The 144,179-nt window shown below is 33.3% G+C and overlaps 11 protein-coding genes and 3 long non-coding RNA genes across 14 annotated transcripts; 6 read left to right on the forward strand and 8 right to left on the reverse strand.

Moving 5' to 3' along the window:
* Nucleotides 1–488: 488 nt before the first annotated feature.
* Nucleotides 489–3,355, reverse strand: LOC105767207 (receptor-like protein EIX1). The gene is made up of 3 exons (XM_052630496.1): nt 2,025–3,355; nt 641–1,851; nt 489–526 (listed from the first exon to the last, which is right to left on the reverse strand). Exons 1-3 carry the CDS (start codon nt 3,353–3,355, stop codon nt 489–491), a joined length of 2,580 nt encoding a protein of 859 aa, XP_052486456.1.
* Nucleotides 3,356–18,272: 14,917 nt separating this feature from the next.
* On the reverse strand, nt 18,273–19,007 carry LOC128041144 (receptor-like protein EIX2). Its single transcript, XM_052630497.1, has one exon. The coding sequence runs from the start codon at nt 19,005–19,007 to the stop codon at nt 18,273–18,275; it is 735 nt and encodes a 244-aa protein (XP_052486457.1).
* Nucleotides 19,008–19,101: 94 nt separating this feature from the next.
* Nucleotides 19,102–20,015, reverse strand: LOC128041145 (receptor-like protein EIX1). The gene is made up of 2 exons (XM_052630498.1): nt 19,697–20,015; nt 19,102–19,601 (listed from the first exon to the last, which is right to left on the reverse strand). The coding sequence occupies exons 1-2, from the start codon at nt 20,013–20,015 to the stop codon at nt 19,102–19,104; spliced, it is 819 nt and encodes a 272-aa protein (XP_052486458.1).
* A 2,833-nt stretch (nt 20,016–22,848) lies between these two features.
* LOC105766730 (receptor-like protein EIX1) lies at nt 22,849–25,937 on the reverse strand. The gene is made up of 3 exons (XM_052630282.1): nt 25,615–25,937; nt 23,132–23,627; nt 22,849–23,034 (listed from the first exon to the last, which is right to left on the reverse strand). Exons 1-3 carry the CDS (start codon nt 25,913–25,915, stop codon nt 23,025–23,027), a joined length of 807 nt encoding a protein of 268 aa, XP_052486242.1. The 5' UTR covers nt 25,916–25,937; the 3' UTR covers nt 22,849–23,024.
* Nucleotides 25,938–27,486: 1,549 nt separating this feature from the next.
* Nucleotides 27,487–30,447, forward strand: LOC105766544 (protein DETOXIFICATION 14). The gene is made up of 7 exons (XM_012586034.2): nt 27,487–27,720; nt 27,800–28,344; nt 28,787–28,873; nt 29,341–29,397; nt 29,477–29,715; nt 29,826–30,031; nt 30,159–30,447. The coding sequence occupies exons 1-7, from the start codon at nt 27,487–27,489 to the stop codon at nt 30,195–30,197; spliced, it is 1,407 nt and encodes a 468-aa protein (XP_012441488.2). The 3' UTR covers nt 30,198–30,447.
* Nucleotides 30,448–33,486: 3,039 nt separating this feature from the next.
* Nucleotides 33,487–35,999, forward strand: LOC105766546 (uncharacterized). Its single transcript, XM_012586039.2, has 2 exons — nt 33,487–33,817; nt 35,488–35,999. The coding sequence occupies exons 1-2, from the start codon at nt 33,589–33,591 to the stop codon at nt 35,799–35,801; spliced, it is 543 nt and encodes a 180-aa protein (XP_012441493.1). The 5' UTR covers nt 33,487–33,588; the 3' UTR covers nt 35,802–35,999.
* A 2,930-nt stretch (nt 36,000–38,929) lies between these two features.
* On the reverse strand, nt 38,930–42,349 carry LOC105766547 (uncharacterized). Its single transcript, XR_001125287.2, has 3 exons — nt 41,951–42,349; nt 39,958–40,056; nt 38,930–39,473 (listed from the first exon to the last, which is right to left on the reverse strand). It is a non-coding gene; the product is annotated as an uncharacterized LOC105766547 (long non-coding RNA).
* A 4,683-nt stretch (nt 42,350–47,032) lies between these two features.
* On the forward strand, nt 47,033–48,961 carry LOC105766548 (E3 ubiquitin-protein ligase RMA3). Its single transcript, XM_012586042.2, has 2 exons — nt 47,033–47,201; nt 48,064–48,961. Exon 2 carries the CDS (start codon nt 48,065–48,067, stop codon nt 48,818–48,820), a length of 756 nt encoding a protein of 251 aa, XP_012441496.1. The 5' UTR covers nt 47,033–47,201; nt 48,064; the 3' UTR covers nt 48,821–48,961.
* A 3,360-nt stretch (nt 48,962–52,321) lies between these two features.
* LOC105766549 (vicilin-like seed storage protein At2g18540) lies at nt 52,322–55,950 on the forward strand. Its single transcript, XM_012586043.2, has 8 exons — nt 52,322–52,993; nt 53,627–53,672; nt 53,837–53,886; nt 54,013–54,054; nt 54,560–54,673; nt 55,299–55,377; nt 55,482–55,553; nt 55,648–55,950. The coding sequence occupies exons 1-8, from the start codon at nt 52,467–52,469 to the stop codon at nt 55,693–55,695; spliced, it is 978 nt and encodes a 325-aa protein (XP_012441497.1). The 5' UTR covers nt 52,322–52,466; the 3' UTR covers nt 55,696–55,950.
* Nucleotides 55,951–60,500: 4,550 nt separating this feature from the next.
* LOC128041012 (uncharacterized) lies at nt 60,501–61,121 on the forward strand. The gene is made up of 2 exons (XR_008195788.1): nt 60,501–60,837; nt 60,913–61,121. It is a non-coding gene; the product is annotated as an uncharacterized LOC128041012 (long non-coding RNA).
* A 3,408-nt stretch (nt 61,122–64,529) lies between these two features.
* Nucleotides 64,530–65,238, forward strand: LOC128041013 (uncharacterized). The gene is made up of 2 exons (XR_008195789.1): nt 64,530–64,778; nt 64,868–65,238. It is a non-coding gene; the product is annotated as an uncharacterized LOC128041013 (long non-coding RNA).
* A 57-nt stretch (nt 65,239–65,295) lies between these two features.
* On the reverse strand, nt 65,296–67,550 carry LOC128041146 (protein MAIN-LIKE 2-like). The gene is made up of 2 exons (XM_052630499.1): nt 67,428–67,550; nt 65,296–65,823 (listed from the first exon to the last, which is right to left on the reverse strand). The coding sequence occupies exons 1-2, from the start codon at nt 67,548–67,550 to the stop codon at nt 65,296–65,298; spliced, it is 651 nt and encodes a 216-aa protein (XP_052486459.1).
* Nucleotides 67,551–104,319: 36,769 nt separating this feature from the next.
* LOC105766550 (terpene synthase 10) lies at nt 104,320–114,287 on the reverse strand. The gene is made up of 10 exons (XM_012586045.2): nt 114,134–114,287; nt 111,194–111,282; nt 110,795–111,062; nt 110,491–110,708; nt 107,611–107,613; nt 105,562–105,719; nt 105,257–105,475; nt 105,036–105,174; nt 104,716–104,964; nt 104,320–104,619 (listed from the first exon to the last, which is right to left on the reverse strand). The coding sequence occupies exons 1-10, from the start codon at nt 114,285–114,287 to the stop codon at nt 104,320–104,322; spliced, it is 1,797 nt and encodes a 598-aa protein (XP_012441499.1).
* A 17,092-nt stretch (nt 114,288–131,379) lies between these two features.
* LOC105766551 (terpene synthase 10) lies at nt 131,380–133,877 on the reverse strand. The gene is made up of 7 exons (XM_012586046.2): nt 133,605–133,877; nt 133,207–133,474; nt 132,757–133,135; nt 132,437–132,655; nt 132,216–132,354; nt 131,896–132,144; nt 131,380–131,803 (listed from the first exon to the last, which is right to left on the reverse strand). The coding sequence occupies exons 1-7, from the start codon at nt 133,845–133,847 to the stop codon at nt 131,504–131,506; spliced, it is 1,797 nt and encodes a 598-aa protein (XP_012441500.1). The 5' UTR covers nt 133,848–133,877; the 3' UTR covers nt 131,380–131,503.
* Between the last annotated feature and the right edge of the window lie 10,302 nt (nt 133,878–144,179).

Raw genomic sequence — 144,179 nt, forward strand, 5'->3', positions numbered from 1 at the left:
GTATCCATTTTGTTTTCCCTTTTGGTATTTACACGAAATTTTATACTTCATTACCAAAGGAAAAGCTTTGCCTTAAAAGCTTCTATCATTTTTCTTTTTTCAACTTTCAAATATACTTCCACTATATATAACTACGATAATAAAAAAAACAAACAAATAAATAAAACCATGAACAATTTCTAGAAGAATGTTTTGTGCTTCATTCTTGTTCAAGCAATAGCCATAACCTCATTAATAACTTTATCAAGTTCAGAACCTGATAATAGTCGTTGGATTCATCCGTGGTTCAAGACATGGCATATCTACTCCATTTCCAATCAATATTTTTTTTCCTTTTGATTAGCTAAGTAATCTCTTTTTGTTTTGATGAAATTACTTTTGACAAAAAAGAAATTTACAAACCAAATATAAGATAAAGATAAAGGTATTACAAGAAAGTGAAAGAAAGCCATCACAATTCTCTTCTTAATATATAGAAAGTGAAATCATCAGGAAATATCACCTTCAGTTGCAGTTCTAATCAGACCTGAAAAACAAGAATATGGAACTTTGTTATTTAGTTTAAGATATATTTCTCAATGTTGAAAGAACATTGTTAAGGAGAGAAGATCAAAGTAAATTTATTACCTTGTTGAAAAACCTTTGATTCTCCTCACTAACCTTGTTTTGAGCAAAACAAATGAAACATAAACCCAATCCTTTGCACTATCCAAGTAACGATAATATGAATGCCTCCATGAACGCTTGAAGAACACAACACCGCAAAACCCCCAGAAACCCACAACAAATCCAAGTCCCATGCCAATGTAAAACCATTTCATGAACTGATCATCAGAATCTTCTTCACCTCCTACTGCAGGTTTGCCAGGAGGTGGTTCCACCATTGAGCAATTCGGTGAAACAGGAGGACCACAAAGTCCGCTATTATGGGAAAATGATGAAGGATCAAAGCTCTGTAGTTGAGTGCTAGTTGGAATTTTTCCAGACAAGTCATTGTAAGACAAGTCCAAGATACTTAGAAATGTTAATTCAGACAAGCTCGTTGGGATGTTTCCTGAAAACTTGTTTCTTGACAGGTCAAGCACCTCTAGTTGTCTTAGATGCCCAATCTTTTGAAGAATTTTTCCTGTAAAAAAATTTCTTGACAGGTTCAATGCAACCAATTCTTGAAGACTAATTAATTCTTCAGGAATCTCTCCTCTTAATTTGTTACACGAGAGATCAATGGCTAGTAGCAGTCCAAGTTGTGGATAGTTTTGCTTTGTTCCCTTCCATGTAATCAATGCCTCATCAACATACCTAACATCAATCAACGATTCCACATACGGTTTATCTAACAGGTGAAGCTCAATCCTTCTATCTAAACTCACTTTTTTTGCCATGGAATTGAAATTTTTGAGGCACGGTGGTATGGAATCAGATATTTTATTTACAGAGAGGTCTAAGATTTGTAGATATTTCAATTCACAAAGTTGTTGAGGAATCCTTCCCCTGAACTGATTCCTTTGAAGGCTAAGAAAAACCAAAGATAAAATCTGCTGCCCGATCCACGGAGGTATTTCTCCTGATAATTCATTATCACTCAAGTCCAGGAATTTTAAGTCTGTACAATTCTGTAAATATAAAGGTAACTCTCCTGAGAATTTATTACCACGTAAACTTAGCATTTCAAGAGAAGTCAGAGATCCTAAGGAGCTTGGAAGTGAGCCTGAGAAACTATTATCACCCAAATTCAAAGCTTTTAAAGACCGGAAACTGTGAAAACAGTCAGGAACCACTCCAGAAAATTGATTATTTGAGAGATCAAGCAATGCCAAAGAGCTTTCATCAGTAATATTGCAAATTGAGAGACTGAACCATTAAACTTGTTTTTGGAAAGGTTAATGGTCCCGGTATCACTAAAGTCTAAAGAAAAATGTGGCAATGGTCCTGAGAAATTATTAGAGCTTAGATCTAGATGGCTTATGTGGATAGAGTTATTTGGAAAAGTACCACTGATCTGATTGAAAGACATGTTTAGGTACCTTAATCTCTGAAATGGGTCCCAAAACCAGTAGGGAAGAGAATCCGAAATTCCTGAAGCAGAAATATCTAGGTATTCCAAAACCTCTAGGAAGTCCATTTGAGTCCGAAGCCAATCTGGGAAACGAGGCCCTAACTTGCAAGAGCGAAGCATTATTTGACTCAGATGAAAAGGAGGAATCCATCCGGTGTTGAATTTCAAAGTCAAAGAAGTGAACGATAAATCCAACACCTGTAAATAGGTGAAATTTGAGAGATGAGCTTCAGAAATCACATTACCATCAAAAGAATTCCCTGCAAGCCGCAAGACATGCAGGTTGGAAAGTTGTCCAATGCTTTTGCTTATGGATCCATTTAAAAGGTTGTACCCAAGATCTAGAACCCTCAAATCTGGTAGTTTTCCGATTTCATTCAACACGGAATCTCCCCTAACTTGATTCTCAGCTAATATCAAAAGATTATCACTCAAATAAAGTTCTTGAATAGCCATCATGTTCCCGAAAGCTTCTGGAATTGGACCTTTCAACTGGTTACTTGAGAGATTAAGGGAAACAAGGTTGCTGCTAACATTAAACAGCCATGGATATATGGCAGAAGAAGGGAGATTATTATCCGAGAGATCGAGATAGGTGAGCGATGTAGAAGAGTTGGCAAGAGAAAGTGATGAAGAAGATATGCTTGGAAGATCACAATGTCTTAGACTTAGTATTTGGAGCAAAGGAAGGTGGCTAATGACTTGAGACCAATCATTGGCATTGCTCAGGTTAGTGAAACTGAGATCAACCTCTTTCAAACTAGAAAGATGGGAAAGCCACTCAAGTTTTCCAACATTGAAAACCCTACCGTTGCCACCCAATCTAAGAGTCTCCAACATTGAAAGATTTCCAAGTAGAGAAGGAATTGGACCTCTAAAATTAGCATTAGAGAGATCCAGTAATTTCAATTTTTTCAAGGAACCAAAAAACTCTGGGATGAGACTTCCATTAAAATCAATACTGTTGAAATTTAAAGAAGTCAAATGATGTAGTTTAAGCAGTGAAGGGCTAATCGTACCTGCTACAACCCAATATTCCGAGCTAAAATCGAGCGTTTCGACGTATCCTGTAAGGCTGTTGCATTCGACGTCAAGCCAAGAACAGCAGTCCTCACTTTCCCAGAAGAAAAGGGCATCGTAGCCTGACGAATCCATGGCTTGAAGGCTGTGCTTAAATTCAAGTAGCGCTTTTTTCTCACTCTCTTTGCACAATACGCTTGCTTCAGTGCATTTCTCCTGAAGAAGAAGACAAGATATTGCAAAAAATAAAACAAGTTTATGAGAACTCTTACTTGACATCGTAATCATCAAATATGAAGCAAAAAGAAATGAAATAGTGTTTTGTTGTTTTATTTTTGAATGCTAATAGCTGAGGAAAGCCCTCTTTATAAAGACCCAGCTTGAATGGCATATGAGCATTCATACTGTATGGATGTTTTTAGCGGTGTTTTTAGTGGCATTTGGATAAAAAACGCCGCTAAAAAAAGAATTATCGACTCTTTTAAAAAAATGCCTCTAAAGATCGAGTATTAGTTGCGCTTTTTGGAAAGCGCCGCTAGAAATGAGCATTAGCAGCGTTTTTCAAAAAGCGCCGCAAAAAACCTAAGCCCAACGACATCTTTTTAGTTTTCGAGGCTTTAATGGCGTTTTTCAAAAAGCGTCACTAGTGCATGGGCTTTAGCAGCGTTTTTGGAAAAGCGCCGCTAACGCTCAGGGCTTTAGCAGCGTTTTTTTGAAAAGTGCCGCAAGAAATATTTTATCTTAGTTGGTTTATTTATATTAATTAAATAAAATTCAATTTCTAATTGAATATTTAAAATCTAAAAAATAATGACACGTAGAAATAATTTGAAATAAAACACTTGGAAAAATGAAAATACTATTGTTTAAAATATTTTTAGAGTTTTTGGGTACATACTTACTGATTGTGTTTTAATTTATATATTAAAAATTTCTTATATAATCGTAAAAGAGATAGTATTAATTTTAAAATATTAAATTAATTATCACTATAGTTTAGGTTTTTTGTTTAGGGTATATGATTAATTTAAGATTTAAGGCCGTTTAGGAGTTACTATTTTAAGGTTAATTTAGGGATTCAAGGGTCGGGTTAGGGTTTTGGGTTTAGATTAATTAGGTTTTTGAATTTATATATTAAATATGTTCTTATATAATTGTAAAAGAGATAATAATAATTTTGTCTAGGGTTTTTTGTTTAGGGTATATGATTAATTTAAGATTTAAGGTCGGTTTAGGAGTTACTATTTTAAGGTTTAGAGGAGTATGGATTTAGGAATTATGGATTAGGGATTATGGTTTAAGGGTTGGGATTTAAGGTTTAAGGGATTAGGGGTTTAGGGCTTAGACATTATAAGTTAAGAGTTAGGGATTTAGGGTTTAAGGATTCAAAGGTCGGGTTAGGGTTTTGGGTTTAGATTAATTTTTTTTAATTTATATTTTAAATATGTTCTTATATATTAATTAAAATACAATTTATTTTTAATTTAATATTTAAAATTAAAATACTATTATTTAAAATAATTTTAAAGTGTTTTGGGTATATGATTGATTAGGTTTTTAATTTATATATTAGATAATTTATTATATAATTGTAAAAGTGATAATATGAATTTTAATATATTAAAATTATCATTATAGTTTTTAAAGCTTTTTTTCATATTTTAAATTTTTTTGTTTTGTTTTTGTTTTCTTACATAAAAATTATATAAAAATTTTAAAATTTATTAATTCTTTTAAATATTACTTAAATTTTCAAAAAATATTTATTTAAAATTGATATGAATTATATAATAATTAAATATAAAATTGTAAAAAAAGTCCATCATTAGCAGCGTTTATTAGAAAAACGCCGCAAAAGGTAAACAAATAACGGCGTTTTGACCAAAAACACCGCAAATATATGTCAAAATTTTTCAAAACGGTACCGTTTTACTACATGAATTTAATTTTTTAGTGGCATTTATGCTAAAAACCCACAAAATCCATAATCAATTGTTTTGACATTATATAACCTCAGTGTGATATTTCAACAAAAATGAGGGGGGAAAGAAATCCCTAGAAGCCTAAAGAAAAGGGGGGAAAGATGAGGCCGATGCCGATGGAATTCGTGACGGACCCAGACGACCAAGGTTCAGCCATGGAAGTTGACAATGTCGACACACCAGAGATCTTCGACGAAGGCGTCGTCGCTTCCGACAACGAGGTCGCCGATGCCGATTTCTTCAACTAAAAAAACAAAGAAGAATCGTTTCAAGTACTCATCTATCTTTTTTTTTCCTTCTTACTTTCGCTTTTTAGGGTCTGAAAATTCTTAAAACTTTGTTCAATTTAGTGAAACTTCATTTTTCCTTTCAAATAAAGCTTCTATTTGATCTCTTTTAGTGAGACAAATGGCTGAAAATCTTATGCATGCTTTACAATTTTTCAATTTATTCAGTTTCATTCTTAATGAATGAAACTATCAATTAACTTGACAATTTAGTCATTTTTATCTCTAAACTTAATATCTATCAAATTCACATCTAAAACTTCAAGAATTCCATAACGATACTTCTCAAAGCTTTAATAATTTCACAAATTAGTACATGAGCTAGCAAATTAAGCTCTCATAACCTTAAACCATAAAAATTACAAGAAAATGACTAAATATGGCCGAATACTTTGAAGTTCTCCTTAGGTTTTCTTTGTTTAGCTGTGAGTAGAAGATGAAAAGAGATGATGAAAATGTTGTTTTCATCCCCTATCCCTATTTTTATGTTTATTATATTAAGTTAATTAACTTTAACTTATTAATTCAATTTTAATTTTAATTATTTATATACATACATAATCCTAACCGTCCACCATTATCAATTCCAACATGGTCTAACTGCAAATTTTAGACCTTTAGTTAATTGCAATTTAGATCCTCAACCCATTTTCTAATTAAAAATCTATAGCGATTAAAATTTACGATTTAGCTCCTAAACTTTAATTAATCACTAATTCGATAAAATTACCTATTCGAATTTCAATTCATTAATATAATAACTCCGAAAATATTTATTAAATATTTACGAGCTTGGTTCATAGAAAGGGAATTCCAAAATCGTATTTTTTGACACCACTGACTTTCGAGTCATTACAGTGATGGTTATAATAGCCACTAAAGGTGCTATTGTGATAAAGTAGAGAAAATAATAACACAAAGGATTGTTTATGCGGTTTAATTTTTGTACATTTTGGAATCTAACTATAATTATAATTTAAATACTATATTAATAATATTTTATTATATTTATTGAAAAAGTGAAGGTAGAAAAACTGTGTGGACAATTAAATTATAGGTGTTAAATTTTTTAATATCCATTATAATAAAAATATTAATAAATTGGAAAGCAAACGAAAAGTCGAAATGAATCTCTTAAGAAATTGAAATCAAACAAATGTGGAATGAAATAAGTTGACGACATTTTGTAGAGAAAACATTGAAATTGGATTTTATTTTTAAAATTTATCAAATTATATTTACTTTTATCTTTAATTTTTAATATATTTAATGATTTTATATACTTACATTTTAATACTTATTAACATAATAATAAAATATTTTAAGGATATATAAAATTTATATGATAAAAAATTAACTATAATTATGTCAATTCAAATATTATAATAAAAATTCAAATCATAATTGAAGTATTTTAATATATTCAATATGAAATATAATTTTATTTCATGTAATTAATAGAATTATTAAAATAATTAAAATATATAAGTTATTTTAATTATTCAAATATGTACTAATAAAAAATTCTAATCATTTTAAAGCATTTATAAAAACTATTAAAAATGATATATTGTAAATCAAGCTCTTCACAATTCAATTTTTAATTTGGGTAAACTACCTCACTAGTCACTCTAAATAGGGAAAGTCATTCCTATTTTGGTCATCCCAATCTTTTTTTTATAATTTCGACACCAAAAAATAATTGATTAAATTAGTTACTCCACCATTAAATTGTAACAGAATGTTTATTGCTAATTTCTTATTTTGAATCACTTTAAATAGTAATCATTCTTATTTTGGTCACTTTAAAATTATGGTAAACTACCTTGTTAGTCACTCTAAATAAGAGTTACTCCTATTTCGACACCTCAAAAAATACATGTAAATACACAGTTAGTCTTCTATTACCATTTTAATGGCGAGTGACAAATTTGATAGATTTCTCTTTTAGGTGATCAAATTAATGAAAGAAAATGATGACAAAAATAGGAATGATAAATTTAATAAATGTCTTTTAAATGAGAGTTATTATTTTTAAGTGTGACCAATTTTCTTGTAAAATTAAAACTCTGATTTATAAATGTGATGGGATTAATGTTATAAATACCTTGTTATAGTTAGCATCAATTCGCGATTATGGATGTTTATTCTTTCAATTTTCTTCTTTAGTTAATGACTTTACGATCCAATGTGAATAATTTCTCAATAACGTGTGATAGGGTGGAATTTGATACGCCTACTAAACCTGACTTAGACTTGCTTTTTGTTTCAATTAATTTAATTTACCCAGAATTTTCTTCTTCAGTTTCATGCGAAGCAAACGAACAATGGGTCTTGAATTCTTCAATAATATGAATCAGAAATTACCTTGCAATTGATGTGTCCAATTACATTTTGACAATAAGCACTAATTAAGGCCTGTTTTGCTTTTGTTCTAAATTCCACTTCAGCTTTACAATGTAATTTTTCAATTTTCCACACTAAACTTACTTTTTGTGTTAATTTTTTCAATGATAATGGTAAAATATTTATAGCTATTTAAGTGTTCTTTATTTCTTTAGAATGGAAAAGGTGTAGTGGACAACTAGAGTTGCCTTTTGTATTAGTTAATTTAATTTTCCATCTATTTTCTTCTTCAATCTCCTACTCACCACCAAAAACACATTGCAACTATTTTTTTCCTTTTTCTTTTTTCTTTTTTTGAGCTCAGCAAATAAAATTTTATTAATAAAGGGCAAAGCACCAAACGAATTCAATTGTTAAAATATTTTGTCTTGTGAATTAAAATAGAAAATTTTGTAATTATTTAATTGATTCTAAATGAATTCCACTTGTGTTGCTTGGTTAGAATTAGGTGATACTATCGGTAAGCTGAATCCTAGGCTACAACTTATAGGGTCATTTATTGATAAGGAAAATAATTTCAACGAATTTCCTCTTGATTATCGAGAAGGTAAGGAAAGATTGGTTGCTAGGCGTGATATTAGCGACTAAAATTAATTTATTAAAAAACACTAAAACTATCTTTGCATTGATGATCAAACTCATGAATCAAATGAAGACTCATGAATCAAATGAAGATTTTACCTTTTGTTAGATTTTCAACATATTGGTTTTTCTTATATTTCATTTTGTGATTTTTCTTACATAGTTTTAATTTTAATTTTACGACTATAGTTTTAATTTTAATTTTACGACTAGCTAATTTATGAACATATTATTAGAAGTGAATTATCGTAGCACAAACTAGAAACAACTATTCGTCAACGACTTTAACTTTCCCTTTATCATGAGATGGTCCTACGTCGTTGTTAGCTACGTAATTAAACCCGAATACAAAAACTCATTAATCACACAATTCAAATAGAAATCGACACAATATTAACATGAGTACATTCCATTCATTTTAGTCTGTATAAGCCCTAATATTCGAAATGCTCGTAACTTTCGGTTTGCTTTCATATTTCTCCACTAGAGACCTCGAACTTTCAGTTCATGACAAAATTTTCCTACAACTTTCAATTTATTTAATTCGGTCCCTAATATTCCACATTAATGTTTTTAAAGCCTTTAAGCTTAAATCTAGCTTATTCTTATAACTCCCATTACCTTACTAGCATTATAACATAATTTTCATCTAAAGTTCTTATCTTCAATCTCTCTCTAACTTAGTATTCAATATAATTTCTCAACTAAACATCATCAATTACTTAATCTAATAACTGAGCTATGCTTATCAACTATCAATGCCTAGAATTTCAACAAAAATTCAAACTAAACCTCACCTTCCTTGGGCAATCTAGTGGACGTAAAGGAAGAAAAGAACCATGAAATTTTTCTTTCTTTACCGTGAGGGAGATGAGGAAAATAAGCCTTATCTCTCTTTACTTCCACTATACTTAACTATTATTAATTATAATTAACTAGTTAAATTAATAAATAAAAGAAACTAATAGTCATAAAGTCACTATGCATAAGCTAATGGAACTTAATGACATATATCATGTTTGGCCACAAAGTTTATTTTAACCATGGAATATTTGCTTTTAAGGACATGATCATTTGCTAATCAATGACATGTACAAAGCTTCAATCAAATTTCTTCCTCCTACTCACCTTATAATTTAGTCATGGTACTAATTATTAAAAAAAAACTTAATTTATTTAATTACTGTTCGGTTTTATTATTAATCCCGCATACGACTTGTTAATTTTTCGATTTGAAATTTTGAACGGATCAATTTAAGGAATTCAACCTTAAACCAAATTTTCTGACATCGAAGAAAATTAAGTCGTTAGAGTAAAATTATTGAAAATTTGAAATTATGTCATTTTTAAATATCAGTCCAATAATTTTATATTTATTGATTTTATGAACAGAACTTTGTTTGGATAGGAATTTTAAAATTTTCAAGATTTTAGAATACAATCATTTTAACATGTTAGTATTTATAATTATTTTATTTAAATTTTTAATTTTAAAATAATTAAATGGTTGAAATATCATAAGTTTAAAAAATAAATATGAAAAACAGAATAATGATATTAAAATTAAATAATATAATGCAATATGAGTATTCTTAAATTTTAAAATATATATATTTTTAATACTATATTATATATTAGAAATAAGTGTTAACTCATAAATTAGCATTTAAACTATACTATATTACATATCAGTTAAAAAAATCAGCAAATAATAATTTGCCAATCATAAAAAGTTTAAAAAATATTTTTTAATTATTTTATTTTATAGTTTTCTTTTACATCATCTCTCTCTCGGTTGAGATGCTAACGATTTATTTCATCAATCAGAACTAGCGTTTTTACAACTAGATCGAGATAGGGGGTTAAACCAATTGACTTGCAAATCGATACGGATTGATTGAACCAAGCTAAAAAGATAATTGACCCCGTTATCTCTATTTTTAATTTTTTTAAAATTTTTAATAATATTTGATATAATTGGAAAAACTGATCAAACTGAGAATTAGTGACTTAGCTGGTTTGACCATCAATTTCATTCTAAAGAAAGAAAAAAATAATAAAAACTATATATATATATATATGAAAGAAAATAATGTTTTTGTCTATTTTGCTACATAAGGTTTCACTTGTAACAAAAAAAAATAGGTACCAAAATGGAAAAAAAATACTGTTGGAACTAAGAAAATGAAAAATGTAGGCAAGACAGTTTCTTGAGCATAAAGGCTCGATACTTGCTGAGCAAACAATATAGAATCAAACTTAAAAGACAAAAGAAAAGAAAGAAGAGAGAGTTTGATGATGAAACTTTGATGAATTCTTCATTCTTTTGTAAGATGGCATAATGCCAATACATATACCAGACATATGTTGGTCAAGAAAAACAAAATGGTTACCTAAACATTACCTACTACCACTAAGTACATTGAAACTTGTTGAAACAAAACTTGCACACTTGGTTAAGCTGATTTATCAGCTCAAACATCAACAAATTACATCAAGTACATCAACAACTTCGTTCTAATCTAACTAAGTTACAAAATATCATTTGAAAGTAGTAAAATGAATCAGCAGCATGAACTTTAGCTACAACTGTTTGGTTCGGGCAGCTTCTGTTGCTTCTTGTTAGCATGCAGGCCAACTTCAACACTCCTCCTTGGCTTGCATACTACTGCAAACTCCCAATTTGACTCTCAAATGCTCAAACCTTGACACACTAAAGGGCTTTGTCAGGATATCAGCAAGTTGATCATAAGAACTGTAATGAATCAGTTTCACCTCTTGAGCTTGTTCCATTTCCCTAACAAAATGAAACTTAATCTTGAAGTGTTTTGTTCTCCCACGGAACACTGGATTCTTTGCAATTGCAACAGCAGACTGGTTGTCACATTTGATCTCTGATGCTTCCTTTTGGTGTAGATTCAAGTCTGGCATGATTTTTCTTAACCAAATTGCTTGGTTAACAGCTCCTGTAGCTGCCACATACTCTACCTCAGCTGTTGATTGAGCAACTACTGTTTGCTTCTTTAAACTCTAATAAAAAATAGTTGAACCAAAGGTAAATAGATACTTTGAGGTGATTTTCATATCATCTATCAATCCAACCCAGTCACTATCAGCATAACCAAGTAGCTTCATGATATTAACTTTACTGAACATCATTCCAAAGCTCAGTGTACCTTTGATGTACCTAAAAACTCTTTTGGCAGCTTGAAAATGCTTCTCATTACAGTAATGCATGAATCTAGATAGAAGACATACTGCAAACATAATGTCTGGTCTAGTAGCTATCAAATAGAGCAAACATCCAACCAAACTTCTATAGGTTGTGTCATCTACTTTCTTGAAATCACCTAGGCTTGATAGCTTTTCTCCAACAGCAGCTGGAGTGCTTGTTGCTTTACAATTCAACATGGAGAACTTGTTCAGAATCTTCAAGGCAAATGCCTTCTGACTTAGAAAGATCCCTTGCTGAGTTTGACACACTTCCAGGCCAAGGAAGTAGGACATTTGTCCTAAATCAAACATCTCAAACTTTTTCTCCATTTTACCTTTGAAACCAGCCAGTAATTCATAACTTGCCTGGAAGGAAGTAGGACATTTGTCCTAAATCAGACATCTCAAACTTTTTCTCCATTTTGCCTTTGAAACCAACCAGCAATTCATAACTTTCTCCTGTCACCAACAAGTCATCAACATATAGGGACACTATGAGCTGTGTTTCATTGCCTTTCTTCTTCACATACAGGGTTGGTTCACTAATGCTTATCTTGAACCCCAAGCTAGCTAGGTAGCTATCGATTCTATCATACCAGGCTCTTGGTGCCTGTTTTAAGCCATACAAGGCCTTTTTTTAGCTTGTACACATTATCTTCCTTGCCTACAATTTTGAAACCTTCTGGTTGTTCAACATAGATCTCCTTATCAAGAAAACCATTGAGAAAAGTAGACTTTACATCAAGTTTATGAATTTTCCACTGCTTCTATGCAGCCAAAGCAACTAATAGCCTAATTGTGTCAAGTGTGGCTATTGGTGCAAATGTCTCGAAGTAGTCAATGCCAAAATTTTGATTGAATCCCTTCACAACTAGCCTTACCTTCAGCTTGTTCAGAGTTCCATCAGCATTGTGCTTGGCTCGAAACACTAATTTCACTCCTGTGACCTTCCTATTGGCTGGTCTTGTAATAGCTCCCAGGTTTGATTCTTGTGAATCATGCTCATTTCATCAACCATGGCCTATTTCCATCCTTGTTGAGCCTCAGCTTCTTCAAAACAGCTTGGTTCAACAACAGCCACTTCAACTCTCTCATATATCTCACTTAAAGGTTTGGTTCCCCTGACTGGCTCATGGTTAATGTCTAATTTAAGAGCATTTTGATCAGCTTTAGTCTGATCCATCATTAGATCTTCAGTAGCACAATCTGGTTTATTCTTATCCCAATTTCAGCCTGACTTCTCATCAAACACAACATCTCTGCTTACAAAGACTTTGTTGGTTAAGAATCCAAAATCTTTTAGCCTTTCTTCACATTGCTGTAGCCTACCAAGATACTAGGTTGCGCCTTATTGGCTAACTTGTCCCTCTTGATAACAGGAACATGTGTATAACAGATGCAACCAAAGACTTTCAAGTGAGCAAGTGATGGTTTGAACCCAAACCAAGCCTCAAATGGAGTTTTTTGAATCAATGCCTTGGTTGGTAGCCTGTTTTGAAGGTAAACTACAGTGTTGACTGCCTCAGCCCAAAGTGTCTTAGGCAAATCCCTTTCAAACATTAAGCACCTGGCCATATCCATCAGAGTCGATTCTTCCTCTCATTAACACCATTTTACTGAGGTGTATAAGTATTGGTGAGCTGGTGCTTAATGCCAGCTTCATTACAAAAGCCCTGAAACCTTGCTGAAGTGTATTCTGTGCCATTATCTGACCTCAATGTCTTTAGTTTGCAACCTATTTTTGTTTCTGCTACAGCTTTGAACTTTCAGAATACAGAGGCCACTTCTGATTTTTGCTTTAGGAAGTAAATCTAGCAATATCTCAAGCAGTCATCATGAAAAGGATAAAATACTTGCTACCATTCAAAGACTCTGTCTTTATAGGGCCACACACATCAATGTGGACTAGTTGCAATTTTTCTGAGGCTCTTTAGGCCTTGTTCAAAGGAAACGGTAATCTGACTGGCTTTCCTAGCTGACACACTTCATAAACATCTTCTTCCTCAACTGATTTGGAGAAGTCCAACCAAGTCTTCTTTGGTCAATTGAGCCAGTGACTTATAGTTAACATGGCCTAGCCTCTTGTGCTACAGCTTAGATTCATCTAACATTGTTGTGTAGGCACTGTTTGAGCTCTTGTTCCAGTCTACTACAAAGCTTCTATCGACCATGGTCACTGACAAAAGCATGGATCCACTTGGATCATTGATCAGGCATTTTTCGCCTTTGAATACTACTGAATAGCCCTTTTCTAGCAACTGAGCTATACTTAGTAGATTTCTTTCAATTTTAGGCACAAACAAGACATTTGAAACAAGTTTGATACCTGTGGGAGTGTCAATCAACACATCTCATTTGCCTTCTGCTTTGATGATGTGTCTATTGCCAACTTTCACCCTTGTTTTGAAGCTTCTATCAATGCCCTTGAAGATAGCAGCATTAAGAGTCATGTGGTTCATGCAACCACTGTTTATCATCCATCCTTTTGTGGCTTTTCCTTTGGCATCTAAGCAAGAGACTGCAAAGACTTACTCTTCCTGGTCATTGCCTTCTTCTACCACTTGAGCTTCAACTCTTGGCTGTTGAGGTTGGTTTAATCTCAGTTTACCTTTGTTTCTGCAGATTTTTTCAGTATGGCCCATCTTTTTGTAGACTTTGCACAGCACATCAGGCCTAAACTAACAATTTTCTCCTAGATGACTGAGCCTTTTCCAGTGTGGGCAATGTGGATATCTCCTTCTTGCTCCATCTCTTCTTGGCTTGTCAGACCAAGCCTTTCTCCCTTTGTAGCCGAGGAGCTCGAGGCAGGTCTGCTCTTAACTTGGAAGGCACCTTATTGATGCTCCTCCTGCCCGCTGGCCCTTCTTTACTCTTGAGCATAAAGAGCATTGGTCAACTCAGTCAAAGAGATGCTAGCCAGATCTCTCGAGTCTTTAAGGGAAGAGATATTGGCTTCATATCTCTCAGGCAAAGTTGAGATAACCTTCTCTACAATTATTGCTTCACTAAACTGGTCCCCAAGCAATCTAATGCTATTCATAATAGCCATGATTCTGTCTAAATATTGCTTTATTGTTTCTTTATCCTTCATCTTTAAATTTTCAAAGTCTCTTCTCAAATTTAAGAGTTGTTGTTGTCTTGTCCTTTCAGTCCCTCGAAACTCCTCCTTCAGCCTATCCCAGGCCTCCTTTAGTCCCTATACTCGTAACGATCAAATTATACTTTACAAATTAGTCCCTATTCATCTCTAAGCAGTTTGCCAGCGCGTAGATCTCGAAAAGTTATTCGAAATAAAAAAATCGTCTTAATCGGACAACCGAGCCAAAAGTTATGGCCTTTCAAAGTTTTCCAAGCTAAAAACACACTGTTCATGCCATGTCAGTAAATCGCGTCCTAGAGGGCGCGATTTCCTTCCACATCAGCAAATCGCGCTGACGTGGACACAATTTCCTGCGCATACCCTGACATCGCACTGACGTGGAAGCGATTTCGCGGAAAATGACCTATTCCGGTAAATAATCAAAAAGTCGGCCCATTTTGATAAATTTAAAAAAAAACTTTTATTGGTGAATTGCCCACAAAAATATTTAGGCATGACAAAATGGGCTGTAAATAATACACCTACTTGGATAGTGTTTTATCTTAATTGACACGTGTGTAATATTTAACCAATTTGTAAAAGCCATCGTGGCACTATCCCATCCTAGCATACCAATAATCGTCTCCCACGTATAATCCAAGAAATTTATTTCCGTTTTTAACTATAATCCAACAAATTTCCCCCCTCCAAACATACAAGACATCACTATTTCCAAATCCTTCACTCTCATCCAAATCTCCTCTTTTGTTTCCTGCAATTAATTTCCTCTCCCCCCATGGCTTCCATAACGGTTGCTTTCTCTCCGATTACCACCACCGCTTTCGCCTTCTTCTTCTTCGGTTTCGATCGAGAATATCCGTTAGATTACCGGATTTCGTGGTCTCAAGAGTAAATCGACGTCGGCGTCGGTGGTTCCGTTGTTCGATCGGTGATCCGGAGCCGCTTATACGCCATCGAGGTGGCCGTGTGGTATGTGAAGCCAGGAGACCGCTTTTGATGGTCAGTTCCTTTGTTTTACTTCACTTGGTTAGATTTACTTGTCTTCTTTGCTATAATTGTTTTTTAGTTGATGGTTGTTTGGAAAGTGAAGGAAAGTGGAAGAAATTAGAAAGGATTACTTGTTGAAAATGAAAAAAGAAATTAATTTGTGTTAAATAAAATCATTGGTTTATAGGGCTACAAACTAGCCGATTTTACATATTTAATCTGGGATGTTTACGAAATAAGATTTTAGTAGAATTAACGATTCTTTTGTTAAAGGTGGTAAATTTGTTTTGGGTTTTATGAAAAGGAAGTAATTGTTTTACATCTCAATGAATTCCTAATTCTTCTCTCCAAGATTTGAACTCGAAACTTATAGGTTGAAACTTGAAAGTAAACTTATTAGGACTTGTTGAGTGAAACTCTTTCGGTAGAAGCCTTCAAAGTTTCGTCTATCGAGCGACTAATTGGATCCAATATTCTTGATTGTCCCTTGTCATGTCGATTTTGTCTCTCGTCTCTGCGGAGAGCCAAAGTGCCGTTAGCGACTTGGTTCATAGAAGAGGAGTGTCTCGAGAAATCGAGTCAGTACATGGACGCACAATCACTCACCAAGGGGCGTGAGCATCTTGACCTTGGAGGGTTTGTGCCCTTGACCAGCAGCATATAGATCACCGCTTAGAGGCTCACGGCACATTGGCTCTTGGTGGAGGTGGGAGATAAAACCTCGACACGACCTGGGGCAATACCAATCATTGTTGGGATTAGTTTGTCTCTAGTAGACGACACTTCAAGACTTCTCTCGAAAGAGTTGGCCATTATTGACTATTGCAATTGATGGCTCATATTATTGTCAACACCGTCCATGGTTTATCTCTCAAAACAAAAATAAGGGATCTTGAAATTTGTTTTGTTTGCTTGTTCGAAATGAAAGAGGATAAAAGAACAATGGAGAGTTCATGCCATTATTACCGATTTACCTTGCCATTGTATTTAGAACTAATATCCGTGAAATATATATAGCTATATCGCTATTGATTGACTTGATGTCCTTAAGTTAATCTAGCATCAACTCGGTAGGGATATTACTAAAATATTCTTTAATATACAAAGTAACTAATATTTATAGATATAATAAGCTCCTAATTGAGATAGTATCACAAGTCAACCGAGTAGTAACTCAATTGTGATATTATTATTAAAATATCTTTTATATACAAAGTAACAAATATTAATATGAGGATGTTTTTGTCTTTTCATGCTTTTTTAATAAAATAGTACTTGGTGGGTTTGAACTTGAGGAGCATGCATATCAAAATTTAACTTTGTTATTTTATCTTGTTTTATCTGAGGATGTGTTTTATCTTGTTTTCCAAAATTGGACTTGACTGAGATTTTTCCCCGCAGTGCAACCGTAAACATTTTCAAAGTATAATTAATCAATAGTTTCTTCGAATCTGTTAATGAAGATATGTTTTTTAGTCAACTGGATTTTTACGTAACGACCATAACTTCTAGACTGGAATTGGGTGTTACAAAATTACTTTTGACAAAAAAAATAAATATACAAACCAAATATAACATAAACGTATTACAAAAAAATGAAAGAAATTAGAAATCATCAAAAAGACAAACATGTCTTAATTTATAAGTTTTTTATTAAGATTTTCTCACATGCAGGAAAAACCACCTTCAGTTGCAATTCTAATCAGACCTGAAAAATAATAATATAGAACTTTGTTATTTAGTTAAGGATATATTTCTCAACGTTGAAAGAACATTGTTAAGGAGTGAAGAAAGTCAATTTATTACCTTGTTGAAAGACCTTTGATTCTCCTCTCTAACCTTGTTTTGAGCAAAACAAATGAAACAAAAACCCAATCCTTTGCACTATCCAAGTAACGATAATATGAATGCCTCCATGAACGCTTGAAGAACACAACAATGCAAAACCCCCAGAAACCCACAAAAAATCCAAGTCCCATGCCGTTGTAAAACCATTTCATGAACTCATCACAATCTTCTTCACTTCCTCTCGCAGTTTGCCGGAGGTGGTTCCACCATTGAGCAATTTGGTGAAATAGGAGGACCACAAAGTCCTCTATTATGGGAAAATGACGAAGGATCAAAGCTCGTAGTTGAGTGTTGGTTGGAATTTTTCCGCACAAGTCATTATAAGACAAGTTCAAGTTGCTTAGAAATGTTAATTGAGACAAGCTTGTCGGGATGTTTCTGAAAACTTGTTTCTTGACAGTCAAGCACCTCTAGTTGTCTTATATGCCCAATCTTTTGAAGAATTTTTCCGTTAAAATGGTTTCTTGACAAGTTCAATACAACCAGTTCTTGAAGACTACTTAATTCTTGAGAATCTCTCCATTAATTTGTTACAAGAGAGATCAATGGCTAGTAGCAATCCAAGTTGTGGATAGCTTTGCTTTATTCCCTTCCATGTAAGCAATGCCTCATCAACATATCTAGCATGAATGAACCATAAAGCCACACCACTCACACCCTCACATCTAAGATGTGATGCTCAATCCTTCGATCTAAACTCACTTTTTTTGCCATAGAAGTGAAATTATTGAGGCATGGTGGTATGGTACCAGAGATTTTATTTACAGAGAGGTCCAAGATTTGTAGATATTTCAATCCACAAAGTTGATGGGGAATCCTTCCCTTGAACTGGTTCCCTTGAAGGCTAAGAAAACCAACGATGAAAGCTTCGACCGATCCACACGGTATTTCTCCGATAATTCATTATCACTCAAGTCGAGAAATTTTAACTTGGCACAATTCAGAAAGATGAAGGTAATACTCGAGAATTTATTACCACGTAAACTTAGCATTTCAAGAGAAATCAGAGATCCTAAGGAGCTTGGAAGTGAGCCTGAGAAACTATTATCACCCAAATTCAAAGCTGTTAAAGGCGTGAAACTTCCAAAACAGTCTGGAACCACTCCAGAAAATTGATTATTTGAGAGATCAAGCAATTCCAAAGAGCCTTCATCATTAACATTGCAAATTGGAGAGACTGAACCATTAAACTTGTTTTTGGACAGGTTAATGGTCCCGATAACACCAAATTCTAAAGAAAAAAGTGGTAATGGTCCTGAGAAATTATTAGAGCTTAGATCTAGTTGGATTATGTGGATAGAGTTATTTGGAAAAGTACCACTGATCTGATTGAAAGACATGTTTATGTACGGTAATCCACGAAATTTGTCCCAAAACCAAGAAGGAAGAGAATCAAAATTCTGAAGTGAAATATCAAGGTATTCCAAAACCAGAGGAAGTCCATTTGAGTCCGAGCCAACTGGGAAACCAGCCCTAACTTGCAAGAGCAAAGCTTTGTTTGACTTAATTGAAAAGGAGGAATCCATCCGGTGTTGAATTTTAAAGTTAAAGAAGTGTACGATAAATCCAAGACACAGAAATTGGTGAAATTTGAGAAATGAGCTTGAAATCACATCACCATCAAAAGAATTTCCGCAAGCCGCAAGACATGCAGTTGGAAAGTTGTCCAATGCTTTTGCTTATGGATCCATTTACAAGGTTGTACCCAAGATCTAGAACCCTCAAATCTGGTAGTTTTCCGATTTCATTCGACCCTGAATCGCCCCTAACTTGATTCTCAGCTAGTACCAAAAGATTATCACTTAGATAAAGTTCTTGAATAGCCTTCATGTTCCCGAAAGCTTCTGGAATTGGACCTTTCAACTGGTTACTTGAGAGGTCAAGTGAGACAAGGTTGCTGCTAACATTAAACAACCATGGATATATGGCAGAAGAAGGGAGATTATTATCAGAGAGATCGAGATAGGTGAGAGATGTAGAAGAGTTGGCAAGGGAAAGTGATGAAGAAGATATGCTTGGAAGATCACAATGTCTTAGACTTAGTATTTGGAGCAAAGGAAGGTGGCTAATGACTTGAGACCAATCATTGGCATTGCTCAGGTTAGTGAAACTGAGATAACCTCTTTCAAACGAGAAAGATGGGAAAGCCACTCAAGTTTTCCGACACTGAACATTTTTTTGAAATTATGGCGATACGTTACGTCTCCACCGTTACCACCCAATCTAAGAGTTTCCAACATTGAAAGGTTTCCAAGTAGAGAAGGAACTGGACCTCTAAAATTAGCATTGGAGAGATCCAGTAATTTCAATTTTTTCAAGGAACCAAAAAACTCTGGGATGAGACTTCCATTAAAATCATTACTGTTGAAATTTAAAGAAGTTAAATGATGTAGTTTAAGAAGTGAAGGGCTAATCATACCTGCTACAACCCAAGATTTCAAGCTAAAATCGAGAATTTCGACGTATCCCGTAAGGCTGTTGCATTTGACGCCATGCCAAAAACAGCACTCCTCAGTTTCCCATAAAAAGGGCATTGTCGCTTTGACGAATCCATGGCTTGAAGGTCGTGCTTAAATTCAAGTAGCGCTTTTTCTCACTCTCTTGCACAATACGCTTGCTTGATTGCATTTCTCCAAGAAGAAGACAAGATATAGCAAAAAATAAAACAAGTTTATGAGAACTCTTACTTGACATCGTAATCATCAAATATGAAGCAACAAGAAATGAAATAGTGTTTGAATGGCACATGAGCATTCATACTATATGGATGTATTAAACCTTTAATGGACGACTTCAACATTGATTTAGAGTTTTGTCGTTTTCCTTTTTCTTGAACGAGTAGTTGCTAATTACTAAGAAAAATATAGTGTTTGAATGGAAGTGATTGTAACACCTTAATCTGACCCGATCACTGGGTTCAATCTATAATGTGACGTATTCATTAATTAATTACCATTCAATCATTCATAGCAGTTTCAAATCACACACAGTTGCACTTAGTGACATATAATATATCAACAATTTGTTAGGCACGTATATGCATTGCATTCTCAAACACCTTCTCATACTTTAGAGCATTCAACTAGAGGAATCTAAGTTACATACCATATATATACACATAACAACATGTCAAAGTTAATTATATACCATCTTTAACATCAAATTCAACATGATCCACCCACCTAGATACATACATAATCCTTACCGTCCACCATTATGAATTCCAACATGGTCTAATTGCAAATTTTAGACCTTTAGTTAATTGCAATTTAGGTCCTCAACCCATTTTCTAATTTAAAATCTATAGCGATTAAACTTTACGATTGAGCCCCTAAACTTTAATTAATCACTAATTCGATAAAATTACCTATTGGAATTTCAATTCATTAATATAATAACTCCGAAAATATTTTATTAAATATTTACAAGCTTGGTTCACGGAAACGGAATCCCAAAATCGTATTTTTTGACACCACTGACTTTCTGGTCATTATAGTAATGGTTATAGTAGCCACTAAAGGTGATATTGTGATAAAATAGAAAATAATAACACAAAGGATTGTTTATGCAATTTAATTTTTCTACATTATTGAATCTAACTGTAATTATAATTTAAATATTATATTAATAATATTTTATTATAATCTAAATAAGAGTTACTCCTATTTTCGACACCCCAAAAAAATACATGTAAATGCATGGTTAGTCTTCTATTTCCATTTTAATGATAGGGTGACAAAGTTGGTAGATTTGGTTTTGGGTGATCAAATTAATAAAAATAGGAAAGATAAATTTAGAGTGACAAATTGAATAAATATCTTTAAAATGAGAGTTATTATTTATAAGTGTGATCAATTTTCTTGTAAAATTACAACTCTGATTTATAAATGTGATGGGATTAATGTTATAAATACCTTGTTATAGTTAGCACCAATTAGCGATTATGGATGTTTATGCTTTCAATTTTATTCTTTAGTTGATGACTTTATGATCCAATGTGAATAATGTCTCAATAACGTGTGATAGGGTGAAATTTGATAGGCCTACTAACCCTGACTTAGACTTGCTTTCTGTTTCAATTCAATTAATTTAATTTATGAATTCTTGAATAATATGAATCGGAAAAGACCTTGCAATTCTAATTGATGTGTCCAATTACTTTTTGACTATAAGCACTAATTAAGGCCTGTTTTGCTATTGTTTTAATTTTCATTTAATATTTTCATTCCACCCCGTACTTATTTGTAAAACACATTGTTATTGTTAGCACTTATGAGAGATTATGGATGTTTATGCTTTCAATTTTCTTCTTTAGTTGATGACTTTACGATCCAATGTGAATAATGTCTCAATAACGTGTAATAGGGTGAAATTTGATAGGACTACCTAAACCTGACTTAGACTTGCTTTTTGTTTTAATTAATTTAATTTACCCACAATTTTCTTCTTCAGTTTCATATGGTGGGTCTTGAATTCTTCAATCATTTGAATCAGAAAATACCTTGCAATTGCAATTGCAATTGATGTGTCCAAATTAAATAATATAATGCAATATGAGTATTGTTAAATTTGTAAATATTTTTAATACTATATTATATATTAGATATAAGAGTTCACTAATATTTTTTGAACTCTTTTATTTTATAGTTTTCTTTTACATCATCTCTTTCGGTTGAGATGCTAACGATTTATTTCATCAATCAGAACTAGCATTTTTACAACTAGATCGAGATAAGGGGTTAAACCAATTGACTTGCAAATCGATACGGATTGATTGAACCAAGCTAAAAAGACAATTGACCCTGTTATCTCTATTTTTATTTTTATTTTTATTTTTTGAATTTTTAATAATATTTGATAGAATTGGAAAAACTTTTCCAACTGAGAATTAATGACTTAACTGGTTGGACCATCAGTTTAGAATTCTAAAGAAAGAAAAATAAATAAAAACAATATATATATAAAAGAAAATAATGCTTTTTGTCTATTTTGCTACATAAGGTTTCACTTGTAACAAAATAATAATAATAATAATAATATAGGCACCAAATTGGAAAAAATACATAGATTAGGTAGCAGTTTATGGGTTAAGTTTTTTCTATAAATAAATTTGACGGTTTAACTAACGGAGATACCAACTTGAGAAAAATAAGTAGTTTAGGTACTTATGTAGCAAAAAAAAAAGTTTAGGTATCAAAATAAGAAAAGATATAGTTTAAATACCAATTTGTAAGTTAAGCATAGAAATAAAGAAGATTTCAACATTTTATGGAAACTATTGTTATAATTTTGATAAATTTTCTCCAATCAATATATGTTCCTTTTATTAGCAATTTGTTGATAAAATTACTTTGGATAGAAAAGAAATATACAAACCAAATATATATAAGATAAACATATTACAAAAAAGTCAAAGAAAGTCATCACAAATCTCTTCCTGGTACATAGAAATTAGAAATCATCAAAAGGACAAACATGTATTAATTTATAAGCTTTTTATTAAGATTTTCTCACATGCAGGAAAACCACCTTCAGTTGCAGTTCTAATCAGACCTGAAAAAATTAATATAGAACTTTGTTATTTAGTTAAGGATATATTTCTCAACATTGAAAGAACTTTGTTAAAGAGTGAAGAAAGTCAATTTATTACCTTGTTGAAAGACCTTTGATTCTCCTCACAAGCCTTGCTTTCAGCAAAACAAATGAAACATAAACCCAATCCTTTGCACTATCCAAGTAACGATAATATGAATGCCTCCACGAACGCTTGAAGAACACAACACTGCAAAACCCCCAGAACCCGACCGCAAATCCAAGTCCCATGCCAGCGTAAAACCATTTCATGAACTCATCAGAATCTTCTTCACCTCCTACTGCAGGTTTGCCGGGAGGTGGTTCCACCATTGAGCAATTCGGTGAAATCGGAGGACCACAAAGTCCTCTATTATGAGAAAATGATGAAGGATCAAAGCTCTGTAGTTGAGTGCTGGTTGGAATTTTTCCAGTCAAGTCATTGTAAGACAAGTCCAAGATACTTAGAAATGTTAATTCAGACAAGCTCGTTGGGATATTTCCTGAAAACTTGTTTCTTGACAGGTCAAGCACCTCTAGTTGTCTTAGATGCCCAATCTTTTGAAGAATTTTTCCTGTAAAAAAATTTCTTGACAGGTTCAATGCAACCAGTTCTTGAAGACTATTTAATTCTTCAGGAATCTCTCCTGTTAATTTGTTACACGAGAGATCAATGGCTAGTAGGAGTCCAAGTTGTGGATAGCTTTGCTTTGTTCCTTTCCATGTCAGCAATGCCTCATGAACATACCTAAGCTGAATGAACCATAGAGAAGACACTTCATCTAAGAGGTGAAGCTCAGTCCTTCGATCTAAACTCACTTTTTTTGCCATTGAAGTGAAATTATTGAGACATGGTGGTATGGTATCAGAGATTTTATTTACAGAGAGGTCCAAGATTTGTAGATATTTCAATCCACAAAGTTGATGGGGAATCATTCCCCTGAACTGATTCCTTTGAAGGCTAAGAAAAACCAACAATGAAAGCCTCTGGCCGATCCACATAGGTATTTCTCCTGATAATTCATTATCACTCAAGTCTAGAAATTTTAACTTGGTACAATTCTGTAAAGATGAAAGTAATTCTCCAGAGAATTTATTACCACGTAAACTTAGCATTTCAAGAGAAGTCAAAGATCCTAAGGAGCTTGGAAGTGAGCCTGAGAAACTATTATCACCCAAATTCAAAGCTGTTAAAGCCCGGAAACTTTCAAAACAGTCAGGTGCCACTCCAGAAAATAAATTATTTGAGAGATCAAGTAATGCCAAAACACCTTTATCGGTAATATTGCAAATTGCCAGTAAACTTGTTTTTGGAAAGGTTAATGGTCCCTATATCCCTAAAGTCTAAAGAAAAATGTGGCAATGGTCCCGAGAAATTATTAGAGCTTAGATCTAGATGGCTTATGTGGATAGAGTTATTTGGAAAAGTATCACTGATCTGATTGAAAGACATGTTTATGTACTTCAAACCATGAAATGAGCCCCAAAACCAGTAGGGAAGAGAATCTGAAATTCCTGAAGCAGAAATATCAAGGTATTCTACAGAAGAAATATCAAGGTCAGGGGTTAGAACGTCCATTTGTGTCCGAATCCAATCTGGGAAATGAGGCCCTAACTTGCAAGAGCAAAGCATTATTTGACTCAGTTGAAAAGGAGGAGTCCATCTGGAGTTGAGTTTCAAAGTCAAAGAAGTGTAGGATAAATCCAACTTCTGTAAGTAGGTGAAATTTGAGAAATGAGCTTCGGAAATCACATCACCATCAAAAGAATTCCCTGCAAGCCGCAAGACTTGCAAGTTGGAAAGTTGTCCAATGTTTTTGCTTATGGATCCATTTAAAAGGTTGTACCCAAGATCTAGAACCATAAAATCTGGTAGTTTTCTGATTTCATTCAACACGGAATCTCCCCTAACTTGATTCTCAGCTAATATCAAAAGATTATCACTCAAATAAAGTTCTTAAATAGCCATCATGTTCCCGAAAGCTTCTGGAATTGGACCTTTCAACTGGTTACTTGAGAGATTAAGGGAAACAAGGTTGCTGCTAACATTAAACAGCCATGGATATATGGCAGAAGAAGGGAGATTATTATCAGAGAGATCGAGATAGGTGAGAGATGTAGAAGAGTTGGCAAGGGAAAGTGATGAAGAAGATATGCTTGGAAGATCACAATGTCTTAGACTTAGTTTTTGGAGCAAAGGAAGGTGGCTAATGACTTGAGACCAATCATTGGCATAGCTCAGGTTAGTGAAACTGAGATCAACCTCTTTCAAACGAGAAAGATGGGAAAGCCACTCAAGTTTTCCAACACTGAACATTTTTTTGAAATTATGGCGATACGTCACGTCTCCACCGTTACCACCCAATCTAAGAGTTTCCAACATTGAAAGATTTCCAAGTTGAGAAGGAATTGGACCTCTAAAATTAGCATTAGAGAGATCCAGTAATTTCAATTTGTTCAAGGAACCAAAAAACTCTGGGATGAGACTTCCATTAAAATCATTACTGTTGAAATTTAAAGAAGTCAAATGATGTAGTTTAAGCAGTGAAGGGCTAATCGTACCTGCTACAACCCAAGATTGCAAGCTAAAATCGAGAATTTCGACGTATCCCGTAAGGCTGTTGCATTCGACGCCATGCCAAAAACAGCACTCCTCAGTTTCCCATAAAAAAAGGGCATCGTCGCCTGACGAATCCATGGCTTGAAGGCTGTGCTTAAATTCAAGTAGAGCTCTTCTTTCACTGTCTTTGCACAATAGTTTCACGCTAGCTTTGGTACATTTCTCCTGAAGAAGCAGACAATATATTGCAAAAACTAAAACAAGTTTATGAGAACTCTTACTTGACATTGTATTAATCATCATAAATGAAGCAAGAGGAAATGAAATTGTGTTTTGTTGTTGTAATTCTGAATGCTAATAGCTGGGGAAAGGCCTCCTTATAAAGACCCAACCTGACTGGAATATGAGCATTCATACTATATGGATGTATTGAATTTATGCCTCCATAAACCACTGAAAAATTAAATTTTAATCATTTTCCACACTATTAAACCTTTAATGGAGGACTTAAACTTGCTTTTAATGAATTTATTTTCAGCACAAGTTTCTTCTTTCATCATTAGTAAACCATTGGCTTTGAATGATTTAATATTATTATATAATTAATGTTATCAGAAAATACCTTGTAATTGTTGAGTTGAATTACTTTTTTGACTACTAGTGCCAATTAAAGATTAGGCATGTTTAAGGTTTAAAGTTTTAGAGTCAAGACATTTTAGTCACTATTTCAACATTGATTTAGAGTTTTGTAGTTTCCTTTTTGTTTGAGACAGCTAAGTTGCTTATTGTTAAGAAAAATATAATGGGTTGGAATCCATCCATATAAACAGCGAATAAGAATCAAAAAGAGAAAAAGAAAATTGGACACACAAAAGGTTTGCTATAATTTTTCCATAAAAGTTTATTATAACAAATTTTATTAGAAAAGCTTAGAAGTTAATTGTAGGTTAATCTACTATGTTTTAATTAAATTAATAGAAATTTTTATATAATTAGTTCGTTTAAATTTAAATAAATTTATAAAATTATATACTTAAATCATATTTAAATTTTTATTTATTTGGAGTAAATTAATATAATGTGAACTCTATTTTTAAATATTTATACCTATAATTTACATAATATAATAAAATTGAAATTAAATAGGATAACTTTGTTAAGTTAAAAAATTAAAGGGTATTTTTTCAATATTTTCACGTTTAAACTTAAATACGATATAATATTCTTAAAGATATAAAAGGGATAATTTTAAACTAAGCAAAATTTTGATTCAATGGTAATTTAATTCATAAACTTTGATTTGGTGCAAATGAAATGTTTATTGTGATTTAAATGCACACACAAAATAATAATTTTGATTCAGATTGCACATTTTTAAAGAAATAAACACATCAATTTATTTTTATATGCAATATGTAAACATAAACCGATACTATATCTATAATTGTACTAATAATTTCATATATAAAATTATAAAAATCAAAATTGATAGAGGTTAACCAAAATCAGATCTCTTGAAAATATTTTTGTCTAGTTATTATTATAACAATGACAGGAATACTACCTTAGAAGTATAGTATTATTAAATAAATTTCCTTAGAGAATACAATTTAGGGATCTTTTGTGCTTTGTGATTATAATATAATATTGGGAAAATAATAAATGCAATGACGGTAACATCATCCAGCTTTGATTTCAGCCCAGATATGGTCTCACTTTTTGGTCCCATTTTTATTTATTTTATCATTTGAGATTATGCCTTTATTTATTTGATTCTAGCTTGAAATCCAAATAAACACAGTTTATAAATTTATAAAGAGATGGGTTCATTTGCTTGGCTCCCCCAATATTTGATTCAAAACAACAAAAAAAGAATGGCGAAATTGGAGGAGAGAGAAGATGAGAAGAAATGGGCAACGAGTTGGGGTGGATATAGAGAAGAGCTGAAGAAGGGAAGCCGAATAGCAGCACCAATGGTGGCGGTGACGGTTCTACAATACCTTGTGCAAGTTGTATCAGTAATAATGGTAGGACATCTTGGTCAGCTTTCTCTCTCTAGCGTCGCCATTGCTACATCCCTCACCAATATCACTGGTTTTAGCCTTCTGGTAAGCTACTCTTTCTTCTGCTAAGCTACTCTATTGATGGAGCATCTTAAACTAATTGAATGTTTTTCATTCAAACTAGTCCGGAATGGCTGGTGGATTGGAAACTCTATGTGGGCAAGCTTATGGTTCACAACAATACAAAAAGCTGGGAATCTATACTTACAGTGCCATCATTTCGCTCATCTTAGTTTGCCCTCCCATTTGCATGCTATGGATATTCATGGACAAATTGTTACCTCTTGTTGGCCAAGATACACTTATCTCCTACAAAGCTCGCCAATATTCCCTATGGTTAATCCCGGGACTATTTGCAAGCACCATCCTTAAACCTTTGACTCGATTTCTACAAATGCAAAGTTTGATTCTACCAATGCTCTTAACTTCAATTTTTATACTGTGCTTCCATGTGCCTCTTTGTTGGATTCTTGTGTTTAAATTGGATTTAGGTGATCTTGGAGCTGCAATAGCTTTTAGTTTATCAACATGGTTGAATGTGATCTTACTTGGGATTTATGTAAGGTATTCATCTACATGTGAGAAAACTCGTTCACCATTGTCCAAGGATGCTTTTCTTGGTGTTCCTCAGTTCTTTCGCCTTGGTGTTCCCTCAGCTATAATGGTTTGGTACGTGTTTTCTTTCTCGTAAAATCAGTTTTGGGTGGTAAAAGTTCTATAAATTGCATTTTATCTCCTGTATTAACAAAAATAAGTAAATTAGTCATATATACTAATTAAAAAAGTCAATTAGTCTTTTCTGTTAAAAATTTCATCCATTGTTTAGAACCGGTATAGTTGACAAACTAACTGGACATTGATACATGGTGTGCCATATGTACATCATACTGGCATACATGTACCAATTTTTAATAATAGAATTAGTGGATTTAATTTTTAATAGAATGACCAATTTACTTTTTGATTCAATGTATTGGGATTAATTTACTATTTTTTAGTAAAAAAATAAAATACAATTTGACTTCTAATACAAAGACCTCCATGATACTTTTACCATTTTGGGTACTAATTGTTGTGTCTCACAAATGGTTTTCCATTCCTATCAATTAAGCTTGAAATGGTGGTCAATGGAGTTGCTAACTTTGCTATCCGGCCTTCTACCAAATCCAAAGCTAGAGACATCAGTACTATCTATATGGTAATCTTCCACTTTGGTACCTTTGAACTGATAAATTGGTTATTGTTTTTAGGATAAATTGCGCCTTTAATAACTAAACTATGGGTAAATTTTTGTTTGGATCACTAAATTATTCAAAAATTTTCATTTAAGTCTATGAGCTGTTAAAACTAATTTTATATAGCTTTCTCTGTTCGTATTGTCTATATCAATTGAAAGCTCTCTTTCCCTTTCTTTTTTACAGTTCAGTTCTTTTTCTTATAAAATAGTTTTGGATGTCACAAATATGCGAACTAAAATTCAAATAGCTTTTTTCTCCGATCTCTTACACTGACCGTTAAAAACTTAACGGCCCAGTGGCTTAAATGAAAATTTTTGAATAGTTTAGTGACTAGAACAAAAACTTAACCATAGTTTAATGACTAATGGTCTAGTTTACCCTTGTTTTTAATGCCAATGAATCTAATGCCTTGAATCTTTATAATCAGCCTAACAATTTCAACATTACACTTTACTGTCCCCTATGGTTTTGGAGCTGCAACAAGGTATTCTATAAATCTGGTTATTTCTAACAAATATTTAAAGAAAACCAGAGATTTTAAAGCTTTGAGTAATGATCCACAGCACCCGAGTTTCGAATGAACTTGGAGCCGGGAACCCCGAATCGGCTCGCGTGGCGGTCAAGGTAGGAATGTCTATGGCAATCACAGAGGCAGTCATGGTGAGTGGGGCTCTGTTTTTCAGTAGACATATAGTTGGATATGGTTACAGCAATGAGAAAGCAGTGGTGAACCATGTTGCTACAATGGCTCCTTTGCTTTGCATTTCACTTGTTACTGATAGCATTCAAATTGTTCTTTCTGGTTAGTAGTCTCTCATTACTCTTTCATTCTTAACCTTAAATCAAATGCTTGGTTTTAAATAAATAATAATTTGGATTTTGGAATGTTTTTTAATTAAAAATTTGAAACAGGAGTTGCAAAAGGATGTGGATGGCAATATATAGGAGCCTATGTAAATCTTGGAGCATTTTATCTCATTGGATTGCCAGTGGGAATAATACTAGGATTTGTTGGACACCTAAATGGAAGAGGCCTTTGGCTTGGAATAGTAGTTGGTTCAATTGTGCAAACAATCCTTCTTTCTCTCTTTGCAATCTTCACAAATTGGGAAAAACAGGTTGGTTAACCTTCCCCATGTCTAATTTAATGCACTAAATTTTAAAATTTTATGGTGATGTGTTCTTATCTGCATTATCATTGGTTAGACAAATTTTAAGTGATAAAATTTCTGAAAATTTTTATAGGTAGCCAAGGCCAAAGAGAGGATATCCATGGGAAATTAAGTCATCTATTGTTGGTTACCAAGTGGGAAATGGCAATTAAGCATAATTCTCAATCTCTCAAAAAGGGAGAAAATATGTAAATTTTCAATCTGTATTCCATTCTTAAATTAGGTAGCTGCTATAGTCTTTTAATATCAAAAAAAGAAGAAAATTGCATGTTGCAATTTACAAGTTACAATGGTTGTTGAAATTTGAGAAACGATGAAGACATTTTTGTTAAGTAAAATGCAATCTTTTATGTCTCGATACACTTTTATTAATAACTCAATATTGAGGAAGTCTAAAAGTATACATTGACAACAAGAAGCCCTTTCCTTCTTCCAAAAACTATACAGTCACAACACAAGGGATAGTGGTTCCTTTCCCCTATGTGGCAGATTCCCTATACTGGCTAATGATGATCATAACTTACTCGCAGCAGATGTTATGGAAGATGAGATCTGAAGAGCCCTTTTTGACATGGCTCCTCTGAAAGCTCCGAGTTGAGATGGACTCCATGTTATGTTTTTTTCAGAATTAATGGCACAACGTCGGACCATTGGTGTGTAATTGGTGAAGGGAGTCTTCATGCAGCAATTAATGGAGCCATCATTGAATAGAACAATTCTAGTCTAATTCCCAAAACCCATAGCCCGAAACACCTTTCGCAATTCAGGCTTATCAGTTTGTGTGCCGTGCTCTACAAACTCCGATTCAAGTTGGTATTTCTTAAATTAATCGTGCTAAATCAAGTGAGCTTTTTCGCCGTAAAAAATATTAATGACAATGTTGTCATAGCTCAACAAGTAATCCATTTTATGTGTATTGCTCATGGGAGGAAATGATGGATGGCAATTAAGGTGGATTTCGAAAAAAGTCTATCATCGAGTTAAATGGAATTTTATTAGGGAATCTTGGGATGATGCGGAAATCACAACATTTTTGACTCGATTAATCATGTCTTCTATTTCGTCTACCTTTATGCAGATTCTTTAGAAAGATCTTACAGGGGAGTTTAAACCAATGAAGGGAATCTGAAAGGGCTGTCCCTTATCACCCTACCGCTTTGTTTTATGTATGAAAAGATTTGGGCATAGCATTCAACAAGCTGTGAAATGTGGAATTTGGACTCCCACCTTTTCACATATGTTTTCCGCAGATGACCTAGTCCTTTTCTGTGCGGCATCTCTAGAACAAGCATAAATTGTGAAAGGAATTCTAGCTCAATTTAGTGCATATTCCAAACATCATGTTAACTCCAATAAGACAAAAAATTCCTTTTCAGCCAACACGAAAGCCTATGTGACCGAAGCTATTAGTATGCCATTGGGGTTCCAGAAAGTGGAGGACTTAGGTACATATCCCGGCATGCCGCTCTTCAATCATTGAATCACAACAAACACTTTCATCTTTATCTTGAAAAGGTTGGGAGAAGACTCAATAGTTGGGAACCTAAATAACTCTCTATAGCGGGGCGAGTCACTTTGGCAACATCAATTATCCTAGCTTTTCATTACTTCATGCAAACGATTATGGTTCCTACTAGAGTTCGAATTGAAATTGAGAAATTAGCACGAAATTTCATGTGAGGATCTTCAAAAAAATGAGTAAAAGCCTTACTCTAGTCAATTGTCACTTACTAATTCATCTATAGTAATTTTATCCTTACTCATAATAATTTTGATTGTACATATAACACTTTATAATTAGTTCGAAAATTTCTTTTTTCTATAATGTAATGAATATGCATAAATATGTGTTGAGAATTAATGAATTTTCTTTCTTTTAGTAAAAAAAAGATTCATTTCATTTTAGTTTCTCAATTACATGTTGTGTTGAGTTTTAATTTATTGCATCTAATTAGTAACTTTAAAAATGCATATTTGCATATGAATATATTTGTAGTATGCACTTGAGACATGTATATAACATATTTATTAAGAAATTAAAAATTAAATTATAAATGTCACAAGGTTGTGTTGTAAGATATAAATTGAAATTGTTCTCTTTTGGTAGTCACAATCCTTTCAAGGTTTTGCTACCCTTTCATGCACCTTTATAGATTTGAACCCAAATGTACTCTACAAAATGTCGTGTTGTAAGATACAAATTGAAATTGTTCACTTTTGGTAGACACAAGCCCTTAACAGTTCTGCTACCCTATGGTGCAACTTGAGTGATTCAAACACATATCTTCACACAGGAAGAAGTGTATTCTGTAAAATAGATATCAATAAATCCATTCTATGAATCGCATCATGAGATACAAACTAAAATTCTCTTTTTTATGTACCCAAAAATTCTTCAAGGTTTTATAAACTTCAAGTTCACTTAACAAATTCAAACTTACATCCCCAAACACAAAAAATTACACTCTATAGAATAGATCAATCACATGAAATTGACAAAATCTCTTAAACCTACTAGAAAGAACAATTTTATATTATATCTCACAACACGATCCATTGCCTTTTTTATATCATGACTTCACTCAATATGTTGAAGGTTATTATCATTGTCCTCAATAAATGCCCACAAATTTCCCAAAGTTTATCACCATCAATTTTATCTTTCTAGATTCCAACTAGAGTTGTCCATAGGTTTTGTCAAGTTCAGGCCCTAACAAAATTTAGGCCCGAGCCTGGTTCGACTCAAAAATTAAACTTAAATTTTTGTCTAAGACCAGCCCAAATTATATATGCTAAACCTGGGCCCAGCTTGACCCGACCCATATTAAAGCCTATAGTATTGATATAATAGGGAATGTATCAATACCTTGGGGAGGGTATCGATGCACAGGTAATTTTTCTTTAACTTTCAAAGCATCAAACCTTAAAATGATATCGATACCAGGCAATGTATCGATATTTTTGGGCCAGGTTGGGCTCGGGATGAAAAACTCATACTCGATACCCAACCCGTTTAGAAAACGGACTTCATTTTCTGTCCCAACCCATTTTTTATATTTATATTTTTACCTAAATCTTCTCACTTTTCAAGTGACCCGATCTATAGACAACTCTAATTCCAACTCCAAACATAATTAAAAAAATCGTTTAAAAATCATAAAAATCCAAAAATAAATACACAGAACACATTTACACTAGCACCAAAACAATAAAAATACAGCCACAAAAATATTTAGGCATGAAAAAATGGGCTGTAAATAATACACCTATTTAATTGACACGTGTGTAATATTTAATCCATTTGTAAAAGCGATGGTGGCATTATCCCATCCTAGCATACCAATAATCGTCTCCCACGTATAATCCAAGAAATTTATTTCCGTTTTTAACTATAATCCAACAAATTTTCCCCCTCCAGACATACAAGACATCACTATTTCCAAATCCTTCACTCTCATCCAAATCTCCTCTTTTGTTTCCTGCGATTAATTTCCTCTCCCCCCATGGCTTCCGTAACGGTTGCTTTCTCTCCGATTACCACCGCTGTTTCTGCCCCTTCTTCTTCGGTTTCCGATCGGAGAATATCCGTTAGATTACCGGGATTTCGTGGTCTCAAGAGTAAATCGACGTCGGCGTCGGTGGTTCCGTTGTTCCGATCGGTGATCCGGGAGCCGCTTATATGCGGTCGAGGTGGCCGTGTGGTATGTGAAGCCCAGGAGACCGCTGTTGATGGTCAGTTCCTTTGTTTTACTTCACTTGGTTAGATTTATTTGTCTTCTTTGCTATAATTGTTTTTTTAGTTGACTGGTTGTTTGGAAAGTGAAGGAAAGTGGAAGAAATTAGAAAGGATTACTTGTTGAAAATGAAAAAAAGAAATTAATTTGTGTTAAATAAAATCATTGGTTTGTAAGGCTACAAACTAGCTGATTTTACATGTTTAATCTGGGGATGTTTACGAAATAAGATTTTAGTAGAATTAACTGATTCTGTTTGTTAAAGGTGGTAAATTTGTTTTGGGTTTTATGAAAAAGGAAGTAATTATTTTACATCTCAATGAATTCCTAATTCTTCTCTCCAAGATTTGAACTCAGAAACTTAAAGGTTGAAACTTGAAAGTAAACTTATTAGGACTTGTTGAGTGAAACTCTTTCGGTAGAAGCCTTCGAAGTTTCGTCTATCGAGCAGCTAATTGGATCCAATAATCTTCGGTATTGTCACCGTGTCATGTCAGGATTTTGTCTCTCGTCTCTGCGGAGAGCCAAAGTGCCGTTAGCAGCTTGGTTCATAGAAGAGGAGTGTCTCGAGAAATCGAGCTGTACATGGACGCACAATCACTCACCAAGGGGACGTGAGCATCTTGACCTTGGAGGATTTGAGCCCTTGATCTGTAGAATATAGATCACTGCTTAGAGGCTCACGGCACATTGGCTCTTGGTGGAGGTGGGAGATAAAACCTCGACACAACCCAGGGGGCAATACCAATCATTGTTGGGATTAGTTTGTCTCTCTAATAGACGACATTTCAAAGACTTCTCTTGAAAGAGTTGGCCATTATTGACTATTGCAATTGACTGGCTCATATTATTGTCAACACCGTCCATGGTTTATCTCTCAAAACAAAAATAAGGGATCTTGAAATTTGTTTTGTTTGCTTGTTCAGAAATGAAAGAGGATAAAAGAACAGCGGAGAGTTCATGCCATTATTACCTGATTTACCTTGCCATTGTATTTAGAATTAATACCCGTGAAATATATATAGCTATACTGCTATTGATTGACTTGATGTCATAAGTTAATCTAGCATCAACTCGGTAGAGATATTACTAAAATATTCTTTAATATACAAAGTAACAAATATTGATAGATATAATAAGCTCCTAATTGAGATAGTATCACGAGTCAACCTAATTGTGATATTATTATTAAAATATCTTTTATATACAAAGTAACAAATATTAATATGAGGATGTTTTTGTCTTTTCATGCTTTTTAATAAGATAGTACTTGGTGGGTTTGAAATTGAGGAGCATGCATATCAAAATTTAACTTTGTTATTTCAACCAAAGAATTATTTGGTTTTGTATGAATTTTCTTTTTTCTTTTTGGGTATTATGACAAAATCTTAAACTTAGTATGTTTCTGTTTTATTTTATAGAAGTAAAGAATTATGACAAACTTAAACTTGGTATTCTCATTGATGGCCTGTTTATATAAGAGTAGTGGTAATACTTTACACAAGATTACTAGAATAAAGTAAAAGTAATAAAATCAAGCAAATAAATGATGCAGTTTTATTTGAAGATAAAGACACAATCAATTAGGAGGAAGGATGATGAAAAAGAGAGAATGAAGGAACGATTTAGTTTCCTTCAATAATTTGGTTTGTTCTTGGAAACTTGCAGTGTCAGCAGTGAAGGAAGATGCATGGCAATCGCTTGTTCTTGATTGTGAATTGCCTGTTCTGGTTGAGTTTTGGGCTCCATGGTGTGGACCTTGCCGTATGATACACCCCGTAGTTGACGAGCTGTCAAAGGATTACACTGGGAAGCTCAAATGTTACAAAGTTAACACCGATGAGTGCCCTAACATTGCAACTCAATACGGAATTCGAAGCATTCCGACTGTTATGATCTTTAAGAATGGGGAAAAGAAAGATGCAGTGATTGGTGCTGTTCCCAAATCCACCTTGATAACCTGCATTGAGAGATTCTTGTAGAAGTGGTAAGCAAATATCACTTCTCTTCTCTTCTGTAATTTAAGCTATTTCTAGTAATTTCTAGGTTTGTCAACTTCCAGTAGCACATAGTAAGTGTCACTGTACTAATTTCACATTTGGAGTCTACAATTTTAACTATATTTTATTTTAAAATTTTATATTGATCCTAATAAAATTTCGAAATATTGGTATTGTAAAGGAGAAGGATTCATCAGGGGTTGATGAAGGACTTTCCATTAAACATGCATTCTAAGGGTCTGTTTGTTTGCCAGTAAAATGTTTTTTGGAAAATGATTTCTGGAAAACAATTTACTTTTTTGAAAAATAATTTACTGAAAATATTTTCTGGTGTTTGGATGAATCTATGTAAAATATTTTTTGTTGTTTGGCAAATTTTTTGAAAATATTTTTCAGAAAAGTTGTTTTTACATATATTAATAAATTTATATACATATTAATAAATTTTTATATTTTAAATTGTTTTTACATATATTGCAATGATTTATTTATAAATAAATAAATCAAATTAAATATATAATAATACTCAATTATTAAGCTACTGTTGACACTATTTTTTTTGATAAAAACGAAGTGGACTTGGATTTTGAAAAACAAAAACGAACATGGGAGTCACCACTAATCTTTTTTGATGAGTTGTGATCGGGTCACCTCGAAAAACGGTTATTTTTAATAAACGGTTTAGATTTATTAAAACAACGTTTTTAGTCTGCGAAATTTAAAAAAAAATTAGGTTCGGGAATCGGTTACGCACGAGGAGGGATTAGTACCCTTGTAACGCCCAAAAATTGGTACCTAGTTTAATTAGTGTCTTAGTGTTGAAGATTGAGAACTTTGAAGAGTTTTAAAAAAAGTACGATCCTAAAAAAACTCGAATAACATGGATTGAAATTTAAGACTCTTGTTCCGAAGGGATATCACATCCAGCATTTTAGGACACGATACTTTAAACCATTGAAACCAAGATCACCTTATGGTTTCAAAAACTCATACTTTGAAGTTTTAAGAGGATATTTGACTATTTGGTCAAACGAAAAATCGAAACACAGCACGTTAGGAAACTCTTTCTCGAATTTTTCAAATGTAAAATATTGTCTTTATTTTAAAATTTTAAAAGGATACTCGGCTATTTGGTCAAACGAGAAGACAAAACCCAGCACGTTAGGGCACGTTTTCTCGAATTTCTAAATGCAAAATATTGCTTTTATTTTGAAATTTTTATTTCTTTGCGTGTTTGAGTAGAAATTAATGCAATGTTTTAAATGATGTGTGAAAAAAAAGGAGTTACGTTGATAGAGTAATAACAATATGAAAATACGGGTACACAATTCATAATTCGCATGATAGCGATCGCACAATGTACATTATTTTAAAACCCACTAATAGTCGAGCATATGAAATAAAATCACATAATAACAATATAAGATAAATAGTGAAGATTTGAAATGAATAATATGAGATACTCTACATTAACAATATACATTTAATATAAATAAAACTTAGGATAATTTGAAATAGACACTTTAAGCAATTCAAAACAAACACTACATAAAATAATTTTAAAGAAATGTTATGTAAATAATAAAAGATCTAAAATAAATAACATAAAAATAAAAAATATAGAAAAGATAATCAAACAATTTAATATAAGTCATAAAATTAAAATAAAGTGCAAGTTGTTAAATAGGTAAAAAAATAAATTGAAATAAAATAATAAATAAATAAGTTAAGAGATTAAAAAAATGAAACAGATTAAGGACCGTATTGGAATTGAAATAAAAACAGTGGGAGAAATTTAAAATAAAAAAAAGGAATTTGGGGTCGATTGAAACACAAGCAAAGGCGCGAGGGCCAAGTGGGGAATTAATCCCTGACCCTTAAGGCGTGTCGTTTTGCGCGGGACCTAATTGAAACGAGTTCAAAATTGCAGTGGTTAAAGTATAAAAAGGGTGAAGACCCAATTGCACTTTACCGCAGAAGCGGGGGGCTAAACATGTAATTAGCCCCTCCCCAACAAAAAACACGCGGATCCTCAACATCACTGGGTCGGGTCACGGGTCGAACGAAAAACGGCGTCGTTTTGGCCACTGATCTTAAGGCCCAAAACGACGCCGTTTTATACTCAATATAAATACTAAAAAAAACAGGAAAAATCAGTTTAAACCCACTTTTTTAAAAAAAAAATTCAGAGAGCTTTCAAACTCTCTCTCTAACAGCCTCAAATTCGGCCAATAGGGCCACTGTCTACGCCGCCGTGGCTCCACCGTAGGCGGTAGTCGGAGCGACGCGGAGATCGGATTTTCAGCCCGATTAAAAAAAATTTGAAGGCCTAGCCTTCTGAGCCTTAAGACCGAAAAAAGAAGAAGAATCCACGCCCTCTTCCGTCCCGATTTTGGCAGCCGAACAAGGCTCTGGCGATGGGCTTTGCGGGCGACCTCAGGTAAGTCTTTTTCTTTTTTATTTTCGTTTAAAAAAGGTAAAAAAAAACAATAATGAAAATAAAGAAAAAGGAAAGATTGAAATTTAAAAAAAAAAATCACATTAGTTTTTTTTTTTTTTTTTGCTTTTATTTCTATTGTTTGTAAGAAAAAACCAGAAAAAATTACAATGTTTTTGTTCGGCCTATATAGCCGATTTTTACAACCTTTAAACTTCTATCTTTTGTCGTTTTGTTGCTTGGCCTTTTCTGCTTTTGTGTGTGGCTCTTGATTTTGCAGGTACCTGAGGCATGGATGGCCGGTGATAGAAGAGTCTAGAGCGGTGGCGGCGTGCTTGAGGCTGGCGGCTAGTTGTCAGACCTAGGTGCGGCACACCTAAGGTTTCTGCCTCTCATTTTGCTGAAAATTTATTTTAGATTTTGGGCCATTTGGGCTTTGAGATTTTGCTTTATTTGGGTAATAATTGAGTTTGTAATTTGGGCTGATAATTTAGACTACTTATTTTTATTTTGGATTTTATTTATTGTTGTTGGGCCGGGCAAAATTTGAGTTTTACAATAATACTCAATTATTAAACTACAATATTAACCGTAATAAATTAAAAACAATTAAAGTCAAATAATAATTTGTAATCAAGGATTGAATAATTATAAATTAGCTTCCAAACCACAATTAATATTAGAAATTAATAATATTATCCAAATGCATAATTAGTAGTACACCACATAATAACAACATTGTTCAAGTGCATAACTAATATTACACCACATAAAAGTATCAATATCTTCAACCTTGAGAAAATTTTTGAAGCCAAATTTTTTTATGCTTCTTACTTTTAACTAAAAAAACTTTAGCCTCGGATTCATGACTCACTAGATAATCAAACACAGAACACAAGAAGTCATCACCAAATCCTTCTTCCTCCATCGACATCACTTGTTCGTAAAGCTGTGGTGTCTTATCCGCAGTAAATTGTTCCAAAGCATTAGCAATTTTGCCAAGTTGTTCACCCAAAAATTTAATTTGTTCATCAGCGACGCTTTCTTGAACATTTTTTCTTTTACGTTTGGATGTGCCAGATGAAGATACATTTGTTATTACCTCTTCAACCTCTTCATTGTCGCAGTCTACAAGCACTGAATCTTGATTACCATCATCCAAGTCTATGTTAGCAGATGTTTTGGCAAAACTCCCTGTTGCCATACTTCTTGTGTGCCTGTTGGATATTATACACAATTAGAATAACAAGTAAAAAAAATATATATTAACCATTTTACTTTTTCTATAATCATATTTAAAATCAAAAGTTGTTAAATTAAATTATTCAACCTAATTAATAATCTTAAAACTTATATTTATATGTATATAATTAAGATATATTTACACGTATGTAATATATAATTTAGTAAGAAACTAAAAAGTTAGACTATAATTATATATATGAAAAATATTATAATGTATTATAATATAAAAAGAAAGCCATAATCCATTTTCATACAGCTTAAACTATTTTAATTTTGTGAAAATAAACTATTTCTCAAACAGAAAAAATATGATTAGCTATACTTGCAGATGTCACTGAAACCATAGATAGAGCTATCCATGTGTCATGTGGATATGAAAATAAAATAAGAAAAATGTACGAACGCCATATTACCGACAGGAAAATTTCACTCAATAGAGCAAAAAACAAGCCATACCTCCAACTATAGTGTTCCTATTATCCAAAATACCAAAATGTTGAACAGTCCTACAATAAAGAGGCCAGGTGTGTAACCCAAGTACTGAACAGCAGCTCCCTGAAACAAACGAGACCAGACTGTCAGCATCATTCTAAAATTTCTCATTGTGCACTGATAAGATCGATGATATAAAGTAGAATAAAGTTGGAACGGGATAGCATAAATCCACCTAAGTCTTAGAAAAACCTAAACATTATATGTTTACCCGAACTTTTAAGCTACTCTAATTTCAACAAAAAAGTTCCAACATTCCATTCAAATTTCAACATAATAAAAATCTAATTTCTTCACCAGCTTTCAACCAAAATGAATATAACCAAGAACCCATTCTTCTTTTTAAACAAAAATAAATAAAGCTATAGACTTTACCAAAAACCCAATTCAATGTAATTATCAAATATAAAACCTAAACTTATATATATATCACTTACAAAAGCAAGCTTGCAAGATAAACAAAGTAATACAATTTCAATACCAGCCTTGAAATGACAGTTCTTTATACACTCAAAATTTTTTTTAACTCTCCTTATCAAACCAAATGGTTCAAAATCCACAATTCTAAACTGCTTAAAAGCTTAAAAAACCCAACAAAAACCCACTGGAAATCAAGTTTTTTGAGAATCAAAAAACTATACATAGAATTTTGATATATCTTACTTCAGGGTATGATTTCCAATCAACAAAACCATCAGATTATAGAAATGAAAAAATTCAAGCATCTTTGCTAAGAATCTAACCAAATAAACACATCAAATCAGCATCGAAAAATCAAGCTTAATTCTATGAACTTATCAAACAAATTTCAAAGATAGATCAAGGTTGACAAGCATAAAATCCAAATAAATCAATCATCTCAACTTCATTTTGAGTAAAATCAACAAGCAGCTATCCCAAAATAAAAGCAAAACACAAATTTTAAGGAAACAATACATTACCATGCTTAAAAGCACATAAAGCAAGCAGGGCATGGAAGTCAAGCTAAGGAAACAACTCCACATTATTACAAGCAAAGAAGCCGAACCCAATCTGCTACACGATTGAAACCCATTGTACTCTGGAAAAAATGGAACTAAATATAGATCCTTGGGGTATTTCTTCTTGTTCAACAATGGTAATTATAGACAATATATAAACCCTTTTTTCATCATTTAAGTTTTAGAGTTTCAGATTTAGTCAATTATCTGGTTTGTTCATATGTTGTATAGCTTTGTTCTACTCAATTCGGTATTGAATAATCGCGATTTTTAAACTTCCATTCCTTAATTTTTTTTTCTAGTGACCAGTATCCACATAAATAAGTATGTTTTAATTTATGTAAACTGACCATAACATCGTTCGACTAAATAATTAATATATGGAGCTAGCCTTATTGATACTAACCTCTTAGCAGTGAAGCAAAGCAACATCTTGAAACACGATTCAAGTAAGCAATAACAAATTGGGGTTTGAAGTAATCAAAAACAGCAGCAGCTTTAAATTAAAGACAACCACAATATGGAAAGCATCAATTTTTTTAAAGGAGATGGAAACAAAAATTGAAGGCGCCACAATGGCTTTCAATGAAAATGGCAGCGGCTTTGAGAACGACAAGTAGTGGAAGTTTGGATGGATTGGTACGATAAATATGGATAAAATTGCAGTAAAAAGGAGCAAATTCGAGGGATGATCGGCACTTAATAGCAGTGAATTGGAATGGAATTAGTGGCAATTTCATCGAGAAACTGTGGCCTCCTTTGTAAAAAAAAACTATGACTAGGGTTAACATTAGGGATTTTGGAACTGACAAGACATGAAGAAGTTGAAGTCATGGTGTTGGAATTGAAGTTGTCTCAACCAATTGCAAGCAGCTGTTTGTTGACATATATTGGAAGACAGAAGGGGATACCAGTAAGAACAATAAAAATTCCCAATTGCAAGCTACCAGAAGGGGAAGACAGAAGGGGATACTTACAATATCGACGATGGGCCAACTTTGGGACGTTTAGATCCTGCAAATTCGTGAGGGGAAGACAGATTGAAGAAGGAGAAGGACGGAAGGAGGGAGGGATTTTCCGAAAAATGTCTTACGGAAATGAAATTAGTAAGACATTTTCCCTAAACTGAGGCCATTTTACCCGTGTCTTGGAAAACATTTTACAAGTGTAAAATGTTTTCAGGCTTCCAAACACTGTAAAATTAGGAAAATATTTTCCGGAAAATGTTTTCCTGCAAACAAACGCACCAATTGCATTGAGTGATGCCTACTGGTACAAAGTTGAGTGTTTTACTTTACAAACTTTGAGTGCATGGATACTTCCACCAGTTGAGGATGCAACTGATTAAGATTAGAGGCAGAGGGGGTTATCGACCAAATAAACAAGGTTAAAATATGCCGTTAGTCCTTATACTTCGATAAAATTTGAGATTTAGTCTTAACAATTAGTATATTCGTCAAAATTTATTGATGTCTAATCATTATGCTTTCTTTCTTCTTCTTTTTTCTTTCTTGATAAAGATCCTTCTAAATATCTAGTTGAAATAAGTAAAAAGCAGGCATAAATTAGGAAAAAGTTCATTGGAAGAACTTCAACGTTATGGAATAAATATCAAATTTATATATTAATTTTGTTTTAATATACAATTTGATACATGAATTTTAATTGTGTGTAATTATACACATGAACTTAAATTGTGGGTCATATGTATATATGAAACTTTGATTTTGATTAAGTTATACGCATTTAAAGAAATGAACACATACATTTATTTTCGATCGGATTAATATTATAGTTTGTATATGCAATATATGAATGAAAAATTGTGTTAATTCACTAATGTTGCCGCAATTTATATAAATTTAATCAAATTAAGTTTTCATGTACAAAATAGTACAAAATTAAGGTTCATGTATAATTTTGATATTTATTCCTTTTATAATTAATATATATTCTATTATTTTTGAAAATCAATTATTTCTCACATGTTTAATGTTACATGCATTGCAAATAATTTTATGCGTTTAATTTTTAAATAACATATATGATAAAAAATTAAATCATAATTAAAATATTTTATCATACTCAATATACCATCTCATTTTACTAAAATTAATATAATTATATAAATCGCATTACAGATGAAATAAAGACTATTGTACTAGAATATAATTCATGTTAATCGATTTTGAAAATAAATGTGAAATTTGAATTGTAATTTATGTAATTTGTTTGAATTGGTTTGGACTAGATCGACCAATCGAATTGATTGGATCGAGAATTAATTCAAAAATTATATTAAATTATTTACTCAAAAATTAGTATAGACCGCTTGAACCTAATAAAAATAATAATTATATTAATTGTTTTTATAAATTTTAGTAATTTATTTAATCGAACTAATTAAACCGATGAATTAATGAGATGGATTCAACTATGAATTTGAAAATTCAATACCATCACTATATTGGCATAGTGACCTTTATAGCTTCAAAAAGGCTATATTCGCATGTCTGAGCCAACTTGCAAGTTAAAAAAGAATAAGATATTTAAGAAAACGATTCTCAAAATTGGACCATCTACTGATCTCAAATACAATAATCAATAATATTCGTATTTTTATTTGTTCGAAAAATGAGGTGTTGGGTTTTTAGAATCGAATCAGTGGTTAAATCGATTAGATAGTTAGTTCGTTGATTAGATTGATTCATATATTTTGATTAAATAAATTATTTTAAATTTTATAAAAATTAAAAAAATATTCAATTAATTTTTAATCCAATTTAATTAGTCTATACCAGTTTATAGATCAGTCGATCTGATATCTCTCTTTTATCCAACCAAATTAATCAACTAATATGATTGAGTCTGATTTAAACAACGTGGGACAAGAAATAATGAAAGCAATTAATCACTTGAAAAGAATATAAAAACCTTATCTAAGCAAACGGAGAAGTGGTCACCTTGGTAGACTTTCAGGCTTCCTTGGTTGGCAAGTTTTTGTCATAGACCACTCAATTTTCCCTTATTCCTTAGGTTAATAAATTTTTTAATTAAAATGATTTTCTCTCCTTTTAATTCTTAAATTTTTTATTTTTATTAAATTATTTAAAATTGAATGAAAATATTAATTTTGTTAATTTTGTTAACGTAAAATCTATATATATATATATATATATATATCAAGTCAACAATTAATTAAAATATAAAAGATTAAAAATTAAAAAAAATTAAAAAATCTGAAAATCTAAAAAATACCATAAAATAACAAAAAAATTGCTTGAGCCATTTAAGGAATTGCATCAGCTCTTTGTTTTCTTTCTTTAAGCTGCCGAAATGAGTAAAGAAGGAATATTCAAGAACTCTCTACTTGCCTCCAAATTTATCTAAGTAAAAAAAAAATTCCATAATTTTCTTTAAATTAAAAATTAGAGTCAGAACTATAGGAGTTAAGTAAAATAGCAAGGGTCTCTCTTATCTTAACCAGTGGTCAAGGTTTGATCTTCGCCTTGAGTATGGAGTAGTTTTAAAACTCGTAGTCAGCATCTACCCCTTTCATGAGCCTACAGAATGTGGATGATTAATTATTGAGCTCGCTCCAATAAATATCTTGAAAAATAAAAAATAGAGCTAGGAATAAATAATTTTAGAAATATTCATATTTAAGTTTTTTTTATTTTAACCTATTATCATGAATTTTGAAAAAAATGTATTACGTATTATATTTTTAAAGTTCGTAGCACAATGGACATATATTATGTTTTATATTTTATTAATACTTTTCTCGTGTCATAATATGAAAACTATTTATCGTTCGCTATCAATACTGTATCATCACATTCTAATATTATTATAAAAATATTAAAATATAATGAAATTAAATTTAGTTAAAATTATTTTAGGTATCAATTAAATAAAATTGTCAAGTTTTGCAAAGTATATATTAATGCTAAAAAATTTTACATAATTTTTCATATATTACAAGATTAGATTGGATTCGAGTGAATCAATTAAGTTCTTAGAATGTAGAGATATGATCGAGATAGTGTTGATGATTCTTGAGAGCATATATTCGAGTGATTTTATTTTGACTCTCATTGATGTAATAGTTATTTCCAAGGAGTTACTTTGTATTCGCTTGAATTCTATGTTAGCAAACCAAAATTAATATATGCATGATGCTTGTCTAAGTTATGTAATGAGAGTTTATTTTGTGCAGCCTAATTTGTTCATTGAGTGACTGTTTTTGTGAGAGAGTACAAATTGTTTATTGTAAACATTGTTTAAGTGTTTATTGTCCAAGTTCTCAGGGGGGATTTGGAAGTGATTGTTCTGGTATTTAGGTACAAATATGAAATCTCTATACTTGGAGAGTAATAAATTGTGAATCACTTGTTGTATTCGTGATTAAAGATAGTGAAAATACCCATTGAGCTAAGCTCTGCAAACATAGGAAACTGAACAGTGTAAACAAACTTTCGTGTTCTTTGAGTTTTTATTTGCACTGTTTTTGCAATGTCAAGTCATAGTAGCCACTGCAGTCTAACTCTTCCAATGCAATTTTCGTTTTAAACAAATAAACAATTTAAGGTAACAACATGAAGCAAAGAAGAGACCCCAAAACAAATGTCAACTCAAATGGCATTGACGTGGCATGCTCAATTATCAAGGTTGTGGACCATGATGCGGTGAGTCTTTGAGTAGGACCTTGCCTCTGGCAATGGATGTAACCTATAACTTGAAACAAAAATTATTTTTCCCCGATGATTTTTCCACATACTATTGAAAAAATTGACCATAATTCGACATTGAAACAATACCCAAAAAGAAAGAGGGGTTGATAGTCGACTTTTCAATAGCCAAAAAGAATCGACTACCATAATTAGGGGTGAGCGTTCGATTGAATCAAGTAAAAAAATTTTGAGTTGGTCGAGTTGATCGAGTTGACGAGTCCTATTTTATCATCCTAACTCGATTTGAAATTTTTTCGAATCGAGTCGAGTAGAATGAAATACAAGTCAATCGGATTGAGTGAAATTGTTTGAGCTAAATTAAAAATTAAACATGTCAAATTAAAATATTATTATAGTATAACTAATTCCATGTTAGAATATATAAATTTGAAACCATATATATTTGAAAATTTTTCAAAACAAAATTAAAAAGGAAGAAGAAGAAGATACTTTAGTATAATAAACTTGAATAATTAATTAACTTATTTAGTTCCCACAATTATTATTTTAGAAAAATTTTAAAATTTTAACTTCTTTATGTATACTTTAGAATCTTTTAAAATTATTATAAATTTTAAAAAATATATAAATTTAAGAATTTTATAAATAATTTGAATTCAAAAAATTATATTGAATTTTTTTGTAATTTTGTTGATATAGTGACCTACTTACTCAATTTCAAAATTGACAAGAATCGAAATGGTATTTACATCAATCTATTATTCAATTATTCGAGTTATTCAAATTGTAAAATTCAACTCAAAATTTGAATTACTTATTCAAGATTTTAAGTTGACTTAAATAACTCGATTCAATTAACTCGAAATTTAATTGTTTTTAATTTTTTCAAATCAAATTAAGTTTTGTCCACCCTTAATCATAATTAAAGATCCAAAATTAACCCAAATAATAGAAATATTATTTTATCAACCATCAATAATTTTAAAGTTAAGGTGAAAGATAAGTTCTTTAATTTATGGGCTGTCACATTATTCTAGATGTAGATTTCATAATTTCATCAAATATATAAACTTACTATATAAATATATATTTTATACAAGTATATATAATTAATTTTTAATGTATTCTAGAAATTTATTCCTTTATGAAGATGTACTAATATATTTAAAATAAAAATAATTATATACAAAAAATGTTATCCCATTATTTGAATCCAATCAGATCGATTAATTAGATTTGTTAAATTTTAAAAAAGTCAATACATTAAATGGCTAATTTCTTAATTAAAAAGTATTAAAATAAAATCTAACAAAAAGAAAAGAAAAGAAAAGAAAAAGCCTACTTAATAATCCAATAAAAATTAAAATGTAAATGACAGTGTGCCTAACTAATATCTTATTTACCTCCCCTAACCTGTGAATCTCCTTTTCCTTGCCAATTGAATTCACTCTAATTTCCAAAGCTCTTTGAAATCCAGGTTTTTGATTAAAACCCATTTTTCATTTTGGTCTGTTTCAGCTTCCTCTTTACTGCTGTAAGTTTTTCTTTTCACAATCTCCATCTCCATCTCTGTCTCAAGCTCTCTTGTTTTGTGTTTTCTTGGGGCTTTTTCGGTTCATTTTTGTGTAGGTTTTTGGGGGAAAACTCTTTTATCTTTGGCTTGATTTGTCTTCTGGTATATTAGATTGATGGATGTATATAATAATGATAAAGGAGGATTTTTATTTGTTTTGAATTTCATACTCGGATTCCAGATTCCTGAATTTATTGAAGAGGAAAGGAAAGATAATAATGAAGAATGTGATTTGGTTAAATATAGCTTGGGAATGTTGATATTTATTAAATTAGTTTCGTAATTAAGCTCGGTAAAATTGGCTTTTTGAAAACGAAAATATGTGAACTTTCTTCATGAGTTCCTTATTTTTAAAGGTTTTTCTTGATGGATTGTTATTTGATTTATGGTACTTCGATGATCATAGGCTAGAGCTTCTTTCTAAATCTTGTTCAGTCTTATATTATAATAAAACCAATTCTTTCCTTTTTGTTTTGGTTGCATGTAAACTGTTTCTATATATACAGAGATCTTCTGGAAATTAAAATGAAAGTATTCATGTATTGATTTGATTCTATAATAAAATCATGCATAGAATACTGCCAATCTTATAATAAAACCATGTTGTGTAGTTTGATGAATTGTTCTTCTAATTTGATGGCACTTAGCCTTTTCAATAGAGCCTTGAGTATGTTTGGTTTGGTTGAAAATCAAATAGTTTTTGTACAAATTTATCAACTTCATGCTAGTCTAGAAAGTTTTGTGCATTTAAGAGTTATCTTTTTCGTTTTTGTGACTGGTTTACCTGTGTATACTTTCATCTAAAACTGTTTCCATCTTACAGAATGGCTATGGAACCGAACTTCTTTGAGCAAGAAGGGCAATCTGAGCCTGGAAATATATCCCTCAAGCACAAATGGGATTCACTATCATCACCAACGAGAGACCAAAACAAGGATTCCAGCGGCTTTGATTGCAACATTTGCTTCGACTCTGCACAAGATCCAGTGGTCACCCTCTGTGGTCACTTATACTGCTGGCCTTGCATTTACAAGTGGCTTCATGTCCAAACTTCTTCCCTTGATGCAGATCAACGACAACGGAACTGCCCTGTGTGCAAAGCGAACATCTCTTCTAGTTCATTGGTTCCCCTCTATGGTCGTGGCACAGCTTCTGACTCTCAATCCAAGGATCCCCATTCAGATTTGGACATTCCCCAAAGGCCACCTTCTCTTGGATTGAACCCTATGACCACATCTTCACAGCCAAGTCAACAACTCCATGAAAATCTTTTTCATCACCAGCAATACTTCCCTCACCCTTATGGAGACTATGCGACCTTAGCATCATCTAGCCTCGGTGGTATAGCGATGACAAATTTCTTCAATCCTATGTTTGGGATGTTAGAGGAAATGGTGTATGCACGGATATCAGGGAGCTCAAACACAAGTATGTTTACTTATCCTTACCAATCTTCGAATCTGTTTTTTGGGAATAACAATCTCAGGATGAGAAGGCAAGAAATGCAGGTCGACAAATCTCTTAGTAGAGTATCCATCTTTCTATTTTGTTGCATCATTCTTTGTCTTCTCTTGTTTTGAAAGCATTATTGACTTTGAGCTTTGTATGGTTGTAAAAAGATACGTCAATGAACAAACTGAACACATATTAATTGTTGGAAAAATTGCGTGGAAACTCACTTTATATATTTATAAATATACTAGCAATATCATTTTCAAGAATTGGGATTGAGCTGGCTGTGAGCTTATCAGTTTACCATACTTCTTTTCTGTAAGCTTTATGTATATGGTACTTATGTTACCTGGATGGTATCAGATATGGCATCTGTTCGATCTGAGTATATTTATTTATTTTTTTTACATTTGAGGATCATATTTTTATATGTTTTGTATGGCAATATTCTTCCTTTGTAAGAGAATTATTTATATAGTTATAAATATATAACAAATCATAGAGATATTATCTTATTTTCTTTTCTTTTATGTAAAGTTATAACATGTATAAATATGTACCTTGGATAGAATGAAAAAATATATTTTTTGCTTAAAACTGTCCATTCTCTTTCGACATTCTATTCAATTTCGATGTCATGGTATCAAAGCTACTTGATTTGATTTTTTAAGTTTGAGTTTCACTAGAAATGTTCGAATATTTCCGTGGATCACTTCTATAGTGATTGGTAGTGTGCATCGCTGGCATAGGGAGGAGCACAGTAGTCCCCTTGGCTGATCTCGCGGATATATGAAGTATGTCGAGCCTTCTACCAACCGGTTAAGCAAGACATGTCATTCACAACCTACTCTATGGACTTCAAGAGGGTATATGAGGAGTTTAATGTTTTTCTACCTCTCAAATCAGATGTGGAAAGTTCAATAGGCTCAAAGGGAACAAATGGTAGTTATGAGCTTTCTTTTTAGCCTTCTTTCAGAATGTGAGGATGCTAAAGCTCATATCCTTTCTGGTTTTGAGATTTCATCTTTACAAGGTATCCTTATGAGAGTAGCTTCCATTCAGTTCTTTCGAGGGGGAACAAATTATCGTGACAAAAGAGGTGATGAGATGAGAGAAATTGTGTGCTATTATTATCATGAGCTAGGCCATACTAAATGTTTTTGTAGCTACAAAATAAGGTCCTCAGAGATCATAGGTAGAGGTGCTCATGGGCCGGGCGGCCCGGCCCGGCCCGGCCTGACGGCCCGCCCGAAATATGGGAGGGTTTGGGTAAAAATATAGTCCCGAAATATGGGCTTGGGCAAAAAATGAGGCCCGTTTAGAAAATGGGCCGGGCCTCGGGCACCACTTTTTCGGCCCGGCCCGATATAATAAATATATTTATTTTTTTAATTTTAAAATATTTTTTACATACTTTTTTAATTTTTTTAAATTTTAAAATATTTTTAAAATACTTTTTTTAATTTTTTTAATTTTAAAATATTTTTAAAATACTTTTTTTAATTTTTTTAATTTTAAAATATTTTTAAAATATTTTTAAAATATATTTTTTAATTTTTTAAAATTTTTAAAATAAAAATGGGCCGGGCCGGGTCGGGGCCTGGCTTATGTTTTTTCCCGGGCCTAAGACTTGGGCTGAAATTTTTTATGGACCTGGCCCGGCCCGGCCCATGAGCACCTCTAATCATAGGAAACAATTATTGCAATATCAAGTAACAAAAACCCACTTCTTCTATCATTGCTGTGTCAGGTAACTCCACTAAGTGTCTCAGTTCTTCATCTTCTAAACGGGCCATTGATTTTAATGTTAAAAATCACATGACAGATAATACAAATCTCATTTTTCACTATTTATTCTCCTACAAATATTTCTAAAGATGTTTTAGCTAATGGATTAACATCAACACCATCTATTTTCCTAAACTTGGTGTTGAACTTATTAGATTTTTATTCTAACCAATTATTTGTTAGTAACCTTACTTGTGCCCTAAATTATCGTGTCTCATTTTTTTCCCGATCATTGTATCTTTCAGGATCTTATAATGAAACATATTATTGGTAGAGGACATGAATTTAGAAATCTTTATGTTCTCGATACAAAGGGTGTCAAGATCAATTGTTTGTTCTAATGTGTTGTACCCTTTTAAGGTACATTTTCGATTCGGTCATCCCTCAATGCTTTTTTTTTGAAGAAGTTATGTTCACAATTTCAAAATTTATCTTTGTTAGATTGTAAGTTGTTAAAATTACCACACCCTTATAAAGTTTAGAGTTAATAAAGAGTACGGCCTCTTTTTTAATTGAAGATTAAATACTCTTTTTGAGTTGATTTATTTTAATTTTGCAAATAAAATGAAGATTAAATAATAGAAAATATGAATCTACAACATATTCATCTTTTAAACAATATAATTTTTTTGAGTATCGTACAATTATTTAAATTATGGTTTTAAATTCTTTTATTCTTTTGACCATTGTATATATATATATATATATATATATATATATAATAATTACTTACATATCCTAAAATTTTATTACCCGTACATATGTGTGAAAATCATAAATATAGAGCATAAATGTGTGTTTAAAATAATATAAAATAAATAATGAAATATATGGTCTGAAACTAATTAATAATAACACATAAAATATATATGATATATTAAAAAATTAGGTCTAAAAAGATTATTAATAAATACAATTGATAGAAGTAGTAAAATAGAAATGTATAAAAATATTAAAATAAAATTTTGATTGAGTGGTAAATTAAAAGTTTGAATGATGCAATTGGTTTAGGTTTAAATATCACAATATGCATATTTTTATTAGTTTTTAAAATTAAAAGATTAAAAATACCTTTAAATAATAAAACATATTTTAATTACGTAAAATCATTTTCGTAATTTCTCTAATCGAAATGATAACCTGATTGAAAAGGACATCAACCTAATAATAGATATTATAAATAGTATAGATATTCACATGCAACACACATAAAATCAAAAAGTAGTAACAAGTTTAGGGTGAGTAATATTCAGATCAACTCGATAAAAATTTTAAATTTTGAATTAAATAGTTCGAGTTAATCGAGTTATTCAGATCAACTCGAATGAAAAATCAAAATTTTAGGTTAACTCGAATATGAATTACACAATTTGAGTTATCCGGAAATTCAAATAATAAAAGACAAAGTTATCCGAAAATTCAAATAATAAAAGACAAAACTACGTCGTTTTGATAAATGTTTACCCATTAAGTTAAAATACAAAATCATTATATTATTTATGTAGTTAAATTATCTTGTACTTCGTTTACTAGTTAAATAATCGGTCCATGTAAACACAACATTGAGCATAAATAATATAATTTGTTAACTCGACTCGAAATTTTTTTAATAGATTTAAAAGAATTTCAAATTGAATTCGATTGTTAAAATAGAATTTACCAACTCGACTAACTCAAAATTTTTCGACTTGATCGAATACTCACCCTTAATAACAACCAAATATGATTTCTTAAAATAACTAGTTAGACAAAAATACATAAATCATGGGATCTAATTCAAGTGATGCTAATCAAAGCCCAGTTAGAGGATGTAAAAGCAGGTTAGCCCGACCCAGTTTTCATTTCCAATTTCCGAGTTCCGTAATCATTTTCTTTGCAACCAAACACGCTTCTCTTTTAGAGGCCTCCACCCCAACCTACAAATTATTGTTAAAGCCCTCGCTTTCTTCCTCCTTTCAATCTCAAAACCTCGAAGAACCAGAGAATATGGGTAAATATCGAAACGGTTCTCTCTCAGAGAACTCCGACGAAGAAACGGGAACACCATCTAAACCCAAACCCAAACACAAATCCGACTCAGAATCCGAAGATACAAAGCCCAGAAGCCACAGCAAAAGCGACAAAGGGAAACGACCGAGCAAATCACGAAGAAGACACGACAGCAGCAGCGGTATCAGTGAAGACGATTCGTATTCGGACTCAGAATCCGAATCGGAATCCCAGTCGGAGTATTCGGGAACGGAATCAGGGTATTCGGATTCGGAGGAGGAGAGGAGGAGGAGGAAGAGGAAGAGAAGGGAGAGAGAAGAAAGGGAAAGGAAAAGGAGGAAGAAAGAGAAGGAAAAGAAAAGGAGAAGGAAAGAAAAAGAGAGAGACGAGGAGAGGAAAAGAAAGAAGAGAAAAGAGAAAGAAAGGAAAGCAAAGAAAAAGAAGGATAAGTTAGAGAAAGGGAAGAAAGGTGCTGTTACAAATTCGTGGGGGAAATATGGAATTATCAGAGAAACTGATATGTGGTAAGTTTCATTTACTTCTCTATTTTCTTTGAGAAATTGTTGGAAACGGAACAAGTTTTACATATATGAAAATGGGAACTGGAAATTCTTCTTTTGCAATTCTGGGTATGCTTCTTGTAAAATTTCATATTTCAGTTGCCAAAAATGCTAGTTCCAAGGTTTTATTATGGTTGAGATTGAAATTCTTATTTATTTTAGTTTTTTTGCTTCTTGGAAATTGTTGGAATTGAAACTAGTATATATATGTGGAAATTGCAGCTTAATTTTAAGTTGGAAATGTTCTTAGAATGTTATATTTGAACTATTAAAATTTCATCCTTAAAAACTGGTCCTATCTCAGAATGGGTTACGCCTGGCATGCCATGAATAACTGTTTGGTTATGTTAGTCATGCCAGTTTTTAATAGTAGGAATGATGAAATTTGTAATAGAAAGAATTAATTTGCTCTTTAAGCTAATATACAGGGACTAATTTGCTACTTTTTGAATGAAGGGATAAAACTCAATCTGATTCCTAGTATAGGGCCTCCATGATACTAATACCCTTTTAAGTTAGAAAAATGCTAACTCCTATCTTGCATTATTATTGAGATTGAAAATTGGAGCCTCTTATTACTGTTTCTGTAATGTGTAGGAATAAGCGACCTGAATTCACAGCATGGTTAGCTGAAGTGAAACAGGTATTTAAATGAGCTATTTCTCGAGTTATTTATTAACGGTGAATGTATGGTTTTATGTTCAATTTGTCGTGAGAGAAATATGCAAGTTCTTTATTGATCAGCTCTTGTTGAATCAATGATTTGGAGTTTGTTTGTAACTATATTTTTTTTCTCTCTCTTCACAGATAAACTTGGAAAGCTTGCCCAACTGGGAAGAGAAGCAGTTGTTTAAAGAGTATGTGAATTTTTGTTTTGATTCTCTTCTCTTCTCATGGTCTTATTTGAACAATGCGCGCAAAATTAACTGTATTGTTGTTTAAATTAATTTTGCAAATCTAAAATTTTGGGTTTATTTTTGCAGTTTTATGGAAGATCACAACACAGCCACCTTTCCTTCCAAAAAGTAAGGCTTTGTAATCATATAGAATTAGAGATTCTTGTTTCAACAAGAATGTGTGTTATAAAATTCTTAATCGGAGAAAAAAAAAGGGATGCTGGTATGATTTATGCATGTTTTTCCCTTTGAAATCTGTGTTGCGTTTGACTCTTCATTTTTCTTGAAGTGTTTATGTTTCACCTCATATCTAGACATGGTTCTTTAAGAACCCTTCAACTGGTTCTGGACATATACCTGTGTCTGACACTATGAGTTACTTATCTTGAAAGTATGTCTTCCTTTGTCTACTTAGGTACATAATAGTCCCAGCCAGAAAAAAAGGAACTGACTCATCATTTAAGAGATTGGTGTTTTATTTAATGGGTTTTTGGTTTTGTTCCTGTTGGTCTAGTTCATCTTTTCTTTATCACTGATTTCTTGCATTCCAAGAAATGAAATAACAATAACTTGGCATGTTTGTTGGGTTATCATGTGGGCATGGACATGATATCTTCTTTACTGGTCATTGCAGATATTATAACCTTGATGCTTATTATAAGTGCCAAATGGAGAAAGAGAACAAAAAGGGTGTTAAAAAGGTTCTCCAAGGAGAGCGTACTGTATTCAATGATGAAGAACAGCGCCGGTACATTTTGATGCACCATTTTATGCCATATTTTATTTGAAGTAGTTGATATTCTTGTTTTTTCAGCTTTATTGAATATAGCTTTCTTTGAATTTAACTTATTTTTGACCCGTGTTTTTTATTCTCTCTTAAGCTCTATTGATTGGTATAATTGTTTAAAAACTGCCATTTACTGCATCAGTTATCACTGTTCTTAGATTCATCATTAGATGAACTCCAGATGGAGGTTGTTTCTTAAATGCAATTTCGTTACACAGATTTTGCATCCGTAGTAGTTAATGGCTGTTTATTTGCACATCCCTTGATCATCCAAAGTAAGTATGATGTCGCACTTTATGCCGTCATGTAACATGTGTATTTGAGATGTGCAATAAGATGATGGGGTTGTCATAAACAAGAATTGTTTGGAAATCTCAACTGTGAAATGCCTATCCAAAACTGTTTGTAACATCCGGTTTACTGATCCTATATTACCATGAAATATGTTATTTGCAAGGTTTATTTCTGCCTCTTCGGAGGAAAACTGATTGTGGATGCCTGTTTTCTTTAGTTATGTAGTACGGGGATTTGAATGTGAAATTTGATGATCTTAACAACAGCTCATAATCTGAATCTGCATTTTCAGGCAAGAAATGCTTATGGCCCGTGAAAAGCAGAAGGAAGAAGAGGTTCAAGCTTTGAAACTTGCTATGCAGAGTGGAATGGTTAGTCTTTCTTAGCCTCTCAAACATAGTGACCATTTTGTTCTAATCTGTTGAACCCCAAACATGTTATGTTTTTCTCACCTCCATCTAATATGAAATTGCAGGCGCAAGCAATGAAGGAACAAACTCAGTTACGGGAAGAGATGGCATACTTGTACAAAATCGGCAACTTTGAGGTGAGGATGCACTGTCGGTTTTATTCTTACCTGCACAATCTTGAATTATCCCATCGTCAATAATTGATGTACCATTGCTGTTTCACATTTACAGGCTGCAGCTGCTATACAAAAACGGCTCGATCCAGATGTTGCAATGTAAGAAGAATTGCCTAGACGGCACTAATGACTAGTCAGAACTCATGAATTCCGCATTGGCTGTGTAATATGCTTTAGATATTAGTCAGTTCTAAGCTTTACGTTAATTGACTACCGGAGAATGGTATCGAGAGAAGGAATTTACTCGTTTGTATCGGTACAAGGTTGAATATAATTGTATCCGTTTTACCAGGATAACAGTTTTTTTGAAATACCTCACATCCGTTTTTAGTATGCAAGAAAGTAGTATATGGTGCTACATTTAGGCTCTTCTATTTTAATTAGCTTGAAAATTTTAATGAAAGAAGAAAATCTTAACTAAATCTGTTTCCTCATTCTACTCAAATTTTAGCTGATTTTAATTGTATGAAATGTGATCTTTTCCTAGCCAAATTGAGTTCTATGTTTAAAGAATGAAGCCCTTAAATTAGTCTATTTGAAATAGACAACTTAGAAATTTAGACAATTTGTGATGTTTTTTAGGAATTTGAGTAGTAAAACCTAAGTCTTAATTTGTAAACTTTGAACCCCTAACTTTAAATGTTAAGACTTGAGCCCTCAATCTTAGATACAAAAAATAAAATGTAGCTTTGAACCTAAAAATTTGAACTTAGAGCTTCAAACTCACTATTTTACTCAAATATTCTAAAAAAATAAACAACTACAAAAATAACCCACGTTAAATTTAGGTTGGGGGACTTAAGTGGTCGACACCACATTAATTTTTGAATTGTCTGATAATTGTGTTAGGTATTAAAAAAATATATTTTTTGTGATGGGGAGTTAATGGCAACACCATTATATTTTTTTTTCAAACCGTAACATAATGATATATATTTATACCAATATTTAAAAAATTATTTGGGTGTTGGACAAAATACATTATACCATATTTTTCTTATTAAAAATATTTTTTGAGTGTTAGTATATACTTTATCAGATAATCTTTTAATAAAAATAAAATAATTAAATGATAAATCAATTTAATTAAAAATTTAATTAAAAATTGAAAAAATGATTTTTATAAAAATTCGATTTTAATTTAAAAAGATATAATTTGAGGATAAATAAATTTAAAGTGATAAAAAATAGGAATTAAAGTAATTTAAACTAATGAATGAATAGGATTTAAATAAAAAAAATGGGGTTTAAAGTAATTTAAAGTAATGAATAGGAATTAAAAAAGGGATTTAAAGTTAAATTAAAAAAAAAGTGGCTGATGGGACTTGAGAGGCTAGGGAACCGTGCCCGTCCAACTCTGATGGCCGGCATCAGGCCTTGGAACACAGGCCTGTTAATGGCCGGTTTCAGGATGGCCTCTTTTAATTAAATTGCTTTATCATTAGTTAAAATCGAATTTTAAAAAAAAATTTCTTCCTTTAAATTAATTGATTTGTCCGGCCATCCAAAAAATTATTTTTTAAATTTGATCTTAGGTATTCACTACCTCAACATTTAAATTTTTTTAATCGAGCAGAGGGTGTTGGTTATTCGTGTCTCAGCAACAAAAAAAAAAAGAATTTTCGAAAAAATGATGCCAGCAATTTAATTCTCCTGACTCTAAAAAATTGTAGTTAATAAAGTGAGTGTCGACCATCAATATATCAAAATTTAAAATAATATTAAAAAAGAAAACAGCTGGAATTTATTAAATAAAACTGAAAAATAAAACGTCACATCATGACAAAGATAATTGGATAGTCAAACGGTAGCAAAATTAAAAAGAAATGAAAACCGATGCATAAACCAAGGCAAAATATAACTTCCTAAAAGCTCCAAGCCCTTTCTTCTTCCATTGTCTCTCGATATACAATCATCAGAACCACGACCTAGTTCGTGGCTTCAACCACTCCTAATCGTTCTCCATCGCCACCACGACAAATCTGGGCACACTCTGTAACAGATAAGTCTTTTTCACTCTTTACTCTTCTTCTTCCTTCTCTATTTGCTCTAGCCGCCGCCTTCATATGGTGGAGTGACATGATGGAGGTCGGGTTTTGAGGCAGTTCGGTTGCGTACAACCTATCTCGAACCCTCTCATCGACATCAAAGATGTCCACAGAATGGATAAAAAGGGGTTCGAGTCGGGACGCTTTAAATTGGGTAGAAAAACATGAACCGTATATCTTTCTGTGGAATCAGCAACATTTGAGGCGCCCTCCCTTGTATGCCTTAGAGGGAGGGTTCTCTCCTATGCCCTAGTACGCATCATGGTATATGGCACATGGGAAACCCTTCATATTCCAAGGTCAGTACATGATGATCCAAAGAGACGCGCAACTTGAATCTTCTTGATGGCAACCAAGGAATGCGCAACCGCGCAGTAACCGAGTTCCGCCATTCGAGAACATCAAGTCCGATACTGCCTTGAACACCGAACTCGGGTCCCAATATGAAGCATCCAGCGTATCATCACAGTACATGGATCCTGAATCGCTGCATGAATTTCCTCCATCATTCGAAGATATTTTTGGTGACGACCTCCAGCCTCAACATTCGACACGATCCGGATCATCCTCATACCACCCGGAGTTCCATCCCGAAGCATGTACACCTACCACTGAGGATATTTTTCCATCGGCACATTCGGTCACCCAATACCAATTAAGTCCCGATTATGGTGTATATGATTATTCTACCTTTCTAACTACACCGGATGGGACACCGGAAGCCGGACCGAGCAATTATCAAACGCTTCAACAAGGTGCACGGCATCGCCAACGGAGGCATCCGGACTGTTACACGTCAGCGCTGGGGATGTCACCGGGATTGCGACAATTTTAATTTTTTATTGTTAATTTTTACTTAATTTAAAATTATTATGTAAATATTTCTTTTATTTTTAAATAATTATTTAATTATTTAAAATTATTCTGTAAAGATTTCTTTTATTTTTTCTGTTAATTTTTACTTAATTTAATTTCACTAAAATAATTATTTGTTTGAATAAATGACTTCGTAATATTTAAAAATTAATAATTCAAATAAGTAATATTACACGACAAATTAAACTTACATACACAATAAAAATGAAACCTTAAATCCTAAACAACTATATGAAATTTACTTATATAAAAAAATACAATTATTCTTAAGAAATAATACAATTATTTTCAATACTAGTTTCTTCACAATTAATCGTCTTCTGCTTGAATCAGATCTACGTTGCATCAGTACTAGTTTCTTCACAATTAATCGTCTTCTGCTCTAGACCTTTTTTTCTTCCATTGTCCCATGAAATACCTTTGCATGGAGACTCTACCAACCGATTACAATCAGAACCTAGTTGCAGAATAAACACTATTGCACCATAGATAATGTCCATCTGCGTTGAACAACTCGATTAGCCATCTACGGTGCAAATAATCATCTAACCCTTAATAGCTTAACCTTTAGGGTGAACATGACAGTATATAATTCAACTCCATTAAAATATGATAGTTTATAATTCAATCCCAAAATTTGGTTGTACACTACGAAAAACTCAATATACTATCTGATCCAAAAAAACTCATTTCATGATACACTACAAAACACTCTCATTTTGATGACTCTCTTTAAATTTTTTTTCTCATTCCATTTACACTATAAGAACCCAAACCACTCACTATATATAAAGTTTAATGCCGGCCATTGGTAGGCCATCGAGAATTTTTTTTATTTTTTTTGTATATTGGTGTCGGCCAATGACACCACTTTTATGTAAATTTTTTTAAAAATTTTTTCGTATATTGATGCCGGTTAATAACACCCAAAAATGTAAATTTTATTTACATAAAAGTGGTGTCGGCCATTGGCAGACCACCACCAAATTTTTTTAAAAATTTTTTTGTATACTGGTGTCGACCAATGACACCCCAAAATGTAAAAAAAAATTCCTGTAAAGGTGGTGCCGCCCATTGACAGGCCAGCTCCCAAAATTTTTTTCTTTTCTTTTCCTTATATGCCAGTATGATACGATTTAAAAAAAAAATACACTGGTTTTGGCCATTGACAGACCAGAACCAAAAAAATCATTTTTTATGCCTGACACAATTATCAAGTAATCATGGATACAAAAAAATTTTAGTGATTATTTTTAAACCTAGATTATTTTTATAAATATAAATTTTTTGGATTATTTTGGTAAAATAGTGGATAAATCAATTTAATTAAAACATTTAATTAAAAAATTGAAAAAGATTTTTATAAAAATACGATTTTAATTTAAAAAGATATAATTTAAGGATAAATTAATTTAAACTAATGAATGAATAGGATTTAAATAAAAAAAAGGGAGTTTAAAGTAATTTAAAGTAATGGATAGGAATTAAAAAAAGGGATTTAAAGTTAAATTAAAAAAAAAGTGGCTCATGAGACTTGAGAGGCTAGGGACCGTGCCAGTCCCACTCTGATGGCCGGCATCAGGCCTTGGGACACAGGCCTGTTAATGGCCGGTTTCAGGATGGCCTCTTTTAATTAAATAGCTGTATCATTAGTTAAAATCGAATTTTAAAAAAAATAAATTTCTCCTTTAAATTAATTGATTTGTCCCTGCACCGAAAAAATTATTTATTAAATTTGATCTCAAGTATTCAATATCTCAACATTTAATTTTTTTTTTTAATCGAGTAGAGAGTGTCAACTATTCGTGTCTCAGCAACCAAAAAAAGAGCTTTCGAAAAAATGATTCCAGCCATTTATTTCTGGTGACTCTATTTAATAAAGTGAGTGCCCATTATCAATATGTCAGAATTTTAAAAAAATATTAAAAAAGAAAACAGCTGGAATTTATTAAAAAAACTGAAAAACAAAACGTCACATCTGTACAGTATAATTTGATAGCTGAAACGGTAGCAAAATTAAAAAGAAACAGAAAACCAGCTGCATAAACCAAGGGAAAATATAACTTCCTAAAAGCTCCAGACCCTTTCTTCTTCTATTGTCCCCTGAGATACAATACTGTAGCCACAGCCTAGTTCGGCTGCTTCAACCACTCCTAATCGTTCTCCACCGCCACCACGGCAAATCTGGGCACACTTTGTAACAGAAGTCTTTTTCACTCTTTACTCCTCTTCTTCCTTCTCTATTTGCTCTAGCCGCCGCCTTCACTCCACTATGCAGTAAATCATTGTCGACGTCCCTCAGGTCAACTGATATCACCAGAGTATAGCTCTCTTCCTCATCAATCTATTTTGCTTCTGTTGGTTTGTATTTTATGTAAATTTTGGTTTGAATGCAGTAATGGATACTTCAAAGATCGGAGTTCAAAAGCTTGATTTTGCTAGTGCAATACTGTAAGTGTAACTTTATTATTTTTTTTGTTTGTTAATTTTCCGCTTTAAATGTTACCGTTTAAGACGGGCAGGGAAAAGCCCGGCTACCTGTTCTTCTCAGGCTGTCTTTCAACATCCTCTATTGAATCTCAAGTACTAGGCTATTTTATCCAAATGACACAAAAATAATAATAATTAATTATGTTAATGACTTAAAAGTGATTTAAAGTGAACACTAAAGTGGGGTTAAGGGTAATAAATGGTGACATTAGATAAATTTTTGACACAACCATCAAGCGGTAAAAAAATTTAGGGTGTTAAAGACACTTATGGCCAGCACTCTATTACTAAATAATAAAAAAAACAATATTTTTGAGTGTTGCAACATTAATTGTCGGCACCTCAATATCAAATTTAAAAAAAAAATATTTTTTTGGTTGTTGGGACAATAATTTTCGACTTCCCAGTAGTAGATTTAAAAAAAAATATTTTTTTCAGTTGTTAGGATATTGATAGTCGGCACTCTTTCAATATATAGAGTTATTTTGTCTTTCATTTAAGCTTTCTTTTTCTTTAGTTGAAAATGGATATTAATAATATTAGTGTTTTGTTTGTTGAGGAGAAAGTAGAAATTGTTGAAGATGAGTTTTGAAATTTTGTTTATTTATATTTATCTTGATTGGGAAATGATAAATACTGGTTTTTATAAAATATTATAAAAAATACAAAATAACCAAAATTTTATAACTTTTTTATTTACCAAAAAATATATATATTTTATTTACCAAAATATATAAAAAAACCTGCAAAAAAAATTTGTACCGATGTGACGGGACACTGGTCACGCCAATGGCATTGGCGGCACCAATGAAAGCAATACCATTATGGCACCAATGTATAAAAGGGGGGTCGGTGGTGGGGGGGCAGAAGGAGAGGAAAGAAAGAAAGAAAGAAAGGAAGGAGAGGAAAGAAAGAAAAAGAAGGAAAGAAAAGGAAAGGAGAAGAGAAAAAAAGAAAGAAGAGGAAAAGGAAAGGAGAAGAAAAAAGAAAGAAAGAAGGAAAGAAAAGGAAAGGAGAAGAGAAAAAAGAAGAAGAAGAAGAGGGAAGAAAGGAGAAGAAAAAGAAAAGAAAGGTATTTTTTATAAATTTAAATTTTTGTAATATTTGTATGTTTAAAATTTATGTTATGTACGTTATAGTTATTTTATTATTTTATTTAGCATATACATTTTATAAAATATATTTAAAATAAAAAAATAATGGTATGTACATTGTATGCTAGGGTTTTTTATAAAAATATTATAAAAAATAAAAAATAACCAAAATGTTATAAAATTTTTTTTATTTACCAAAATATATAAAAAAACTTGCAAAAAAAACTGCACCGATGTGACGACATCTTGGTCATGCCAAAGCCATTGGCGGCAACAAAGGTGCCAAAACCATTTGCGGCACCAATGGTGCCATCGATCATGAAGACTACTCGTATTATAAATACGAGTTCATCCAAATGAAGGAGAAAAATCAAAAGAAAAGAAGAAAAGAAGAAAAGAAGAGGTGTCATGAAAAGAAGAGAAAAGATAGAAAAGAAGAGAAAAGAAGGTATTTTTTAAAAATAATTGATTATATTTTGTTATTATTTTGTATATTTTGTAATATTTTTGTTTTAATTTAGTTATTAAGATTAATAAAACTAAAAATAATAGTATTAGCTAGTATTATTATTATTATTGTTGTTGTTGTTATTAGTATTAAGATGTTATTAATATATTAAGATGTAACTCAAGAATATTATTGTTAGCAAAAACTAGTATTATTATTATTGTTACTTATTATTTTATTTACTAAAATAAACTAGTTTGTAAAAACTAGTATTATTATTATAGTTAGTTAGTTAGTTATTATTTTAGTAAAATTAATAATTTTAGTATGTATTATTTTGAGTATAAAATTATTAATATTATTAGTGTGTTAGTTATAAGGATTAGTGGTTAAACGGTTTTCATGTACAAAATTGCATATTGAAACATTAAATTTTTTTAAGTAATTTAGTTACCGTTCGAGAATTTTTATGAGATTTTATTTTTTTACAGATTAAATATTGAAGATGGATGCTAAGTTTCTTGTATGCGTTTATTTCGATGGAGTCATCTTAACAACAAGTGTTGGATGTGTATTTAAATGTCGGCAACAAATAGCAATGAGATTTAATAGAAATGTATCGTTCGATGAAATGAAGGCAAGAATTAATTCAAAAATTCATAGACGTTGTGGGAGAAGGATATTAAAAATTTTCTACAAGTTTCCAGTTTCGATAAATCTGGTCAAATTTGTCGAAATGGAACTTGAAGACGACGAAGACGTGGGGACAATGGTTGATCTCTACTGTGGGAATAAGAGTGAGAAGAATGCACCGATTCACTTATTTGCTGAGTTAGTCGGTATGGAGCAAAATGAAGATGTTAATGCATCTGATGAAGAAGAAATTTGAAGAACCGTGGATGGTGGCTCAATATCATACGTTGATAGTGAATCAACTATGGGTGAGATCGGTATCGACCTGAATATTACACCCGATGTTGACATGGTTGGTGGTAAAGAAGAAGGTGCTGTCGAATAAGAAAGCGGTGGCGATCATTGGGATAAAGAGGTCGATAGTGACGGTGATACCGATGTGGATAATGTACCTGATGATATTTACAATAAAGATGTTAACAACGATGAAGACATTAACGCTTCTTCGGTCGAGGAGCAGATGCGGCGTATTTTGATACACAATAATCTTGGGCCATACATGTCGCTCATAGACCCCGACGCAGCATATGTAGCTGAGTTTCCGGAGTATCCTGAAATAGTTCATTCTCACGAGCTGGCCGTAACATCTGATTATTATGAGTTATTCATAGGCCAGAGATTCAGCTGTAAAGAAGAGTGCGTATATGCCATTAAACGGTATAGCATGAATTATAAAGTCTCCGTGTCTACTCCGAAAATATATGTTAGGGAGTGTTGGAAGGCAGCGGAAGGCTGCAATTGGCGGGTACGAGCTGCATTTATTAGAAGTTCTCAGATGTGGGAAATACGAAAATTTGTTGGTCCTCATACATGCACATCAACATGTATGATAGAAGATCATGAAAAATTTGATTCGAAAACTATTTGTACGTGTATCATGCCAATGGTGAAAGACATGCCGATAATTAAAGTTTCGGTAATCATTGCAGAAATGTAAGCATGATTCCAGTATCGAGTCTAATATCAGAAGGTATGGATAGCTAAACAGATGGCGATGGAGCAACTGTATGGGAATTACGATTTGTCGTATAACGAGCTTTAAGGTTGGATAGCTGTTATGCGGGAGTACGTACCGGGGACTGTGATTGAGTTGCAAACAAGTCCATATTACAGCCCGGATAACCAGTTACAGCCGGTAAAAAGATTTTCCATCGGATGTTCTGGACATTCGATCCATGTGTGCGGGCATTTCCCCACAGTAAGCCACTTGTGCAGGTGGATGAGACACGGTCAGTATGGAAAATATACACGATCCTACTTCTTGCGCTTGCTCAAGGATATGACGTGCTCTCGATAGCATTTGCTATCGTAGATAAAGAGAACATGGAGTTTTGAGAATTTTTTCTTACAAATCTGCGGAGGTATGTTATTAGGAACGATAACATTTGCATCATCTCCGATAAAGGGAAGGGTTTAATTACAGTTATTAGGCGTTCCGGTGTGTCGTGAAGATCTATTTACTGCATTCGTCATATTGCGTCTAACTTCCATAAAGATTATAAGAATGCAGACTGGAAGAGACAAGTCGTGGCAATGGGTAAATGATAACCTTATCTTTTCAATATAAGATGTAATGTTTGATGTTATCGACTTATTAGAACTTATTTTTCGTTAATACGTATGCAGCGTACGAGTTAGAGTTACATATTTTTCAGCAAAGAATGATCCGACTTGAAAGTAACATGGAGGGGCAGACGAACACATCTTTCCGACAATGGTTGCGCACAATAGAGTCGTGGCAGTTGACTCAAAGTTTTGACGAGAGCTTTCGTTATGGCCACATTGCCACAGAAATAGAATAGATGTCATGAATATTAGAATAGCGTCTTACCCATTCCCGGGCATGCAGTTCAATCCTAAGGCGGTATATTGGGACATCACACGACTTCCCGATGCCTAGACGGGTCGTCCACCTAAATAAAACAGTATAGGGTTTAGGGTTGGTAACATTACTTAACATATTATTACTACAAATAATGACAATTTATATTTTATCACCTGAGTGATAGTGGATACAGATAGGGTTGTTGACTAACGCGTGCCAAAAACGGCAATTAATAAAGCGCCCAGGACTGCAGCAGTATGAGGCATCCGCCGATGTCTTTAATATGCGGCTCTGTCGCCCGACAAAGCTCCCGGTACAGTGTTGCTAGAACGATGGAACCCCAGCTATACGACCTAGCAGTGGACAAATAAGCTAGCAGGGGCAAGTACGACAAATGCACACTGTCGCCGTTTGCATCAGGCATGAGTACTGCCCCTATCATATGCATGATGTACGCTCGAGCAGCGCACATCAACTCACCTTCAGTGGCGATCGCTGATAATTGTCCAATTTTAGCTTTTAGCCATATAAATTTTATGCCGAAAAAATATTTATCACCGTCCTCTGGTGACTCTCCTAGGAGTTGATAGCAAAGTGCAGTCGGATCGGTGAATGAATATACTCCCGTTATGGGACTCCCGTCAATTGGGAGCCCAAGCTGCACTGCAACATCCTCCAAGGTCACCGTGCACTCCACGCACAGAAAATGAAAAGTGTGGGTCTCCGGACGCCACCGTTCCACTAGCGCAGATAATGGCTGTTTTACCAAACTAACCCAAAAATAAATTATGTTTGAAAAAATAACCCAAGTTTAAAAACAATCACTAAAATAACCTAAAATAAACAGTACCCACTCGTTTTTTGCACCAATGATTGTCTAATAATTGTGTCAGAATTTTAAAAATTAAGTTTTTGGGTTCTGGCCTATCAGTGGTCGGAACCCATGTATTTTTTTAAAAATTTGTATAATACTGATATATGAAAAATGAGGAAGAAAAAAAAGAAAAAAATTATTTTTTGGGTCTTTGGCTCATCAATGGCCTAAGACTCAACAATAAAAAATTTCTTTTTTTGTCGAATAAGATATAAATATCTGAAAAAATAAAAAAATTTTGGGTCTTTGCCATGTCAATGGTCGTCACCAAAGACAATTTTAAATTTTTTTTCGTTGTCGAATCGATATAAATATCTGAAAAAATAATTTTGGTGCCGGCTTGTCAATGGTGGCACCAGACAATTTTAAATTTTTTACTTTTTTTAGTGTCGAGTAAGATATAAATATCTGAAAAAATAAAAAAATTTTTGGGTCTTGGCTCATCAATGGCTCGCACCAGATAAAATAAAAAAAATTTCTTTTTTTAAGTCGAGTCGATATAAATATATTAAAAAATTAAAAAAAATTTGGGTCTTGGCTTTGTCAATGGTCCGCACCCGATTACAATCAAATTTTTTTTCCATGTCAGAGTCAGATATAGATATACGAAAAATATGCGCTATTAATAGATAGATTCAGTTCTTAGAGGATACCTTAATCGAAGATGCAAGAATTAAAGAAATAAGTTTTAAATTACATCATAGAAATTACGAAAAAATTTATCCTTAATGTATCGAAAATATGCGCTATTAATCACACAATTATTTAGAAATTGCAAACATTTAGATTTTGTTCACATATTAATTGTCTTTTTATTTTTTCTATTTCCTCCTATTTACTATTACAAAATTAAAATCCCTCAAGTCCTATATATTTTTTGTAAATTTAGAATTTAGTTTGTATATTTTATTTCTAAAATTTAGTCCTAATATTTTAAATATTACGAAGTTATATATTCAAACAAATAATTATGTTAGATTCATTAAATAAATATTAAAAAAGAAAATATAAAAATAAAAGGAATATTTACATAATAAATTATAAGAAAGTACAAATTAACATAAAAATTAAAATTGTCGCGATCCTAGGGGCGTGCCGTATTGGCGTGTAACGATCCGGATGCCTCCGTCGGCGATCTTGTGCACCTTCTTTGGCGGCGTTTGATAATTGCTCGGTCGAGTCACTGTGTCACTTAGGTGTAGTTAAAAGGTGGAATAATTATATTCACCATAATCGGGACTTAATTGGTATTGCGTGACCGGAGGTGCCGATGGAAAAATATCCTCAGTGGTGGGTGTACGTGCTTCGGGGTGGAAGTCCGGGTGGTATGGGGATGACGATCCGGATCATGTCGGATGTTGACGGTGGAGGTTGTCACCAAAAAAATCTTTAAATGATGGAGGAACTCCATGTAATGGAACCGGATCTATGAACTGTGATGATGAGTCGGATGCTTCATTTTATTTAATTCATTTCAAGCGGCGAACTTCGATTCTTCTTGCGGTTAGGCGTTCCTTGGTTGCCATCGCGAAGAATCGGTCGTAGCGTCTCTTTGGATCGACATGTCTTGACCACGGAATATGAAGGGTTTCCCATGTGCCATATACCATCTTTGCGTGCTCGGGCGTGGAGAGAACCCTCCTCTAAGACATACAAGGGAGGCGCCTCAAATGTCGTGATTCCACGAAGATATATGGTTCATATTTACGTGCCCAATTTAAAGAGTCCGAGTCGGTCCTTTTTATCCATTAGTGGACATCGAGATGTCAGCGGGAGGCTTCGAGATAAGGCATGCGCAAGAATTGCCTCAAAACCCGACCTCCATCGTGCCACTCCACCATATAGAAATTAATCAACGGCACATTAGACACGAACACGTGTTGCTGCTCAACCACCAATGCTATTAATGGATGCCATATACTCAGGAAGATCTCGCGACACTCATACCGTCATGGGTGGTCGAGCAGCAATACGTGTCCGTGTCTAATGTGCCGTTGATTAATTTTCATACGGTGGAGTGGCACGATGGAGGTCGGGTTTTGAGGCAAATCGATTGCGCACAGCCTATCCCGAACCCTCCCGTTGACATCTCAGATGTCCACAGAATGGATAAAAAGGGACCGACTCGAGACTCTTTAAATTGGGCACAGAAACATGAACCATATATCTTTCTGTGGAGTCAGCGACATTTGAGGCGCCCTCCTTTGTATGTCTTAGAGGGAGAGTTCTCTCCTACGCCCGAGTACGCAGCATGGTATATTGCACATGGGAAACCCTTCATATTCCGGGGTCAGTACATGCTGATCCAAAGAGACGCGCGACCTGATTCTTCGTGATGGCAACCAAGGAACGCCCAACCGCGTAGTAACCAAGTTCCGCCATTCGGGGCTGAATTAGGGGCCGAAAATGAAGTATCCAACTCATCATCACAGTTCATAGATCCGAATCAACTGCATGGAGTTCCTCTATCATTTGAAGATTTTTTTGGTGACAACCTCCACCGTCAACATCCGACACGATCCGGATTGTCATCCTCATACCACCCGGACTTCCACCCCGAAGCACGTACACCCACCACTGAGGATATTTTTCCATCGGCACCTCCGGTCACACAATACTAATTAAGTCCCGATTATGGTGAATATAATTATTCCACCTTTTTAACTACACCGGAAGTGACACAAGACTCTGGACCGAGCAATTATCAAATGCCTCAGCAAAGTGCACGGCATCGCCGACGGAGGCATCTGGATCGTTACACGCCAGCGCCGGGCACGTCCCCAGGATCGCGACAATTTTAATTTTTTATGTTAATTTGTACTTTCTTATAATTTATTATGTAAATATTCCTTTTATTTTTATATTTTTCTTTTTTTAATATTTATTTAATGAATCTAACATAATTATTTGTTTGAATATAGACTTCGTAATATTTAAAAATTTTAGGACTAAATTCTTAGAAATAAAAATATACAAACTAAATTCTAAATTTACAAAAAATATATAGGACTTGGGGATTTTAATTTTGTAATAGTAAATAGGAGGAAATAGAAAAAATAAAAAGACAATTAATATGTGAACAAAATCTAAATGTTTGCAATTTCTAGATAATTGTGTGATTAATAGGACATATTTTTCGATACATTAAGGATAAATTTTTTCGTAATTTCTATGATGAATTTAAAACTTATTTCTTTAATTCTTACATCTTCGATTAAGGTCCACTTAGTGTATCCTCTAAGAATTGAATCTATCTATTAACAAAAGATATTTTTAGTATATTTATATCCTGACTGACATTTAAATTTTTTTAATTGTCTTTGGTGCCGGCCATTGATGTGCCAAGACCCAAAATTTTTTTAAGTTTTTTCAGATATTTATATCGATTCGACACGAAAAAAAGATTTTTTAATTTGTACTTTGTGCTGATTTTTTTTATTTTTTCAGATATTTATATCGATTCGACGAAAAAAAAGTAAATTTTTTAAATTGTCTTTGGTGCCACCCATTGACAAAGCCTAAGCACCCAAAATTTTTTTATTTTTCAGATATTTATATCGACTCGACTACGAAAAAAAAAAAGAATTTTTTAAATTGTACTGGTGCCTAAAATTGATGAAAGCTAGTACCCAAATTTTTTTTATTTTTTCAGATATTTATATCTTATTCGACAAAAAAAGGAAATTTTTTATCAAGGGGTCTTGCCATTGATGAAGCCAACAACCAAAAATATTTTTTTCTTTTTTTCTCCTTTTCAGATATCAAGATTATACAAATTTTAAAAATACATGAGTTCCGCCAGCGATGTGCCGTAACCCAAAAATTAATTTTTAAAATTCTGACACAATTATTAGACAATCATTGGTGCAAAAAACGAGTGAGTACTGTTCATTTTAGGTTATTTTGGTGATTGTTTTTGAACTTGGTTTATTTTTGCAAATATAATTTATTTTTGGGTTAGTTTGGTAAAACAGCCGCAGATAATAAATCAAAGCGCAAGTCGGAGGACCGGATCAATGCTATTGACCCAAATCCGACTAGCTCCAGGTACGGCATCAATCGTGCATCCGGAGCTATCTTTAAAACACTCACACGGCCACTTAATACTCGGAACGAGTCCTGATAGTGTTAAATTACAGAAAAAATATTACGATAACATAATTTATTTGTATATACTGTGTGTATCTTTTTTAAATAAATAGAACTCCTGATTAACAAATAATAAATCATACCACGTTATTAGCCGCATCAGATATGTGTCTAATATCGCTTCGAATCAATCGAGGCATTGCGATGCCTGCAAGTTGAAAAGAAAGTTAGTAAAAAAATCTTACATCGGCCATTTATTTGTATTTTTTTCTCCGCATTTTATTCCTTTAAAAAATATCATAATTTCTAATTTTATAATTTTACATTATTTCAGTGCATAATGTTTAAAATTTATTAATATAGTTTGTTATTTAAATTAATTTGGTGTAAAAAAATAACCCTTACCCCTGCCCTTTGCTCGTATTATTTTCTCGATTTTATTACTTTAAATAAAAATATATTATTCTCCTATTTTATTATTTTATATTATTTCAGACATTTTCTTTGAAATATTTTGTATTATTTATTTCTGAATTTTAAAAAGTTAGTAATACACTTTTACTTTTGCCATTTGTTCGTATTTTTTCTCCGCATTTTATTACTTTAAAAATATCATAAACTTAGTCTTTTATAATTTTACATTACCTTTTAATCCCTCCTTATTTATTATTTTCTTTTATTCCCCTTAACACACTAAATTAATAAATTTCAAACATTATGCAATCAAATAATGTAAAATTATAAAAGACTAAATTTATGATATTTTAAAGTAATAAAATGCGGAGAAAAAATACTAACAAATGGCAAAAGTAAGAGTGTATTACTAACTTTTTAAAATTAAGAAATAATTAATACAAAATATTTCAAAGAAAATGTAATCAAATAATATAAAATAATAAAATAGTAGAATAATATATTTTATTTAAAGTAATAAAATCGAGAAAATAATACTAGCAAAGGGCGTGGGTAAGGGTTATTTTTTACACCAAATTAATTTAAATAACACACTAGATTAATAAATTTCTAATATTATGCAATCAAATAATGTAAAATTATAAAATTAGAAATTATGATATTTTTAAAGGAATAAAATGCGAGAAAAAATACTAATAAATGGTCAAGTAAGATTTTTTACTAACTTTTTTTCAACTTGCAGCATCGCAATGGCTCGATTGATTCAAGCGATATTAGACACATATCCGATGCGCTAATAACGCAGATGATTTATTATTTGTTAATCGCCTATTTATTTAAAAAGATATATGCAGATATACAAATAAATTATGTTATCGTAATATTTTTCCGTAATTTAATACTATCGTGACTCGCTCCGAGTATTAAGGGCCGTAGAGTGTTTTAAAGATAGCTCCTGATGCACGATTGATGCCGCATTCGAGCTAGCCGGACGGTCAAGAGTATTGATCCTGGCCTCCGACTTGTACTTTAATTTATTATCTGCTTAGTGGAGCGGTGGCGTCCGGAGACCCACACTTTCCATTTTCCGTAAGTGAGAGTGCACGGTGACCTTGGAGGATGTTGCGGTAGCTTGGGCTCCCAATTGACGGAGTCCCGTGAACGGAGTATCTTCATTCACCGATCCGTACCACTTTGCTATCAACTCCTAGGAGAGTCACCAGAGGATTGGTGATAAATATTTTCCCAAGATAAAATTTACATGGCTAAAAGCCAAAATTGGACAATTATCACGACCGCCATCAAGGTGAGTTGATGTGCGCCGCCGAGCGCACATCATGCATATGATAGAAGCGATACTCATGCTCGATGCAAACGGCGATAGCAGTGCATTTGTGTACTTGCCTCGCCGGTGATTTGTCCACCGCTAGGTCGATAGCCGGGTTTCGCCGTTCTAGCAACGTTGTATCGAGCTTTTTTTGAGGCGATAAAGCCAAGATGTTAAAGACATCGGCGGATGCCTCATATTGCTGCAGTCCTGGGCGCTTTATCGGATGTCGTTTTTGGCACGCGTTAGTCACCAACCCTATCTGTATCCACTGCCACTCAGGTGATAAAATATAAATTGTCATTATTTGTAGTCATAATATGTTGAGTAATGTTACCAACCCTAAACCCTATACTATTTTATTTAGGTGGACGACCCGTCTAGGCATCGGGAAGTCGTGTGATGTCCCGATATACCGCATTAGGATTGAATAGCATGCCCAGGAAGGGGTAAGATGCTATTCTAATATTCATGACATCTATTTTATTTCTATGGTCATGTGGCCATAACGAAAGCCCTCGTCAAAACTTTGAGCCCACTGCTACGGCTCCATTGTGCGCAACCATTGTCAGAAAGATGTGTTCGTCAGCCCTTCCATGTCACTCTCAAGTCGGATCATTCTTTGCTGGAAAATATGTGGCTCTAACTCGTACGCTGCATACGTATTAACGAAAAATAAGTTCTAGTAAGTCGATAACATCAAACATTATAACTTATATTGAAAAGATAAGGTTATCATTTACCCATTGCCACGACTTGTCTCTTCCAGTCTGCATTCTTATAATCTTTATGGAAGTTAGACGTAATGTGACGAATGCAGTAAACGGATCTCCATGGCACACCGGAACGCCTAATAGCTGCAATTAAACCATTCCCTCTATCGGAGATGATGCAAATGTTATCGTTCCTAATAACATACCTCCGCAGATTTGTGAGAAAGAATTCCCAAGACTCCATGTTCTCTTTATCTACGATAGCAAATGCTATCGGAGCACGTCATACTGCCTTGAGCAAGCGCAAGAAGTAGGATCTGTGTATATTTTCCATACAGCCAGGTTCCATCCACCTGCACAAGTGGCTTGCAGTGGGGAAATGCCCTCACACATGGATCGAACGTCTAGAATATTCGATGGAAAATCCTTTTCTTGGTCAGAATCGGTCATCCGGCCGTAATATGGACTTGTCTGCAACTCAATCACAGTCCCCGGTACGTACTCTCGCATAGCAGCTATACAACCTTGAAGCTCGTTATACGACGAATCGTAATCCCTATACAGTTGCTCCATCGCCATCTGTTTAGCTAACCATGCCTTCCGATATGAGACTCGATACTGGAATCGTGCTTGCATTTCGCAATGAGTACCGAAACTTTAATGGTCGGCATGTCCTTCACCATTGGCATGATACACGTACAAATAGTTTTCGAATCAAGTTTTTCATGATCTTCTGTCATACATGTTGATGTGCATGTATGAGGACCAACAAATTTTCGTATTTCCACATCCGAGAACTTCTAATGAATGCATTTCAGACTACCAATTGCGACCTTCCGCTACCTTCCAACACTCCCCAACATATATTGTCGGAGTGGACACGGAGACTTTATAATTCATCGATATCTTCATGTTTGCACTCGCTTAATGGCATATACGCACTCTTCTTTACAAATGAATCTCCGCCTATGAATAACTCATCATCATTAGATGTTACTACCACCCGTGAGAATGAACTATTTCGTGGTACTCTGTAACTCACCACATACATCTGTGTGTCGGGTCTATGAGCGACATGTGTGGCCCAGGATTACTGTGTATCAAAATACGCCGCATCTGCTCCCCGACCGAAGAAGCATTAATGCCTTCATCGTTGTTGACATCTTCATTGTCAATATCATCAGGTACATCGTCCACATCGGGATCACCGTCATTATCGACCTTTTCATCCCAATGATCGCCACCACCTTCTTCTTCGCCACCACCTTCTTCACCACCAACCATGTCAACATCGGGTGTAATATTCAGGTCGATACCGATCCCACCCATAGTTGATTCACTATCAACGTATGATATTGGAGCCACCATCCACGGTTCTTTAGCCCCGTCATCTTCATCAGATGCATTAACTTCTTCATTTTGCTCCATACCGACTAACTCAGCAAATAAGTGAATCGGTGCATTCTTCTCACTCCCATTCCCATAGTAGAGATCGACCATTGTCTCCACGTCTTCGTCGTCTACAAGTTTTATTTCGACGAATTTGACCGGATTTGTCAAAACTGGAAACTTGTAGAAAATTTTTGATATCCTTCTCCCACAACGTTTATGAATTTTTGCATTAATCCTTGCCTTCATTTCATCGAACGATACATTTCTATTAAATCTCATTGCTATTTGTTGCCGACATTCAAATACACATCCAACACTTGTTGTCAAGATGACTCCATCGAAATAAACGCATACAAGAAACTTAGCTTCCATCTTCAATATTTAATCTGTCAAAAAATAAAATAAAATCTCATAAAAATTCTCGAACGATAACTAAATTACTTAAAAAAAATTGAATGTTTTAACATGCAATTTTGTACATGAAAACCTTTTAACCACTAATCCTTATAACTAACACACTAATAATATTAATAATTTTATACTCAAAATAATACACACTAAAATTATTAATTTTACTAAAATAATAACTAACTAACTAACTATAATAATAATACTAGTTTTTACTAACTAGTTTATTTTGGTAAATAAAAATAATAAGTAACCATAATAATAATACTAGTTTTTGCTAACAATAATATTACTAAGTTAGATCTTAATTCATTAATAACATCTTAATACTAACAACAACAACAACAACAACAACAACGACAACAACAACAATAACAACAACAACAACAATAATAATAATACTAACTAATACTATTATTTTGAGTTTTATTAATCTTAATAACTAAACTAAAACAAAAATATTACAAAATATACAAAATAATAACAACAATATAATCAATTAGTTTTAAAAATACCTTCTTTTCTCTTCTTTCTGCAAAGACCTCTTCTTCTTCTTCTTTTCTTTTGATTTTTCTCCTTCACCGATGAGCTCGATTTATAATACTGAGTAGTGCCGCCAATCAGTATGGCACCATTGGTGCCGCCAATGGCATTGGCAACATTGGTGCCGCCAATGGCATTGGCACCATTGGTGCCGCCAATGGTTTTGGCACCTTTGGTGCCGCCAATGGCTTTGGCGTGACCAAGGTGCTGTCACATCGGTGCAGATTTTTTTGCAAGTTTTTTTTTGATATATTTTGGTAAATAAAAAAAAGTTATAACATTTTGGTTTCTTTTTTATTTTTTATAATATTTTTGTAAAAAACCCGATAAATACAGTTAAAGAAAGTTGTGTCTTTTAAAATAAACAAAAACTTGGAATAAGATTCAATAAGCGAGTTTTGTTAGTGGATTTGAAACAGAAAATTAGTATAAATATAACTACCTGTTGTGGGAAGCAAATGTTGAGATTATTATAGATCCTTTCAGGTTTTCAAAAATGGAGTTTGAAGATTATGATGATCTAGAAATAATAATAACAATTTATTGCCCCTTAAGGTGGATAACTCTAGCCTGATTGAGTTGTTTGCAGAGATAGTTGAACCATAATCTATTGAAGTTGTAATTTTAGTAAGTCAATATTTTGGAATTGATTTTGATTTTAAATTTTGGTGAGAAGATCAATCGCGTTATGAAGGGTCACTGTAAACTCTCGAAAATAAGTTGTAATTTTAGTAAGTAAATATTTTGCAATTGATTTTGATTTTAAATTTTGGTGAGAAGATCAATCGCGTTATGAAGGGTCACTGTAAACTCTCGAAAATTCAAATTATAATTGATGTTTGTATAATGTCCTAATCTCGTATTCTCATTTAGAGATTCATCTAGATGTGTTAATCACCATAAAAAATTGTGATAAAATATCCAATAATGAAGAGCGTCTCACCATGGTAGTGAAGATTTTAATAAACCTTTACAATTTAATACAGGGTGAAAAAATAGAAAGGTGCCAATCATCAACTATCCAACATCTAAAAATTAATTTTAACTACTTGACACAATCATAATAATTGTGTCAAAAAGTTATCTGATGCCGATCATTTATTACCCCCAAGCTAATTTTATTGTTCATTTTAAGTGATTTAGGTGATTGTTTTTGAATTAAGATAATTTATGTAATAATTTTAATTATTTGGGTAAAATAGCATGGAATATAGTAGCTTTTACTAAGTTCAAACCCTATTTTGCTCTTTTCAAGAAAGAAAATTTCTTTAACAAATTTTTGAACTTATTAACTAAGAAATTCTAGTTTATTGTTTTTATTTCTGCAAAAGAGTTAATCTGTTGCCTATTTTCGAGTTTTTTACTAAAATATTATAAAAAATTAAAAATAACCAAAATATTTTATATATTTGTTATTTACCAAAATATACAAAAAAAAAAAACAAAAATCAGAAAAAAAAGCTGCAGTTGATTTGACAATACCCTAGAGGAGGGTATCTGATAGGCGGCACCAAAGGTGCCATTCCCATGGGCAGCACTAGTTGTGTTATAAACACGAGCTTTGTCCAGCTGAAGCAGAAAAAAAAGAAGAAAAAGAAGAGAAAGAAGAGTTGTTGTAGAAAAAGAGAGAAATAGAAGAGAAAAAAAGGTATTTTTTAAAAACAATTGATTATCTTTTTGTTATTTTTATATAATTTTTATTATTTTTGTTTTAGTTTAGTTATTAAGATTAATAAAACTCAAATTGATAGTTTTAGTTAGTAGTTTAGATGTTAGTTGGTATTATTATTACTAAAAACTAGTATTATTATTATGGTTAGTTATTATTTTATTTACCAAAATAAACTAGTTAGTAAAATACTAGTATTATTATTATGGTTAGTTATTATTTTTAGTTAGTATTATTTTGAGTATTATTCATAGTCGGAATAAATGCCCTTATCGGATCTTTCATGTTGGACAGTTGTTTCGGATCGGGTCGGAATTGACCTAATGATGTAAAATTTTTATATATAGTGTTATAAAAAGTCTAATTCATTTGAAATAATTTTTATTAATTCAGCTTATGCTTAAATTGTATCCAACTTAAGTTATAAAATACCATGTGCGCATTTGGAATTAATAAAATTATATCGAAAATAGAGGCATTTATAATTAGATTCACCTTTAATATAATGCAAAAATAGAATAATTAAATTTATACAAAAAAGTTCAGAAGTAAGAAAAGATTAAATTAGAAATATTAAATTTATACAAAAAGAATACAAACTTCGTAATGTACAAAAAGTGCATTAAACTCCTAAAATTGATGGTTCGATGGTGTGGTCCTAAGGGTATACCTATTCGGAGGTCGACGATCACGTTCTGGGCGACGACCAACATCATCATTCGGCGCAGGTGGGGGTGTGGCAAACATAGAGGAAAATCCTGTGGCTTGTTCGGCACCGACAAACTTGAACCGGAAGGAGTTTGCCACACCCCCACCTGTGCCGAATGATGATATTGGTCGTCGCCCAGAACGTGATCGTCGACCTCCGAATAGGTATACCCCTAGGACCACACCATCGAACCATCAATTTTTGGGGTTTAATGCACTTTTTGTACATTACGAAGTTTGTATTCTTTTTGTATAAATTTAATATTTTTAATTTAATCTTTTATTACTTCTGAACTTTTTTGTATAAATTTAATTTTTTTTTTGCATTATATTAAAGGTGAATCCAATTATAAATGCCTCTATTTTCGATATAATTTTAATAATTCCAAATTAGCACATGATATTTTATAACTTAAGTTGGATACAATTTATGCATTAGCATAAGCTGAATAATAAAAATTATTTCAAATGAATTAGACTTTTTATAACACTATACATAAAAATTTTACATCATTAGGTCAATTCCGACCCAATCCGGATGACTGTCCAACATGAAAGATCTGAATGAGGGCATTTATTCTGACTATGAATAATACTCAAAATAATACTAACTAAAAATAATAACTAACAATAATAATAATACTAGTTTTTTACTAACTAGCTTATTTTGGTAAATAAAAATAATAACTAACCATAATAATAATACTAGTTTTTTAGTAACAATAATACTAAGTAACATCTAAACCCTAAAAACTAATAATAATACCAACTAAAACTATCAATTTGCGTTTTATTAATCTTAATAACTAAACTAAAGCAAAAATAATAAAATTATACAAAAAATAACAAGATAATCAATTATTTTAAAAAAATACCTTTTTTTCTCTTCCCGTTCTCTCTTTTTCTGCAACAACTCTTCTTTCTCTTCTTTTTCTTCTTTTTTTCTGCTTCAGCTGGACAGAGCTCGTGTTTATAATACGACTAGTGCCGCCCATGGGAATGGCACCTTTGCTGCCGCCTATCAGTTAGGCACCTTTGGTGTCGCCAATCAGATACCCTCCTCTAGGGTATTGTCAAATCGGCTGTAGCTTTTTTTTACTTTTTTATTTTGGTAAATAAAAAAATATATAATATTTTGGTTATTTTTAATTTTTTTTTATAATATTTTAGTAAAAAACCCCTTATTTTCATTTTGATAGGTAAGTGTAATAAGTTTTTACAGGAAAAAAGTTATTGAATTAGTTTCAACTTTAGTTAATTGATAAATATATTATTTTGAAAAATAAATTTCAAGGCTCAAAGGTTAGGACTACCTTAAGCAAAATATCATCTATTTATCAGGTCTGGTTTAAATTATTATGTACACAAGTTTCATCATCAATCAAATATTATAGTCTAAATCTTTTAGAAAGAATTATTAATTTTAATAAAATATTAATTAAAATCTTAAAATTTTAAACATTACAATACACAGTTCACGTGTATTATATATATTTTAAATTTTTATGAATTTTATATATACTTTTTAAAATTTTTTCATATATTAGGCGGGCTACGGAGGAAAAGATAACACTGGCATAAAATTTATAAAGTATGTACAAAATCTAAGAAGTTAGTCAATTACTTACATGGAAAGCAAAAAATTTGAAATATGTACGCGCATGCGGGGGTGATGTGACAAGAAACAGAATCAAGTGGAAAAGGAGTAAATTGTAAGGTTATTTTACCAAATTGATCTAAAAAAGTTTAATACTTATAAAAATAATTCAGGTTTAAAAATAATCACCAAAATAACTTGAAATAAATAGTAAAAAAAAAATTGACCTGTCAATGGCTGGCATCACCTGGTATTTTAGACCTGTGATTGCCTATTGATTGTGTCAGACTTTAAAAAAATTAAATTTTTTGGTTTTGATAATGGCCGGTACTAGTATACAAAAATTTTAAAAAAAATTTTGGGCGTTGGCTTGTTAAATGCCAGCACCAGCAGGATTTAAAAAAAATTTTTAGTTGTCGGCTTTGTCGATTGCTTCATCGATCATATATAAAAAATTTTGGTCTTCGCCTTCTATTGGTCAGCACCACCGGTACGAAAAAATTTTTTTGGTTGGTCGGCACCAGCAGTACGAAATTTTTTTTAGGTGCTAGCCTTTCAATGGCCGGTACTAATGTACGAAAAAAAATTTTGGGTCTTTGGCTTCAATGGCTGGCAAGCACCAACAGATTTAAAATTTTTTTTTCGGCCTCACAATGGCGGCACCAAATTTATCAAATATATATAGGTATTTTATCTTCTATTTTGTTTTGTTTGAATTTTTTTTCCTTTGTTTAGAAAGTAAATTTTTTTAAAAAATGAGTTCCCAAAAGTTGTTTGTTTATGCTCATTTCAATGGAGAAATGATAAATATAATTGAAAAAGGTTTTGTATTTCGAAACCGGAAAAAAATAGGAATGAGATTCAACAAACAGATTTCGTTGTCGGATTTGAAATGAAAAATCAGTACAAAGATAGCAACCCGTTGCGGAAAGCAAATGTTGAGACTGTTTTACAAATTTTCGGTTTCAACTGATCCGCTAAAGTTCTGAAAAATGAAGCTTGAAGATGATGATGATTTAGGGACAATGATAGTAATTTATTGCCCATTTAAGTGGTAATTCTAGTAAGCCAGCGCTTCGGAATTGATTTTGATCTTAACGTCTTTTGGGAAGATCAATCCGGTTTTAGACTGTCAATGCCAACTCCCTAAAATCCAAACACCGGTGGATGTTTGTATAACACCCTAGACTCGTGTCCTCTTCTAGAGATCCATTCAGAGGTGTTGGCCACCATAGAAGATAGTATTGAAGGGTTTGATAATGATGATCAGTCCCACCGTGATCCCAACGATGATTTTAGTGACCCCGATTTGGATGACATCCTTGAAGACATAGACGAAGAAGACGAGGAAGGGTCGGTAGAAGGTGAAAATGCGAACCCCCATTCGGCCGGAAACACAGGTCTTGGTATGGTTATAAGAAATAATCCAGGCTCCTTTATGACCGACGTGGATCCTGATGCTGCTCTTGAACGTGAGTTTTCGGAATATACAAATATTGTGCCAGCTCACCTAATTGACAATGAATTCGACGAAGAAGAGTTGTTTGTAGAACAACAATTTGATAAAAAAACTGTTTACATGCTATAAAACAATTGAGCTTGAAGTTAGATGTGGATTATAAAGTAACGAAGTCGACGCAGTCTTTGTATGCAGGAGAATGTTGGAAATCGTTGAGTGGTTGTAAATGACTTGTCTGAGCCGTGTTAATGCAGCAGACACAAATGTGGATGATAATTAAACTAGAAGGTCCACACACATGCACGTTCGCTCATATGTTGCAAGATAATTGAAAGTTAGATACAAAAACTATATGTAACTGCATCATCCCTTTAGTGAAAGAGTCACCCACCATTCAAGTGTCAGTCCGTATTGTGGATATGCAAGCTTGATTAAGTACAAAGTGTCGTACCAAAAGGCATGGTGGGCAAAGCAAATGGCGATGCGAGAGTTGTATGGTGACTGGGATGCGTTATACAACGAGCTTCAAGGGTGGATTGTAACACCCCTTACCCATATTCGACATCAGAATAGAGTACGAGGCATTACCAGAATACATGCACTTGTAAACGTATTGAACCGAGTTATAAAATTCCATTATTTATTAAAAAAATTTAAATTATTGACATGCTTTTATAATTCTTCATAATATAAATAATACAACATTTCCTACCAACCGCAATCGAGCTTCCGATAATCGTCTCACTACATCTAATAATTGTACATATTACCAATATTAATTCAATTTCAATAATAAAACACATATCTATATAATATTCATCATCAAATAACATTCACTTTAATTAAAATTATACAGAATGTAGTTCATACGAACTTACCAAGCTAAATTGCAGAAATACCAAAATTCGGGACATTTTGAAAAATTTCTATTTTCTCAATTTCCATCCAATTTTAATCTAAATTAATATTTCCTTCAATTTACTAATTTAAACAATAAAACAATTCATTTCATGCAATTTGATCACTTTTTGACATTTTACAAATTTACCCTTAAATTTTCACATTTGTTCAATTTAGTCCTGAAACATATAAATTGGTCATTTTAATGAAAACTCATGCTAGTTGAATAATCATATATTTTCCTCCTCCTCCTCTCCATTCCACATCCTTAATGTATATAACATGCTTATAGGTAACATTATCTATAATTTCACCAATTACTTATATATTCATTCAAAGCTGTCCACTTGAGTCATAATCACTAAATTATTTATATCTTGAGCTACAGAACTCAAAATTAAGATCCGTTAATTTTATCTAAAACTAGACTCACATATATTCTTATAATAAAATTTTCAGAATTTTTGGTTTAGCCAATAAGTACAGTTTATTCTTTAAAGTCATCCCTGTTCTGCTGTCTGACAGTTCCGACCCTTCTTCACTAAAAATTAACTATCTACTCGTACAAAATTTGAATGATGTTACCGTTTATTTCTATTAAAAATAGACTCAGTAAGGATTTAAAAATATAAATTTAAGCCTCTAATTATTTTTCTCCAATTTTTGATGATTTTCCAAAGTCAGTACAGGGGAACCCGAAATCATTCTGACCTTATCTCACAAAACCTATAATATCTCATAATTTACAATTCCATTGCTTGAACCATTTATTCTATGAGAAACTAGACTCAATAATATTTAATTTCATATTGTGTTCATCCTCTAATTCAATTTATACGATTTTTGGTTGATTTTCAAAGTCAGACTACTGCAGCTGTTTCAAAACTATTTTAGTGTAAAATGTTGATTACTAAGTCTATAACACTCTTATTTTCCTTCTCTACACTATTTCTCAACACTTTCTCTTATTTTCTCTTCACTAACATATCAAGAACATATAACCTTATATAATAAAACTCTACATTAACATCAATCTCATACTTTTTTAATAATATCAAACTCAAAAATATATTGAAATCATGATGTTCTTACCTTGCTCAATTGACTTCAATCTTTAACTTGATTTTCTCTCTCCTCCAGCCTCTATTTCTTGAATCTAACTTGATATTCTAGCTCCCTATAGTCTCCTTGTCAATTTTCTCTCTTGGTGCCTATGGAAATTTCTTTGATTTCTAAGTGAAAATGGTGGATTTTTGGTGAAAGGACCAAATTGTAAAGAAAATAAAGCTTTCTTTCTTCTCCTCTTCTTCTCACGTTAATGCATGCAAAAATGGTGGGGATAGATGCTTTTCATCATTCTTTCCACATATATATACTAAATAAATTAATAATAATAAAATAATATCATTTAAAAAAATCAAATTAAAATATTAATAAACTAATATTTATTTATTTATTAATCTAAAATATCTCCAACATCATCATTATCTTCTAGATTTCTCTCTCTTCTAATTGACCATTTTGCCCTTCATGATCTTTTAAAATTCTATCCTTGAGTCATCACTTAATTTGGTAAAATTGTGATTTAGTCCCTCAAACTTCTTCACCTTTTTCAATTTGGTCCCAATCCATCCATTTTTCTTAGTTTCTAGATTACTCCACCCTTAAAATATTTACACCATTGGTCCTTCAACTTTTTCATATTTACACTTTAACCCCTCAGCTATTGAGTATTTACTCTTGGGTAACAACACTTTTCTCACTTTTGCGATTTAATCCTTTCTTGAATTAATATGTTATAATATACTTCTCAATATTGCCATAACTCAAAATTACCCCTTTTTAGCACTTTATTTCCTTATTTTACCATATCAGAGATATTATCTTACTTTCCTTATTATAGAAATTTTCGGGGTATTACATGGATAGTTGGGATGCATGAATATGTGCCAGGGACAGTGGCTGATTTGCCAACACTGCCGTATAAAAGCCCTAACGGGGAGATACAATCGGGGAAATGAGTTTTTTACTGATTGTTTTAGACGTTCGAGCCGTGTGTTAGGGCCTTCCCTCGGTACAAGTCGATGGTGTAGGTGGACGCGGCATGGTTGTATGGAAAGTACACACAAGTCCTCTTGATTGTTGTTGCACTAGACTACAATCGAAATGTACTTCCGATCGCTTTTGCCATCGTGGAGCATGAGTGCTTCGAGTCTTGAGAATTTTTCCTAACAAATCTGCAGAGGCACGTTGTCAGAGAAGACAACATTTGCCTAATATCAAGTAGATTGAAAGGATTACTTGCTGCGATAAGGCGATCAGGGTTTTCGTGGAGGTCTGTTTATTGCATCTTGCACATTGTGGCAAACTTTCATATAGATTATAAGAATAAAGATTCGAAAAAAGAACTCATGAACATGGCTAAAAAATTTTTTTGTATTTATTTCAAAAATTGTTTTTCAAATTTTTTATTTTTAAATTGGTGATTTCAAATTAAATATGCAGCCCATGAGTTAGAACCGAGAAGATTCAGGCAGAGGTTCTCAAGGTTGAATCTCAGATGTCATCTTTACCAACAAATCTCCGGACATGGTTGGGCAGCATGGAGAACTGGCAATGGACTCAAAATTATGATGAGGGGTTTCGATATGGGCAGATAATGACTAACCTGGTAGAGGTGGTCAACTCTGTATTGAGGCACACACGCCATCTCTCGATTTTTTTTTGTATTTGCAGTAACATTCTATAAGTTGGCGACATTGATGCCTAAGATGAAGTTGAGACAACCTAAGCAGATCGAAGTCGGGTATGTGTACGTAGAGGCCGCTCGAGAGGCCATGGCGGTAAATAGTCAAAGGGCATAAACAATGAACGCACAATTGTATTCGCGCAACTTGGACACTTTTCGAGTTCAGTACATCGGTCGTTGTTTGGGTCCTCTACCTAGGTCGTACGTAGTTGATCTGCAAAACAGGCAATGCGAGTTTGAGATATTTCAGACTCTTCTATATCTGTGTGCGTATGTTCATGCAGCGTGTGCGAGAACAAACTTAAATGTTGATTAATTCATAGACGAGATCTACATGTTGCAACGCACATTACGTATATAGGGGAACAAATTTCTTGTAATGCCGGATGTCTCAAACTGGGAAGTTCCACCGCCTGCTATCGAAATGACTCATCTGCGTCGGGTCTGTGTCACTAGCCAATTTGGCCTTCCAATGGCCGGCCTTACACATTGTTTTGGCTATTTTTTTCCAATTTTGCCCTTCAGCCAAATGATCCCCTACTATAAATAGGCAACTCTGACGACCAATGCGATTCACTCTCAACCACCGCCGACGACCACTGCTATTCACCCTTAACCACCGCCGATCACTCCATTGATCCGAAACTGAATGTTCTTTTAAATGACAATGACCACATTGCAAACAATGTACATAAGGTAAACGAAAAATAAAATGTCTTATTTAATTTTACATATTCTTTTAGTTTTTTTAAAACGAGAAATATAACATTATATATTTACTATAAGCGCATGATTTGTACAGAATTGTGAGATCCTAGTTATTTTCCCGATTGAAGAGTTATATCGTATTTGAATTTTGCGAGTTTTGGGGTAGTGTACATTAAGATATTTGAGTTACGGGCCGACTTAGTATCTGCATTAGTTGAGAAATAGCGCCCGGAGACGCATACGTTCCACCTCCCATGTGGGGAGGTAAATATTACACTGCAAGACGTAGCAGTCCAACTAGGGCTATCTAGAAATGGCAAAGCAGTGATCAGGCTTGGAAGAGTGCCTGGTCCGTAGGGCATTTGTGAGCGGTTACTTGGAAGGGTGCCATCGAACAACGAGGAAGGACGATTAACATATGTTAAATTTACTTGGTTAAAAGAAAACTTCCAACATCTTCTGAGCAGTTCAATGCAAATGGACATTATCTACGCTGGAAGAGCGTTCGTTTTTCAACTTATAGGTAGGATACTTTTGCCGAACGTCAATCAAAATAAAGTCTCAATAATGTATCTCCCTTTATTAGAGGATCTTGAGCTTGCCAGAAGATTTAGTTGGGGCTCTGTAGTGTTGGCATGCTTATACCGCGAGCTTTGTCGAGCGACAAAAACGTCTACGAAAATAATGGACAGTTGCTGCCTTCTACTTCAGCCTTGGGCGTTATACCGAATGCCATTTCTGGCATTAGTGAGCCACCAACCGTTTGTCTGGCTACTCATTAATAGGTAAATATGTAGTTTAATTTTACCATCTATTTTTTTTACTGTATATTATAATATACTTATTTTTTGCATGGTAAAAATAATTTGATAATTTTTCTTTTTTAAATGGGTAACTGTATCAAAAATCGGACGATCGTTCACCGTACTTATGTACCGTATGATGATAGAGACTCATCCCGGGGATGACGTAAAATGTGATTGAATATTTCTTTTTTAAATATAATGATTGCACAAGAAATAAATGTGTTGTTTTTATTTTGTAGTTTATATGGATGTCATATTACCATAATGGGTTATCGAGCAGCAATAGCTGTTCGTGTCAAATGTGCCATTGATTCAGTTCTATATGGAGTGGCATGATAGAGATCTTGTTTTGAGGCAGTTCAGTTACGCACAACCTATCCTGAACCCTCCCGTCAAAATCAAAGAAGTCCAAGGAATGGATAAAAAGGGTTCGGGTCGGGACGCTTTAAATTGGGGGTAAAAACGTGAACCGTATATCTTTTTGTGGAATTAGCGACATTCGAGGCGCCCTCCCTTGTATGTCTTAATGGGAGGGTTCTCTCCTACGCCCGAGTACGCAGCATGTTATATGACACACGAGAAACCCTTTATATTCCAAGGTCAGTACATGCTGAGCCAAAGAGACGCGCAACCTGAATCTTCTCGATGGCAACCAAGGAATGCAAAATCGCGCAGTAATTGAGTTCTGCCATTTGGGAACATCGAGTCCGATACTGCCTCAACCCCTAATCTCAAGGACTAATATGAAACATCCTGCTCATCATCACACAACATGTTGTGCAATTATTGGATCACACAACATGAAATTCCTCTATCGTTCTAAGATATTTTTGGTGATGACCTCGAGCCTCAACATTCGACACGATCCAGGTCATCTTCGTACCACTCGAAGTTCCATCCTGAAGCACGTACACCCACCACTGAGGATATATTGCCATCAGCACCTTCAGTCATGCAATACCAATTAACTCCCGATTCTAATGTATATGATTATTCTACCTTTTTAAGTACACTAGACGGGACCCGGACGTCGAACCGAGCAATTATCAAACGCCTCAGCAAGGTGCACGACATCACTGACGGAGGCATCCAGACCGTTACATGCCAGCGCCGAACGTCACCGGGATTGCGACAATTTTAATTTTTCTGTTAATTTTTACTTTATTTTAAAATTATTCTGTAAATATTTCTTTTATTTTTAAATTTTTCTATTTTTAATATTAATTTAAATTCTCTAAAATAATTATTTGTTTGAATAAATGACTTCGTAATATTTAAAAATAATAATTCAAATAAGTAATACTACACGACAAATTAAATTTACATACACAATAAAATAAATCATTCTATAATATTAATACAAAAAAAAATTCAATCGTGTAGTATTACTTATTTGAATTATTATTTTTTAAATATTACGAAGTCATTTATTCAAACAAATAATTATTTTAGAGAAATTAAATTAATATTAAAAAATTTAAAATAAAAGAAATATTTACAGAATAATTTTAAAATAAAGTAAAAATTAACAGAAAAAATTTAAAATTGTTGCGATCCCAGGGATGTCCCCGGCGCTGGCGTGTAACGATTCGGATGCCTCCGTCGGTGATGCCGTGCACCTTGCTCAGGCGTTTGATAATTGCTCAGTTCGGCTTCCAGTGTCTCGTCTAGTGTACTTAAAAAGGTAGAATAATCATATACACTATAATCGGGAGTTAATTGGTATTGTGTGACCGGAGATGCCGATGAAAAAATATCCTCAGCGGTGGGTGTACGTGCTTCGGGATGGAACTCTGAGTTGTATGAGGATAATCCGAATCGTGTCGAATGTTGAGGCTCGAGGTCGTTACCAAAAATATCTTCGAATGATGGAAGAATTTCATGCAGCGGATCCGGATCCATGTTGTGTGATGATGAGCAGGATGCTTCATATTGGTCCTCGAGATCGGGGTTTGAGGTAGTATCAGACTCGATGTTCCCGAATGGTAGAACTCGGCTACTGCGCGGTTGTGCTTTCCTTAGTTGCCATTGCGAAGATTCAGGTTGCGCGTCTTTTTGGATCAGCATGTACTGACCTTGGAATATAAAAGGTTTCTCATGTGCCATATACCATGCTGTGTACTCGGGCGTACGAGAGGACCCTCCCTCTAAGACATACAAAGGAGGGTGCCTCGAATGTCGCTGATTCCACAGCAAGATATACGGTTCATGTTTTTGCACTCAATTTAAAGCGTTCCGACCTGAACCTTTTTTTATATATTCTATGGACTTCTTTGATGTCGACTGGAGGATTCGGAATAGGTTGTGCACAACTGAACTGCCTCAAAACCCGACCTCTATCGTGCCACTCCACCATGTAGAAATGAACGGCACATTTGACACGAACAGCTGTTGCTGCTCGATAACCCATGATCGTATGAGCGCCGCGATATATTCCTCATTATATGGCATCCATATAAACTGCAAAATAAAGACAACACGTCTTTTTCTTGTGCAATTATTGTATTTAAAAAAGAAACATTCAGAATCGTATTTTACGCCATCCCCGGAATGAGTCTCTATCATCATCCGGTACGGTAAACGATAGCCCTATTCCCGGTACTGTTGCCCATCTAAAAAAATTATCAAATTATTTTTTCAATGCAAAAAATAAGTATATTGTAGTATACAATAAAAAAATAAATGGCAGAATTAAACTATATATTTACCTGTTAACGAGTGGCTAGACATACGGTTGGTGGCTCACTGATGCCAAAAATGGCATTTGGTATAATGCCCAAGACTGTAGTAGAAGGCTGCAACCGCCCATTGTTTTCATAGACGGCTTTGTCACTCGACAAAACTCGCGGTATAAGCATGCCAACACTGGAGAGCCCCAACTAAATCTTCCGGCAAGCTTGAGATCCTCTAATAAAGGGATATACATTATTGAGACTTTATTTTGATTGACGTCCGGTAAAAGTATTGCACCTATAATTTGAAGAATGAACGCTCTTGTAGCGTAGATAATGTCCATCTGTTTTAGACTGCTCGGAAGATGCTGAAGTTTTCTTTTAACCAAGTAAATTTAATATATGTTAATTGTCTTTCTTCATTGTTCGGGGCACCCTTCCAAGTAACCGCTCGCAAGTGCCCTACAGATCGGACACTCTTCCAAGCTCGGTCACTGCTTTGCCGTTTATAGACATCCCTAGTTGGACTGCTACGTCTTGCAGTGTAATATTTACCTCCCCACATGGGAGGTGGAACGTATGTGTCTCCGGCCACCATTTTTTAACTAACATCGATATTAAATCTGCCCATAGCTCATATATCTTAATGTACGCGACTACCTCAAAACTTGCTACATTCAAATATGGTATAACTCTTTGATCGAGAAAATAATCGGGATCATGCAACCGAGGTCTCACAATTCTGTACAAATCCTCTGTTTATAGTAAATATATAATGACGTATTTCTTGTTTTAAAAATAATTTAAAAGAATATGTAAAATTAAATAAGACATTTTATTTCTCGTTTACCTTATGCAAATTGCTTGAAATGTGGTCGTTGTCATTTAAAAGAACATTCGAATTAGGATCCATGGAGTGACCGGCGATGGTTGAGGGTGAACAGAGGCGGTTGTCGACGGTGTTTGAGGGTGAACCACGTTGGTCGTCAAAGTTGCCTATTTATAGTGGAAAAAAAGGTGTAAGGTCGGCCATTGGAAGACCAAATTGGCCAGTGACACAAGCCTGACGTAGATGGGTCATTTCAACCCTTTTTTTTCATTCAAAATTTATTTTAATTTCATTACTTTTTATTTTAATTTCCTTTAAATTTTCCTAATATCAGGGTAATTTAATTTTTTCATCTATTTTTATTTTTATGTTTGTCAATTAAATTTTAAAATTTTCTAAAAAAGCTAATTTCATCTTTTTGGGGGTTTTTTAGGCCAGACACCCCATTTAGATAAATTAAAATTGTTAAAATAAATCTAATTTCATTTTTTTCATTTAATATTTTATTTAAATATTTTTATTTATTTATTATTTTTTCAATTTAAATTTTAAATTTATTAAAAAATCTGATTTCATTTTTTAGGGTTTTTTTGAGCCTGACACCACATTTATGAGGCCTGATAACAGTTATTTCAATTTTGAAGGCAAAAAAAAAAAAAGACAAAAAAAAAGTGAAGGCCAAATTGGCCAGTGACACAGGCCTGACGCAGATGGGTCATTTCAACATTTGTTTTTCATTTCATTTCATTTTGTTTTTATTTGATTTCATTCTAATTTCATTACCATTACCATTTCCTTTTCATTTCATTTGAAAATATATATATTTTTCAATTTCAATTTATTTTTCTTAATTCGTTTATATTATTTTTAATTTAAATTTAACTTTTTTTGCATTTCATTTAAATTTTCTATTTTCAATGCAAATTTATTTTTTTCTCATTTCATTTAAATTTAATTTACTTTCAACTTTTTTTTTCTAATTACATTTAAATTATCTAATTTTTTAAATATTTACAATATTTTTATAAGAACATGCGTTTAATAATATATCACTCTTCATCTTGGAGTCCAGCATTACGAGACGATTGACCGAAAACGTAGACACGATGTGGGCATGTTGATCGGTTGTGTCTGGATGTTCGACACACAATGCACAGTTTGCGTTCACCCATCTCCCTAACATCCATGTCATTTCGAATTCTCGTTGGTTGTGGTCGACCTTCAACATGTCTTTAGACACTACGGTTAAGGACCATCTCAATAGCAGGCGGTGGAACTTCCCAGTTTGAGACATCTGGCATTACAGGAAATTCTTTCCCCATATATGTAATGTGTGTTGCTATTTTGTTCTGATTTACCCTAATATTTCATTTAAATTTTAATTTTATCCTTTGTTGTTTTATTTCAACCTTTTTACAAATTGTTTTATTTATTTATTTATATCTTGTTTATATCCTTTTATTTGTGCATTTCTTTGTTCATTTATTACTATTGTCATTATTATTTTATTTTTAATTTTTATTCTTGTTATTTTACTATTCCTTTATTATTTTGGCACTCTCATGTCATGTTTATTTATATTTTTTCATCATGCATTTTCCATTTTATTAGAAAAGTCGTGGCAATGTTCATTATTTTTGGAATTAAAAAAGTCGTGTTCCTAACTTACGGAATATGGCTTCCTTTTAAAATTGAGATAGTCGAATATCTACTTTAAAATAAAAAATGAGATTTAAGTAACGATCAATTGGCGTTTATTCTCGTTTTCAAGGATTTAAGGCGTTGTGTTCTAACTTACGGAATATGATCCTTTCTTCTTGATTAACTTCAAATAAGCCTCTTTTCGTGAAAACTAATTTAGTTAAGTAATGTCTTAATAAGGGATCGTATTTTAAATTCTCTTCAAATTTTCAATTTTCAACACTAAAGACGTCAAGTAATCAATTAGGTTCTAATTTTGGGCGTAACGAGGGTGTTAATCCTTCTTCATGCATAATCGATTCCCGAACCCATTTTCTAGATTTTTGTAGACCGAAAAATATTGTTTTAATAAATCAAACCTTTCATTAAAATGATCGAATTACGAGGTGATCTGATTATACCTCATAAAAAATATTGGTGGCGACTCCCATTTTTTGTTGTTTTAATAAAAAGTCAATTTAAAAAAAAGGTCTCGATAGCTTTGTGACTCCACTGGGGACCCAAAATGAGAGAGTCAAGCCACGAGTTGATTACTTTTTGTCTTTTTGGTGAAAGTTAAAAACTTGGTTTAAATTTACGATCCTTTCATTGCATTTCATTTGACTTTGTTGCGATCTTCATTATTTTGGTATAATTGCTTTACTGGGTTAAGTTTTTGATATCTTTCTACACATTGCATTGCATAATCGGTCGATTTTACCCTTTTAAGTGGGAGTGAGAAGCTATTCCTTCGTGAGGTCTTCACCTCCGTATAGGATAGTGGATCGCTTTCGAAATACATTCGTACCTATATCTTCGTGAGATTTTCATCTCCGTATAGCCATAGGGAAATGTATTCCCTTGAACTAAACTAGGTTCATAGGAGCGTGTAATGGGTAAGGATCGAGGAATCTACTGGTTCAGGTACTTTTACGTTAGAACCGGATCCCATATAGAGAGCCCTAAGAGCCCGCCTTAGGTAGAGCCATACCAAACCCAGTGGTTACCGGAGTAGATGCTTTACTTATTATTCTTCACTTGCTTTAAACTGTGTATGAAGTGCTAACTTGTTTTACTTTTATTGTAACTGCGTGGCATTTTCATCAAAAAAGTTGTCGATTCACATTTGATTGCTAAATAGATTAACTTGTCATGGAAAAGGGGTTTCTTGATAAAGTGGAGGATAATGCGGCCAACCAGATATGGGCCGAGACAACGCAACAAGAGAAGGGTGATAGTCTTACAGAAGGGTAGATGTCAGAGTTGTGGGATTTTACTCGTATTAGCGTAACCCAAAATAATCTTCAAGAGATGAAAGAAATATGGGATCAATGGGATAACGAGATCAAGCAACTATTTTACTATAATTATGGTGATTTGCCATATCTATTCGATATCAAAGTTGACAAATACTTATTCTGAGCTCTCGTCCGTAAATGTTTAACACGAAGACATCAACCCTCTTCTTCACATCGGAATGTGTTAGGATCAAATCTTTCAAATTTCTTCAGGGAATGCACTTACTATCACCTTTCTGCTTTATTCGAGCTGCAACCCACTGTTCGCTCATTCCCATGATATTCATCAGCTTTTTTAAGAACGTTGGGACATTGGCTGCTCTAAAATAAACCTTGTCAATTTGAATCTTCGTGTAACAGAGTAAAGTCGTGTACTCTTCCACATTAGGTACTAAATCCTCTTTTCCAAAAGTAAAACAACTATAAGTAGGGTTCCAATATTAGGCGAGAGCTCGAAATAAGTACTTGTCAACTTTGATATCGAATAGATAGGGCAAATTACCATAATTACAGTAGAATAGTTGCTTGATTTTGTCACATTGATCCCATATTTCTTTCATCTCCTAAAGATTATTTTGGGTTACGCTAATACGAGTAAAATCCTACAACTCTGACATGTACCCTTCTGTAAGACTATCACCCTTCTCTTGCTGTGTTGTCTTGGCCCATATTCGGACGGCTACATTATCCTCCACTTTATCAAGAAACCTTTTTCCATGACAAGTTATCTATTTAGCAATTGAATGTGAATAACACCTTTTTTGATGAAAATGCTAGGCAATTACAATAAAAGTAAAACAAGTCAGCACTTCATACATAGTTAAAGCAAGTGAAGAATAAGAAGTAAAGCTTCTACTCGGGTAACCACTAGGGTGGACACTTAAGGCTTGCTATATGGGGTTCGGTTCTAAAGTAAAGGTATCTGAACCAGCAGATTCCTCGATCCTCACCTATTATAGGCTCATATGGACCGAGTTTAGTTCAGGGGAATACATTTCCCTATGGCTATACGGAGATGAAAATCTCACGAAGATATAGGTACGGATGTATTCCGAAACCGATCCACTATCTTATACGGAGGTGAAGACCTCACGAAGGAATAGCTTCTCACTCCCACTTAAAAAGGTAAAATCGACTAATTATGCGATGCAATGTGTAGAAATATATCAAAAACTCAACCTAGTAAAGCAATTATACCAAAATAATAAAGATCGCAACAAAGTCAAATGAAATGCAACGAAAGGATCGTAAAATTAAACCAAGTTTTTTAATTTCTGCCAAAAAGAGAAACAGTGATCAACTCGTGGCTTGACTCTCTTATTTTGGGTCCCCAGTGGAGTTGTCAAGCTGTCGAGACCTTTTTTTTTGAAATTGACTTTTTATTAAAAAATAAAAAATGGAAATCGCCACCAATCTTTTTTATGAGGTGTGATCGGATCACCTTATAATTCGATCATTTTAATAAAATGTTTGATTTAGTAAAACAATGTTTTTCGGTCTACAAAAATCCAGAAAATGGGTTAGGGAGTTGGTTACGCATTAGGAAGGATTAACACCCTCGTTATGCCCAAAATTGGTACCTTATTGATCACTTGACGTCTTTAGTGTCGAAAATTAAAATTTTGAAGAGAATTTAAAATACGATCCCTTATTAAGACATTACTTAACTAAATTAGTTTTCAGGAAAATGGGCTTATTTCAAGTTAATCAAGAAGAAAGGATCATGTCCCGTAAGTTAGGCCACAACGCTTTAAATCCTCGAAAACAAGAATAAACGCCAATTGATCTCTACTTAAATCTCGTTTTTTATTTTAAAGTAGATATTCGACTATCTCGGTTTTAGAAGGAAGCCATATTCCGTAAGTTAGGAACACGACTTTTTTAATTCCGAAAAGAATGAACATTGCCACGATTTAAAAATTTTACCTTTTTTATGCATCGTACCAAAAAAGAAACGTAATAATTAAAACGATATGTGTTTTACTTATTCGGGTATAGTAAAAAAACGGGTAATTATATTGTATGATATAATAATGAAAAAATTGTAAAATGGCTATATAAGTAGAACATTAGAATAATATATAATAAGTAAATAAGGAATACTATAGTAATACTAATGTAATTAATAATAATGATGATCAAATCATAATAATAAAATAAATAAGGTAATCTTAAAATAAAATAAAATGGAAAATACATGATGAAAAAAATATAAATAAACATGACATGAGAGTGCCAAAATAATAAAGGAATAGTAAAATAACAAGAATAAAATTAAAAATAAAATACTAATGACAATAGTAATAAATGAACAAAGAAATGCACAAATAAAAGGATATAAACAAGATATAAATAAATAAAACAATTTGTAAAAGGGTTGAAATAAAATAGCAAAGGATAAAATTAAAATTTAAATGAAATATTAGGTAAATAGAAAATAAAATAAATAATAAAGGGCTAACTTGTAATAAAAAAATACGGACTAGATTGAAATTTAAAAGAAATTATAGGGCGTAAATTGTAAATAATAAATAAACTAATAAGGACTAAAATGTAACACGCTAAAAGGGACAGGGACCGAGCGGGAAAATATCCCAAACTTCCCTATGCACATCGTTTAAAAGGGTCAAAATAAAAAAAATTAAAATTAAAATTAAACGGGATAAATTTTAAAAAGAAAAAAAGAAATAGGACTATAATGAAAAATGCTTAAAATGCGGAAGGACCAAAGGCGCAAATAGGCCACCCATTAAAAAACACGCAGATCCTTGCCAGGGCCGGGTCGAATCTCGGTCAGTCTCTAAAACAACACCGTTTTGGGGTTTATGGACCTAGGCCAAAACGACGTTGTTTTGATATGCCTATATAAGTCAATTTTTTTTGCAAAAAAATCATTTCCCCTTTTTTGTAAAAAAAAAAAAATCTCCTTTACCCTTTTTTCTCAGAAAATTTTTTTAGGCCGGCCATGGGAGTCGCTGTTGCTCCGCTGCGGCGATCGGTCGTCGACGACTGCAATAGCTGTCCCTGGTTACCGGAGTTCACGAAAAAGGCCCATTTTGGCCGTTTTATTTCTCTTAACCCCGATCTGAGGCCAAAATAACTAAAAAACCCACCAAAATAACTCTCAATCTTCTTCCGTCGCGATCGTTCAACGAATCCCTGAGGATCCGTCGGTCTTTCAAAACAGAGGGAGAAGACGGCAGCAACGATAAAGGTAAAAAATGTTTTATTTTTATATTATCATATATATTTTCGAAAAGAAAAATAAAAATATAAAAGAATCACCTTTTTTTTTTGAGTTTTTCCGATTCTCTTTCAAAAAATCCCCCTTACGATATTGTTTTAGGCTCTTTTATAGCCGAATTACAACATTATTTTTTCTATTTTTCTACTATTCTTGTTGTCTGTCTGTGCTTCTTTCTCTTTTTTGTAGGTCACTCTAAAGTCAATGACGGTGGCAGAGGAGTTGGTGGTGGCAGAGGCTAGGGTGCGGCGCTAATGTGGCGAAGTGGCGGCTAGGGTTTCTGTTCCCTCTTTTTTTTTTTTTGCTAAAAATTGTTTAGGTTTTGGGCTTGTTGGGCCAGTAGGGTTTTTTTTTGTTTAATTTGGTCTTTTCAATTGTAAAATTGGGCCTGATGGACTTTGGATTGTTGTTACTATTATTTTTTTTGGCTGTTGTTTAGGGCCCGGACAAAATTAGGCCTTTACAAGGGTCATTGAAATCATTGTTAGGATCATGGTGGGACTGATCTTCATTATCAGACCTTTCATCACCATCTTCTATTGTGGCCAATATTTTCGGATGGATCTCTAGACAAGTACACATGGTTGGGATGTAATATGAACATCCACCGGTGTTCGAATTTTCGGGAGTTGGCATTGACCCTCCCCAACCCGGTTGATCTTCCCAGTAGATGTTAAGATCAAAATTAATTCTAGAACTCTGGCTTACTTGAATTACAACTTGAATGGGTTCCAGTTCTGCTATCTCCATGAACAACTCAACCGAGTTGGGATTATCAATCTCAGTGGAGCAATAAATTGCTATTATTGTCCCTAGATCATCATCACCTTCAATCTCTATTTTTGAAAACTTGAGCGGATTTGTTGAAACCGGAAATTTGTAAAATAGTCTCAACATTTGCTTTCTGCAATGGGTAGTTATCTTTGTTCTGATATTTCGTTTTAAATTCGCCAGCGAAACACGCTTGTTGAATCTCATTCCCATTTTTTCCTGACTTTGGAAGACACAATCTTCTTTAGTTGTATTTATCGTTTCTCTATCAAAATGAATATAAACAAACAAAATATGAGAACTCAACTTCAAAAATTTCTACTTCTTTTTCAAAAGAAAAAAAAATGATATTAGTAATCTCGATTTTCAACTAATAAAGCAAATAAAAAGCTTAAATGGAAGATAAAACACCTATATATATATATCTGATAAAGTTGGTATCGGCCATCAGTGTCCCAAAACAAAAAAAAATAAAAATTTTTAAATCTGAGAATGTTGGTGCTGACCATCACTGTCTCAAAACAAACAAATAAATTAAATATGATAAAGTTGGTACTAGCTATCAGTGTCTCAAAACAATTTTTTTTTAAAAAAATCCGATAAAGTTAGTGCCGGCCATCATTGTCCCAAAACCTCAAAAAAAAAACTTTTCGAGTCTCGAAAAAGTTGGTGCGGCCATTACATGGCAAAAACCCAAACAATTTTTTTTGTCAATACTGGTATAAACGTATACCAATATGATACGGTGTAAAAAAAATCCTGAAAAAAACAATCAATTATTTAAAGCTTGACATAATTACCAGACAATCATTGGGTCAAATTTTAAGGGGGTGCTTGCCATTGGATTCTTATAACCTAAATTTATTGTTCATTTCAAGTCATTTGGGTGAATGTTTTTGAATCAGGTTTATTTTTATAAATATTATTATTATTTTGGATTAGATGGGTAAAATAACTAAACTGTAACTAAATAGCTCAGCTCTCTAAGAGTACATTAAATATCTATCCAACTGCTCTCTAAATTCTTGATGCATGTTCGAGGAATTATTATTATTATTTTAGGTTTAGAAAAAAATATGTTCGTGGAATACTTCTTTATGGACCTCCTGGAACAGGAAAGACAGTTGTTGCAAATGCAATTTCATACCTCCTTAGCAATCGAAAAGCAAAGGTTATATATATATATATACATGTATATTTGGGTATGTAGCATGCTTTTTTGTACCTTTTATCTAATATAATCTGAAACTTGTGCTCCTGATTGTGAAATGAAGGCGTTTTTTTTGTAGTGTTCGTCACCTTTATCATATTAGAGTTGAGCAAACGTGTCAACTATAGAATGGAAAGAAAGTCACAATAGCTGTGTGTATTTATACAAGTTAGGAAAGAAGAAATAACTGGTTTAATGACAAGTTGAATTTATTGCGGAAGCAACTAGCGATTGTTCGAATGTGTTGTTTTTGATTGTCTGGGTCAGATGTAAACTTAGGTTAGAGTATTTATGCTGGGAAGGTGGATCATTGAAGAATTTGATGTGGGATATCGTCTAATTTTGTAATCTTGTTTTTAGGATTTTTATTATTAATACATGATCTTGGATTACAAAAACAAAACCTAACCAACTGCTTAACTCTAGGGAATAGTTTTGGCTGCAGTATTTCATATCATCTTTGGGGCTTATCTTGATAGGTGGAAATTCAATCTCAAATCAATCAGTTTTGGTTAGGCTTTTCCTTTAGAGTTTCCTGTAGTTCTTTGTCCCAACTTGTATAGCTGTAATGACATATAATTACTTTGATCTTATGCTTAACATTAGAAACTGGATTGATTTACATTAAGATTTAGTAGGCTTAACATATGGAATTGGATTAATTTACTTGCCTTTGTCAAGCTTACGTAAGTTGTTAAGCAATATAAATAGTCTAGTTCTATGTGTCGGTATTTACAACTTTCTCTTCATCTCTTCTATCGATAACACTGAGAAATCTGCAGTTCTTCATCCCTAAGCTTCCATCATGTTTTAAATTTTTATTTATTTTGTTTTTCATTTTTCATAAACAAATTGTCGATGGACCTGTAATATTTCATAAATATATTGGAGAATCTGAGCTTGCGATTCGAGATATATTTAAAGATGCTATGAGTGACTTTGAGATGCATGGAATAGAATCTACATTTATATTAAATTAAATTATTTTTGGTTCATGGAACTTGAAGGTTGACTTGGAGCAGCTTATACACTAGTGGTAGCTTGCTGGTGAGTCTCTGAAGGTTCAGATCTTGGGCTTGTAATCTGAAGGTTCAGAGCTTGTACACTAATTGCAGTCTCTGGAATAGGAGATATAAGAATCCAATGTTTCTTTGCTTCATCATACTTCTTTTCCATGGAATTTATATTTTTTCGTGTACATGGATGAGTATTATATTCTACCAAGTCATCCTCAAACCTTCGAGTTCGAAAACCTCTGCTAGAATTCTGTCTGAAAAACTCAGTGATCAAATTGACTTAGATCATCCTAGTTTTCTTACATTTCTTCATTTTTTCAAACATTTATTTAGTGGTATTAAAATTAGGTTTCATCATCATGTGCTGTAGAATCCATTCATCACATTTCATTACAGAACCTAAAGGTTGTTCTCTTTAATATATAGTCCTATCTATGAACTTAGCTGTGATTCTACATCACATTTCATTACTGAAGGGGATGTGTTAATTGAAATGGTTGAAGGTATCCTGTCGATTACGTTTTCAGATAGGGTGCAAGAGTATATTGACGTCAAATGGCTTGAACTATTATTGTTAAATTGCTAGGGGGAAAGATTAGATTTAAAGTCCTTTTGAACAAGATTACCTTATTGTGGAATCCAAAATGCCTAGTTCAACTTATGGATCTTGAAAACAATTTCTTCCTGGTTAGATTTCAAGACGAGAATAACTACAACAAGGCCTTAATTGGGGGGACCATGAGTAATCTTTGGAAGATGTCTGATTATTCGGTCATGTTCATCGGATTTCTCAACATCACAAAGTAGGATTGAAATGCAAGTTGTTTGGATATAGCTGTCGGGATTACCTGAGGGATATTATACGGATCGTCTTCTCAGGGCGACCGTCAAATAGTTAGATCGATGGTTAAGTTGGATGTGCACATGGATTGTGCTCGAAGGGGAAGGTTCGCACTACTGGCGATCTGTGTCGATTTGAGGAAGCGATTGGTGTCCAAGGTAAGAATCAATGGCCGCCTTCAACAAGTGGAATATGAAGCTTTGCCTAACATTTTCTTCAAGTGTGGACTTTATGGGCATGAAGCAGACTTGTGTTCGGGAGTTAAAACAACATCACCAGTGGCTGATTCTGATTTTGCTAGCTCGGTGATGGAAAAGTCGGGGCTTGAATAGAGGGTGGAAGAGGAGCCCTTTGGCGTTTAGATGGTGGTGGAATGATGAAAAGGGAGAAGCCGAGTCACAGGGGAAGAGTGGAACGGTTATTCCAACAGTGCTTTTAGGGGTTCACGGTTTGCAGCGCTTGGAGATCTTAGGGGAGAAAATCTTGGCGATGTTGATAGGAGGATTGACGGCGAAATGGAGGAAAGAAATTAGGGACAAATTAAGGATGTAGGTGACAATAGGGTTTTAGGGCTCTAAATGACTAAGAGCATATCTATGGATACTAATGCTAAGAACTGAGCTAAGGGAAAATGGGTAATGATAGGAGTTGGGCCAAAATCTAGTCCGTTAGCACTAAGGCCCAATAATGGCAAATTTGGAGTGAAGGTTATTGCTAGGCATGAGGTGTTTGATGATGGATCAAAACTGAGACTTATGGGTGCTACTGATCGGGGAAAAAAACATAGTCATACAACCAGTGGATGTGTCATTGAATTTGAATAAATAGAAGCACACTGCAGTGCAGATAATGGAAAGGAAAAATATGGATTAGTATAAAGATAAAAAAATGAAATGTTTAGATTCGGGAAAAAACGACACCTTTTAAGAGTTGCAATCGAGTTCATAATATAATTTTTGGACAACAAGGGAGACCATCGGATGAGATGATGAGGAATCATTTGCATGATTCAATTGAGTTGAAATCGGTAATCGAAGGGTCGGTTTGTGAACTTGAAAGGACCATATAGAAAACTCTTATAGAGGGTGATTCTCAAATTGTTGTAGTTTGTATGGTTGTTGAGGATGCTTGGAATGATGAGTAGCTTAGTGGAATTAAGGTTATTACATCAATTGTTGGGGGGAAGATGGGAGGTTCGTGTCTGACATATTCTGAGGGATCAAAATGGAGTTGTGGATCACATGGTTAAATGTGCTAATATAGAGGAGTATTTGCTCTGTTTATTTGCAGTTTCGCTAGTTTCGGTTTGAGATTTGTTGTGTAACGTCCCAAAATTTTAATTTTGGGTATTGTGAATGTGTGTCACAAAATATTTGTCTGCTTTAGTGGTTATGTGTTCTGAGTATGTTTGGGAGGTCTCAAGTTCAAGCCAGGACTTGGGCAAATTTTGGTCAGTACGCTTTTAAGTAAAAGTTGACAAACAATTAATAGAATGGGCTTGCTGGTCTGGTGGATAAGTGGAGTGTTGGTGTGAAGGAGGTCATGTGTTCGAGTCTTGGTGTGAGCATTATTTTTACTCAGGCGTCCAAGAGAGTTTGAGATGGACTAAAAATCTGAGTAGTGGATTTTGTAGGGAGTTTGATGGAGAGAAATAAGGGATTAGGGTGGTTATCAAATATTCTGTTCATCTTTTTTTTTTCTTTTTTTACTTCCCCAAAATCCCTCCACTCTCTTTCCATTTTTCTCTTCATTGCTGCTGAATTTTTGCTCTCTTTCACCTTTCATCTTCTTGATTTTTCTTTTCCCACTTTGCCTCGTGTCGCTCCACGTTTTTCTGCTATTGTTTGGTAAGTTTTAGACAAGCGATTTGTTTCCGTTTGTTAACTTTCTTCTGAAGTATTTTGTTTATGCTAATTAGGGGAGGATTCAAGGGCTTGTAATCATCAATCGGAGTCTTAGTTTGTGTGGGAATTACTGCTTATCGGTTGAAGGTAAGGTTTAGTCTCTTATGGGTTAAAACCTTATATGAGTTCAATTTGGGATCACGTTATGTGAGATTAAATTAGTTTTATTTGTTCAATTATAGGCTTTGGAGTGCTCAGGGACTGTTTTAGCATCAAACAAAACCAGGTGTGTACCTGAAATGCAGAAAATAGGATTCGGCGAAAAACTGAAATTGCTTTTTCAACTAAAATAGTTTTGGACAGCAACAGTAGGCTAATTTTGAAAAATCACCATAAATTATGAAAATTGAATTAGAGGATGAACAAAATATGGAATTGAATCTTATTAAGTCTAATTTCTCATAGAAGAAATGTTGTAAGTAATGGAACTCTTAATCGTGAGATATAATAAATCTTGTGAGACAAGGTTAGAACGAATTCAGGTTCTCCTATTCTGACTCTGGAAAATCATCAAAAATTTGAGAAAAATAATTAGGGGTTAAAATTTACATTTTTAAATTATTCATGAGTCTATTTTCAATAGAAATAAACGGAAATGTCATCCAAATTTTGTACTAAGAGATAATTAATTTTTAGTAAAAAAGGTCAAAGCTGTCAGACAGCAGAATAGGGATAAGTTTGAAGATATTACTGTACTTATTGGGTAAACCAAAAATTCTGAAAATTTTGTGGTAGAAAGGTATTTGAGTCTAGTTTTAGAAACACTAAGCGGTTTTTAATTTGGAATTCTGTAGCTTGAGATATAAATAATTTAGTGACAATGACTCAAGTAGACAGCTCTGAATGATCATATAAGTAAATAGTGAAAACATATATGAATATTTAGCTAGCATGGGTTACATTAAAAAATGGATCACACGGCCAAGGAAAATTTGGGCCGAGTGGGTCACACAGGCATGTTGGCTCACACGGGCGGACCACATGGGCGTGTGAGCCCATTTTCACTGAATTGATTACTAAGGTTGCACGGGTCGCCCAAGTCGACTGTGAACTTACTGTAGGGTTGGCAAGCATCACTTAGACCCCTAATTTTACGAACTGGCTGTTTGATTTATATATATGTTGAGCATGATGATAGTATGCTTGTATACTAAATTGGTTATATGTACTGATGTCCTGAGATAGCATGTCATGACTTGTATGTTGCATTGCATAGGGTTGGATTGATTATATTTGGAGGAAGTGTATTGAAAGGCTCTTAAGCCTAACATACTGGTAGCTCAGCTACAAATTGCTGTTTTGTGCCGCACTCGGTACTACCTGGAGTGTAGGGATGGATGGGTTGATTTGATCTCCACATGGAGTGTAGGGTTGGATAGAAATGGTGTGTAGAGGCTGGTTGGGTAAGACTTTGTTACTGAATACTACATGACTGCTACTGATACTATGATGGGCTAAGACCCTACTGCATATTTGATATTATACTGAGATGGGCTAAGGCCCAAACTGTTACTGATACTGAAAAAGGGCTTAAGCCTAGGACTACTTTAACTGTGCACTGTGATTTGCTATTGTTTGTTTTTTGTGGGATTACAAATTGAGTTTTCGTAAACTCACCCCTTTTGTTTAAATGTGTACAGGTAATCCCCAGATTTAGACAGATCGGTGCGGCAGAGAACTCGGCGGTGACCACAGTTTTGGAATTTTATAGTTTTTAACCCATATTTACGATAATTGGTTTTATTTCTATTCTATTTTTACTGGCTAAGTTTTTGGGTTGTAATTGGACTTTCGGACTTTGGGACTTTGGTTTTGGGTTTTAATTATCTTTACCTTATGGATTACAACTGCTAGTAGTAGGAAGCCTTGGTTTTCAAAAAAACAAATGTTTTTCCTAAACGCACGATTGTTTAATCTGTTTTAAAAGCTTCCGCAAATGAATAACGTTTTGAAACTATCGATTAAATGAGCAACACAATTTTTGAACTAATTAGATATTAAGATAAGGAATTCAATGGAAATGGTTTTAACGCAACGACGTGGTTTTCAAACACCCTATCATGTGACATCACTAGATCCAGCCATAATGTTTGGGCCGGGTTTGGGGTGTTATATGTTGGTTGAAGATCGTCATGAGTCTAAATCATTTTAATTTATGAATTGGTTGTTGTAATCACATATGTTATCTCTTTTCTACCAATTTTTTTTTTAGCATCTAAAAGGACATAAATAAATTATTATGAGTTAACATAATAATTTTTTAATCCAAAAACATGTAATTTAATGAATTAATCTATTCAATATTACATTAATATAATCTTTAAAGTATAACTACACTTTGGTATTATAAAATTATAGTTAGTAATCAATCATTTATTTTTATACTATCAAATATCTATCATGCACAGTTATAGCATATCTACTACAATTTTATTAGCTACTGTTAAGTTATTAAAATTACAATTATTTATTATTATGTTATTTATCATATCTATTATTTTATAATTACTTATTTTTTAGTTAAGAAGTGTACCATATTAAATATGTGTAAGTTATAGTAATAACCATTCAATGATTTTGAGGAGTTTGGGTTCCATCATTCAACTATTAAAAATATAAATTTGTGCATTAACATTAAGGACATAAAATTTTGGTCCCAAGAGTCAGTGTCGTGACACATTTATTTGACATCTGAATTCATTATTGAAGTATTGATATCTAAATCATCAAATATTTAAGTGTTTATTATAGACTGCATCAACCAATCAAGAAATTCTAACCAAAATATGAGAATTTCATAGTCAAAACAAAGAATCCATCACCTAAAAAGTTAGTGATTAAATTATAAAATTTGTAAAGTTAGATAGAATAAATAGAATTTTTTTAAAGATCGAGTGATAAAAAATATAGTTTAAAATTTAGGAAAAAATATTTTAAAAATAATAATGCTATACATAGATGGCGTTTAACATATGGTAGATGTTACATCATCATTTTTCTAATCATTAATAACTAAGACATGAATAATCAAAATTTGTAACGTCTTTAATTTTGTTCTTAAATCGATTGCTTTAATAGTTGATGTCAAATAATTTATATTAATAGTTTATGTAAAATTATATATAATTATTTTATTATTTATTAAAATATAATTTAAACGCTAAGAATAAATTAATAAAAATTACATAATAAAAAAATAATAAATTTCTTTTGTTCATGTGGTATGTTTGGTTTTTTTTTTTTTTTTTAAGCAAAGGTTTAAATAGAGTCGAACAAAATAGGATACGGTGAGTAGAAGGAACCATGAAAAGCAAACGGAACAACATGAACTAAGAGAGTCCTTACATTACCATAAGTTTATTGTACACCATACTAAAACATAAAATCTAACAATTTTTTGGCCCAATATGGAAATAATTCCAATGTTCTTATTCATTTGGGCAAAATTATTGGGTGGACAAATAATGATAACACTTTGTCCATGATTTCGTTATCTTCAATACCAAAACCATCATCCTTTTGGTATATCATTAAAGACACTCTAGCATGGCTTATAGCCATTTCAATAAACTTCCGAGAGAAAGGAGATTTAGCCATTTGATCTTCATTTATCTTTTTCCATTCTGCGTCAATTAACTTCCATATGTGCTCACGAGCTTCTTCTTCAGATGCTCCACTTTCGTACATATAACATTGGATGGATTTAGGAACATCACCTCTTTTTAGCTCATACTAGTTCAAAAAAAAAAAAAAAAAAGGGGCAAGATATCACTATTAGAGTAATTAATTAATGGAAATTTCAAGTTTGCTATTGTATGTATTGCTTACCGATGATGTCCCTAAATCATTTGCTAATCGTACAAGTATGTTGGCATGATATATTATATCGGGGTAATATTCTTGGAAGTTGCGCAATCCCTCTTCCGTTATATGATGAGTTGCCAAATAGGTATGAGCAAGCATTACATGACCCGTTATTGAAATCCAAGCATTATCAAGGTACTCTTTTAGGGTTGGCGTGTATCCACTGTAATACCATTTTGCCTCCAACAAATATGCTTTACAAAGATCCGTCCACTAAATGAATAACACAAATCAGATAGGGTTAGTGAGAAAAGCAAGAGAAAGACTAGAAATTGGTTTAATACCGGTTTCTTGAGGAAGGGAATGACATCTATCCCTTGTTCCTTAAGAATGTCAAAAGCGATTTCATTTATGAAATTGTAAAGAGCAAGATAATATATCTTCATAAAGTTTGGAAGTCTCTGTATTGCATTTATATCCCATCTGAAATTACACAACATATATATTAAAGCTTACTAAGCTTTGGTAAGAATTATCAAGAGTAGATAAAATCATATGGGCAAACCTCTCAATAACATCTGTCAAGAGTTCCAACTCATCTAAGGTGCCATAAACATCATAAACATCATCTAAACATGTTACCAGAGCATTAACCTTTGTCTGAATTCTTCTACTTTTCGTATCCTGAGGAGTAATTACCATTCCCACACTCCATAAAAAGTTTGACATAATCCTATCTCTAGCAAAGCCAAGACTTTCGCCAAGACCAAGTTCCTTCCACCATCTATTAAAAAAAAAAAAACCAAAATCATACTTATGTTGAAGCATATATGATTTAATTTTGAACTAGTATGTAGTAGGCTTACTTACGTTGAAGCATATCTAAAATCTTCCAAGTGCGTCGATTGGACTATGTTGTAATCCAATATAGCAAGCTCTAAAATAATGGGATTTTTGTCCTTGTTTTTCTCATACACATCTATGAACCATCTGGCTTCCAACCTTGGCATCCTCCAATGTAGAGGAAGCTCAAAGGCTGTTAGAGTAGTAACTAAAAGCAGTTTGTTATAAAGAACGCTTACTGTTAAAATAGTTAGTTACAGTTAGTCTGTTAAAACAGTCAAACGGTTACGTACATTTACCTATAAATGCATGAGCTTTCTGCATGCATAATAAGAAGAAGAATTTTCCTTATTTCTTTATTGTTTTCTTGTTATAGTTTAACATGGTATCAGAGGTGATATCCTTTTCAATGATTTTTACCTAAAAATCTGCTGTGCATTTGTCGAAATGGCTTGCAGTTCTGCTGATGGTATTATCGACAGTAGGCTGTTCTCTACAAAGAAGATTAGCATTCTGCTTGATGACAGTAACTACTTTCTTTGGAAACAACAGGTGCTTTTGGTTGTCAAAACGCATAAGCTTCAGCATTTCTTGGATGAACAAGATCCTCCCATTCAGTTTCTTGCTGATGAAAATGGTGGTTGTTGTGAGAATCCAGATTTTGTTCACTTTGAGCAGCAGGATAGTGCACTTGCATCATGGCTGTTATCTTCCATAAGCTCATCTGTTCTGCCTCATTTGATTGGCATGGATACAAGTGCTAAGATTTGGAAGGCACTTGTCACTCTGTATGGCAGCAAAACTACCTCCAAGTTGATGTATTATCGTCGGACCTTGCATTCCCAGCGCAAGGGTGAGTTGAGCATGAAAGACTTCTTGGTCAAGATTAAAGGTTGTTGTGATAATCTTGCAAGCTGTGGTGAGATTATCAGTGAGCATGATCACATCACTGCGATTCTAAATGGTCTTTCACCTGACTATGAGTCTATTATTACAATTGTTACATCGAGTCAAATTCCTTACACTGTTCAAGGGGTTACATCCATGCTTCTTGATGCTGAAGCTCGACAACAGCTCGTGAATACTGAAATATTGAGTTCTGCTAATATGGTATCTCATCAGTCGTCTGACTCTACAGGGGCTAGTGGTTCGATTCCTGCCTATAACTCATCATCTGCGAGTAGGGGGCGTGGGCGTGGCCGGTTTCATTCAAGAATCCAGTGTCAGTTGTGTGGAAAGGCCGGTCATTTAGTTGATCACTGCTATCATAGATTTGATTCATCTTATAAAAGTAATAACTATAGGCCCCCCCACAAGCAAATGTCTGTATGGTTGGGTCTGGTACTACTTCACCTTGGTTTTCTCCTCCTCAGCCTCAATGGAGTCCACCAGGTTGGTGTCTTCCCACTCATCCATCATCTGTTTGGACTAATCCATTTGTTGGAAATTCTTCGCAGCAGGTCCCTGCTCAAACCTCATCACAGGCATACATAGCAACACCTGAAACAGTTGCTGATAATGCTTGGTACCCGGATTCAGGTGCTACACATCATTTGACAAATTCAGTTAATTCCATTGGTGATAGTCAACCCTTCAAAGGACCAGGTAAGGTATTTGTTGGAAATGGTTCAGTTTTACCTGTTGTGTCTACTGGACAGTTGTCTTTATCCACTCAATCTCGACCTCTATACATGCGTTCATTGCTTCTTGTTCCTGGCATTACTAAGAATCTCTTATCTGTCTCCAAGTTTGCTAAAGACAATCAGGTCATGTTTGAATTTTTCCCTAATCGCTGCAAAAGTGATTTGAAAACAAGGGAGGTTTTGCTTCATGGCTCTGTTCATCAAGGGCTGTATAGACTTCATGTTAATTCATCTGCTGGGGCACATGCGTCTTCTAAGTCTGCTCACTGTTTTACGTCTAGTGTTAAACTTCCGCTTAGTGTTTGGCACTATCGACTAGGACATCCCTGTCGTGCAAAGCTTACTAAAGCACTTATACAATGTAATGTTCAGTTTTCTGATAGCAACAAATTTGTTGATTGTACTGCTTGTCATCTTGGTAAGGAATGTAAACTTCCTTTTTCAAAATCATCTACTACATATACGTCGGCTCTACAGCTTGTTGTGGCTGATGTTTGGGGACCAGCTCCAACTGCCTCTAATGGATTTCGGTATTATGTTGCTTTTACTGATGCCTACTCTCGGTATACTTGGCTGTATTTTTTGAAGAACAAATCTGATGTCTTCACAGTGTTCCCTCAGTTTCATCGCCAAGTTGAAAGAACACTTGGTGCAAAGCTTCAGTCTTTACAAACAGATGGGGGAGGGGAGTTTCAGGCATTGAAGAGTTATTTAAACCAACAAGGTATCGTGCATCGTCTTACTTGTCCTTACACGTCAGCTCAGAATGGCCTTGTTGAGCGCAAACATCGACAGATTGTTGAGTCAGGGCTTTCCATGTTAGCTCATGCTTCAATGCCCTTGCTATTTTGGAATGAAGCTTTACAGCTGTGCTCTTGATCAACAGGTTACCCTCTCATCCATTAAATGATACCTCACCATATGAAAAGTTATTTCAAACAAAGCCTGACTACTCCTACCTTAAAATCTTTGGTTGTTTATGCTTTCCCAACCTTAGGCCGTTTACCAAGTCAAAACTACAGTTTTGATCAACACCATGTGTTTTTCTTGGTTACTCCCCTTACCATAAAGGTTACAAATGTAGAGATTCCAATGGCAAAGTCTATGTCACCCGTCATGTCACCTTTAATGAAAATGTTTTTCCATATAATAGTTCCTTCTCAGCAACTACTACACCTACTACACCTACTCCACACGTCAGTACTAAGCTCTTAGTTCTACCTACTCCCCATGCACCATGTCCAAGTACACTGCCTACACCTCCACCTATTACCACATCTACTTCTACTACACCTGTCCTGTCACAATCAATACCCACCCCACATGTTTCCACCCATAATATCTTGCATAGTCCACATGCGTCCACATCACCTATGTCAACTTCCCAACAACAAATCTCTTCTTTACAACCTGCAACTATGCCATCGTTACCTCAACAATCAGTGCACCCACTTCCACAGTCATCTACTAATACACATAAAATGGTAACCCGAAGCAAAGCTGGGATTTTCAGGCCAAAGGTATACCTTAGCATGACGGATTCTTCACCCAACGATGATCCTCCTGATATTCATACAGCAATGACATATGAGTGTTGGCAGAAAGCAGTTTACAATGAATTGCAAGCTTTGACTAGCAATAATACATGAACTCTGTGTTCTCTTCCAGAAAATTGACAAGCAGTAGGGTGCAAATGGTTATTTAAAGTCAAAAGTCTGATGGATCCATTGACAGACACAAGGCTCGGTTAGTCGCAAAAGGGTTTTCTCAACATGCAGGGTTTGATTTCCATAATACGTATAGTCCGGTAGTGAGATCTTCTACCATTCGCACTGTTCTTTCACTTGCGGTTATGCAAAAGTGGTCTCTACGGCAAGTTGATATAAACAATGCATTCCTTAATGGAGAGCTTACTGAAGAAATCTACAAGGAACAACCCCCTGGTTTTGAAGTTTCTGGTGTTGCTGGTCAAAAGTTGGTCTGTAAGCTAAACAAAGCTCTATATGGGCTGAGGCAAGCTCCCCGTGCCTGGTTTCAGACTCTTAAGGAGTATCTTGTGACGCAACTTGGGTTTCTTGGATCCAAAGCTGATTCTTCCTTGTTCATACGGGTGTCTGAAGGAAAGCACCTCTTACTTATGGTCTACGTCGATGACATTGTGATCACTGGCAGTCATGAAAAGGATATAGAAGATGTTATTCAACGCCTTCATAGCAAGTTTGCTCTTAAGGACATAAGAGAACTTAGTTTCTTCTTGGGAATAAAAGTTCAGCGCACGCCCCAGGGATTGTTACTAAGTCAGAAGAAATATGTTATAGATCTTTTTGAGAAAACTGGAATGCATGGAGCAGCAGCAACACCAATGCTTATGGTAAGCATTCCCAAGCTAGTAGCCTCAGATGGTAGCCCGCCTTTCTCTGATGTGCATCTGTATAGGAGTGTTGTCGGTATGCTACAGTATGTGTGTATTACCCGACCGGATTTATCATTTTGTACTAACAAACTTAGTCAGTACATGAGTGCTCCAAGTGAAACTCATTGGAAAGCACTCAAATGTGTCTTACGATATTTAGCAGGCACCATGGATCATGGACTATGTCTTACAGCAGGATCACGAGAACTGGTAGCTTACTCTGATGCTGACTGGGCCTCATCTGTTGAAGATCGTCGGTCTACATCTGGGTATGTGATATATCTTGGTCCAAATCCGGTGGCCTGGTGTTCAAAGAAACAGACGGTGGTGTCTCGGTCATCTGCTGAGGCAGAATATCGCAGCTTGGCCAATTGTGTATCTGAACTATTATGGATCCAACAGTTGCTGAATGAAGTTAAAATGCCAATGTCCAAGGTGCCAATCATCTGGTGCGACAATTCATCAACAGTTTCTGTCGCTGAGAATCCCACACATCACACCAAGATGAAGCATGTTGAAATAGACCATCACTTTGTTCGTGAGAAGATTCTTGCTGGTTGCCTACAAGTTAGCTTTGTTCCCTCAACTCAACAAATTGCAGATGTCCTCACAAAACCAATCACACCGAAGCTGTTTTCAAGTTTCAGACATGCTCTTAGAGTCTTAACGACAAAAGAGCTTTGTAACTCAAAAGACAAACAAGCAGAGGGAATGTTAGAGTAGTAACTAAAAGCAGTTTGTTATAAAGAACGCTTACTGTTAAAATAGTTAGTTACAGTTAGTCTGTTAAAACAGTCAAACGGTTACGTACGTTTACCTATAAATGCATGAGCTTTCTGCATGCATAATAAGAAGAAGAATTTTCCTTATTTCTTTATTGTTTTCTTGTTATAGTTTAACAAAGGCATGGTCCACAAGCATCCGAAGATATTGATCATCATTGTTCTCCTTCAAATATTGTTTTAGAAGTTTAGCTGCTAACTCTCTTGCATTCTCTAGCACTGTTTCACCTTCTAATAAGAGGTATGAAGCCTCATACAGGTTGAGCAGTCCCTTGAAATCTTGATTTAGGCTTGATTTAATGTTTCCAACATCATCCATGAAGCAAGTGAAAACATCTAGTGGATGAAAATAATTCAATGTTAAGTATCATTAAATTAGATATAAAAATTGATACATCCAAATTTTTAATATTTGTTTTTACCTTGATCCACCTTATACCCATGTTGTCTAAGCAGTCTAAATTCAAGAGCTGTAGCATATAAATTGTCTTTTTTCCATGCAGCAGTACCGATGCGATCAGTACTTATATTCTTCAAAGTTTTGTTTATTTCAGCTTCAAAATGATGGGACAAACCAAGTCTTTGTAAGGTATCAACAAGCTCAAGTTTCTCCAAAGAATCCACCATATTTCCAAGCATCATCCTCACTTCTTCCTGGAATTTGCTTGCTCGTTCATTGTATGATTCATCCTATGCACACAAGTCAGAACAAGTTTTTGTTAGCTTTCTCCAAATTTAGTTTCATTAGGGAAACAAAGGAAAAGAAAAACAAAAATGGTGTCAACTGCCACATATATATGCACAAAGAATGTGAAATATACTTGTACAAAACCATCTCTGAGTGACTGAACATAATCATAATCCCAAATAGGACGATGGTAATTAGCTGATCGTCTAATTTTTCTGCCGTCTTTGTAAGGCCCAATTCTATGCCCAGGCCCGAATATTAAAACAAGATAAACAACAGTCCAATTACAAAGGAAAATAACAAGCCCAATGTAGCCCATGGCTTAAAACAAAAATTAAAAACCCAGCCAAGACAACATTAACATTTTCGTGAAAGTTGCCCCAAAACCCTAGCGCGCATGCCTCGCATGGCCTCCTCGTCCCACGCCCACTGCACGCCTCTGCCACCACTTGTCGCCACGGGCACCTGCAAGGAGAAGAAGACACGCGGACTAAAAAGAAAACAACAAAAGAAGAGATAGACAAAAAAGAAACTACAGAGAATAGAACGGAAAGATTTTGTATTTTTGGCTATAAAGGCCGAACGTTTTCTTGCATCTCTCTCCTTCGATTTTCTTTGTAAAAAACACACATTAGAAATCAAAACAGCAAAAAAATAGAAGTTCAAAAAGGTTAAACCTTTATTTTTTTTCTTTCTATTCGTTTGATTTTCATTTTATTTTATTTTATTTTTGCCTTTTTTTTAACTTCATTTTAATAAGAAAAATATAGAAATAATAACAAAAAGGAAGGGAAACTCACCGGAGTAGATCGTGACCACGCCGCCGGAGTCTCTTTCCTCCATCGCTGAGTCGGGTCTGTCAAGGTCGAGGGTCCCCTTTTGCTTCACTCCTCGCGGGTTGAGAGAGCCCAGCTCTCAAGGACGACGTTAAACGGGGCTGCAAAGCCCATCCCATCGTGTCGCCAGTCGCAAGTCGACGGCGGCGTAGTTGAACGCCGGAGGAGCCCTAAGTCGGAAGAGGGGACTGTGCGAGGGAGAGGCCATGGGGACTCTCTGTGTTTTATTTTAAAATAATGTTAAACTTTTTTTGGGGGTTTCTTTGCTAAAAATAAATGGCAGAAAAGGAAAGCATTTTTTGCTTTTATGGATTGCAAAACAGTGCCGTTTGAGGGGGGAAATCAGCACATTCTTGCCCTTAATGGTTAATTTATGCATTTAGTCCCTCCGTTTTGCAGTGAAGCGCAATCCAACTTTTTGTTTCTTTTAGACTTGGGCTGCGAATTTTGTTTCTGCTTCAATCAGGTCCTTTGACCATGTGTGCCCCTTTGCACTGAAACGCTGCGCACAAGGGGCTTGGGATATTTCTTCCTTCGCTCCCTGATATTTTTAGCACGTTGCAAATCAGTCCCTCGTTCCATCTTTTAATTTTTTAATTATCCCCTTTATTTTATTTCTGGTTTCAATCATGCCCATTACCTTTTAACCCCATTTTTTTGGGTACATTTTTAAACTGTTTCTTTTATTATTTAAGATTTTCTTTTATATGTTATTTTATTTTAGACTGTTTTAGATTAACTAGTATTTATCTCAAGCTTTTTATACGTTATTTATCTTAAATACATGTGTTTGCATTATCTATTTTGAATTTATATGTACTATGTAATTTAGATTGTTTCCTATACTATTTATTTTGAAATTCTTTATATTGTTTATATCAAAACTGTTTTATTTTTGTTTAGAGTTTCTATACATTGAGTATTTTAACATTATTTATCTTACATTGGAACGCATTATATATACTAATTATTTTAAAATCATTTGGTACTTTTTCAGCTATGATATACGTCTTATGTTTATTTATTATCCATTTTAAAATTTTTCCTATCTTACATTTCTATATGTACATACATATTACTTTTAAAATTTTTATACATAGTATTTTAAAATCGTTTTGTATAAACGTTTTTATTTTTATTTTATTTGTTCAAAATTCATTTATTATCTCTTCAAAATTATCCTACATTTATTTTACACTACTCATTTCAAGTTATTACATATGTTATTTAATTTATTTGTCTTTGTTTATCAATACTGATTTTTTAAATAATGTATGTCGAGTGGTTATTTTCATTGTGTGTACCATAATTAGTTTACTCGTACTTTCATATTATTGTCATATATTTGTATAATTTTATCCATGTATCATTATTCCATGTTTATTATTATATTGTTATTTCATGTCATCATTTTGTAAATTAAACCCCAACATAGTTGTCCAATGTGGATTGCTTTATTTTATTCTAAGTAAGATAAATGCTTACCTTCAAATAAATTACCGCTATTATTCGAAAGGAATTTTGTTAAATAAGGTAATATTTTGCATTTTGGAAATTTGAGAAATTGTACCCTAACTTACTGGGTCTCGATTTTCTCATTAAACCCAAATAACAAAATATCCTTTTAAATTTCAAACATATAAAATTTCGAAAATAAAGGTAAAATTTCAGATTTAGAAAATTAGAAATCGTGCCTAACTTCTGGGCTTCGATTTTCTCGTGATTCTAAATAAACCGAATATCCTTTTAAAATTGAAATAAATGAGGTTTAAACAAAAAATATATGCAAGCTTACTCTCGAAAATACGAGGTGTCGTGTCCTAACTTACTGAATGTGACATCTTGTTACTTCGAGATAAGAAAGCATTTTTCCATTTTGATTTATCCAAGTATTTTTTTTTAAAAAATAACGCAATATAAAGAAGGATCGTATTTTTAAATTCTTTTCGAGTTTTTAATTTTCGACACCAAGACATTAAGTAATCAACTAGGTACCAATTCTGGGCGTATCGAGGGTGCTAACCCTTCCTCGTGCGTAACCGACTCCCGAACCCGTTTTTCTGAATTTCGTAGACCAAAATCGTTGTTTTAATAAAAATTAAATCGTTTATTAAAAACCACTTTTTGAGGTGACCCGATCACACCTCATCAAAAAAAGGATTGGTGGCGACTCCCATTTTAATTTTCGTTTTCAAAACCCAAGTCGACCCCGTTTTCTTCAAAAAAATGGTGTCAACAGTCTTCAATAGAGGTTTTGTTTGTAACAGCACTCTGTGAGGCAGAAAAAACTGTTAACCTACGAAAGCTTGACCCATTGTATGAGAAGCTTTTCAATTTTGAGTGTACGGGGAAACTACACATCGGGAATGAACTAAACAGGCAAAAAGCCATTTCTGAAACTTCAACCTACTGCTCAATAGATCGTTATCACTTGGTATGGAGAACGTATTGTAAGAATGCGAAGTTGTATATATAGAAGTAATTTTTGTTGATACATGCATCAACAAACCTTAATAGATTAATAAAATATTAAATGCAATGATAAGACATTTTATACGGTCGTTAGTGCCTTTCTTTTATTAAAAATATGATTCACATTCTTTGATTTTTCTTTTACTTTTTGTCTCCTTGATTTTTATTTTATTAATAATTTAAACAAGTTTTTATTTCAGTGATATTCTCAAGTAAAAAGAAATATGCATTATTATATTATTTTAAATAATTAGAATGCAAAATAATTCTTAATTAAGATATTTGAGATATTCTATGATCAAACTTTGTTTACGAAAGTGTTATTTCTTCTTGGACCTCAATATGAATGGACATAAATATGTGAACTTCCTTTTAAGTACTAAAACAAACGAATTAAATATCCTTTAAAATTTTAAAATTAACAAAATATGCTATCTAAATAAGGAATTTATTATTTATTTAAAATTAAATTAATTCATATTTAAAAATATAATTTACAATATATTAATCTACTTCAAAATTAATAAATTTAAATCTGAAATTTAAATTATATGTTTCAAAATTTCAAACTTAATAAAGTATATCTATTGAAGAATGTAAAAAGTAATTTAGTTAAATTTAATTAAAATACAGTTCTAAATAAGTAATTTTATTATTTTATTTAAACATAAATTAATTAATATTTAAAATTAGAATTCACTTTATATTAATCTACTTCAAAATTAATAAATTTAAATAAAATTAATCATTTTATTTAAATTTAAATTTAATTACTTTTCTTTATTTAAGTATATTAAAAATAAAATAAATCAATTTAAGTAAAATATATTTGTTAATTTATGATTAATTTAATTCTAAATTTTCAAATTGCATATTTAAAAGAATAAATATTTAAATATTGATAGTAACTTCTATAATTATAAATATCAATAATTGTAAAATGGTAATCCATCATAATTAATATTTGATTAATTAGTAATATATGATTATAGCAAAAAAAATTAAATCATATATATTCTTACTAAATTACTAAATTAGGTAGGTATGGCTCTAGCTAAGGCGGACACTTAAGGCTTGCTATATGGGGTTCGGTTCTAACATAAATGTATCTGAACCAGCAGGTTCCTCGATCCTCACCTATTATAGGCTCATATGGACCGAGTTTAGTTCAGGGGAATACATTTCCCTATGGCTATAAGGAGATAAAAATCTCACGAAGATATAGGTACGGATGTATTTCGAAAGCGATCCACTATCTTATACGGAGGCGAAGACCTCACGAAGGAATAGCTTCTCACTCCCACTTAAAAAGGTAAAATCGACCGATTATGCAATGCAATGTGTAGAAATATATCAAAAACTCAACCCAGTAAAGCAATTATACCAAAATAATGAAGATCGCAACAAAGTCAAATGAAATGCAACGAAAGGATCGTAAATTTAAACCAAGTTTTTAACTTTCACCAAAAAGACAAAAAGTAATCAACTTGTGGCTTGACTCTCTTATTTTGGGTCCCCAGTGGAGTCACAAAGCTGTCGAGACCTTTTTTTAAATTGACTTTTTATTAAAACAACGAAAAATGGGAGTCGCCACTAATCTTTTTTTATGAGGTGTGATCGGATCACCTTATAATTCGATCATTTTAATAAAAGATTTGATTTAGTAAAACAATGTTTTTTGGTTTACAAAAATCTAGAAAATGGGTTAGGGAGTCGGTTACGCATTAGGAAGGATTAACACCCTCGTTATGCCCAAAATTGGTACCTTATTGATCACTTGACGTCTTTAGTGTCGAAAATTAAAATTTTGAAGAGAATTTAAAATACGATCCCTTATTAAGATATTACTTAACTAAATTAGTTTTCACGAAATTGGGCTTATTTCAAGTTAATCAAGAAGAAAGGATCATGTCCCGTAAGTTAGGACACAACGCCTTAAATCCTCGAAAACAAGAATAAATGCCAATTGATCTCTACTTAAATCTCGTTTTTTTATTTTAAAGTAGATATTTGACTATCTCAGTTTTAGAAGGAAGCCATATTCCGTAAGTTAGGAACACGACTTTTTTAATTTTGAAAATAATGAACAGTGCCACGATTTAAAAATTTTACCTTTTTTATGCATCGTACCAAAAAAGAAACATAATACTTAAAACGATATGCATTTTACTTATTCGGGTATAGTACAAAAGCGGGTAACTATATTGTATGATATAATAATGAAAAAATTGTAAAATGGCTATATAAGTAGAACATTAGAATAATATATAATAAGTAAATAAGGAATACTATAGTAATAATAATGTAATTAATAATAATAATAATGATGATCAAATCATAATTATAAAATAAATAAGGTAATCTTAAAATAAAATAAAATGGAAAATGCATGATGAAAAAAATATAAATAAACATGACATGAGAGTGCCAAAATAATAAAGGAATAGTAAAATAACAAGAATAAAATTAAAAATAAAATAATAATGACAATAATAATAAATGAACAAAGAAATGCACAAATAAAAGGATATAAACAAGATATAAATAAATAAATAAATAAAACAATTTGTAAAAGGGTTGATATAAAATAGCAAAGGATAAAATTAAAATTTACATGAAATATTAGGTACATCGAATAAAATAAATAATAAAGGGGCTAACTTGTAATAAAAAAAGGACTAGATTGAAATTTAAAAAAAATTATAGGGCGTAAATTGTAAATAATAGATAAACTAATAAGGACTAAAATGTAACATGCTAAAAGGGACAGGGACCGAGCGGGAAAATATCCCAAACTTCCATATGCGCATCGTTTAAAAGGACCAAAATAAAAAAAATTAAAATTAAAATTAAACGGGATAAATTTTAAAAAGAAAAAAAAGAAATAGGACTATAATGAAAAATGCTTAAAATGCGGAAGGACCAAAGGCGCAAATAGGCCACCCATTAAAAAACACGCGGATCCTTGCCAGGGTCGGGTCGAATCTCGGTTAGTCTCTAAAACAACACCGTTTTGGGGTTTATGGACCTAGGCCAAAACGACGTTGTTTTGATATGCCTATATAAGTCAAATTTTTTTGCAAAAAAATCATCCCCCCCCTTTTTTTTAAAAAAAAAATCTCCTTTACCCTTTTTTCTTAGAAAATTTTTTTAGGCCGGCCATGGGAGCCGCCGTTGCTCCGCTGCGGCCATCGGTCGTCGACGACGGCAGTCGCTATCCCTGGTTACCGGAGTTCACGAAAAAGGCCCATTTTGGTCGTTTTATTTCCCTAAACCCCGATCTGAGGCCAAAATAACTAAAAAACCCACCAAAATTTGAGAAAAATCAAAGGAACCTTTCGACTCTCAATCTTCTTCCGTCACGATCATTCGACGAATCCCCGAGGATCCGTCGGTTTTTCAAAACAGAGGGAGAAGACGACAGCCACGATAAAGGTAAAAAAGGTTTCATTTTATTTTATCATAAATATTTTTGAAAAGAAAAAAGAATCACCTTTTTTTTTTTGAGTTTTTCTGATTCTCTTTCAAAAAATTCCCCTTACGATATTGTTTTAGGCTCTTTTATAGCCGAATTACAACATTATTTTTTCTATTTTTCTACTATTCTTGTTATCTGTCTGTGCTTCTTTCTCTTTTTTGCAGGTCGCTCTAAAGTCAATGACGGTGGCAGAGGAGTTGGTGGTGGCAAAGGCTAGGGTGCGGCGCTGATGTGGCGAAGTGGCGGCTAGTGTTTCTATTCCCTCTTTTTTTTTGGCTAAAAATTGTTTAGGTTTTGGGCTTGTTGGGCCTCTAGGGTTTTTTTTGTTTAATTTGGGCTTTGTAATTGTAAAATTGGGCCTGATGGACTTTGGACTGTTGTTGCTATTATTTTTTTATTATTATTTTTTGGTTGTTGTTTAGGGCCCGAACAAAATTAGGCCTTTACAGGGGTCACTGAAATCATTGTTAGGATCATTGTGGGACTGATCTTCATTATCAAACCTTTCATCACCATCTTCTATTGTGGCCAATATTTTCGGATGGATCTCTAGACGAGTACACATGGTTGGGATGTAATATGAACATCCACCGGTGTTCAGATTTTTGGGAGTTGGCATTGACCCTCCCCAACCCGACTGATCTTCCCAGTAGATGTTAAGATCAAAATTAATTCTAGAATGCTAGCTTACTTGAATTACAGCTTGAATGAGTTCCAGTTCTACCATCTCCATGAACAACTCAACCGAGTTGGGATTATCAATCTCAGTGGAGCAATAAATTGCTATTATTGTCCCTAGATCATCATCACCTTCAATCTCTATTTTCGAAAACTTGAGCGGATTTGTTGAAACCGGAAATTTGTAAAACAGTCTCAACATTTGCTTTCCGCAACGAGTAGTTATCTTTGTACTGATCTTTCGTTTTAAATTCGCCAGCGAAACACGCTTGTTGAATCTCATTCCCATTTTTTCCCGACTTTGGAAGACACAATCTTCTTCAGTTGTATTTATCGTTTCTCTATCAAAATGAATATAAACAAACAAAATATGAGAACTCATCTTCAAAAATTTCTACTTCTTTTTCAAAAGAAAAAAAAATGATATTTGTAATCTCGATTTTCAACTAATAAAGCAAATAAAAAGCTTAAATGGAAGATAAAACACCTATATATATCTGATAAAGTTGGTACCGGCCATCAGTGTCCCAAAACAAAAAAAAAAGAATAAAAAATTTTTAAATCTGAGAAAGTTGGTGTCGACAATCACTGTCTAAAAACAAACAAATAAATTAAATATGATAAAGTTGTACTAGCTATCAGTGTCTCAAAACAAATTTTTTTTAAAAAAATCTGATAAAGTTAGTGCCGACCATCATTGTCTCAAAACCTTAGAAAAAAACTTTTCGAGTCTCGAAAAAGTTGGTGCCGGCCATTACATGGAAAAACCCAAACAAATTTTTTTAGTCAAATACTGGTATAAACGTATACTAGTATGATACGGTGTAAAAAAAATCCTGAAAAGAACAATCAAATTTTTAAAGCTTGACATAATTATCAAGCAATCATCGGGTCAAATTTTAAGGGGGTGCTTGCCATTGGATTCTTGTAACCCAAATTTATTGTTCATTTCAAGTCATTTGGGTGAATGTTTTAGAATCAAGTTTATTTTTATAAATATTATTATTTTTTTAGATTAGATGGTAAAATAACTAAACTGTAACTAAATAGCTCAGCTCTCTAAGAGTACATTAAATATCTATCCAACTGCTCTCTAAATTCTTGATGCATGTTCGAGGAATTATTATTATTATTTCAGGTTTAGAAAAAAATATGTTCGTGGAATACTTCTTTATGGAACTCCTGGAACAGGAAAGACGGTTCTTGCAAATGCAATTTCATACCTCCTTAGCAATCGAAAAGCAAAGGTTATATATATAGATACATGTATATTTGGGTATGTAGCATGCTTTTTTGTACGTTTTATCTAACATAATCTGAAACTTGGGCTCCTGATTGTGAAATGAAGGCGCTTTTTTTGTAGTGTTCGTCACCTTTATCATATTAGAGTTGAGCAAACGTGTCAACTATAGAATGGAAAGAAAGTCACAGTAGCTGTGTGTATTTAAACAAGTTAGGAAAGAAGAAATAACTGGTTTAATGGCAAGTTGAATTTATTGCGGAAGCAACTAGCGATTGTTCAAATGTGTTGTTTTTGATTTTCTGGGTCAGATGTAAACTTAGCTTAGAGTATTTATGCTGGGAAGGTGGATCATTGAAGAAATTGATGTGGGATATCGTCTAATTTTGTAATCTTGTTTTTAGGATTTTTATTATTAATTCATGATCTTGGATTACAAAAACAAAACCTAACCAACTGCTTAACTCTTGGGAATGGTTTTGGCTGCAGTATTTCATATCATCTTTGGGGCTTATCTTGATAGGTGGAAATTCAATCTCAAATCAATCAGTTTTGGTTAGGCTTTTCCTTTAGAGTTTCTTGTAGTTCTTTGTCCCAACTTGTATACCTGTAATGACATATAATTACTTTGATCTTATGCTTAACATTAGAAACTGGATTGATTTACATTAAGATTTAGTAGGCTTAACATATGGAATTGGATTAATTTACTTGCCTTTGTCAAGCTTACGTAAGTTGTTAAGCAATATAAATAGTCTAGTTCTATGTGTCAGTATTTACAACTTTCTCTTCATCTCTTCTATCGATAACACTGAGAAATCTGCAGTTCTTCATCCCTAAGCTTCCATCATGTTTTAAATTTTTATTTATTTTGTTTTTCATTTTTCATAAACAAATTGTCGATGGACCTGTAATATTTCATAAATATATTGGAGAATCTGAGCTTGCGATTCGAGATATATTTAAAGATGCTATGAGTGACTTTGAGATGCATGGAATAGAATCTACATTTATATCAAATTAAATTATTTTTGGTTCATGGAACTTGAAGGTTGACTTGGAGCAGCTTATACACTAGTGGTAGCTTGCTGGTGAGTCTCTGAAGGTTCAGATCTTGAGCTTGTAATCTGAAGGTTCAGAGCTTGTACACTAATTGCAGTCTCTGGAATAGGAGATATAGGAATCCAATGTTTCTTTGCTTCATCATATTTCTTTTCCATGGAATTTATATTTTTTTGTGTACATGGATGAGTATTATATGGGATTTTTACAAAAATAATACAAAAAAAATAAAAAATAACCAAAATATTATATATATATATATATAATTATGAAAATAATACAAAAAAATCAAAAAAAAAAGGCTGCAGGTGATGTGACAATACCCTGGTGGAGGGTATCCCATGGGCGGCACCAAAGGTGCCTTTCCCATAGGCGGCACCACTTCTGTTATATACCCGGGATGTCCAGTTGCTTCAGAAAAAAATAAGAAGAAGAAGGAGAGAAAGAGGAGGTAGTGCCGGAAAAAGAGAGAAAAAGTGAGAAGGAGAAGAGAAAAAAAAAAGGTATTTTTTTAAAAAATAATTGATTATCTTGTTGTTATATTTTTTTTGTATAATTTTTATTTTTTTGTTGTTGTTAGTTTAATTATTAAAATTAATAAAAACTCAAATTCATAGTTTTAGTTAGTATTATTATTATTAGTTTTAGGGTTTAGATGTTACTTAGTATTATTGTTAGTAAAAAACTAGTATTATTATGGTTAGTTATTATTTTAGTAAAACCCTAATTATTATTGTTAGTTAGTATTATTTTGAGTATAAAACTATTATTATTGTTATTGTGTTAGTTATTAGGGTTAGTGGTTAAGCGTTGTTCATGTACAAAATGATAACTGAAAAAGTATGACCTTAAAGATGAAAAATTGCATATTGAAAGATTAATTTTTTTTATTTAAGTAATTTATTTACCGTTGGAGATTTTTTTGAGATTTTGTTTATTTTTTGACAGATTGAATATTGAAGATGGATAATAAGTTTTTTGTATGCGTTTATTTCGATGGAGTCATCTTGACAACAAGTGTTGGATGTGTTTTTGAATGTCGGCAACAAATAGCAATGAGATTTAATAGAAATGTCTCGTTGGATGAAATGAAGGCAAGGATTAATGCAAAAATTGTTAGACGTTGTGGGAGAAGGATATAAAAAATTTTCTACAAGTTTCCAGTTTCGAAAAATCTGGTCAAATTCACCGAAATGGAACTTGTTGACGACAAAGACGTGGAGACAACGATCGCTCTTTACTGTGGGAATGGGAGTGACAAGAATGCACCGATTCACTTATTTGCTGAGTTAGCCGGTATGGAGAAAAATGAAGATGCTAATGCATCTGATGAAGAACACGGAGCTCAAGAACTGTGGATGGTGGCTCCAATATCATACGTTGATAGTGAATCGACTATAGGTGGGATCGATATCGATCTAAATATTACACCCGATATTGATGTGGTTGGTGGTGAAGAAGAAGGTGGTAGCGATCATTGGGATGAAGAGGTCGATAGTGACGGTGATCCCGATGTGGACGATGTACCTGATGATATTGACGCTGAAGATGTCAACAACGATGGAAACATTGACGCTTCTTCGGTCGGGGACCAGATGCGACGTATTTTGATACACAATAATCCTGGGCCATACATGTCGCTCATAGACCCCGGCGCAACGTATGTAGCTGAGTTTTCGGAGTACCCTGAAATAGTTCATCCTCACGGGCTGGCCGTAAATTCTGATCATGAGGAGTTATTCATAGGCCAGAGATTCAGCTGTAAAGAAGAGTGCTTATTTGCTATTAAACGGTACAGCATGAACATATCAGTGGATTATAAAGTTGCAATGTCTACTCCGACGATATATATTGGGGAGTGTTGGAAGGCAACGGAAGGCTGCAATTGGTGGGTACGAGCTGCATTCATTAAAAGTTCTCAGATGTGGGAGATACGAAAATTTGTTGGCCCTCATACATGCACATCAACACGTATGACAGAAGATCATGGAAAACTTGATTCGAAAACTATCTGTACGTGTATCATGCCAATGGTGAAGGACATGCCGACCATTAAAGTTTCGGTACTGATTGCCGAGATGCAAGCACGATTCCAGAATCGAGTATCATATCGGAATGCATGGATAGCTAAACAGATGGTAATGGAGCAACTGTATGGGGATTACGATTCGTCGTATGATGAGCTACAAGGATGGATAGCTGCTATGCGGGAGTACATGCTGGGGACTGTGATTGAGTTGTAGACAAGGCCTTATTACGGCCAGGATGACCAGTTACAACCGACAAAAAGGATTTTCCATCGGATGTTTTGGACGTTTGATCTATGTGTGCGGACATTTCCCCACTGCAAGCCATTTGTGCAGGTGGAAGGGACATGGCTATATGAAAAATATACATAGATCCTACTTCTTATGGTTGCTCAATACAGCAATAGAAACGTGCTCCCGATAGCATTTGCCATCGTAGATAAAGAGAACTTGGAGTCTTGGGAATTCTTCCTCACTAACCTACGGAGGTATGTTATTAGCAACGATAACATGTGCATCATCTCCGATAGAGGGAAAGGTTTAATTGCAGTAATTAGGAGTTTCGGTGTGCCATGGAGTTCCGTTTACTGCATCTGACACATTGCGGCTAACTTCCACAAAGATTATAAGAATGCAGACTGGAAGAGGCAATTCGTGGCAATGGGTAAATGATAACCTTATATTTTCCCTAATTAAGTTGTATTATTTTATGTTATCGAGTTAGTAGAACTTATTTTTTTCTTAATACGTATGCAGCGTACGAGTTAGAGCCACATATTTTCTGCCAAAGAATGATCCGACTTGAGAGTGACATGGAGGGGCAGACAAACACATCTTTCCGACAATGGTTGGGCACAATAGAGCCGTGGCAATGGGCTCAAAGTTTTGATGAGGGCTTTCGTTATGGCCAAATGACCACAAACTTAGTTGAGGGGATCAACGCTGTCTTATTGAAAACACGTCATCTTCCGATTGCATCTGCCTTTTCTGCTACATTCTACAGGCTGGCTACCTTGATGCCAAGAATGGGTACCAACAAGTCGAGCAGATGGAGGCAGGACACGTGCTTGTCGAACATGCCAGGGATGCTCTGGTTACAAACCGTCAGTTGGTGAGGTCAATGAATGTAGAAATATATTCACGACGACTAGAAACGTTTCGAGTTACTGAGACGATCAGTCGTCGACCTGGTATACCAACTAGGTCCTATGGAGTTGATCTCCGAAACAGACGGTGCGAGTGCAGGAGGTTCGACACGCTTCATTATCCATGTGCGCATGTCGTGGCAGTGTGTGCTAAAGTGAACGTTAATGTCGAACAATATGTCGATGATGTGTACACGCTCGAGCACACATTGCTTGTTTAGGAAAATGAGTTCCCTGTCCTGTCTGACCTATCTACGTGGGAGGTGCCTCCGACGATTTTTGAGCTTCTCCTAGACAAAGGGCTACGGAGGAATCCAAGAGGTTGTTCGCAATCAAGAAGAATCCGTAATGAAATGGACATTAGGGAGAAATCCAACGGTAAGCGTTGTGGATTATACAAGTTAATTGGTCATAGTCGGAATAAATGCCCTCAGCGAAACTTTCATGTCAGACAGTCGTCCGGATCGGGTTGGATTGACCTAATGCTGTAAAATTTATATGTGTAATGATATAAAAAGTATAATTCATTAGAAATAATAAAAATTATTCAGCTTATGCTTATGCTTAAATTGTATCCAAATTAAGTTATAAAATAGTATATTGAAATTCCCCTTATTATAATATATCGAAAATGGAGGCATTTAACCTTAAATTAGCTTTACTATAATGCAAAATTAGAATAATTAAATTTATACAAAGAAGTTTCGTACTAAGCATACATCCTATTAGAATAATTAAATTTATAAAAAAAGTACAAACTTTGTAATGTACAAAAAGTGCATTAAACCCCTAAAATTGATGGTTCGATGGTGTGGTCCTAGGGGTATACCTATTCAGAGGTCGATGGTCACGTTGTGGGTGTTCGTGATGACCAACATCATCATTCGACGTAGGTGGGGGTGTGGCAAACATAGAGGAAAAATCCTGTGGCTCATTCGGCATCGACGAACTTGAACCGGAAGGAGTCCCATGATGCGCGGATACGGGTCAGACGGGCCGGGCATGCCGTACTGCGGCAGGTAGGATCCAAAGAGTTCAAAATCGTATGCATATTCGCCCCCTAAGAAGCTCAGAAAATAGTCACCGCCTGCCAAATCCGGATGATAGCTAGGTGAATCCACATGTGACTGTGATTGTTCGGGATCTGACTACGACTCCTGCTCGGGCTCTGGTTCCGGAAAATAATATGCCATAGGATCCGGATCCATTGGGGCCACTGGGTATGATCCCCCAGGTTGCTGCATGTGCGGGGGGACTACAGCCGACTGGCTTCTAAGTATATATGGCTTCTCGCAACTATAGTACCATTATGTGTGGCTTCCCGCAACTATAGTACCATTGTATGTACTCTAATGATGGTTGCAATTTGGAAGCCATAACCATTTGAGGTCTTCGACACAATTGATCGTTCCACAGCGCCACAAATTTTTGGTGCTTAATTCCCCAATCCAACATCGGTTTTCCTCTCTTATTCATGCCGTGAACTTCCCCCACCTCGCACGGCAGATCCGGGATAGGTTCGATGCAGCCAAACTGTCGTAGCACCCGATCTCCGTGATACCACTCGACCATGTTGAAATTTATAATTGGTGCGTTAGTGCACCATATGTGGGAATGAATGTATGCAGACGAGGGTACCACATCTGTAATTTTTGGCCTACAGAATGGCATTCATATAAACTGCATGATTAATAACATTGTTATAATTAGCCACAACATGTGAGTAAGATATAGAAAGTAAGATGTCATGAATATTAGAATAGCAGCTTACCTCTTCCTGGGTATACTATTCGATCATAAGTTGGTATATCGGGACAGTGTGCGACCTCCTGATACCCGGACGAACACTCTACCTACAAAAAACAAATATAGGGTTTAGGGTTGGTAACATTAGTCAATATATTATGACTACAAATAATGACAATTTATATTTTATCACCTATTCACCAGTGGATAAACATACGGTTGGTGACTAACTGATGCCAAAAATGGCACCCGATAGAGCGCCCAGGACTGCAGCAATGAGAGGCATCCGCCCATGTTTACAACATCCGGGTTTGTCACCCGACAAAGCTCCCAGTACAACACTGCTAGAACGGCGGAGCCCCAGCTATACGAGCTAACACTGGACAAATCAGCTAACAGGGGCAAGTACATCAAATGCACCTTGTTGTTGTTGGCATCGGGCATGAGTACTTCCCCTAGGATATGCATGATGTACGCTCGAGCAGCGCACATCAACTCACCTTCAGTGGCAGTCGCTGATAATTGTCCAAATTTGGATTTTAGCCATGTAAATTTTAAGCCTGAAAAATTTGACTCATCGTCCTCTGGCGAGTCTCCTAGGAGCTGATAACAAAGTGCAGCCGGATCGATAAATGATGATACTCCCGTTACGGGGCTCCCATCAATTGGGAGCCCAAGCTACATTGCAACATCCTTCAAAGTCATCGTGCACTCCCCACACGGAAAATGAAAAGTGTAGGTCTCTGGGCGCCACCGCTCCACTAGCGCAGATAATAAATCATAGCGCAAGTCGGAGGTCCGGATCAATGCTGCTGACCCAAATATGGCTTGCTCCAAGTACGGCATCAATCGAGCATCCGAAGCTTTCTTTAAACCATTCACACGGCCCCTTATTACTCGGTAGGAGTCCTGATAGTGTTAAATTACAGAAAAATATTACGATAACATGATTTATTTCTATCTATTACGTATATCCTTTTTAAATAAATAAAACACGTGATTAACAAATAATAAATCATACCGCCTGATTAGCTGCATCAGATATGTGTCTATCGGGTCGAATCAATTGAGCCATTGCAATGCCTGCATGTTGAAAAAAAAGTTAGTAAAACACTCTTACTTCAGCCATTTCTTCGTATTTTTTTCTCCGCATTTTATTACTTTAAAAAATATTATAAAATATTATAAAATTATTAATTTAGTGTGTTTTTAAATTAATTTAGTGTAAAAAATGCTTATTCCTGCCCTTTGCTCGTATTATTTTCCCGAATTTTATTACTTTCAATAAAAATATTATTTTCGTATTTTATTATTTTATATTATTTCATGCGTTTTGTTTGAAATATTTGTATTAATTATTTCTGAATTTTTAAAAATTTAGTAAAACACTCTTACTTGGTCATTTCTTCGTATTTTTCTCCGCATTTTATTACTTTAAAAATATCATAATTTCTAATTTTATAAATTTATTAATTTAATGTGTTTTTAAATTAATTTAGTGTAAAAAACCTCATCCACGCCATTTGCTCGTATTATTTTCCGAATTTTATTACTTTCAATAAAAAATTATTTTTGTATTTTATTATTTTATATTATTTCAGTACATTTTGTTTGAAATATTTGTATTAATTATTTCTGATTTTTAAAAATTTTGTAAAACACTCTTACTTGGTCATTTCTTCGTATTTTTTCTCCGCATTTTATTACTTTAAAAATATCATAATTTCTAATTTTATATTTTTAACTTTATTTCATGCATTATGTTTGAAATTTATTAAATATACCATTTTTGATTTTATTACTTTACGTGAATATACAATTTCCGTTTTTTTTCTTTTCGTATTTTATGTTTTCTTAAACATATTTTTATCATTTTATTTTTAATGTTATTTTTCTAAAAAACTAATTACAACATTCTAAATAAATTTCATAAAAAATTCTAATCAACATACAATGTACATAACATGAATTTTTCATGCTAAATATATTTCATAAAATTTATATACTAAATGACATAATAAAACAGTATAATGTACATAACATAATTTTTTACACACAAATATTACAAAAATTAAAATTAATAATAAAAATTACATTTTCTTTCTTTTCCTTCCTCCCTCTTCTTTTTTTTTTCTCCTTTCCTTTTCTTTCATTCTTTTCTTTCTTTTTTCTTCTTCTCCTTCCCTTTTCTTTCCTTCTTTTTCTTTCTTTCCTCTCCTTTCCTTTTCTTTCATTCTTTTTCTTTATTTTTTCTTCTTCTCCTTTCCTTTTCTTTCCTTCTTTTTCTTTCTTTCTTTCCTCTCCTCTCCTTTCCTTTTCTTTCTTTTTCTTTCTTTCTTTCTTCTTCTTTCCCTCTCATTCTCTTCCCCCCACCCACCAGCCGAATGGGGACCATTATAAGGGCAGTGCCGCCTATCAGTGGGCTGTCACATCACCTGTAGCCTTTTTTTTTATTTTTGATTTTTGTATTATTTTTGTAATTAAAAAATATAATATTTTGGTTATTTTTTATTTTTTTGTATTATTTTTGTAAAAATCCCGTATTATATTCTACCAAGTCATCCTCAAACCTTCGATTTCGAAAACCTCTGCTAGCATTCTGTGTGCAAAACTCAGTGATCAAATTGACAGAGATCATCCTAGTGTTCTTACCTTTCTTCATTTTTTCAAACATTTATTTAGTGGTATTAAAACTATGTTTCATCATCATGTGATGTAGAATCCATACATCACATTTCATTACAGAACCTAAAGGTTGTTCTCTGTAATATATAGTCCTATCTATGAACTTAGCTATGATTCTACATCACATTTCATTACTGAAGGGGATGTGTTAACTGAAATGGTTGAAGGTATCCCGTCGATTACGTTTTTGGATAGGGTGAAAGAGTATATTGACGTCGAATGGCTTGAACTATTATTGTTAAATTGCTAGGGGGAGGGATTAGATTTAATGTCCTTGTGAACAAGATTACCTTATTGTGGAATCCAAAATGCCCAGTTCAACTCATGGATCTTGAAAACAATTTCTTCCTGGTTAGATTTTAGGATGAGAATAACTACAACAAGGCCTTAATTGGGGGGACATGAGTAATATTTGGAAGATATCTGACTGTTTGGCCATGGTCACTGGATTTCTCAACATCACAAAGTGGGATTGAAATGCAGGTTGTTTGGATACAGTTTTCGGGAATACCTGAGGGATATTATTCGAATTGTCTTCTCAGGGCGATCGGTCAAACAGTTGGATTGGTGGTTAAGTTGGATGTGCACACGGATTGTGCTCGAAGGGGAAGGTTCGCACGACTGGCAGTCTGTGTCGATTTTAGGAAGCCACTGGTGTTCAAGGCAAGAATCAATGGCTGCCTTCAACAAGTCGAATATGAAGTTTTGCCTAACATTTTCTTCGAGTGTGGACTTTATAGGCATGGACCAGACTTGTGTTCGGGAGTTCAAAAGACATCACCAGTGGTTGATTCTTATTCTACTAGCCCGGTGATGGAAAAGTTGGGGCTTGAACAGAGGGTGGAGGAGGAGCCCTTTGGCCCTTAGATGGTGGTGTAATGATGAAAAGAGAGAAGTTGAGTCACAGGGGAGGAGAGGAATGGTTGTTCCAACAGTGCTTTTGGGGGTTCACGGTTTGTGGCGCTTGGAGATCTTAGGGGAGAAAATCTTGGCGATGTTGATGGGAAGATTTGACGGCGAATTGGAGGAAAGAAATTAGGGACAAATTAAGGGTGTAGGTGACAATGGGGTTTTAGGGCTCCAAATGACTAAGAGCATATCTATGGATACCAATGCTAAGAACCGGGCTAAGGGAAAAGGGGTAATGATAGGTGTTAGGCCAAAATCTAGTCCGTTAGCACTAAGGCCCAATAATGGCAAATTTGGAGTGAAGGTTATTGCTGGGCATGGGGTGTTTGATGATGGATCAAAACTGAGGCTTATGGGTTCTACTGATCGGGGAAAAAACATAGTCATACAACCAGTAGATGTGTCATTGAATTTGAATAAATAGAGTTCATAATATAATTTCTGGACAATAAGGGAGACCATCGGATGAGATGATGGGAAATCATTTGCATGATTCGGTTGAGTTGAAATCAGTAATGGAAGGGTTGGTTTGTGAACTTGAAAGGACCTGAGAGAAAACTCTTATGGAGGGTGATTCTCAATTGTTGTAGATTGTATGGTTGTTGAGGATGCTTGGAATGATGAGTAGCTTAGTGGAGTTAAGGTTATTACATTAATTGTTGCAGCGAAGATGGGAGGTTCATGTTCGACATATTCTGAGGAATCAAAATGGGGTTGCGGATCACATGGCTAAATGTGCTAATACAGAGGAGTATTTGCTCTGTTTATTTGCAGTTTCGCCAGTTTCGGTTTGAGATTTGTTGGTTGAAGATCGTCATGAGTCTAAATCCTTTTAATTTATAAGTTGGTTGTTGTAATCACATAGTGTTATCTCTTTTCTACCAAAAATCTTTTTTAGCATCTAAAAGGACATAAATAAATTATTATGAGTTAACATAATAATATTTTAATCTAAAAACATGCAATTTAATGAATTAATCTATTCAATATTACATTATAATCCTTAAAGTATAACTACACTTTGGTATTATAAAATTATAGTTAGTAATCAATCATTTATTTTATACTATCAAATATCTATCATGTACAGTTATAGCATATCTACTACAATTTTATTAGCTACTGTTAAGTTATTAAAAATACAATTATTTATTATTATGTTATTTATCATTTGTATTATTTTATAAATACTTATTTTTTTAGTTAAGAAGTTTACCATATTTTATGTGTAAATTATAGTAATAACCATTCAATGATTTGAGGAGTTTGGTTCGATCATTCAACTATTAAAAATATAAATTTGTGCATTAATATTAAGGACATAAAATTTTGGTCGCATAATCATTAGAGATTCTAATGATTGGATGGTGTAACAGTGTCGTGACACATTTATTTGACATCTGAATTCATTACTGAAGTATAGATATCCAAATCATCAAGTATTTAAGTACTTATTATAGACTACATCAACCAATCAAGAAATTCTAACCGAAATATGAGAATTTCATAATGGCAAAACAAAGAATCCATCACTTAAAAGTTAGTGATTAAATTGTAAACTTTTAAAGTTAGATAACCTAAATAGAATTTTTAAAAGATAGAGTGATAAAAATATAATTTAAAATTTAGGGAAAAATATTTTAAAAACAATAATGCTATGCAGATAGATGGCATGTTAAACATTGTAAAAATAGCATTTAACATATGGTAGATGTTACATTATCAATTTTTTCTAATCATTTATAACTAACACATGAATAATCAAAATTTGTAACGTCTTTAATTTTTGTTCTTAAATCGATTGCTTTAATAGTTGATGTCAAATAATCAATATTAATAGTTTATGTAAAATTTAAAATTATATATAATTATTTTATTATTTATTAAAATATAATTTAAACGCTAAGACTAAATTAATAAAATTACATTATAAAAAAAATAAATTTCTTTTGGTTTTGTGGTATATTTGGTATTTTTTTTTTTAAAGCAAAGGTTTAAAGGAGTCAAACAAAATAGGATACGGTGAGAAGAAAGAACCATGAAAAGCAAAGGGAACAACATGAACTAGGAGTCCTTACATTACCATAAGTTTACTGTACACCATACTAAAACATAAAATCTAACAATTTTTTGGCCCAATATGGAAATAATTCCAATGTTCTTATTCATTTGGGCAAAAATATTGGGTGGACAAATAATGATAACACTTTATCCTCGAATTCGTTACCTTCAATACCAAAACCATCGTCCTTTTGGTATATCATTAATGCCACTCTAGCATGGCTTATAGCCCTTTCAAAAAACTTTCGAGAGAAAAGAGATTCAGTCATTTGATCTTTATTCATCTTTTTCCATTCTGCGTCAATTAACTTCCATATGTGCTCACGAGCTTCTTCTTCAGATGCTCCACTTTCGTACATATAACATTGGATGGATTTAGGAACATCACCTCTTTTTAGCTCATACTAGTTCAAAAAAAAAAAAAAAGGCAAGATATCACTATTAGAATAATTAATTAATGGAAATTTCAAAGTTTACTATTGTATGTATTGCTTACCGATGATGTCCCTAAATCATTTAATAATCGTGCAAGTATGTTGGCATGATATATTATATCGGGGTAATATTCTTGGAAGTTGCGCAATCCCTCTTCCGTTATATGATGAGTTGCCAAATAGGTATGAGCAAGCATTACATGACCCGTTACTGAAATCCAAGCATTATCAAGGTACTCTTTTAGGGTTGGCGTATATCCACTGTAATACCATTTTGCCTCCAGCAAATATGCTTTACAAAGATCTGTCCACTAAATGAGTAACACAAATGAGATAGGGTTAATGAGAAAAGCAAGAGAAAGACTAGCAATTGGTTTAATACCGGTTTCTTGAGGAAGGGAATGACATCTATCCCTTGTTCCTTAAGAATGTCAAAAGCGATTTCATTTATGAAATTGTAAAGAGCAAGATAATATATCTTCATAAAGTTTGGAAGTCTCTGTATTGCATTTATATCCCATCTGAAATTACACAACATATATATTAAAGCTTACTAAGCTTTGGTAAGAATTATCAAGAGTAGATAAAATCATATGGGCAAACCTCTCAACAATATCTGTGAAGAGTTCCAACTCATCTAAGGTGCCATAAACATCATAGACATCATCTACACATGTTAACAGAGCATTAACCTTTGTCTGAATTCTTCTACTTTTCGTATCCTGAGGATTAGTTACCATTCCCGCACTCCATAAAAAGTTTGACATAATCCTATCTCTAGCAAAGCCAAGTTTTTCGCCTAGACCAAGTTCCTTCCACCATCTAAATAATACAAGTAAAAAAAAAAAATCAAAAACAAAATCATACTTATGTTGAAGCATATATGAGTTAATTTTGAACTAGTATGTAGTAGGCATACTTACGTTGAAGCATATCTAAAATCTTCCAAGTGGATCGATTGGACTATGTTGTAATCCAATATAGCAAGCTCTAAAATAATGGGATTTTTGTCCTTGTTTTTCTCATACACATCTATGAACCATCTGGCTTCCAACCTTGGCAGCCTCCAATGTAGAGGAAGCTCAAAGGCATGGTCCACAAGCACCCGAAGATATTGATCATCATTGTTCTCCTTCAAATATTGTTTTAGAAGTTTAGCTGCCAACTCTCTTGCATTCTCTAGCATTGTTTCACCTTCTAATAAGAGGTATGAAGCCTCATACAGGTTGAGCAGTCCCTTGAAATCTTGATTTAGGCTTGATTTAATGTTTCCAACATCATCCATGAAGCAAGTGAAAACATCTAGTGGATGAAAATAATTCAATGTTAAGTATCATTAAATTAGATATAAAAATTTTAATATTTGTTTTTACCTTGATCCACCTTATACCCATGCTGTCTAAGCAGTCTAAATTCAAGAGCTGTAGCATATAAATTGTCTTTTTTCCATGCAGCAGTACCGATGCGATCAGTACTTATATTCTTCAAAGTTTTGTTTATTTCAGCTTCAAAATGATGGGACAAACCAAGCCTTTGTAAGGTATCAATAAGCTCAAGTTTCTCCAAAGAATCCACCATATTTCCAAGCATCATCCTCACTTCTTCCTGCAAATTGCTTGCTCGTTCATTGTATGATTCATCCTATGCACACAAGTCAGAACAAGTTTTTGTTAGCTTTCTCCAAATTTAGTTTCATTAGGAAAAAAAGGAAAAGAAAAACAAAAATGGTGTCAACTGCCACATATATATGCACAAAGAATGTGAAATATACTTGTACAAAACCATCTCTGAGTGACTGAACATAATCATAATCCCAAATAGGACGATGGTAATTAGCTGATCGTCTAATTTTGCTGTCGTCTTCAATAGAGGTTTTGTTTGTAACAGCACTCTGTGAGGCAGAAAAAACTGTTAACCTATGAAAGCTTGACCCATTGTATGAGAAGCTTTTCAATTTTGAGTGTATGGGGAAACTACACATCGGGAATGAACTTATAAACAGGCAAAAAGCCATTTCTGAAACTTCAACCTAATGCTCAATAGATCGTTATCACTTGGTATGGAGAACTTATTGTAACAATGCGAAGCTATATATAGAGAAGTAATTTTTGTTGATACATGCATTAACAAACCTTAATAGATAAAAAAATATTAAATGCAACGATAATAAGACATTTTACACGGTACATATAGGTTTGAATATTGGCATTAAAATAAAATATATTTTAGTGCCTTTCTTTTCTAAATAAATTATATTTTTATTAAAAATATGATTCACATTCTTTATTTTTCTTTTACTTTTTGTCTCCTTGATTTTTATTTTATTATTAATTTAAACAAGTTTTTATTTCAGTGATATTCTCAAGTAAAAAGAAATATGCATTATTATATTATTTTAAATAATTAGAATGCAAAAATAAATCTTAATTAAGATATTAGAGATAATCTAGGATCAAACTTTGTTTACGGAAGTGTTATTTCTTCTTGGACCTCTATATAAATGGACATAAATATGTGAACTTCCTTTTAAGTACTAAAACAAACGAATTAAATATCCTTTGAAATTCAAAATTAACAAAATATGCTATCTAAATAAGTAATATATTATTTATTTAAACTTAAATTAATTCATATTTAAAAATATAATTTACAATATATTAATCTACTTCAAAATTCATAAATTTAAATCTGAAATTTAAATTATATTTTCAAACTTTCAAACTTAATAAAGTATATCTATTGAAGAATGTAAAAAGTAATTTAGTTAAATTTAATTAAAATATAGTTCTAAATAAGTAATTTTATTATTTTATTTAAACATAAATTAATTAATATTTAAAATTAGAATTCACTTTATATTAATCTACTTCAAAATTAATAAATTTAAATAAAAATTAATCATTTTATTTAAATTTAAATTTAATTACTTTTCTCTATTTAAGTATATTAAAAATAAAATAAATCAATTTAAGTAAAATATATTTTTAATTTATGATTAATTTAATTCTAAATTTTCAAATTGCATATTTAAAGATTGATAGTAACTTTTATAATTATAAATATCAATAATTGTAAAATGGTAATCCGTCATAGCTAATATTTGATTAATTAATAGTATATGATTTATAACAAAAGTTTAAATCATATATATTCTTACTAAATTATTCATCCGGTTTTGATTTGGTCATCTAATCTGGTTTCGATTCGATCATCCAACAATCATAATGATCTATTTAAACACTAAAACAAAAACAAAAATGAAGATTTTAATTATTTAGTTGTTAGTTAAAGACATAACAATATAAATCTATTAGATTTTACATGACATTGCCACTATAGACCATGTGGCGATGTAAACATTGCATTATGTTTTTTTAAATAATTTTTATAAAAAATTACACGATTTTAAAAATTTTGATCTCATATTTCAACTGGAAATATTGCAATAAAAGATATAAAATAAGCATTAATTTTCGCAAATATACGGGTCATGTTGTAATATAATTAAGTTTACAACGAAACACTTAAGAAGTATTTCTAGGATTGTATTCAAAGGAGGTTGAATTAAACTAAAAGTAATTTCTACATTAACAAGTCTAAACAGAAACAATCTAAAATTATACTACGATAAACTGAAATAAACTAAGCAAAGAAAAATATAATAAATTAAATAAAACTAAACTAACAATCTAAATTCACTTAGTTGATAAACAGGAGATTAACTCACGTCATTGTTCATAATTAATTTTAGAAATCGATTTTTAATGAATTAGCTACTAATCAACCTAGTTATTACCTTTCGGCCTCTAACTAAATCAATTAATCAACATAAACTACTTATCTCTCGACCTCACAGTTTAAACCTGGTTAATTAAGAGGTGCTTGGTAAACTACTCTTTCAACCTCTTTACCTAGATTACTTCCTAGGGTTAAACACACATAATTTAAACCAACTAATTCTAAAGCAAACCATAATTCCTCAATTAATTAATCACACCTTCGCGCTGTTAGAATTAAGTGACCCGAATCCTTACTTAAATCAAATACAGTGGTAAAATAAAATAAAAGTAAAATCTCTATAGAATTATACTTCTTTTATTTTATTTTTAGAATAAGGTTTTTAAAACCTTATTAAACTCCATCTATTTGAAATTGATTAGAATAAGGTGTTTCAATCTCACTAGAATATGGTTTTAAAAACCTACAAAATAGACATAGCCTACTCCTCTTGTAATTATTCGAATTCAACATAGTGAATTTTCTTCTCCTTTACCTGTGGTTTTTTCCCGAAAGGGTTTCCATGTAAAATTTGTGTGTTTTTTATTTTTATTTCTCTTTTTTCTTTGTGATATATTGTCATTACAGACATTCTATTTTTACAAATTGGTATCAGAGGTTCTAAGTTGTTCATCTCAATCACGGTAATGGCATCTTTAAAGTATGAAATTTCACTGTTGGATCGCAACACTAGATTTGCGTTGTGGCAAATAAAGATGCAGGTAGTTCTAGCATAGATAGACTTAGAGGAAGTGCTACTAGGGGTAGATAAGATGTCTTCAACATTGACGGAGGAAGAAAAGAAGCGCAAGGATCGAAAGGCGTTAACACAATTACATCTGTATTTGTCTAACGAAATTTTACAAGATGTGATGAAGGAGAAGACCGCCGCTGGAATATGGAAGAGGTTGGAACAAATATGTATGTCAAAAACTCTAACTAGTAAGTTGCATATGAAGCAGCATCTTTATGCTCATCGTTTGGAGGAAGGTGCGTTTGTGCACAAATACTTAACAGTGTTTAAAGAAATTCTTTCAAACTTGGAGGCCATGGAGGTTCAGTATGATAAGGAAGATCTAGGGTTGATTCTACTTTGTTCGTTGCCCCTGTCTTGTTCAACCTTTAGAGATACAATTTTATATAGCCATGAGTCTCTCACAGTTGATGAGGTTTATAATTCTTTAACCTCGTATGATAAGATGAAACATCTTGTGGTTAAAACTGACTCTCAGGAAGAGCGTCTCATTGTTCATGAAAGACAAGATTAGAATGCTAATGATGATTGTGGAAGGACACAGGAATGGAATCCTCGCGGTAAATCTAAAGGTAGATCCAAGTCTTCAAACAGAGGTAAAACTTGTAACTTCTGCAAGAAGAAAGGACACATTAAATCTGAGTGCTATAAGCTATAGAACAAGATTAAAAGGGAGGCAGCAAATTAAAATGGGAAGCAAATAGAAAATTTTGGTAAAGCTGATGTTGTAGAAGAATACAATGATGGTGAACTTCTCATCTCTTCTGTCAACAATTCTAAAGTGAATGAGGAGTGGATCCTTGATTCAGGTTGCACCTTCCACATGAGTCCCAATTGGGATTGGTTTACAAATTATGAAACAGTGTCTGAAGATGTTATTTTGATGGGAAATAATGCTTCCTATAGAATTGCAGGTGTTGGAACAATTAAAGTTAAGATGTTTGATAGAGTTGTCAGAACACTTAGTGATGTACGACATGTTTCAGAATTGAAGAGAAATTTAATTTTGTTGAGTATTTTTTATTCAAAAGGGTACAAATACACAACTAAAAGTGGAGTTTTGAAGATTTCCAAAGGTTCTCTCGTTGTGATGAAATGGCAGAGAAAGATTGCCAAGTTATATATTTTGCAGGGTTCTACTGTTACTGGTGATGCAGCTGTCACATCCTCTTCCTTGACAAATGATGATATTACTAAACTTTGGCATATGCGCCTAGGGTATATGAGTGAGAATGACATGCCAAGATTGAGCAAAAGAGGGCTTCTTGATGGGCAAGGATTTACAAACTGAAGTTCTGTGAGCATTACGTTTTTGGGAAGAAAAAGAGAGTTCGATTCACCAGAGGAATCCATAACATGAATGGAACATTGGTGTATATTCATTCTAATCTATGGGGGTTATCCAGAGTGTCTTCGAGAGGTGGAGCTAATTATATGCTAACTTTTATTGATGATTTTTCCAGAAAAGTGTGGGCATTCTTTCTGAAGCAGAAAAGTGATGTGTTTTTCGCATTTAAGTCTTAGAAAACCATGATTGAAAAATAGACAGGAAAGCAAATAAAATACCTCTACACAGACAATGACCTTGGCCTAAAACAATGTCCTGTACACTCGATTAGCTCATGAGTCATACCCTAGTCTCGGATTGGCCTAGTGGGTTATCAAAACACTAAAACTTATGTAAAAATACTTATTTTGCTAAAATTAAACATAGACAACTAAAATGGGAAATTGATAAATATAATACTAAATTACTCGAAAACAAGCTCATTAAGTATCAGAAAGAACCTAAGTTTTCCATAATGAATTGTGATAGATCAAACTCCACTACACTTAACTCGTTGCTTGGCCACATGCAAACAAAACAAACATGCAAGGTAAAAGAAAGAAAGCAAATAGAAATGTGACTTGAGTATGCCAAATACACAAAATTTGTTCGGAACATAATAAACAAGAAGGGTTGGCTAAACATGCAATTCTAGTAAGATATGTGAACGACTCAAGATTTTGAACATCAAACATGTTAGTTCATTAAGTTACAAGGTAAACAAGTTAAAGATTGTTAAGCATATGCTTCCATAAAAGAATGAATACACAAGCATAACAATTTTGTTTGAATAATACAAACAGTTAGAGCCTCAAGTACTTACTCAGTTTAATTTTTATCCATAAATAGTATTATCTAGGTCACATAGAACTTTTTGGCTTGTAACGTTCTATGTTTTAGGTTGGTTCAGAGTTCAAGAATTGAATTTACAAAACGGTTTAAGCATGAAAATAGTTTGGCACATTATATTGTTCCCAATGCCACCGCTATTGTACTTTTGACTCCCTACCTTATATCCCCTTCTCTCACATTCCTTTTCTCTCCAATTTTCTGTCACAGTATAGTATTAGTATGTATAATTAGCTTAGTGAGATTTTGTGCAAGAATGAGTAAAAATTTTCTAACTACTACTGGTTTTTTTATTTTGTGTCTTTTTACTCACTTTGCTTATATTCGTTCTATGCTTTTGTTCTCTTGTTAATTTTCATTTAGGCACAAGCTTACAAGAATCTTATACTCACTATACTATACTATTCCTGATTTTTACTCTCTAGAATTTCTCTATTTTCCTTTTTGAAATCTCCTTGATGTATCTACCTAACCTATAATATTAATGGCTTGATGTCTAAATTCGTGCATTTAATTTCAAGGACCAAGAGAAGGATTGATAAATTATTAATTTGATTCATGGATTCATTTCAAGGTTCTAGGGATGGACTCGATTAAGTAATGAATAAGTAAAAATAGCAGAAGAAATTGAGAAATTGTACAAACAAATTTAACATGGAAAAACCCCTCCAAAGAGGATAAGAAATCATGGGCAAAGATAATTTTAATATAATGACAAAAGAACGAAGAGTACAAAAGATGAAGGTAAAAACTAAACCACGAAACTTGAAAAAAAAGAACTCTTAAAACATAAAGACAAAATTATTAAAAGGTATTATGAGTTGTAATCTTGTAATTGGTGTATTTTCTAAGTTTGTAAAAGAGTCTATTTATGGCTAAATTCGTAGGTCAAATAAATTATGCTAATAAATGCTAAATATATTATACTAATAAATAATAAATCTTCTTAAAAATAAAATGTATTTTATTTAACTTGACTTGCAAGCAATCTCTTAGAACTTGGGTCACACAACTCTAGCAATCTTCACCTTGACACGAATTCTCAAAACGCCATGAGTCAAATCTGTGCTTAGAAGCTAGAAAACTTCTAGCCTTTGACTTGTGCACTGCCAAATCAAAACTAACCTAGGTCTGATTTTCACAAACATAATGCCCTAACTTTTCAAAACTTGCATCTAAAAGAGAACCTCTCTTCAACGAAATGATCATACCTTTTTCCCTCCTATGACCAAGTTGCTTCTACTTCAAATGAGTCGACTTAATGGACGAGGGACGTCTGATTTCACCGATCACTGTAGAACCTTCTAGAATATAAAGGCTGTCGATCCTTTTACCTTTTAACAAAATGAGAGCCCCACGAGACACCTTAATACAGCTCAAGTCGATGTTGATTCTTTAACATTTTGAGTCTAAAATAATCAAAGAGGTGAGATTCTTTCATAAATCAGGTACATACCTAACAGCTGAGAGTGTCCTAATTGTCCTATCATGCATCCTAATTTTAACAGTACCAATACCAATTACCTTACTGGATGAATCGTTTCCCATGCACCCAACTCCACCTTCAACTGAACTGTATGTAGAGAACCATTCTCTATTGGGACACATGTGGAAAGAACATCCTGAATCTAGAATCCACTTGGACGCAAGCTCGGAGCTTTTTCTTATTGACACTAATAAGAAATCATTACCACTTTCATCGATCAAATTAGCACCAGCTACATTATCCTCATTACTCTCAGCAACCATTTTATTTCACAGTTTATAACAATTTGCTTTGACGTGACCTAACTTCTTACAATAGTGACACCTTTTGTCTCACTTCTTTGATCCTACCAAAATGGAAGCTTGCCTATCTGCCTTGCTATCTAAACCAAACTCATTGTCGAGTTTGTCTTTACTAAATAAATGATCCTTCACATCCTCGAACGAGAGTTTGTCTCTGCCATAAATCAAGGTCTCCTTGAAAGACTTGTATGAACGGGGTAAAGAATACAATAATAGTATAGCCTGATCTTTATCGTCAATCTGAACCTCAACGTTGTTTAGATCATTTAAAAGGGTGATAAATTGGTTGATGTGATATCTAAGAAGCTTACCTTCATTCATGTGAAACGTAAATGCACGTTGTTTCAACAGTAAACGTTTAGCCTGAGACTTAGTCGCATAAAGAGTTTCTAACCTTTCCCATAAGGCAAATGAGGTCTTCTCCATCAATACCTCTTACAATACCCTATTAGCTAGGCACAACTAGATTGTAGACAGTGCCTTCTCATCAAGCTCTTCCCATTCTAACTGATCTAGATTCTCGGGCTTTTTTCCAGTAATGATCTTTTTTAGGCCGGTTTAAACTAGAATTATCATCATCCGAGTTTGCCACAAATTGAAATTGTGACACCATCGAATTTCTCAATGTCAAACGTTGTTGTTGGCATCTCTGAATGGGCTGATATGCAGAAATTGAACTAGCTCTAATACAACTTGTTAGAGATCGACCTGATTAAGAAATGAACAAGTAAAAATAGAGGATGAAATTAAGACATTGAACAAACAAATTTAACATGGAAAAAGCCCTCCAAAGAGGATAAAAAACCATGGGAAAATATAATTTTACTATAATAGCAAAAGAACAAAGAGCACAAAAGAAGACATAAAAACTAAACCCCGAAACCCAAAAACAAAGAACCCTCAAAACATAAACACAAAATTTTCAAAAAGTGTTATGAGTTATAATTTTTAATGGGTGTATTTTCTAAGGTTGTAAAAGAGCCTATTTATAATCTAAATTGGTAGGTCAAATAAATTCTAAATATATTATACTAATAAATAATAAATCTTCTAGAATGAAAATATATTTTGTTTAACTTGACTTGCGAGCAATCTCTTAGAATTTGGGTTACGCAACTCTAACAAAGGTTCATCAAAAGAATAGATTAAGGCACAATACAGGGTACTAGGGTGTTCATGCATACGGTTGATTTATTCTCTTTAATTTATACCAAATAATGTCATAGGTCATCCCTAGGCATTTTAATATCATGGATTCAATTAACTAAGTTTTAAACTTCTAACAACCTATAGTTCAAGCAAACAAACATGCTTTCCTATGTATACTTTTACCATTTGGTATCCTTAACTCCTTTTTTCCTATTTACAATGTAACAAATTGACATAAGTAGTCTAAAGTGAAGTAACACAGAGTAATTTATTATCAAGCTAAATTTACAATTGATACAAGCAATCCTATTCACATGCTCCTAACCAATAACTTGCATTTCTACAAGCTCCAACACAAATAAGCAAACAAAGAAATAAAAATCAACTAAAAATTATTGAAAATAATTAACAAAGATAGCAAAAATTTTAAAAATTCCTATATTGCCCCCTAAGTTCAAAATTAATTACAACACGTAAACAATTAATTTAAGTTCAAAATTAATCCTTTGCCTCGAGAAAGTCCTCTCCTCCTCCTACTTCATCCTCTTTCTTGTCAACATCCTTCTTAACTTCCTCTTCCGTTTTTTGTTTGCATAGTTGGTTCCATTCTTTAACTTGTTTTTGATGAAGTGCTATGAATTATGCATAGATGGAGTCTTCGATGAGACTCTTTGTTGGCTTTAAAATTAGCTCTGTCTTGTTTGTAGGAACCTTCGTCTTTTTGCACAGAGCTACCATAAGATGCGGGAAGTTGATCTGTTGCAATTCATTGTAGCATATTAAACCTTTTTCTATACTTGATGAGCTTGATTTAATGGTAATTTAATAATGTTTTAGTTAGTTGTTCAAATTTACTTAGTAAATAACAAAATTAGTAATTTAGGTGTTTTATGTAACCTTTTAGGCCAAATTAGGCCTAAGGGTAGACTGACATGTTAGGTGAGTGTGTTTAACATCAATTTAGGGTAGAAAGACAATGGAATGCTCCTAATGTTGCAACACGGTGCTTGGATGTCACAACACAACATCCAAAATACACTAAAGAGGCCACTGCTAAGGATGTCGTGACATGGCTAAGAGGGTGTCGCAACATACCCCTGAAGATACAACCAAAAGAGTATTCTACCATTAATGTCGAATCACAGAGTTGAGGGTGTCACGACTTCGGTTTGATGTGGCCAATTAGAAGAGCGAGGGTGTTTTTCTTTGTAAAACTTAAACTAATGATGTCTAGTCAGTTGTTTTAGGTAAAAATGAGGTAGCTAGCTTGGCTCCTATAAATACCATTACTTAGAACTATTTAAAGGACTTCCTTCCCTTTTATTTCAATTTCTATTCTTGGTTTTTAGGATTTTACTTTTAGTGTTTATTTCTATTCTTGTTTTGTTTATTCGATGGATTAAGATTGTGAAGCGCTCACTCTATTAAAGATTGCAGTTCTAGCTTCAATTATTGTTTATGATCTTTCTCTTCTCTTTACTTTGTTCTGCAATATTTTATGTTTCAATTCAAAATGAAAATGTTGTTAGGCAGATCGATGAACAACTAAACCTTTAGTGAGATTAACAAGCAGAAGTGGGATTGGTTGAGAACTAGTTAGGGTTTCTTAGCGGATCAATTAGTTTCAGAAAAGAGGACTTAAAACCTAGGCTTGACAACTATAGGAAGTTATCTAGGTAGAAAGGAATCTGATAGGAGAAGTCTATAAGGCACTACTTAGCTTGACCTGTTTTGACTTGTGACATCGAGAGATAAGTAGTGCTTGTTGACTGATTAGGTTAGTAGAAGGCCTAGAGACCTTGCTCGGTTAATGACTAGCTGATTGAATATAACCTGAAATTGGAGTTAATTATGAACACTGAAGCAAGTTAGTCTTCTACCTTTAAAATTTGAGAAATCCATAATCTGTTGCTCCCAATATTTTATATTCTTTGCATTATTCTTGTTTTCAATTATTTCATGAATAGTTATAATATAATTTGGATAAAGTACTATATAGACCTATTAGCATAGAAATTAGTATTAATTTAATCAAGCCTCCTTTGGGTACGATCCTTGGAATACTTTTGTATTCCATTGTAACTTCTATATTACAACCTGACTCGTATACTTGCGAATGTTGCCTTAGTTCTTATCTTTAGTTGCAATATTCTCACTTTCAATGTTAGTATGTTAGGAGGCAGTCAAGTTGTCGGTGCCGTTGTTGGGGAGGCATTGCCATTATATTAGTTTTAATTTTTACGTTTAATAGGATAAAGAGAAAATTTCTAAAATTATAGATACGATCTCTAAATTTTATTAACTTATTTTATTTTCCAACTTATTTATTTACCTTTGTAGATTTCAATGTTGAGTCAGAGTAGAGGCACACTTACAGAGCCAGATATAGATCCAAAAAGAATAATACACCGCAATCGTAAACAACAATAACAATAGTAGATGCAAAATAACCCACCTACTGTAGTTGATCAACCACATGATAACTTACTGTTTGACGATCCACCAATACAACAACCACCACAACCACAACATTAGTTACCTAGAGAGCCACCTATGGCTCGAGAAGGAAGGACACTATGAGACTACGCGCTACCAAATTTAGAACTAGCACGGTGGAGTATTGCAAGACTGACAAGTAACTACAAATAATTGTAAAATAAAGCTGCTAATGATCCAGATGATTTAAAATGGTTTCTTTAGCT

This window comes from Gossypium raimondii, chromosome 5 (genome assembly GCF_025698545.1).
Source record: "Gossypium raimondii isolate GPD5lz chromosome 5, ASM2569854v1, whole genome shotgun sequence".
Lineage (NCBI taxonomy): Eukaryota > Viridiplantae > Streptophyta > Magnoliopsida > Malvales > Malvaceae > Gossypium > Gossypium raimondii.

What these genes read in the sequence shown, in the direction of transcription:
- LOC105767207 (XM_052630496.1), bottom strand. Translation starts at nt 3,355, where the DNA reads ATGTCAAGTAAGAGTTCTCATAAACTTGTTTTATTTTTTGCAATATCT. An exon ending in GACCCATTTCAGAGATTAAG is followed by an intron (nt 1,852 to 2,024) that starts GTACCTAAACAT and finishes TTAATGGTTCAG; the next exon opens with TCTCTCAATTTGCAATATTA. An exon ending in GTTAGTGAGGAGAATCAAAG is followed by an intron (nt 527 to 640) that starts GTTTTTCAACAA and finishes CTTGTTTTTCAG; the next exon opens with GTCTGATTAGAACTGCAACT.
- LOC128041144 (XM_052630497.1), bottom strand. Translation starts at nt 19,007, where the DNA reads ATGGATTCCTCCTTTTCAATTAAGTCAAACAAAGCTTTGCTCTTGCAA.
- LOC128041145 (XM_052630498.1), bottom strand. Translation starts at nt 20,015, where the DNA reads ATGCCCTTTTTATGGGAAACTGAGGAGTGCTGTTTTTGGCATGGCGTC. An exon ending in GGAAACTCTTAGATTGGGTG is followed by an intron (nt 19,602 to 19,696) that starts GTAACGGTGGAG and finishes CGTTTGAAAGAG; the next exon opens with GTTATCTCAGTTTCACTAAC.
- LOC105766730 (XM_052630282.1), bottom strand. Translation starts at nt 25,915, where the DNA reads ATGATGATTAATACAATGTCAAGTAAGAGTTCTCATAAACTTGTTTTA. An exon ending in GCAATCTTGGGTTGTAGCAG is followed by an intron (nt 23,628 to 25,614) that starts GTACGATTAGCC and finishes ATTTTTTTACAG; the next exon opens with GAAAAATTCTTCAAAAGATT.
- LOC105766544 (XM_012586034.2), top strand. Translation starts at nt 27,487, where the DNA reads ATGGCGAAATTGGAGGAGAGAGAAGATGAGAAGAAATGGGCAACGAGT. An exon ending in CCCTCAGCTATAATGGTTTG is followed by an intron (nt 28,345 to 28,786) that starts GTACGTGTTTTC and finishes CTATCAATTAAG; the next exon opens with CTTGAAATGGTGGTCAATGG. An exon ending in ACATCAGTACTATCTATATG is followed by an intron (nt 28,874 to 29,340) that starts GTAATCTTCCAC and finishes CTTTATAATCAG; the next exon opens with CCTAACAATTTCAACATTAC.
- LOC105766546 (XM_012586039.2), top strand. Translation starts at nt 33,589, where the DNA reads ATGGCTTCCGTAACGGTTGCTTTCTCTCCGATTACCACCGCTGTTTCT. An exon ending in CCAGGAGACCGCTGTTGATG is followed by an intron (nt 33,818 to 35,487) that starts GTCAGTTCCTTT and finishes GGAAACTTGCAG; the next exon opens with TGTCAGCAGTGAAGGAAGAT.
- LOC105766548 (XM_012586042.2), top strand. Translation starts at nt 48,065, where the DNA reads ATGGCTATGGAACCGAACTTCTTTGAGCAAGAAGGGCAATCTGAGCCT.
- LOC105766549 (XM_012586043.2), top strand. Translation starts at nt 52,467, where the DNA reads ATGGGTAAATATCGAAACGGTTCTCTCTCAGAGAACTCCGACGAAGAA. An exon ending in AATGATGAAGAACAGCGCCG is followed by an intron (nt 54,674 to 55,298) that starts GTACATTTTGAT and finishes CTGCATTTTCAG; the next exon opens with GCAAGAAATGCTTATGGCCC. An exon ending in ACAAAATCGGCAACTTTGAG is followed by an intron (nt 55,554 to 55,647) that starts GTGAGGATGCAC and finishes TCACATTTACAG; the next exon opens with GCTGCAGCTGCTATACAAAA.
- LOC128041146 (XM_052630499.1), bottom strand. Translation starts at nt 67,550, where the DNA reads ATGGTATATGGCACATGGGAAACCCTTCATATTCCGTGGTCAAGACAT. An exon ending in TAACCGCAAGAAGAATCGAA is followed by an intron (nt 65,824 to 67,427) that starts GTTCGCCGCTTG and finishes TTGGTAAAACAG; the next exon opens with CCATTATCTGCGCTAGTGGA.
- LOC105766550 (XM_012586045.2), bottom strand. Translation starts at nt 114,287, where the DNA reads ATGGCTTTTTGCCTGTTTAGTTCATTCCCGATGTGTAGTTTCCCCGTA. An exon ending in CAAAACCTCTATTGAAGACT is followed by an intron (nt 111,283 to 114,133) that starts GTTGACACCATT and finishes GGCCTTACAAAG; the next exon opens with ACGGCAGAAAAATTAGACGA. An exon ending in TCAGAGATGGTTTTGTACAA is followed by an intron (nt 111,063 to 111,193) that starts GTATATTTCACA and finishes TTGTGTGCATAG; the next exon opens with GATGAATCATACAATGAACG.
- LOC105766551 (XM_012586046.2), bottom strand. Translation starts at nt 133,847, where the DNA reads ATGGCTTTTTGCCTGTTTATAAGTTCATTCCCGATGTGTAGTTTCCCC. An exon ending in TTCCCTTCCTCAAGAAACCG is followed by an intron (nt 132,145 to 132,215) that starts GTATTAAACCAA and finishes TTACTCATTTAG; the next exon opens with TGGACAGATCTTTGTAAAGC. An exon ending in ATGATTTAGGGACATCATCG is followed by an intron (nt 131,804 to 131,895) that starts GTAAGCAATACA and finishes TTTTTGAACTAG; the next exon opens with TATGAGCTAAAAAGAGGTGA.